At 42.4% G+C, this 144,179-nt stretch overlaps 2 protein-coding genes and 1 long non-coding RNA gene across 10 annotated transcripts; 1 reads left to right on the forward strand and 2 right to left on the reverse strand.

Moving 5' to 3' along the window:
• Positions 1 to 3,455: 3,455 nt before the first annotated feature.
• On the reverse strand, positions 3,456 to 91,505 carry LOC311293630 (uncharacterized protein). Of its 6 annotated transcripts, XM_084414043.1 has the most exons (18): positions 91,217 to 91,505; positions 87,026 to 87,098; positions 77,166 to 77,428; positions 76,718 to 77,056; positions 70,562 to 70,684; positions 70,227 to 70,460; positions 60,810 to 60,965; positions 60,460 to 60,645; positions 47,764 to 47,886; positions 47,340 to 47,573; positions 38,500 to 38,655; positions 38,161 to 38,346; positions 37,785 to 37,898; positions 35,966 to 36,079; positions 35,093 to 35,131; positions 32,255 to 32,468; positions 14,647 to 14,713; positions 3,456 to 3,539 (listed from the first exon to the last, which is right to left on the reverse strand). In XM_084414043.1, exons 1-18 carry the CDS (start codon positions 91,272 to 91,274, stop codon positions 3,531 to 3,533), a joined length of 2,688 nt encoding a protein of 895 aa, XP_084270169.1. In that variant the 5' UTR covers positions 91,275 to 91,505; the 3' UTR covers positions 3,456 to 3,530. The 6 variants fall into 6 exon arrangements, with proteins under 6 accessions (XP_084270169.1, XP_084270170.1, XP_084270167.1 ...); XM_084414044.1 differs by lacking the exon at positions 3,456 to 3,539 and having other exon boundaries at positions 14,404 to 14,713; positions 76,718 to 76,945; XM_084414041.1 differs by lacking the exon at positions 3,456 to 3,539 and having other exon boundaries at positions 14,404 to 14,713.
• Positions 91,506 to 105,706: 14,201 nt separating this feature from the next.
• On the reverse strand, positions 105,707 to 107,695 carry LOC311294296. The gene is made up of 3 exons (XR_014628034.1): positions 106,852 to 107,695; positions 106,296 to 106,351; positions 105,707 to 106,167 (listed from the first exon to the last, which is right to left on the reverse strand). It is a non-coding gene; the product is annotated as an uncharacterized lncRNA (long non-coding RNA).
• A 30,100-nt stretch (positions 107,696 to 137,795) lies between these two features.
• fam163b (family with sequence similarity 163 member B) lies at positions 137,796 to 141,324 on the forward strand. 3 transcript variants are annotated; one of them, XM_084415098.1, is made up of 3 exons: positions 137,796 to 138,019; positions 139,719 to 139,839; positions 139,929 to 141,324. In XM_084415098.1, the coding sequence occupies exons 2-3, from the start codon at positions 139,747 to 139,749 to the stop codon at positions 140,379 to 140,381; spliced, it is 546 nt and encodes a 181-aa protein (XP_084271224.1). In that variant the 5' UTR covers positions 137,796 to 138,019; positions 139,719 to 139,746; the 3' UTR covers positions 140,382 to 141,324. The 3 variants fall into 3 exon arrangements, with proteins under 3 accessions (XP_084271224.1, XP_084271223.1, XP_084271225.1); XM_084415097.1 differs by having other exon boundaries at positions 139,724 to 139,839; XM_084415099.1 differs by lacking the exon at positions 137,796 to 138,019 and having other exon boundaries at positions 139,645 to 139,839; positions 139,929 to 140,501.
• Positions 141,325 to 144,179: the final 2,855 nt, after the last annotated feature.

Genomic DNA, 144,179 nt, shown 5'->3' on the forward strand with positions numbered 1-144,179 from the left:
AAAACATTTTCATCAGCCAGGAAGGGTCCAAAACAGTCCAAAATCACTGAGGCAATAGATTTACCCTTCAGGGACAGTTATGATTTACTGCAGATTTAGTCTGCTGGTAGTTTGCATGTGTTTGCATAAGGGGAGGGGTGGACAGGATAGCGTGAATCAACTGTTAAGATAGTGTGAGTTGCCTGCCAGGACGCATAGTAATAACAGATACGCCGTATGGCAAGAGATGAGGGAGGAGTCCCTGGAGCACCCTCTATTTCTCACCTCAGGCAGGCCTTGAGACCTGTTCTTACACGCTAGCTGAGTTAAGGCTGTGGGGGGCTTAGGGCAGGTTGGGACAGATCTTCACTAGTGCTCCATATTGCTCTTAATCTAATGCACGTCTCTCTGGCTCACAGAGTTTACATCATCTTCTCAGAGGTATTGAGTTAGAAGTTAGTGTTTGACACTTTTCTTCCAACAGTGTATAGTGACACAAAAGTGATATTAAGACCCTATAGATATTTAGGGAACATTATTGGTATTTCAAAAGTATGTATTTGATTTGGCTATTTAAGGAAACGATATGTAATACATTTGCAAAAATAATAATGTTTGGGATCAGTACGATATATATATATATATATATATATATAAAAATGTATGAACATTTTTATTCAGTACTGGTACATTAAATGAATGAAAAGTGACAGTAGACTTTCTAAAAATGTGTTTATTGAGCACTAATCAGCATATAAGAAGGTGACACAGAAAACTGTAATGGCTGATGAAAATTCAGCTTTGCCATCACAGGAATCTTTTTTTTTTTAATTAAAATTTTTTTTTATTGTAAGAATATATTAGACTAATATTACTGTATTGTATCTTTGGTGAGCATAAATCTTTCAAAAGCATTTAAAAATCTTACCGATCCGAATGGTAGTGTGTGTCATTTACATCATTGTCTTGATCATATTACAGGCTGTAAGTGATATAAGTGATTACAATGCAGCTAAATAAAACCATGAAGTTCGAGTGTGTAGTTGAATGTACAGTGAAGATGCATCAGGCTGGTGTTGTGTGGGAAGATATGGATTTATGGAGAGTGGCGCCATCATCTGGTGTAAAATTCATCACTAGTGAATAGCCACTAACCTAAATGCAGGTAGTGAAGTGCTGCAATTAAAGATGATTTATAACTGAATGACAGGAACAAACAAACAAAAAGATTTATTGTTAATTTATTTATTTATTTTTTTGAAAGGACCATATTGGAAGCGGCTGCAAGCGGCATCCTTCTTCATTTTAGTGATAAAGTTATATTAGATAATTAGAAGATATTTTAAAGAATGTTGGTAAGCAGACAGTTGACGGCACCCATTGACTTCCATAGTATATTTTTGTCCTACTAAGTAAGTCAGTGGGGTCCATCAACTGTCTGGTTACCGACATTCTTCAAAATAGTTTATTTTGTGTTCATCAGAAGAAAGAAACTCATACAGGTTTGGAACACCATGAGGGTGAGTAATTACTGACAAAATTTTCATTGTCGGGTGAACTAACACCCAAAAATGAAAATTCTGTCAGTAATTACTCACCCTAATGTTGTTCCAACCCCGTAAGACTTTCGTTCATCTTCGGAACACAAATTAAGATATTTTTGATGAAATCTGAGCTGGCTCACTCCTCCACAGGCTTATGGACACTGTAACTTGCTGGCCCATAAAATGTATTAAAGACATCGTTAATATAGTCCAAGTGACTCCAGTGGCTCAATCTTAAGTTTATAAAGCGACGAGAATACTTTTTGTGCGCAAAAACAAAAAAAATAACGACTTTATTCCACTATTCATTTCATTCTCTCTCTGTGCCTCGAGTTAGTTTACGTAGTGTTTTTGCGTAGCGCGTCTGTGTTGCGTAGCGCGTCTGTGTTGCACGTCACCACGTAGGCTCACTATTGGAGGCTCACACTACGCACAAAAAGTATTCTCGTCGCTTTATAAACTTAAGATTGAGCCACTGGAGTCACTTGGACTATATTAACGATGTCTTTAATACATTTTCTGGGCCAGCAAGTTATAGTGTCCATAAGCCTGTGGAGGAGTGAGCCAGCTCTCAGATTTAATCAAAAATATCTTAATTTGTGTTCCGAAGATGAACGAAAGTCTTACTGGGTTGGAACAACATGAGGGTGAGTAATTACTGACAGAATTTTCATTTTTGGGTGAACTAACCCTAAGTGCAATCTTAAATAGGCCTAAATTTATGAGAAGTACATAAAGTAGCCTATACATATTTAGTCTAAAAGAAGTATAGGCCTACTAACAGCACACTTGAAAAAAAATCTTTTTTGTAAGGGTAATACTGTCTACATAGCCTGTGCACAGCACTTCATCTATTATAACATCAGATTTTGGTCAAATGATAGAAAAAACTGAGTGCCCACATAACTATTTGTAACCTGTTAACCTTGTAAAGTTGATGAAAACGTATAATGCGATACACTTACTGCCGTTCTACCATATGTGAACAGCAGGGTGCGATATCACAGAATAACATGAACTGTCAAGGTGCTGAGTCTTTTGCTTAGAAAAAAAAGAGTGGTGCAGGGATGACATCACTTTGTAAGTCAAAACATGGAAGCGAGTTAGCATTTTAGCACGTCCAGTTCCATCGTCACAAAGTCAATGGGTTTTTTTTAATGGGATTTTGGTTAAATGGCTGAAAAAAGGTCTGTGGTGAACACAAGCCCAAGACATTTTCACGTTTTATTTTAAAACATAAAATACATCAGTAATACCCGGCTAAATGGGATTGGAGAGGCTGTCGAGGAGATTAAACGTCTTCACGCTGAACAGGTCAAATCAGTCCACTTTAACAGCCTTGTTATACTTATAACTGTGCTCTTATAAACTATTCTAACTCAAACTTTCTGGGAAAATGTTTTAGATAAAAACTAAAAGAGTTGTTAAAGCTTAGTGATGGTGACGTTGAAATTGTGGGACTGTGGTTTGTTTATAACTTTAGCTTTTTACTTCTGGCGACTGCATTTAGGCTTCACAATTCATCAAAGTTGTGCTCATCTGTGAAAAATATCTTGATGGACAAAACGTGTAAGTATCATAAACTTTTGTTGATCACAGAGCTTGTTTTTTGTGATAATCCAAAAGCCTATTGGCAAAGTCCTATTAGGTTTTTGTCAAGGGAACAAGTGTGATGCTAACTGCTGATTGGCCTACAAAGTGATGTCATACCTACACCACTCTATGCTGTGTGGTTTAAGGCAAGCAAAGGCTAAATATTGCTTGATCTTCTGCATTTCACAAATCTTATTATTCTTTATGTGCTACATGCACAAGGTTACAAAATAGTGTAAAGTGCTTTAACTGCTGTAGTCAGTAGAGCTGGAATAAATTTAGAGAAATGTTAACATGTCATTAATTACATAAATCATGGTATAAAACTGCACAGTACCTATCACATTTGTAGCTGATGTGAAGGAGAGCTTTGCCATTCTGTCATTATTTACCTCATGTTGTTCGAAACCCATCTCACTTATTCTGTAACACATAACATAAAAGATGGATAATGTAGTGGACACTGCTTTCCAGTGAATCAGATCAAATGATTAATTGAAAAGAGCCGACTCAAAAGAATATTTCGTTCATGAATCAGACTTCACTACTTCTCTAATGAACTCTCATAACTGTGCCAAGCACAGCTAGAACTGAAGATTTCCAGTGAATACAGTGAGGAAAATAAGTATTTGAACACCCTGCTATTTGCAAGTTCTCCCACTTGGAAATCATGGAGGGGTCTGAAATTGTCATCGTAGGTGCATGTCCACTGTGAGAGACATAATCTAAAAAAAAAATCCAGAAATCACAATATATGATTTTTTAACTATTTATTTGTATGATACAGCTGCAAATAAGTATTTGAACACCTGTCTATCAGCTAGAATTCTGACCCTCAAAGACCTGTTAGTCTGCCTTTAAAATGTCCACCTCCACTCCATTTATTATCCTAAATTAGATGCACCTGTTTGAGGTCGTTAGCTGCATAAAGACACCTGTCCACCCCATACAATCAGTAAGAATCCAACTACTAACATGGCCAAGACCAAAGAGCTGTCCAAAGACACTAGAGACAAAATTGTACACCTCCACAAGGCTGGAAAGGGCTACGGGGAAATTGCCAAGCAGCTTGGTGAAAAAAGGTCCACTGTTGGAGCAATCATTAGAAAATGGAAGAAGCTAAACATGACTGTCAATCTCTCTCGGACTGGGGCTCCATGCAAGATCTCACCTCGTGGGGTCTCAATGATTCTAAGAAAGGTGAGAAATCAGCCCAGAACTACACGGGAGGAGCTGGTCAATGACCTGAAAAGAGCTGGGACCACCGTTTCCAAGGTTACTGTTGGTAATACACTAAGACGTCATGGTTTGAAATCATGCATGGCACGGAAGGTTCCCCTGCTTAAACCAGCACATGTCAAGGCCCGTCTAAAGTTTGCCAATGACCATTTGGATGATCCAGAGGAGTCATGGGAGAAAGTCATGTGGTCAGATGAGACCAAAATAGAACTTTTTGGTCATAATTCCACTAAACGTGTTTGGAGGAAGAAGAATGATGAGTACCATCCCAAGAACACCATCCCTACTGTGAAGCATGGGGGTGGTAGCATCATGCTTTGGGGGTATTTTTCTGCACATGGGACAGGGCGACTGCACTGTATTAAGGAGAGGATGACCGGGGCCATGTATTGCGAGATTTTGGGGAACAACCTCCTTCCCTCAGTTAGAGCATTGAAGATGGGTCGAGGCTGGGTCTTCCAACATGACAATGACCCGAAGCACACAGCCAGGATAACCAAGGAGTGGCTCTGTAAGAAGCATATCAAGGTTCTGGCGTGGCCTAGCCAGTCTCCAGACCTAAACCCAATAGAGAATCTTTGGAGGGAGCTCAAACTCCGTGTTTCTCAGCGACAGCCCAGAAACCTGACTGATCTAGAGAAGATCTGTGTGGAGGAGTGGGCCAAAATCCCTCCTGCAGTGTGTGCAAACCTGGTGAAAAACTACAGGAAACGTTTGACCTCTGTAATGGCTACTGTACCAAATATTAACATTGATTTTCTCAGGTGTTCAAATACTTATTTGCAGTTGTATCATACAAATAAATAGTTAAAAAATCAGACATTGTGATTTCTGGATTTTTTTTTTTTAGATTATGTCTCTCACAGTGGACATGCACCTACAATGACAATTTCAGACCCCTCCATGATTTCTAAGTGGGAGAACTTGCAAAATAGCAGGGTGTTCAAATACTTATTTTCCTCACTGTAACTTATGGCAGAAGAAGGACAGGAGTCATGTGGACTATTTTTATGGTGCTTTTGTGTCCTTTTGGATACTTGAAAGCCTCATAAAAACCACTGGGAATAAAGAGCCAACGATTCAGAAGAGAAAAAGAGAAATACTGGATTCTGTAACCCAGTTTCCCAAGAAGACAGAGCTTAGTTAAAGAAGCATAAAGTTAGGAGCATAACTGCCAGTCCTCTTTATACTTTCCTAGACCACTTGACGTGACTAAACTGCATTCAAGATGACCAAAGAGCAATGTCAATTTATGTAATCTGATATTAGATATAATAATATTAATAGTATCATGAAATGGGTCTAGACTTACAGTATCTGAATCTGAATGTCAATTACAGACACTCCTCCTGACATACTGAGCGTTAACAGATCTTTGAAGTACTATGGTTGATGGATGATCTGGTATGAGATGGAAAGCCATGAGTGGTTTTTCAGCAAATGATTCTATACCTGCTGCATTTCTGAAGCAATAACTAAAAGATTGCTCTTGCGCTCCTTACATATATGAAATGCTTCAGTAAATTGTCCCTCATGTGGAATAATGGTAAAGGTGTGCTGAGTATCACCCTGTTTCCTCTCTTCTCCTTTCTGAACAACTCAGTATCACTGCTATAGGTATTATGGGCTAATGCACATGTTTCCAGTCTCCTAATGTTTAGAAGTCTTAGAAGTTACATTTATAGAATGATGAAGCAAAGCACATTATGTATTTTTTATCTAAAATTAGGTTTAATCATTTATATTCTTTTGTACTTTTAGCCTTTTTTGTACAGGAAGTTTTTTTTTTTCTTATCTGCAGGGCATTGTTATCTGCACTGTAAAAAATTGTTAGGAATTTACAGGAAAATCTATTTTACAATAAATGACTGTAGTCAGAAATGTACGGTGACATCAATGCATACTGAGTCATTTAAACAGCAGAATGATGCTGACACCACAGTAACTTACTGCTGTTTTACTATGATTTTACATTATAATCTTGTCTTTAATCATGCCACTGTAAGAAATTTAATTATTTACCACTGTAATGGTTTTGAAGTCACCAATATGGTGATTAGTGTTCCGTTTGCTTGGGATCTTGGACCGTCTGTATTCATATTCAAATTTCTGTTCTGTTCAATAAATAATAAAAACACGTATATAACACAGATAAAACCAACAAGAATCAAGAAACTCCACAGCATAATCTATTCACTGTATGCTGTGTACCTTCAAAATACATATGCACTGTAGAAATACAGTATGATGTTGTCTGTTTACAGTAAATTGTGTTTTCCAATACTGTAAGCTCACAGTAAAACCATGTTTTTTTTGTTGTTTTTTTACAACTGTACTTTTTTAGTGCAGTTAATATATACAAGAAAGTTTTTAATATATACAAATAAATACCTACTGTGAAATGACTGTGAAAGTAATGCAATTATTAACCTGGAATATACTGTAATTTCACACTAAAATGTTTAACAGCCTGGGGTGCGTTTCCCGAAAGCATCGTTAGCCAACTATGGTCGCAAGTTATGGTCGTTATCAGCATAGTTCAATGATTTGGTGTTTCCCGAAACCATCGTTCCAACGAACGTTCGCAAACAGCATCGCAAACTTGTGTGGTTGGAACGACAGCTCTCGAGCTGTGGTTAGAAGCATAGTTTCTAGTTTACATGAGATGTAGACTGAATAAATCCGTATCTTTAGCAAAATAAGCAAGCTGACATTCAGTACAACCCGTGTTATTTATTTAGAATACATACAAATGTAATTTACGTCTTTTAGTTTGTCAAGAGATTTAAAGCACCGTTTTTGAAGACTGCGCATGTGCGAACGTGCTCTACAATGTAAGAACGAGCCAAATATTGAGTCTGGTAATAAAGCAAAATAACTGAGAAAAATTAGAAATGGTCTTCAGATGCCATGTCTGTAGCTTATATGACAAAATCTAGCGTTAATTCGATCTCAAACAGATTAATTAAAATAAGTTATTAGTTCACCACGTGCGATACGTCATAAACCAACGTGGTTGAACGATACTTTGCAACATACGGTTTCGGGAAACAGTCGTGACTAGCTAGTTGTTCTCTTACGAGAGGTTCTCTCGTACTGCGTAAGAACTTACGCTTGGGGGAAAGTCTCTTTCCGCGAGATACTGAAGCCAAAAATTATCCTTAATTTTTAGATAATGCAAAACGCGTTGCAGCAGCATACAGACATAGGCGAGGCAGCTTGCGCGCCTATTGGCTGCCCTGCGGCAACTGCAGCAGCCTATCGAGAAGGCGCTCTTGACGCCTTGACCAATGGGGGTGCTTCGCGCCCATTTGCATAGCGTCCCACCGAAATAGGCGTGGCCTAGGGCTATAAATATAGCGTCGAGAGGCTGGTTCACTGATTTTCATCTCTTCAGCGGAGCTCACGCATCGCTGGACCCTGAGAGAAGCCGCGCCGTCTGAAGAAGCCTTTCAGCGGGACGAGTCTGCATCGAAGCCGCTGGCCGCGCCGCCTTCTGCTGACATTCCTGCTGCGCTATCCGGTGCATTATATCCTTTCATTGCTAGTGTGTGTTCGCCCCGCGACTCACACTTTTTCTCTCTAAAAGAGCCGAGCGTCTTTTTCAAGATGCCTCGTACCTTCTGTGGCTCGTGCAGAGCCCCTCTCAGCGACGGGGACCGCCATGTTATTTGTGTTTCCTGCCTGGGAGAAGATCACGCAGCTCTCACGCTCGCTGACGGCGGATGCCCTCATTGCGAGCTGATGTCTATGGCGACTCTGAGGACTCGGATAGCACAGTTTCACGAGTCTGCACCCCAGCCCGCCGCGCTGCCGCGCCGTAAGAAGCGCCGCGCTCAGCGAGGCCCTGTACCTCCTCCCACTGAGGCAAGCTCATTCATCGGTCGCGGATGAATCTGATGATGTAGAAATTGCGGAGGAGGACAGCTGCTCTATCCTAGCATCAGGCAGTGAGGATTATCCGAGCTCTGTGGATCTCGCACCCCCTGCCCGTGAGCCGTCTGGGAAACGGGCCAGCATTGAGTCAGAGCTGACGCGTCTGCTCTCTCAGGCCGTTGAGAGCCTCGGCCTCGAGTGGTCGACGCCCGTAGAGCCAGCACACAACCGACTGGATGGCTGCTTTCTTAAAGGGGACCGTGTTGCAACACCGTCTAGACCCGCGCCGTTTCTTCCTGAGCTTCACGAAGAACTCGCGAAATCCTGGTCTGCACCCTTTTCAGCCCGAGTTAAAACTTCTGTTTCGGCAGCATTCTCCGTTGTTGATGATGCTAAAAACAGAGGATACCAGTCTCTCCCTGCAGTAGAGGAAGCTGTAGCTGATCATCTTTGCCCGCCCTCCGCTGGACGGCGCGCTAAGACTGCGCTTCCCTCTAAAGCCTGCCGCACCACCTCAGCTCTGCACGGCCGCGCTTACACCGCCGCTGGACAGGCTGCAGCTGCGTTGCACACGATGGCCACGCTACAAGTTTTCCAAGCCAACCTTCTCTGCAAACTTGATGAGGAAGGACTGTAAGCTGTAAGCGTCGCGGATTTGAGAAGCGCTACAGACCTCGCTCTTCGCGCTACTAAGTCTGCTGCACAGGCTGTAGGGCGGATTATGGCCTCTCTCACCGTTGCTGAGAGACACCTGTGGCTAACACTGTCTGAGATGCCGGACTCGGAGCGCGCTGCGTTCCTCGACGCTCCCATCTCCTCTGCTGGGCTCTTTGGATCGTCCGTCAAGGATTTTGCGGACAGATTCGCTGAGGTACAGAAGACATCGCAGGCCATGAAACATTTCCTGCCTAAGCGCGCTAGCTCCGCAACAGGTCGCTCTAAACAGCCGTCTGCTCGAAGCTCACAGCCGCAGCCACCGCCCGCCGCCGCCGCCTCACAGCGGAAACAGGCCCGAAGCTCGAGACCGCGCTCTCGCTCTGCTGGCCGCCGCCCTCAACGTGGTCCTCGGCCAAAGATTGAAATCAAGCCCGAGGCCTCAAAGTCGTCCTAGCCCTTCTAGGAAAACGACGGTGTTCAAATCCCGCTGCGGCCAGACTTCCACCAAAACTACCAGCTCGCTCAGTTCCAGAAAATGTGACTGTTCCAGCTTATTTATCAGTAAACAAGTCGGTAACACAGCCCGCTTGCCTGCTTACAAACGCCGTTTTTACGGCGACCCAGATATATCCCTCAAAGAGTGTAATTTCTGGCGTTCCGGCCATGGCCGATGGTGTTATGAGTGTAGAAAAAATGCCCACTGTCACGTGCTCATTCCTACACACAAGCACAGCTCTTCACACAGAGCTCGCGCTCATAAAATCGACTCAGGTCGATTGCGCATTAAAAGTAGTGAATGTGCCCACAACTCAGTGCCCACATATACTGCACACTGCATGTCTTCCGGTTTCTGTAAAAACGAAACCAAAACACATACGGTCACTGGCCAAAGATGTGTTCAGTGCTTCTCATGTGCCCGCTGTGTCGCGCCCATATGCGCACTCAGACATGTTAAACCCCAAAGGGTCTCGCCCGCTCGCCTCCTCTCAGCTACTCGCTGTATCAGAGTTGAGTGCGGGCAGGCTGCCCGCTGTTATCAGCGCACCCCCCGCCTCGTCTGCCGCAAGCACGGCACCTATGTCTCCGCACATAAGAGCTCTTCAGCCGCCACACTGTCACGGCCAGAGCGCAGACTTCATTCAACCCCTAGCTATTCATGCGAACGCATGGGCACAGCTTCCCGGGGTATCAGAATGGGTGCTGAACATTATAAAAAGAGGCTATTCGCTACAGTTCGCTCGACGCCCTCGCCGCTGCGAAGCGCGAGTCGAAACTACGGTAAAGAAGGAAGTAGCTCATCTACTTCGAGCCGAAATAGCGAAACTATTGAGCAAAGGGGCCATAGAACCCCTATCTCAAGCTCAGAGCGAAGGGGGCCTGTACAGCAGATATTTCCTGGTACCGTAAAAAGACGGGGGTCTCAGACCCATTTTTAGATCTAAGACGGCTGAACAGAGCGCTTTCGAAGCGCCCTTTCAGAATGATCACGACCAGACAAATCCTCTCGCAAATTCGCCAGGGGGACTGGTTTGCGTCGATAGATCTGAAAGACGCGTATTTCCAGATACAAATAGCGTCACGTCACAGGTGATTTTTGAGATTCGCCTTCGAGGGCCAGGCATATCAGTATACAGTCCTACCGTTTGGCCTGTCTTTAGCACCCCGTACATTCACGAAGTGCATAGACGCGGCCCTCGCTCCCCTGAAAATTCAGGGGATGCGAGTTTTGAACTACTTGGACGATTGGCTAGTTCTGGCTCAGTCTCGTACAGAGCTCACAGAACACATGACCGTTTTGCTCGAGCACCTCGAGAAATTAGGTCTCACAGTCAATTGGGCGAAGAGCTCGCTGTCTCCCAGTCAGGAAATATCCTTTCTGGGCACAGACCTGAACTCGCTGTCTATGACAGCTCAGTTATCGCCACAACGCAGACTGGCCGTTCAGCGCATGACGGAAAGCTTCCGCTGCGGCGCTATGGTCCCGCTCAAACAGTTTCAAAGGATGCTGGGCCTCATGGCCGCAGCATCGCCAGTGCTTCAGTTGGGCCTCCTTCGGATGCGCCCACTACAGTTCTGGCTACAAGCGCGTGTGCCGCGCCGAGCGTGGACTTCCGGTCGTGTTCGCCTCAAGGTCGATCAGAAATGCATTTCAGCTCTGAAACCTTGGACGGCGACCGACTGGTACCGGTCAGGAGTAAGCCTGGGGACTTCCTCGAATGTGAAGGTGGTGTCCACGGACGCCTCCACCTCGGGATGGGGAGCGCTGCTCGAGGGCAGACCGTTCTTTGGCCTATGGTCAGAACGGGAAAAGCTTCTACACATAAATTGCCTGGAAATGATGGCAGTCGACAAAGCGCTCAGGCGCTTCTATCCCCAGATAGCAGGACACCACGTTTTAGTCCGTTCAGACAACATGGCGGTGGTGGCCTTTATAAATCACCAGGGAGGTGTCAGATCCCAAACCCTTCACAGGCTGACGGAACACCTCCTGGTCTGGGCCCAGCACAATTTGCGCTCTCTGAGAGCAGCCCATGTGCCCGGCCACTTGAATCTGGGACCAGACAGACTGTCCAGGAACAATGTTCCGGCAGGAGAATGGTCCCTACATCCACAGACAGTCCAGTTGCTGTGGAAGAAGTTCGGCAAAGCGGAAGTAGACCTGTTTGCGTCTCAAGAAAACGCTCACTGCCCGATATACTTCTCCAAGAGCAGGGACGCGCTGGCTCACGGATGGCCTCGCTGCCCGCTCTATGCCTTTCCCCCCATTTCGCTCATACCTCAGGTATTAGAGCGGATCAGGGAAAGTGGATGCTCGGTGCTACTAGTAGCTCCGTTCTGGAAAAAACAGGTTTGGTTCCCAGTTCTGGTGCAGCTAGCGAGCTCTGCCCCATGGCCGATACCGCTGAGGAGAGACCTCCTCACCCAGGCCAAGGGCTCGATTTGGCATCCTCGCCCGGAGCTTTGGGCCCTACACGTGTGGGCCATCAATGGGTACCCGCTCACCTCCCTACGGGAGTGCTAAACACGATCACGCAGGCTAGAGCGCCCTCTACGAGACGGCTCTATTCCTCAAAATGGTCTGTGTTTTCTAGCTGGTGCACAGCCCGTGGCGCGTCGCCCCAGGACTGTGGGGTGACGGACGTTCTTTCCTTCCTACAAGAGCTTCTGGAAAAGGGCAGAACCCCTTCCACGCTCAAGGTTTATGTGGCAGCTATAGCGGCGTTTGCTAAACCAACGCTAGGCCAGTCACTTGGGAAGAACGATCTGGTCATTCGCTTCCTAAAAGGAGCGAAGAGGTTAAACCCTCCCAGACCTCCTTCAGTTCCCATATGGGACCTTTCCACGGTCTTGGAGGCCATGAAAGGTGCCCCATTTGAGCCAATCCAATCTGTGGATATCAAACACTTGTCCTTCAAGACAGCGTTTCTTTTGGCTCTCGCTTCAGTAAAGCATGTGGGGGACTTGCAAGCGCTTTCAGTAAGCGCGACATGTATGGAGTTTGGGCCAAATGACTCTGTTGTCAGGCTCAAACCGAGACACGGGTATGTTCCTAAATCCCTCAACACACCCTTCAGGTCCCAGGTCATTTCCCTGTCGGCCTTATCGGTCCCTGACGAGGAGAAGGACGCCGCTTTGCTCTGCCCGGTCAGGGCATTAAGAGCTTATGTGTCTCGCTCGTCTGCTTTCAGACAGACAGAGCAGCTATTTGTTTCGTTCTACGGGCGCTCTAAAGGGCTAGCTGTGACGAAACAGACCCTATCCAGGTGGATAGTGGATGCCATAGCGCTGGCATACATCTCTAAGGGCCTACAATGCCCATTAGGTGTCAGAGCGCACTCCACAAGAGGCATGGCCTCTTCGTGGGCTTGGTCTAGTGGGATTTCTTTACATGATATCTGTATGGCGGCAGGCTGGGCCTCCCCGTCTACATTTATCAGGTTTTATAACCTAGAAGTTCCCGCTTTGCAGGCTAAGCTGCTGTCGGTCTAATAAGCCAGTACTATCTGCCCCGATGTCGGCTCAGAATACTGGGAGTTGATGAGCAATGCTCACGGATCGATTATGCAGCCCTGAGGGCAATTGTAAGACCCATAATTTTCATCAGATCAGGCCAAATTTCGCCCTGACTGTGTGGAACACTATTATCTTAAAGCACCCTGTTGGGATGCTACTTATTCAGGAATGATGCTTTAGCCTCTCTTCCTGGGCTCTCTGTGAGTCCCTGATGATCATGTACCATATGGGCCCCGGGCACATGCCCTTGGGACTTTGGTATTGGATCTCAGCACGCACGGCGTTTTACATTGTGTTCCCCAAGCGTAAGTTCTTACGCAGTACGAGAGAACCTCTCGTAAGAGAACGTACTCGGTTACTAACGTAACCTCGGTTCTCTCTAGAGAGGGAACGAGTACTGCGTATCCTTGCCGTGCCTGCAGTTCGCTCTGGTTCGCTCCGGCGAAGAAAACCAGTGAACCAGCCTCTCGACGCTATATTTATAGCCCTGGGCCACGCCTATTTCGGCGGGACGCTATGCAAATGTGCGCGAAGCACCCCCATTGGTCAAGGCGTCAAGAGCGCCTTCTCGAAAGGCTGCTGCAGTTGCCGCAGGGCAGCCAATAGGCGCGCAAGCTGCCTCGCCTATGTCTGTATGCTGCTGCAACGCGTTTTGCATTATATAAAAATTAAGGATAATTTTTGGCTTCAGTATCTCGCGGAAAGAGACTTTCCCCCAAGCGTAAGTTCTTACGCAGTACTCGTTCCCTCTCTAGAGAGAACCGAGGTTACGTTAGTAACCGAGTACGATTTCTCCATCGATGCATCGTACTATGGTAGTTAAGCAGCGAGCTATATAGTTGTACGGGAAACGCACCCCTGGTTGTTAAGATATTTGAGTGTTACACTTAAAATGTTAGAAAAAAAAAAGAAAGAAAAAAAAAAACGCAAAAAAAAAAACTGGAAAAATGCTACAGTCAAATTTTAATTGGTTACCTGTAATTTAAATTACCATATAGTGAAAAATGGTTTTAAACAAAACAAATGAATGGTATAAATGGTATAATAACACCGGTAGTAATAATAATAATAATTATTATTATTACAAATGTATTTATATGCATGCAAACAATGCAAGATTATGAAACATATAAAGTGTAAATTATACAGGGACCAAAATTACATGCTGCAATCCCTGAAATATCATATGTTTACAGTAAAGTTATTTGAACCGCCACTGTCAGCTTTTTTTTTTTTTTTACCATACATTTAATGTCACTTTTTAGTTCAACTCAAACCCTCTTCAAATTCATCTGAACTAGTTAATCAAGGTCTTCAGGGTTACAGGCAGATGTGTTTTCAGGATGATTCGGCATGGAAGTAAATTCTGCATTTCCGTGGCTGCCCAGGACGGAAGTTAAATGGTCCATCGGTATGGCCTTTAATCAGTGCTAAATGAGTAAACAGCTTATCATTTATTACAGTCCCACAGTATCAATTGGGTTGCCATAAGATTATGATTAGGCTCAAGATTTAAATCATAGTCTGATCATTTTGGAATTACAAACAGTTTTCATCTCAACTCTAAAAGCTGTCTGCAGAGATGGCGTATTACTTTCAGTGTGGCTGGAGGTCGCTTCTTCTTCTTCGGTGCACTTCAAGCTCTGTCTCTCCCACAGAAAAGTGACAAGGCTGCCTTGTTCCTCATCAAATATACATGCACTTTGTCTTCTAACACATTTGCATAGTGAAGCTGCAAAAATACCTTTCTCTGTTCTTGTGGGGCAGCTAAAATGAGTGGACTGCATAATCCCCATCCAACAGAATTTGCTCTGGGAAAAAAACAGGGAACATATAATCAATGGAGCGCCATGTCACAGGTTCCGGTGACATGGCGCCAGCTTGATTGAGTTTGCTCATACCTCCCCCGAAATTAACTCTGTACTTCATCTATCCTACATTTAAAGAAGAAAATATGCCTGGCAGTGAAAATTGAGTTATGAACCTTCGTTCCGGAACGCATATGGAGGTTAATAAGTATCAGTCAAAGAAGAAAACAAACAAACAAACTGCTGGTGACGCAAACAGCATGGCTGACTTAAGTGAAATGCACAAATTGTTTGCCGAGTTAAAATATTCCTTAAGCAATGAGTTCAAAGGACTAAAAGATGAATTTAAAGAGTTTCGTCAAGAGACTGAGTGTGACATCAGAACGATTATGCAACAAACAGCTGATTTGAACCAAAAGCTGGACGCGACAACAACGTGACTTCACACTTGAGGTATGATTAGAAAACATAATGGCTTGGACATTAATTCGGTTAGCCTACTTATTTACTTAAACGTACAGTATGGAATTTTGTATGGAGATACGAAACAGTATGGAGCCGCTAGGGGTCGCTAGCCTCTTTACAATAACAAAGGCGTAGTTTGATGACGCAACATTTGCTAAGAATTATGGATCTTGTCGTCAACGTCAAGCCGACCGATCTAATAATGTTTATGGATGACTGAATACATCGATGCTTTTATCATGACTGTGATATGAAGCAGTTCGGGATTGCTAAGAGACAGCTATCAGCTCCACACGCGACGCGAGTCCCGCGGATATAAAAGGAATATGGACATTTCATTCTACCGAACTACACGCGAGTGCAGAATTACAACTTACAGGTCAGTTTATTAGACAAATTAAACTTGTGAGGTAACGCAGCGCTGTTTCACTTAGTCTAACATTACACTAGCACACTAAACTGAATTTGAATGTGTTGAAATGTATGTGTTAGTTTGTCTGTATGAGACTAGCAGTAAGCTAGATCAACATTAGAATAACATACAGATCATATTCTAACATTTTATCATTGTTGAACTACAGTATATAACATTGATTAGTTTTATGTAAATGTGTTCACCTGTTTGATAAAGTACATGTAGAAGCGGTCGAAGTCTCGGACGTGGAGCTCTCGTTTATATAACGTTACTGTCTATGGGAGCTCTAGGCATCTCGAAAACACCGTGCTGATATTGATTCTCGTTTTAGTTCTCCTTTTTTTAAGTCTGCTTGCCATGGTGCATAATGTTTGAACGAAACAACAACAGCGTGCAAATAGACACTGCGAACTACACAGTTGTCTGCGTCTGTCGCTTTGGTTACTATCAGAGGGCTCTGGTTCATAGCTCTGGTTGCTATGGCAGTACGAGCGGAAACCAGGGACAACGCGGATATGACGCCATTGACGGCGACAAAACGGAAATAAAGAAACGGGACGTGTCTCCTGGTTTGAAAGTTGTTGGAAAACGGCCAGGATAATGTAGGTACACAACTAAAAAACATAGATATAGTGATTTTTGCTATTTTTAAAGCAAAAAAGTTACATATTGTGCCTTTAAGAATACCAATGAAGCCCTTGAACTTTATTTTTGGTTATTTTCTTTGTTTATATTTTTCCTTTGAAGAGACAAACAAAGAGACATAATGTGTTTATTGAAGTGTTTAAGCAACTAGCTCATTGGGAACGCTACTGTTTGTGTTAAAAGATTAATAGTTGATTATAGTCCCCTCGGATACTCAGTGATAATGTTGCTTTGGGGCTGAACAAGCTTATTTAGGATATGCCAGAAAGCGATTGTTTGCTTACTGTAGAAACTATTATGAATGGGGCAGGGGGGCACTCCACAAGCTGCTTCAGGGTATGTAGCCTAAACAAACGTGGTTACATTGACCCTAACTCTTAGACAAAACAACGGTCGCCAAAAGATATTACCCGGCAATGGGGTGGTGCAGATGGAACATTTTTGTTAGTGTATATGTATGTGAGTGTGAGTTTTTCTGTTGCTTTTTTATTTCATAAATTCTACCTGTCATGCTAGCCTGAAGGGTTGCAAGAGTTTCTTTTTTCTTTAAAAGACTACTATGGATAAATTATTCAAATTAATTACATGGAATGTTAAAGGTATATGACATCCTATCAAAAGGAAAAGAATACTTACAGCTCTCAAAAAAGAGAAAGTGGGAATAGCCATTACAAGAAACTCACCTTTTACCTGAAGAACATCTTAAACTACAGAAAGACAGGGTTGGACAAATTTTCTTCTCATCTTTTAAATCAAACAGCCGAGGCATTGCTATTTTGTTTCACAAACACATACCTTTTGAATGAATTGATCAGATTTCAGATGCAGAGGGAAGATATATCTTGGTGAATGGGAAAAATTGGGGCAAACAGATAACTATACTTAAACGTACAGTATGGAATTTTTCGCCACTAGGGGTCGCTAACCTCTTTACAATAACAAAGGCGTAGTTTGATGACGCAACACATGCTAAGAATTATGGATGTTGTCGTCAACGTCAAGCCGGCCGATCTAATAATGTTTATGGATGACTGAATACATCGATGCTTTTATCATGACTGTGATATGAAGCAGTTCGGGATTGCTAAGAGACAGCTATCAGCTCCAAACGCGATGCGAGTCCCACGGATATAAAAGGAATATGGACATTTCATTTTACCGAACTACACGCAGAATTACTACTCACAGGTCAGTTTACTAGACAAATTAAACTTGTGAGGTAACGCAGCGCTGTTTCACTTGGTCTAACATTACACTATCACTCTAAACTGCATTTGAATGTGTTGAAATGTATGTGTTAACGTTAGTTTGTCTGTATGAGACTAGCAGTAAGCTAGATCAACATTAGAATAACATACAGATCATATTCTAACATTTTATCATTGTTGAACTATATAATATTGATTAGTTTTATGTAAATGTGCTCACCTGTTTAATAAAGTAACGTTACATGTAGGAGTTGTCGAAGTCTCGGACGTGGAGCTCTCGTTTATATACTGTCTATGGGAGCTCTAGGCATCTCGAAAACACCGCGCTGATATTGATTCTCGGTTTAGTTCTCCTTTTTTATCCAAATTCTGCTTGCCATTTTCCATAATGTTTGAACGAAACAACAACAGCGTGCAGATAGACATTGCGAACTACACAGTTGTCCGCGTCAGTTTGGTTACTATCAGAGGGCTCTGGGTCATAGCTCTGGTTGCCATGGCAGCACGAGCGGAAACCAGAGGGGCGACAAAACGGAAATAAAGACACGGTCCGTGTCTTCGAATTAAAATATTAATTTCTCTGGATTTAGAAGTTAATTGGAACTGTCGGGATAATGTAAATACACAACTTTAAAAATATATATAACATAGATATAGTGATTTTTTATATTTTTAAAGCAAAAATTTGCTTATATTTTTTTTTACATATTGTGCCTTTAATACACTCCTAATATAGATACACCTACATTCATCTTTGATATGGTCTCTCTTTTGAATACACAATGTACAACATTTGGCTTGATGGGAGGAGATTACAACTTTACTCTTTCATATTTGGATAGATCCTCACATTCTGGAGGTTATAACCATAAATCCGCAAAAATGTTGTGTGCTTTAAGATCGGAAACAGGGTTAATAGATGCATGGAGAAAAATGAACCCTATAAAAAGGGATAATACTTTTTTTCCAATAGGCATAAATCTTATTCTCGTTTAGATTATTTATTTCTTCCAGAAATGTATGAAGCTTGTTTCATCTTGTGAAATACATGAAATATCTATATCAGACCATGCATTTAAATGAAGCTCACAAATCTAAAATGTGGAGATTTAATAACCTGTTATTAGAAGATGAAATGTTCTCTAAGAAAATGAGAGAGTGGATTGAAGACTTTAATACTTATAATTTATCATCTGAAACAGCTCCATCCATACTTTGGGATGCAGAAAAAGCTACTTTGAGAGGACATATTATATCATACTCCTCTTATAAAAATAAATAAATAAAATCAATTACTAATGGTGTAAAGGAAGAATTGTTATTTAGAGAAGCATTACACAAGCAAGATCATTCTGAAGAAAACTGGGAACAAATTAGCAAATTTTAACTTAGACAATTCAAACTATATCAGACAAAAAAAATATGTATTTGAAACAAAAGATGCATGAATTTGGGAACAGACCAGGTAAACAATTGGCATATTATTAAAGGTGAACTAAGTCACTTTTTAACCTTAACTGAACAGCTTCGGAGTCATTGGAATGGTTATAATACTTATTTCGGGTTGAATGGTGGTCGTTTCGCACCCCCCTGGTGCCCGTGGTGCCCGTGAGCGGAAAATACGCACTTGCAACTTTGGGGCGGCGGCGGGCGTCAGGAAGTATCGCGTGATATCAGGTCTCGTGATGTAAACAACTGCTTTGCGGCCAAAAAAATCTGCTAAAATGCTGTCATTATTGCGCTCCCTCACGCTGTCCGAACCCGAATGAAGAAGACGTTTTAAAGAATGTCCCATCTGCTTTGATGTCGTTGATCTACTAGCCTCTGGTGTCTGAGAATCGCCAACGAGTTTTTACAACAGTGTTGTCAAATATGTATTCCGAAGCTGTGGGGGGAGCTCTAGAGAGAAACCTGCGAGCAAAAAGCGAAAATACAGCGTAGAAATCCCGAAGCTACTGAGTGCTGCTTTAAAAAAGGCATAGATATAAACACTAGATGTCGCCTTGTATACGGCAGTTCATTGGAACGAATGCGTCAATAGAGCCGCCATCTTGGAACAGGGGAGCCCCTCCTCTTTAATGCATCAGCGTCAATGTAGGCAAAGGTCTAACGGAAATAAAATCACCATAAATCGTCATGAATGCGATTTTCGAGTTTTTATGGTTCGTTCCAACGGTCAGTCATGTATTTATCATTGAGTCCAGAGGAAATTTAAGGTTTTGATATTAAGATAATTACTTCTTTTTCAAAATATAATGCATAGTGCTAGTAGGCCTACGTTTATTAGTCACATTCTTCCACTTGAGTAAACTTAGAATAAACTATTGCTATATAATACATATATAAATGAGCAAAACTTGGCCACTAAATATTTAATATTCAATTATTTTAATGATCACAATTAAATTTTTAATTTTATTAAATTGAACAAGCGCAACATTCAGCATTCAAGCAAATATTCTAAAAGATGTTTTATTAAGAATAATGTTATTTCAACATAATATCTCGTTATTTCGACATAATATGTGTGCGTGCAACAAGCAAGAAGTGCATTTGTAAATCCGGTGACGCGTGCATTGATTTTTATTAATAAACTTCTGACAGTGTCGACTCGGCTGCAGAGATGAAGTTGACGATCGCCATCTCCGTAGTGAACGCGCCTAGAGAGAGAAATGCACATAATGGATTACATAATCAGAGAGTAGCCTAGCTTTTTTCTTTCGTTTTAAATTATTTCGTTTAAAGACTATTTAAGCTTTGTGTATTTGATGTATTTCTCTTGTCTGTGTGAGGCATAGGCTGAGTTTCGTTAAGTTAGGATGAGATGCGCTCCAGTTAACGTGCAATAAGTAAGTGACCGCGCGGACGCCTCCATGATTATATCAACAAGCAATTTGTTGATGAATAAAATTTATTAAAATTAAGATACAATTTATACAAAACGAAATTCACTTTAAAGAAAGGATTTAAACAGTTGACATTTTCACAAATTTCAGTGTCCTTCCACACCTCCATCCCCAGTTTGCAAGGAAAAGAAACAAGCCCTTGAGCCCACTGTCCTTGTGCAAAACGCACACATACATAAGATTTGCGGAATTCTATGTATAATAATCATGGATGTACTGTTTGAAGATTGACAGGGAGAGGACCAGCATACTATTAGGACTGTACTTACAGGTTTTTTTTTTTTTTTTTTCATTAAAAGGTTTGAGTACAATTGGTAAAAAATCAAAAGTTAGGAACAACACAGCACATCACAGCCAAAAGTGGGTATTGAGGATCAACTCCTGCATATTGTACATTTTAAACACAAGAGTTATTTCAAATAATATCTAAAGAATATTCACAGTTCATTAGCTGTGCGAGAATCACAGTTCATTTTCTTCCTCCAAGCAGAGAAATGTACACTGAACTTTTTAAAAAACAACTTGACTACTACCATCCACAGAGTAAATCTAATCCCATGCTGTCTGGTTTTCATTTCGTTCGTGTGAACATCCATACGCAGCACAAAAGTCCGGTATCATCCATAAAATTGAAGTATAGGCGGAGATAGCAGCGTTACCTAGTTACTTCCTATGGCAAGACCCCTGTTCAAAGATGGCGGCGGTTTTGACGCATGTTTAGAACCCCAAGGCGACATCTAGTGTTTATATCTATGTAAAAAAGGAACAAGCTAAGAGAACTATAATGGCCATTGAAACCAATTTTTGAGGCAACAGCTTTTTTAGACCGTTTGTTTACAGCCTCAGATCAACAAACCATCAATAAAAACTTCTCTGAGGAAGAGGTGTTTTTTACAATTAAATCAGCCGCGTTTCCACTGTCGGGCCAGGGCCGGGCCAGGGCTTTAAACGGGCCGTGCCGGGCTAATAGCCTCGGGCCAATAGCACCGGGCATGCGTTTCCACTGTCGGGCCAGAAGCTCCACAGCGCTTCACTAAAACACGCCCGTAACACGCCTCTCTGGGACAACGTCACACTAACCCATCATTTCACCAACAAATGGAAGTTTTTATCAGAAAACTAATCAGATATCACTGGAAACAGCGTTGAAAACAAACACGATAAAAGCGGCCGTTTGCTAGCTTTTTTTTGTTTGTTTGTTTAGCAGCTACTTGAATATTTAAAACCCAAGCATCGATGTTTTACCACAGGTTTACAATAAAAAGTGATACATTGATCATAATGAATTAATTTATGTGAAAATTGCACATTAGTCACTCAGAAATAAATTACCGTTAGGTCTATTTCACAAAAGAAAGAGGACATGCACACTTACTTTTTCAGTCGCGTCTGTTTCTTTATCTGGTAACTTAGTTACAGGACATAATCCATCACATTTAGAAAAAAATTATAATTTCTACAAATATATGCCATACGACCTGAGGAGCCTTAGCACTCTCTCGACTCCCATACAGATATTTTCAGTCAGAGAAACAGAGGAAGCTCCCGAAAAAAAAAGTTACTTTATTTTTTGATAGTCCGGTTTAAAGAGACGAGACGTAGGCTATGACAGATCAAATAAAAACATGACTGTGATAGCCTTTAAGATTGGTCTGATTTCTTCAAGCATTCGCTATGTTTTTTTTTTTACTATGTGTATCTTCAAGCGTTTACTATGTTTACTATGGTAACGGCTAGCGCGCATAGTCTTTTGCATCACAAACAGAAGGCATTCAAACATGAACGCGATTTAAATTATTTTATTTTTAAGTCTTAAATGCTGACAGAATTCATCCGGCGCTGCCGTCTCCCAACGGTAAACTCCTCCTCTGTTGGTAACCACTCCTCTAGCCCGAGCTGGCCCGCTTTGGCCCAAGGTATTCGACGGGCCAGAAATCCTGGCCGTTGGCCCCGAGTAAGCCCCGATCAAGCCCCGGAAGTGACAGTGGAAACGCGACTGGCCCTGGCACGCACTAGCACGGCCCGGCCCTGGCCCGACAGTGGAAACGCGGCTTAATTGCCAGCAAATAAATCGCCAGGCCCAGGCGGCTTTTCTCAAGAATTTTATAAAATATTCTGGCAACAACTTAAATTAGTTTTATGTTAATGGTTAACGACTTCTCTAGCCATAACACTCTACCTGTTTCTATGAAAACAGCTAGAATTTCTGTTATATTAAAAGAAGGTAAAGACCTCAGAGTTGTGCCTCATATAGGCCTATAAGTTTGCTTAATTGTGAATACAAAATTTCACTTTATGCTGACGATACTTTATTATTTGTTACTGAATTATGCAACTTTGAGCCATGTTTTGGCAGATATTCAAAACTTCTCTAAGATTTCAGGGTATTTGGTACAAGGCCTAAGGTTAATTTACAAATATCAATTGCTCGCCCATTTAGGAAAATGCTAAGAAAGAATGCCCCATTTCTTGATCAGTATATGGTTTTAAATATCTTGGAGTACAAGTGAGACCCGCCTTGGATAAACTAGGCTACACTCTACACTGTCTAAACTACACTTGGTTAAACATACCAAAATAATTGACTAAAAACAGTTAAAACAGTTAATTTTATCTAAAATTTACAGTAATATTTAAGTATTTTTCACTAAAAGAATTTAGTATTTGACTAACCAATTATTTATTTATAATACACTTAATATATTTGTGAAATTTCTATCAAAATATTTGAGAATGAAGAATTAAACTGATCTGTTTCAAGAACCAAAAGTATTACTTAATTCAAATCAATATTATTAATATATTTAACACTCTTAAGAAGACAGCAAGCCAACATTGAATAAACATTGTTTTTCCATCTGAATCATCATTATGGTTGATATTGAAATTTCAATGCAAAATAAATGTTGAATCACCATTACCATATCGATGAAAACCTGATGTTATTAATGTTGATGGCAACAATATTGGAACAACATTGATCTATAGTTATCTTTATGATTGATTAAGCATTGATATTTGGTTTACCGGGCGATCGCTGAATGTGTTGAAAAGTCATTGATTTATAGTTGACCGGGAAACTACGCTGTTGTTGAAGAATCATCGGCATATAGTTGACCGGGAAATATGATTGAAAATGCATCGATATATAGTTGACCGGGAAATATGATTGAAAATCCATCGATTTTTGGTTGACCGGAAGATCAACACCAACGTACTGCACCGGACACAGCTCATTTCTGGACCCTTGGCACAAGCGTACAGGTAAGCTTGCTTAATGTTCGATATGAATGAATTGTGCCAAATCAAATACTGTTAGGTTGATCGTTAACATGATGGTCAGTGTAACAGACGCAGTGCTGCTGTCACTGAAATTTTTGTTTTGTTTTACCAATGTGTCAAAATCTGCCAAAAGTAGGCTACTTCGCGGTTCTCTTCTAGGTTATAAAGTTAGCAAAACCTCCGAGTCCCGTCTATTTTTGTGATAGCTAGCTCAAAATACATGTCTGCTGTACCCATTGCTAGTGTCGTGAAATCTATTAACACAGCACCGCTATTTCTTCTGTTCTGACCGCCGGAGAACACCGACGGAACCAACACTAGCATACTGCTCCATCTAGCGCTACCCACAGAAGTGACCGCGGCGGGCCAGAATTACACAGAAGACATGTAAGTTACCTTTACTTTATTCAATGCAGAACTGTCTCAAGTTGTAACGTTAACTGGAAATGCCGATTAGACCGATCTCGTCGTAATACAAATCCAAAATATAATCCTCAAGCAGGGCTGCGATATGCGTGCGATACAGTTTTGTAACTCCATTGTGTTTGTTTTCAGAAATGATAACAGTCGGTTTATACTAGTGCTTATGCGATATCACAATTTTTGATGATCTGCACCTTTTCTAAGCGCGGGGAAGCGCGCGCGCCGTGCGCGCACTGTTATTACAGCGCCTGACTACCAGGCCTGGCGTCAAGGGGGGGCTTGGCCCCACATACTTCATATAGAAACAATTAAATGCCTCGTTAATTTTAAAGACATAGCCTATTATTATTAGCCTGTTTTTGCGGTGAGATTTATTCCTATGTGTAGGCTACTTTGTTCGTGCCATGTTCTGCTCCCAATCCTTGACGACAGCTTGATTGAACAAATCATTGACTAAATCACAGCATACTTTTACTTGTATTCCAGATGCCTTGACTCAACGTCTTACAACGGCAAACACCTATGACTTAATTCGCTCAAGCTGTACAGAAGTGGCTGCGCTACGCCCCAGACCGAGCGGGAGGAGCTGGAAGACAGACGCAGCAGGAGTTAGCAGGTTAAAAAAAAAAATAATAATAATAATACAATAAAAATGATTGTTTAATTTTTAAAGAATGCGTGGGGTGTCATTTGTGCTAGTCTAGGTTATAGCCTAAAGGTATAGTTTCTATTTTCTATATTTTGCTAGCCCATCCTGGCTGTCGATAAAGCAGGATTATAGCCTAATAATGTTTTTAATATTATATTAAAATTACAGACCTTCAGAATAAACCTGTATACTAAAACACCATTGAAGTTTTGTTGATATGCTGGGATTTCAACATTGTTTCAATATCCATTGTAATCGAAATACCATTGAAATTCTGTTGATCTCTAGGTATGATTTAAACGTTGTTTCAATGATAATAGAGGGTGCAACATGATGAAGAATCAACATCAGAGTTCGACGTTGATTCAATTACTTTATCGTTGACAGCGGGATGTTGATTTAACATCGTTTCAATTACTATTTGCTATCTGGGAGTTTACTCAATTAAAACAATGCACCCCTCCCCTGCCATCTGACTTGAGGACAACTCAACGGTTGAGTGAGCATGGGCTGTTTGAATTCTCTCCAGTCCAGAACAGTTCAATCTTCTCAGCGTCGCAGAATTGGTGCATTTCCTCTGTGAAATTCAGGTTTGTGCATGTTTTATTTTATCTATAAAATCATTACTGTGCTTTAAATAATTGTATTTAATGCAAAACAACATACAGAGGCGTAATGTGACACCTAAACGAGAGTCGCGCCTGTCTTTTCGCGTGATTGAAACGCCTTGCATAAAACACACGACTTTATTCCTATAATGATAATGAATATAATTAATTTGGATGATAAAATGTCCTCAGAAGTGTGCACTGTTTGTTTATTGATAGGTTATTATGGAGTCAGTCGCACGCAGGCTATCTTTCGGCTATGAGTGAAACCCAGGGTGAAGTTAGAAGTTTACCCGCAGAGCACGAGTCCATCTTCAGCACGAGAACCAGCGCTGATCCGGTGGAAATTGGATAACAGACTGGTTGATTACACTTGAATTAGGCTACCTGAATGTTTAAATGTTTCATTTTTACTTCTAAAATGTTTGTTAAATGAGTTTAAATGTAGGCAATATTGTATACAACAGATAATAGACTTGTTGCCCATTGAAGAAATTACAAGTAAACTGCATTCAAGACTGCAAGATTTCCAATCCACATGGTCCTTAGTACTGAATTATATAGAGACTAAAAATGACAAACTCTCATTGAATATTGGATAACCCACAGACTGTGGTAGTGTAGAATTTTTTTTTTTTTTTTTTTCTTTACTGTCCTGTATTGTCCCTTACTGTTTTGTGTGATGTTGTTGGGCTGTGTGTGTAATATGTGCTAAATTGTGAATAAAAATTGTGGTATACAGTATATGTATATATATTTATTGATCACAGGATTAGAAATAAGATAAGAAACAAGACTGTCAATAGCAATCATACTCTCCATAAGTACTGAATAGACAAAGGAGGAACTGAAAGAGAATGTGAAGGTTAAAATGAGTAAGAGAAATGGGGAGAAATGGTGCAAAAAGAAGAGTAAAGAGCTGGCGAGGAGAATAACGAGACTTGCACCATTTCTCCCCATTTCTCTTACTCATTTTTACCTGCTTGCATAAGCAGGTATGTTTGTTATGTACTGCTCCGATATATGAAGATTGAGGATCCAAACGCAGTATTTACTGAAAGGGTAATAGACAACAGGGTCAAAACCAGGGAACATATAATCAATGGAGCGCACAAAAGTGCAGGACACAACCAAGACTTCACAATCCAGGTTATCACTACTGCAATATCATTCAAAAGCACAAACTCTTGACTTTTGAAAATGTTATGCGCTTTGCCAATGTTTGTTTAGTGTACAGAGTAATTAATAATCTGGCTGCGCCCCCATTAGAGGAGTTCATATCATTGCTCTCAGATAGTCGGAGAACAACCAGGGCGACCAGTAGAGGTCACTGTGCCGTACAGCACAGACGTACTGAGTTTGGCAGATCAGCCTTCTCTATCAGAGCCTCTAAGTACTGGAACTCAGTCCCAAACGAGATTAGAGACATCAGTACATTTACTTGTTTTAAATATAAAATAAAATTATGGCTAAAATCTATACAATCATGTACCCATTAATCATAAACTTTTTTGTCGTATCCTAACACTGCATTTGTTGTGTCTATTAATATTGCACTTTATTGTTGTCTGAAAGGCTACTTGCGTGATGATGTTTTATGGTATATTTATATGTTTGTTGGATTAATTGTATGTTACCTCTTCCTGCCCAGGGACTACAGATGAAATTTAGCTTGTAGCTAATTCTGGTATGGCTGAGTGCCTTGCACTGTCCCTGTTAAATAAATAAGTAAATAAATGAATGACCGAGTTGACCAGGCATATATACAGTAGGGTGAGCTAATGAGGTTAATGAGACACAGCTGACAGCAATCACGGATGATGAGTCCAGGCAGTGAGTTCTGGGAAATGTAGTCCATGTGTGAATGGAAATTAACAAGAGGGGACCAGAGGTGTGGACAACCAGGTCACTCCAGCAGGTGATTGTGACATAGCCCCCTTCCCAAGGAGCGGCTTCCAGACGCAGACCAGGTGGCGGGGTGGAGGGTCAGGTCCATGGAATGGAAGAGAAACGTAAGACGAAGGAAGAGCAGGCAGGACATGTGGCCAGGGTGGCGCAGGGTGGGCAGCAAGGGCTGAAGACCACCACGGTGGAGCAGAAGACCAACACAACAGTGTAGATGGGATTGAAGACCCCCACGACGGAGCAGAAGACCACCACAACAGCGTAGACCACCACGGCAGAGCAGGCGGCAGGCTGAAGCTCACCAAGGCTTAGTTGAGGACCACCAAGTTGGAGCAGGTGGAGCCGATGACAACCATGGTGAAGCCAAAGACCCCCAAGGCAGATCTGGTGGAACTGAAACACAGAGCACAGAGAGGTTAGGATTGGCCTTGAAGCAGACTGAAATCTGGATCAGACTCATGGGCTGGAGCGGGCTCTGGAGCAACCTCGTGCTAGGGCGGGCTCTGGATCAGACTCATGTGCTAGAGCGGGCTCTGGAGCAGATTCATGGGCTGGAGCGGCTCTGGAGCAGACTCATGGGCTGGAGCGGCTCTGGAGGAGACTCATGGGCTGGAGCGGGCTCTGGAGCAAACTTGTGCTAGGGCGGGCTCTGGATCAGACTCGAGCTAGAGCGGGCTCTGGAGCAGATTCATGGGCTGGAGCGGCTCTGGAGCAGACTCATGGGCTGGAGCGGCTCTGGAGCAGATTCATGAGCTGGAGCGGGCTCTGGAGCAAACTTGTGCTAGGGCGGGCTCTGGATCAGACTCGAGCTAGAGCGGGCTCTGGAGCAGACTCATGGGCTGGGGTGGGCTCTGGAACAGACTCATGGGCTTGAGCGGGCTCTGGAGCAGACTCATGGGCTGGAGCGGACTCTGGAGCAGACTCATGGGCTGGAGCGGGCTCTGGAGCAGACTCATGGGCTGGAGCGGGCTCTGGAGCAGATTCATGGGCTGGAGTGGGTTCTGGAGCAGACTCATGGGCTGGAGTGGGCTCTGGAGCAGATTCATGGGCTGGAGTGGGCTATATATATATATATACACAGTCGTGCTCAGAATTAATCATACCCCTGGTAAATATGATCAAAAATTCTTCTTCGAAGTTCTTCGTACGTTGCTTATTACATCCGAGATCAAATGACACATCCAAGATGATATCATCGTGCGAATCATGATCTGGCTAACTCGGTTCTTCGAACACACTTGCCGGATATGATTAGTATCGCTGGATTGAGTTATCTGAGATAATTGCGCGTTCATGCGCTGGTTAAAAGGGGATATGTATCGATAGAAGAAACATTGATCAGCAACGCTGCTATTGGTTGCTCAGCGTGGCCAAAGAGCGCGCTCAGTTTTTCTCCACAGCAGAGCAAGAACTAATAGTCGAAGTTTATTCTGAATTTTAAAGTTTAATCAAAACGCCAGGGAACACCTCAAAGTCTGCAAAAGCCAGGAGAGAGGGCTGGCAAAACGTAGCAGACAATTTAAATCTGTTAGAAGTGGCCATGTTAGATGCTTTTATCACTTATTAGCCTATATTTTTGTATTTGAATAATTGCATAATTACTTTGTGCATTGTAATGTCAGTCACCATACTAGAACATGGGAACAAATAAAAGTGAAGTACAAAAATATTCTACATAATGGTAATTTTTTGTTATATTATAGTCTCTTTTATAAAAGGCACTGTTAAATAAATGGTTGTCTGATTATAAAAGCAAGTAAGTGGACATTTTCTAACTTTCCAAAGGAAAGAAAGTATAAGACTTTGTAATGTCCATTTGTTTCTATTGCACTGGACAGTGAATAAACCCTCTCAGATAACTGTCATATGGAGGAACTAGCCTGCAAGTGCATGAATAACTTTACTTAATTTATACGTGTATGCTTATGGCTGCAATATTTTTTGCAGGATTCCACATCTACAGAAAGGCCTACAGAAGAGTCTGCACAGACAGAAGAGACATAGGCCTACAGGTGGGCAGTGTATAGCCAACTTTTCCTTTTTATTTGTTGCATGAGGCATGTGTCTAATATCACTTGACCACATATTTGTGACCACATACCAGCATATTTGTCTTTTATTAAACATTTAATGAAAAGTTTTTTTTTTTTTTTTGGCAATGTTGTGTAATATGGCACATGCAACAATGTCACAGGCCCTGTCAGGTGTGCAACCCCTCAGACTTTTCAGACACTGAAATCTTCCCTTTAGTTAGCCAAAGTTCATTTCATTGTGTGCCCTTGTCCTGGAGCTGCATTGTAACTGGTTTGGGTCAGGGAATGGGGTCATAAAACACCTGTCTGCAGGCAGGAACATGTCATAATCACCTATGAAAAAATGTTGGGACTGTTAGGATCAGCATAAGTGTATGTAATACAGTGAGTTTGATATTTAATTGTGGAACTTTCCTTACCACTTTCAAATAATGTGCATAAATCTGAATCTCTGAAAATTCTTAAGTCATGCACAGATCCTGACCATTTTGCTTTCACATTTGTGATATGGAAGATTTTAGTCAACTGCCTTTTTTTTATTTGATATAATAGGCTATTACTAATCTGGAATATTAAGAATCACAATTGTAACTGGGCTGCACATTTACATTGTGAACCCCCTTTCTGTTCACATAATCCCCTTCATTGAGGCCTTGATGGCAGTCTATGGTAGCCTATAGTCTATGGTACCAATCACGTTAGTGAAGCCTGAGTGACATATCTGTAATCGGCATGGTCATGATTGTATGATCTTCATAAAAAATTATGATAGCCTAAAAAAAAAAAAACTGCTTTACAACATTGGGTCTTAAGTGGCTTGGAAATGCCACAAAAAAAAAAAAAACTAAACCTGTTTTTTAAACATAAAAGCGACAAAAAACGACAATCTCACGAATCACGAGAATATATATCTCAGAAAGAAAGTGCACTATCGCGCTGCGCTGGACTTCCCGTATCAGCTCCGCTTATGAAGCCGGGATCTAATCCTGTTAACATGAAATAAGCCTGCTCCCGAGCAGGTTTAAGTCTGCGCACATGTTGCTATGACAGGATGAGCGTTGAAGAACCAAACAATCCAAGATCATGCCAAATCGCCAACAATCAAATCCAGCTAAGTGAGTTAGCGACGTACGAAGAACGGACCCCAGATTCCCAGATCCATGTTGGCACTTCTGCTCTTCAGTTTACTCCACTCATCAGGTCAGGGAACTGGGACGGTCATGGCAGAAGCTTCATTTTGTGCTCCCTTACACATTTTTGTGTTGATTTTGATGTTTGTTTTGGATCGTTGTCCTGATGGAAGATCCAACCACGGCCCATTATAAGATTTCTAGCAGAAGGCGTCAGGTTTTGATTTTTTATCTGTTGATATTTGATAGAATCCACAATGCCATGTATCTGAATAAGAAGTCCAGGACCTCTAGCAGAAAAATATGCCCACAACATTAAAGATCCAATGGTATATTAAATTGTACACATGGGGTACTTTTTATCCTTGTGTGCACCAAACCCATCTAGCGTGTTTGCTATACTGTATATATATATATGTATATATGATGGACAGAGGCCACTGGGCAAATTTGGCCAGGATGCCAGGGTTACACCCCTACTCATTTCGAAAGACATCCTGGGATTTTCTGTGTAAAGCACATGATCTGAGACCACTCACCAGTGTTTCCTGGTTCACAGGCACACTCGTACCATTTATCTTGTCAATGCACCTTCCATAATCGCAGGGATTGCTCTGACAGTCATCTAGGTTAACCTCGCAGTTAGTGTTGGATAATTTCCCTTGTCTCATGTAAAAGTCTGAATGCTGTAATGCCAAGCAGAAAATGGGTCACAAGGATAAGAGAATGGAAAAGTATCCAAAAATCTGTAAATGCAGGTGTTGGGACGCACTGGAAGAAAAAGATGTTATATAAGATGTTTTTGAGATTTTCCACCAATAGAAGAAGGTCTAGGGGAGATGTTTTTAATGCTGGCAAGGCCACAAGGAGTGACAAAGAAGAGGAGATAGATATGAGGGTGCTGTAGTGGATTTTTTCCTAAAACCCGACTATCTAGCGTCTACAAATCGACACTTAATAAATAAATCTGTTGCGTCTACTGATCGACACAGAGCGTCTACAAATCGACACTTAATAACCTTTATACTCTAGCTCTTTGCGTCTTCCGTTGACAACTGGCCGAGTCTCTTACCCTAACTTACTTGCTTCCCTAAACTGACCTGCTGCGCAGCAGAAATTAACAGACAGACTTCAGCAAATGTCCTCTAAATGCCTTTATTAACAGAGAGTCTTCGAGCAGTTCTCAGAGAAACTCTCCCAAGAAGAATCAAGGCCGGAGGATCTCAGACAAATTCCATTGAGACTCCCACCGTAAAACACAGATACAACAGTTTTTATAGAATCGAGGTATGGCATAAATGTCAGGCTGCATTACATAATTTCCTCACTATTTGATTGGTTCTTCAGATGCAAACCCCTCTGTTACTAGGTAAAGCAAACTTTGTTTTAATGATGACTTCATTTGTTAATCACAAGATTCTAACAGACTGTCTAGTTTAATTTCCAAAACTATGTTATTTTTACATACATACGCACACAGTCAAAGGCAAAAGTTTTCCATTGGTTTCGTCACAGTACATCCTGTTCAAATATTAGATGTTAAATATAAGGTTAGATGTTAGAAACATGGTTAGTTTAATATACAGTTTAAAATGTATACGACAGTGCCCACTGGGCACCTAGAGATAAGAAAAAAGTATAAGACATGAGGACTGGGAATGGTAACTTTAGATGTCCAGATCTCACTTTGTTGCTTGTCAATAAAGTTAATTCTTCTGACCTGGAACTTCGACTCTGAGAGCTTTTTTGAGACCTGAACCAAAAAGGACTTTGAATTTGCCACAACATAATTGCCTCGCAGTTAGCACCTGTAAGTAAATGACCAAAAGAGCTTTTGACAGGTAGGAATTTACTATTTTTTGGTAGTTAACTTACAGTAAAAGTGGCACCTGCGGTTCCTTTCGGGCAGATGCATAAGTAGGCATTCTCATGGTCCTGGCAGGTGCCTCCATTTTGGCACGGCTGACTGAGACACTCATTAATGTTGATCTCACACAGACGACCCGTGAAACCTGCACGGCAGGAACAGGTGAAGGATGCCAGGCCGTCTTTACAGGTGCCATAGTGACATATAGGTTGGATAGTAGGGCTGGGTAAAAAAAATTATTTCTTAATTTTAATCGATTCTCATTTTTACAAACCGATATCGATTCTTAAATCCCAAGAATCGATTAGGCTAGTCATCCTGTTTTCAGTTGATGAATGCATGGAACATTGTAGCATGCATCCCATCCAATAAATCGCAATAATCTTTGTGCTTTGTTACTATTGATATGAAACAAAGTCTCAGATTTCAAATTACGTCCATTTTCTTATGAAAATCAAAAACATAAATACCATTTTGGCGCTGTGGTGTGAGATCGCTCTGGCGCAGCTCAGCTCAAGAGAAGCAGCAGCGCAGAGCGCACATGATCTTCTCTTCTGCCTTAATAATACCAGTTACAGCGTGAAATAAACACGAATGAGCATCTGAAAGTGTGTTAAAAGATAGAGTACAACTTATCGAAATCCGTATCTTGTCACATGGAATCGCTCAATCAGTGTTTCAACCATGGAAAGACGTCAGTAAAACAGCTTGTAAAAAATGTCATGTAAAGTCACATTTACCTCAGAAAAACCATATCCAGTGACCATAAACTCGTTAGTCAGCTAGAAAAATTAACTCTAGAGAGAAGCATTTTGCTAAATACAGTGGTGGTCAGAATTAATGGCACCCCTGGTAAATAAGATAAAAAATGGCTGTAAAAAATAAATCTGCATTGTTTCAAAAATCTTTCATTCAAAAAATGCACAAAAATCTAACCTTTCATTGAAGTAAAAGAATTGAAAGTGGGGGGTAAATCACATTATAAAATAAATGCTTTTCTCCAAAACACGCTGGCCATAATTATTGGCACCCTGTTATTAAATACTTTTTGCAACCTCCTTTTGCCAAGATAACAGATCTGAGTTTTCTTCTACAATGCCAGATGAGTATGAGAATAACTGACAAGAGATCAGAGATCATTCCTCCATACAGAATCTCTCCAGATCCTTCATATTCACAAGTTCATGTTGGTGCTTCTTCTGTTCAGTTCAGCCCACTCCTCTTCTATAGGATTCAGTTTAGGGGACTGGGATGGTCATGGCAGAAGCTTCATTTTGTGCTCAGTTACCCATTTTTGTGTTGATTTTGATGTTTGTTTTGGACCGTTGTCCTGATGGAAGATCCAACCACGGCCCATTATAAGATTTCTAGCAGAGGCTGTCAGGTTTAGATTGTTTTATCTGTTGGTATTTGCTAGAATCCATAATACCATGTATCTGAACAAGATGTCCAGGACCTCCAGCAAAAAAATAGGCCCACAACATATAAGATCCAGCAGTTTATTTAACCGTAGGCATGGGGTACTTTTTATCCCTGTTTGCACCAAACACATCTGGTGGGTTTTCTGCCAAAAAGTCCTTATTTTGTTTCATCTGACCATAGAATCCGGTCCCTTTTGAAGTTCCAGTCATGTCTGACAACTGAATATGCTGGAGTTTATTTCTGGAGGAGCGAGGAGGATTTTTCTTGAAAACCTCCCAAACAACATGTGGGGTATAGGGTTGTTTGATTTTTTTTTTTTTTTTGGCTCTCCGACCCCCAAGACTCAAGTAATCTCTGCAATTCTCCATCTGTGATCCGTGGAGAGTCTTTGGCCACTCAAACTTTCCTCCTCAGCGTGCATTAAGACACTATAGACACACGTCCTCTTCCTGGCAGATTCGTAACATCTTTAGTTGATTGGAACTATTTAATTATTGCCCTGATGGTCAAAATGGGGTTTTTCAATTCTTTAGCTATTTTCTTACAGCCACTTTATATTTTGTGATGCTCAACAATCTTTTGATGCAGCACATCAGAACTATTTTCTTTGGTTTTACTCATTGTGATGGATGATTAAAGAAATTTGGCCTTTGTGTATTCATCTTATTTAAACTCCCGTGAAACAAGAATTCATTGCTAGACAATTTCATGTTCCTAGTCACCCTGCTGTGCTAAATAAAGGTAAATATGAATAGATCAGAGATATTTTACTCGTAAAAAAATTTAGGGGTGCCAATAATTGTGGCCAACGTGTTTTGGAGAAAAACATTTATTTCATAATGTGATTTCCTCCCCACTTTCAATTCTTTTACTTCAATGAAAGGTTAGATTTTTGCTAATTTTATGAATGAAAGATCAAAAGGATAAACAATGCAGATTTATTTTTTTTACAGCCATTTTTTATCATATTTACCAGGGGTGCCTTTAATTCTGTCCACCACTGTATATGCACCCTATTACATATTCATTATAATTTTTTATGTTCTTCAATATTTAATGCATGTTTGAATAAATCTGGCAAGTTTTTATGACAGCCACCATTTAAATGTTTATATTTCATATAACTTTATTATTATAAAAATAAATAAAAGTGCAATTTAAGTGTTTGTTTACAACTCCATTTTTACCTTCAATATTATAGTAGGCTAATGAAGCCTAGTAGACAACAACTGACTCCCATAATTTACAGCATTAGTTAAGAGATTTGTTTTCCTTGAGGAAATTTGCCATGTATTTTACCTGATATCCAAAATAATCAATATTGAATCGAATCGGAATCGAAATCGAATCTAATTGCAAGCTTGTGAATCGAAATCGAATCGAATTGTGAAATTTGTGTCAATACCCAGCCCTATTGGATAGACCTTCATCTACATCTGTCTCACAGTGCTGCCCTGTGTAACCTAAAAAGAAAACAGATTCAATTATTATATTTTTTATGACAGCATTTTCTCACATTCTGGCCTTAAAATTTACATGTTATTCCACACCTTCAGAAAAAAGATACAAAAGCTGTCACTGGGACGGTACCTTTTTAAAAGGTACATCTGTATACCTTATACTGTATAAACATAAAAGGTGCATATTAGTACATTTTAGAACACAGTGATAGCTTTTGTATATTTTGTTCTGAGTGCATTACTTTTAGAGCAATTTATAGCCAAATAAATATTTGGTTGCACTTTATTTTACAGTATGTGTACTTAGAGTGTACTTACCTAAGAAAATACTGGGTAATATAAGGTAACTACAGGGGTTAAGGTTAGGTTTAGGAGTAGGTCGAGGGTTAGTAACTAGTTATTACCCAGTTATTGTAATTACTGTAATAAGTATGTACATGGGGAACAGGACTGTAAAATAAAGTACTACCAAATATTTTAGCGCTACAAACAATACTGATAACAGAAATACAACAAGGGATGCACCGATAAGAAAATGTTGGCCGATACCGATAATTCTTTATATTTGAAAGCCAATAACCGATATATTGACCAATAAATCTAAATCCAAATTTGTATATAATTTTCGAGAGCCTGATTACAAAAACAAAAGTCTAACCATTAAAAGCCATGTCATAAGCACACAATTATATAGTACCTCTCATTATAATTTTATGTAGCCTATATGACAAACTTGCGCTGCACAGTTGTACTCCAATTATATTTCAAGCAATTCAAAACCATCATATATTTTTTCAGGCTTTAAAAAACTGAAACAAGCAGACAGTGTCTTCATACCTTCAGTGCACTGGCAGGTGTACATGTTGGGCCCATGAATACACTTAGCCCCATTTTTACAGGGGGTGCTAGCACACTCATCGATGTCGAACTGGCATTGGCTACCCGAGAATCCTGAGAGGGAGGCAAGAGGAAAGAGTAGAGGGTTATTACAATCATTCCTTCGGTTTGCACTCACTTCATTCCTCCACACTCGCCTATACAACTAAGCCAGTGTTCATTAATACACGGCAGCAAGCTTTACCCCTCTCTCTCTTTCTCTCATGTTTTCAAGCTGCTTTTCAACAAACAATCACAGTGAGTTTACTGTCTATAACTGTCTATTCAGTGGAACGCCAAGCCATGCTGATTGCCTCCTTTGTCCCGTAGAAGTTTTCCATCACAGTGTGCATTCTCCCATCCAGCCTTTGCCCCCCTCTCTGAATCTGTCTCACCAAAAGAGCCCCACGCAACCCCTGACCTAATGCTATTCAGCAACCCTGCCGCTCAGGAACCCCCAACATTTGTGCTTTCTCCCTCAGTTATTTTAATCCCTCACTAAAGACGTCTGCTGTTCAAATATACAGTCTGAACACATTAAGGGCTACAAATCCATCAGTGCAGAGACTTATGACACAGTTGGAGACTAAAGTTCTTCAACAATCATTTTTGTTGTTGTTGTTTTTTTTAAGAAAGTTGTTGCTATGGAGTTCTTAAGGTAAATCTAATGGATTTCCCTGGGTTGTTTATTGTATGCCTGGTTAAAATCGTAAGTCTGATCACATTTAATTAATTACACATCTTGTTTAATAGTGATAATCCTGATAACAAATTCTTAACTTGCTCATGCCATTCCCAGAGACCCCCTGGTATCTGTAATCAAGTTCTGTCTCATGAATCTTCAGAAAAACTGGAATTTCTTCTGAGCTGCTAAAATGCCACATTACAAAAAGCGTCCATTGTAGTTGCTATGGATTCAGTGTGTAAACTACTGAAAAGAATCCCTGCGCCACATGCTGAAAAGCTCTGATATATCTACTGTGAAAAACATTCAAAACATGTTAATATGTAGTCATTAAATAATTAATTGAAAGAACATTAAAATATTTAGAATTTCTAAATGAATGAAATTAGAATTAAACAAATTTCTCAGTTTAATAAAGTTTTTTTTAAAACATTTTTATTAATATAAAAGTATAAAATATTTATATTAAAATCTTTATATAACAAATAAGTGTTCTTATTTTGTGAATATATTCAATTTTATATTCACAATTTTATAACTGACTAATTTCAGAACAATTCAAATTTAATACACTGACAGACAATTTATGCCATAAGCAGATTTTTGCAACGCACAAATGAAATGCAGTACTGTGCAAAAGTCTTAGGCACTTTAGTATTTTCACCAAAAAAAAAAAAAAAAAAGGGTTTTAAGCAAGTTATTTATATCTTTTGCTGTAGTGTATCAGTAGGAAATATCAGTTTACATTTCCAAACATTCCTTTTGCCATTAATTGTAATTAATAACAGTAATTACTTGTATAAAAAACAGAGAGACTTTTGTGTGCCAACAGTCTGACAACAGCCGGACTGATCTGATCTCACCATCATCGAGTCTGTCTGGGATTACATGAAGAAACAGAAAAAACTGAGACAGGCTAAGAAGAACTGTGGCAACGTCTCCAAGATGCTTGAAGAAACCTACCTGCAAAGCAACAGTACTGTGAAAAGCTTTAGGCACTTGTATAAAAATTCTGTAAAGTGAGGATGCTCAGTGAGGGATTAGTGTTCTCCTCTCTGTTCTGTCCTGGGAGGTGATTGACCCCTGTATGCTCACCTGTGGGGCATTCGCATTGGTAGTTGTTGATCTTGTCAATGCACTTCCCATTGTTGAGGCAGGGCATGCTGGAGCACTCATCAATATTGATCTGGCAGAAGACTCCCTCGTACCCTGCCAATTAGCATAGGGGAATTAGCTCCAGATTTAGCAAGAGAATTAAGCCTGCCTTAGCGATGCTATTAGTGTTTCTTTTGTCTAAACACAATATATCAGCTTTATGTAGACAGGCATCAGTATAATTAGAAAAAAAACTATTTATTGGATCACAGGTTGGTCATGTGAGGTAATGACATCACCAGTATGAGGTAATATATAGTGAGCATTTAGATATAGACTGTGTCCAAAACCAAATGCAGCAGATTTTTTGGATTACCTGGCATACAGATGCAATGGAAGCCTCCAATTTGATCCAAACAGGTAGCATCATTCTGGCATGGGCTGGACATGCACTCGTTTATGTCCAGGTCACAACGAGCACCCACATATCCCTGCAGACATTTACACTGGAAGGAACCTATTGTGTTTATACACTTTCCAGCATGTTCACAAGGGTTTGCACCTAAAAAAGAGACACAAAACAAATCCATCCATTTAAAACCATCATTCGATCACTAATACATTCAGGTTGGCAGGGTGTTTTAAGTGGTTGCTAGGGTGTTCTGGGTGGTTGCTGTGTTGTTCAAGTGTTTTTTTTAAAGAAGCCATTACTCACCCAGTGAGCATTCGTCAAGGTCTCGGTCACAGGCTGGGCCAACATAACCCGGAGGACAGGTACAGATGGCCTTGCCGGTGACTGGGTTGGTGTCACAGTTTGAGCCTTTCCGACATGGGTTACTAATGCAAGCATCATCCAGGTGACACAGCAGACCTAAGACATCGATACACACAATAAAAATTATCTTGTACAGAAATGTATGACAATAAAAATAAGTGAATGTGTCACGGGGTGACTAGGGCCGGAACCTTTTTGCACGGGAGTTGTTGCTATGGAGGAACACTTCCGGTGCAACACCGGGCCGGTTCCGGTGACTCACGAACGGGGCGGAAATGCAGCGGGAGCTGATCGGGCGAAATCACCGGCACGTGCGAGGGGAAAAATCCCAAACGGCGATTAGGGCGCGAGAAGCATAAAAGACGCTGACATTGGAGAGAGAAGAGCAGCGAGGGAAGGAGGAAGAAACAGCGGGAGACGCAGTAAAGACGCAAGAGAAGGATGGAGGACTGAGGAAGCAGGATTCTTTCAGCTAAGTGGCTAACTTTCTTTGTCATGTGTGATACATCTTATCGAGCACTCGGTGCTCGACTGTTTATGACTGCAGCACATCATGTGCGCGGCCTCAGATTAGCCTTCCCTGTGTTATGGTTGTAGTGAAAGTGTCCGGCCATTAAAAGAGCACGAGTCGCCACAGTCCTATCTCCGTGTGTATATCATTCAGTAACCTAATGTAGAGACCCACGGTCCGAACCTGGTCAGAGAATAAGATCACAACATGGTGTCAGAAGACGGAGTTACGGAGTAAACAAAGGGCTGTGTGCAAAAAAAAAAAAAAAAAAAAAGAGCGGAAAAGGATTAGCATTCTGCTAACACCGAACAGCTAACAGCGCAAGGATGGAGCAGTTTAAGCCGCCGTCGCAGCTGATACTCACCGGCAATATCGCTGAGAACTGGCGCAGATGGGAACAACGCTTTCGCCTGTACATGACTGCTTCAGGTGCGTCTGAGAAAGAGGAGGAGGTTAAAGTAGCCATCCTGCTTCATACTATAGGCGAAGAAGCATTAGAAGTGTATAACACGCTCCATATTGTTCCATCTGATGACGACAATGAATCGATGGAAGATGTTCTCACGGCATTCAAAGAGTACTAGCCCACAGAAGAATGTTGTGTTTGAAAGACATCTGTTCTGGTCCCATGCGATGTCATCAGGAACTGCAGTGGACAGATTTATTACAGAACTGCGTCAGAAAAGTAAAGACTGTGAGTTTGGCCGAAGTGAAGATGATATGCTGAGGGATAAATTAGTGTTCAGCATTAATGATCCTCGTCTGAAAGAAAGACTGCTCCGTGAAAACGGTTTAACCCTTCAAAGAGCCATTGACATATGCAGATCAACAGAACTCGCCAAGACACAAATACAGGCAATGCAGATGACCCCTATCACGTGTGATACTCAAGTCGACGCTGTGGAGAAATCTAGGGGACACAAGCGAACAAGCAGCAGGTTCAACAATGCAAAAAAACAAACAACAATAAGCTGCCTGAAATGTGGGAGACAGCATGAGCCTCGTCAGTGCCCAGCTTATGGAGTGGTGTGTCACAAGTGTGGAAAAAATAATCACTTCTCCAAGGTATGTCGCACAGTGGGTATGAAACGTGACAACTTTAAGAGTAAGGCAGTAAACAACATAGAGAGTGAAGTGGACTCCTTGTATATCGGCATGATAAATAGTAATGATCAAAAGACAGTAAGCCACACAAATGACAGCAAATGGGTCGAAACAGCCAGCATTAGAGGCGTAGCAATAAAATTCAAACTGGATACAGGCGCAGATGCCAGTGTGCTGCCCATGTCCATTTTCAAGCAACTGCCAGGTCCCATTCAACTACAACCCACAAAGACTGTGTTAATCGCTTTTGGTGGAGCCCGCCTGCCCTCATGTGGTGTTGCTTCCCTGCAGTGTAAAACCTCCAGACACAGTGCCACTGTAAAGTTCCATGTAACAACACAGGCAGACAAAGCGATTCTGGGAGGTGAAGCGTGTGCAAGGTTGGAGCTGGTGAAGAGGGTTGAAGAACTCATAACAAAGCCCCCACAGCCTCCATCCACCAAAGAGGAGCTGATTAAAAGATATGCAGTGGTCTTCACAGGACTGGGTGAGTTTCCTGGAGTACATCACATACATGTTGACTCATCTGTTCCTCCTGTGATCCATGGGTGTAGAAACATACCTCTTTCGATCATGGATACACTGAAACACACGCTGCATGATCTGGAGAAGAGGGAGGTGATAAAGCCTGTCAAAGAGCCGACTGAATGGGTGAACAGTCTCGTTGCCACTAAGAAAAAGAATGGTTCACTAAGGGTGTGTTTGGATCCTTGTAACCTGAATGAAGCTGTCAGACGCCAGCATTTCTCCATCCCTACACCTGAAGATGTGCGCAGCAAACTTGCAGGTAAAACCATCTTCACCATCCTGGACAAAAAGGATGGATACTGGCAAATTAAGCTGGACGAGCCATCTTCAAAACTGTGCACCTTTAATACACCGTGGGGCCGATACCGCTTCCTCAGGCTTCCCTTCGGGATAAAGTCAGCCAGCGAGGTGTTCCAGCAGAAGAACTGTGAGACCTTTGGTGACATTCCAGGTGTGCATATTGTCGCTGATGACATGATAATAGCTGCAGCCTCAGAACATGAACACGACAAAATCCTTCATGAAGTGATGGAGAGAGCAATGGCAGCAAATGTGAGGTTTAATAAAGACAAAATACAGTACAAGGTTGACACTGTGAAATATATGGGACACATAATCACCTCAGCAGGACAGAGGGCTGATGATGCCAAGATCAAGGCAATCATTGACATGCCGCCCCCTGAGGATAAACAAAGCCTCCAACGCCTGTTGGGCATGACCAAGTTCTTGGCGCAGTATGTCCCAAATGAGGCCTCACTGACAGCACCGCTCAGACAGCTGCTTAAGAAGGACACATTGTGGCAGTGGTGTCCACACCACACTGCAGCTTTGGAGGCCCTGAAAGCTGCTCTGACACAGGCACCGGTGTTGAGGTATTACGACCACAGGAAACCACTTACACTACAGGCAGACTCATCAAAGGACGGACTTGGAGCATGTCTGCTACAGGAAGGACAACCTCTCTGCTATGCCTCACGATCGCTCACGGATACTGAAAAGAGGTATGCACAAATAGAGAAGGAGCTGCTGGCCATAGTCTTTGCAGCCAAGAGATTCCACCAGTACGTCTTTGGCAGAGCAGTGACCGTGCAGTCAGATCACAAGCCTCTGGAGGCCATAGTAAGAAAACCGCTGAACAAAGCACCAGCACGACTACAAGGTATGTTGCTGCAACTGCAAAAATATGATCTGAACATAACCTACACTCCAGGCAAGAACATGTATATTGCAGACACTCTGTCACGAGCTACGATGAGCAGAGACGGTGACAGCGTGGACGAAAATCCCTGTGATGAGAAAGTTGTGTACGCCATGGAGGCCACAGACTCACTGAGTGAGGAGACGCTCAACCAGTTGAAAACAGCCACCACTGCAGACAGTGTATTGCAAGATGTGTGTGAGAAACATCTGAACGGCTGGCCTGCGAGGAGGCGCGGCCTGGATAAACGTCTTCACAGCTACTGGCCAATGCGACACAACATCAGCATCCAGAACGACATCATTATGGTAGGAGACAAAATTGTCATACCACAAGGCTTCAGGAGAGAGATCTTGGAGAAACTTCATCTGGCTCACCAGGGTGTCCAGCGCACAAAAGCTAAAGCAAGGAAAGTCCTCTATTGGCCAGGCATGTCGCGTGACATAGAGTTGACAGTGGAGAAATGTAGGCAGTGCCAACAATTTCAGCCACAACAGCAGAAGGAGCCTCTCATCAACCATGAAGTCCCTGAGCTCCCGTGGATGAAAGTTGGAGCCGACATCTTCCAAATGAACGGTCAGTCTTACTTGTTATTAGTGGACTATTTGACCAAATACCCAGAAGTGCTGAATTTACCTGATTCAACAGCTCTCACAGTAATCCAGAAAATGAAGTCTGTGTTTGCTAGGCATGGAATTCCCAGAGAGCTGGTGAGTGATCAAGTTCCTTTTGCCAGCTACGAGATGAAGTCATTCGCAGCCTCTTGGGACTTTAAGATCACACACTCAAGCCCCGGATATCCACAGTCCAATGGACTCGCGGAAAGGACCATAAAGACAGTAAAACATGCTCTCAAGAAAGCGATGCATACCGGCACAGACCCACATCTGGTACTGTTGTCACTAAGGAACACACCAGTGACAGGGCTGAACATGACACCTGCACAGCTGTTGATGGGAAGGGCTCTGCGCGGCACACTTCCATGTTCCAGCGCTTCGCTAAAGCCATCCACTCCACCGGATATACTAAAACGGATTCAGGATTTGCAGACACGCCAGCGCCTATATCACGATCGTGATGCCAGGCCGTTGCCTGCCTTAGATCCGGGTACCACCGTACACATGCAGACACGACGTGGTTGGGAACCAGCCGTAGTGACAGGCCAGAGACTGGAGCCACGCTCGTATAACGTGCTGACTCCAGCAGGAATGACTTTAAGGAGGAATAGGAGACATTTGAGGAAGATACATCCAAGTCTGTTTAGAGACACTGACTCTGATGAAGATACAGATGTAACCCACTCTGAGACACATGAGTCTACTGCCCTGCTACCCCAAGATCCACCACCACAGGTCTTGTCTCCTTTGGGTGTGAACAGTTCACCAGAGTATATCACAAGAAGAGGCAGAGTAGTGAGACGTCCTGTCAGGTTCAGAGACTAGTTCGTGGTCTGTGACTGATTGCTTAGTCTGTAAAAAAAAAAAAAAGGGAATACAGACATGTGTTGGCAATCTATTGTATTATTGTGGTTAGAGTTAAAGTTAAACCTAAGAAACTTGTTTATCTGATGCGTTTTCATAAAGATTGTAAAGTGATTTGTTAATACTAAGTAAGTGCTAGTCTTCAAGGATATATATATTATTTAGTATTGGACACAGTAGTTTCATGTTATTGAAGTTGGTGTGATTAAGTGCATGTTACACATCACGTTCTCGGAAAAGGGGGATGTGATACATCTTATCGAGCACTCGGTGCTCGACTGTTTATGACTGCAGCACATCATGTGTGCGGCCTCAGATTAGCCTTCCCTGTGTTATGGTTGTAGTGAAAGTGTCCGGCCATTAAAAGAGCACGAGTCGCCACAGTCCTGTCTCCGTGTGTATATCATTCAGTAACCTAATGTAGAGACCCACGGTCCGAACCTGGTCAGAGAATAAGATCACAACATCATGAATATTATATGAGGAATGCTTATATCTCCATATTGCCTAAGGATTCTTGTACTCTGTCTGTCCCCCGGGAGGTGGTTATCCGGCCTTATTGAACCCCGAGGTGGGGGTGTTTTGCTGGGAAGATAAGTGATGTGGAGAGGATGGTGCAATAGATTCCTGTGCTATGCCAGCGCATGAAGATTCCAATTATCAAGGTGTCCATCTGAGCCCGAACACTGCCTTATCCATTGCAAGGTTTGGAATGATTTGCAGTGCTGAGTTGATTTTTTTTTTTTTTTTTTTTTTACGTGTGGAGTTGAGAGTTTTGTAGTGTATACACGAGTGTGGGACCCCCGCAGATCGTTCGGGCGACCGAGTGGATAAACACCCTTGATGTAACTGCGCCGGCTCATGGAATCCAGTTTTGTGAGTAAGAAATACAAAGTTAATGTTGACATCCTCGTCTGTCTTCCGTCTGTGCTGAAGCACATCAGAGCTGCTGAATTGAGTCCATCTCCTGCTGTAATCCAGTCTTGTGAGTACAAAATACAGAGTCAATGTTGACATCCTCGTCTGTCCTCCGTCTGTGCTGAAGCACATTAGAGCTGCTGAACCGAGGCTATCTCCTGCTGTCATCCAGTCCTGTGAGTATGAAATACAGAGTCAATGTTGACATCCTCGTCTGTCCTCCGTATGTGCTGAAGCACATCAGAGCTGCTGAATTGAGTCCATCTCCTGCTGTAATCCAGTCCTGTGAGTACGAAATACAAAGTTAATGTTGACATCCTCGTCTGTGCTGAAGCACATCAGAGCTGCTGAATTGAGTCCATCTCCTGCTGTCATCTAGTCCTGTGGGTACTCAATACAGAGTTAATGTTGACATCCGCGTCTGTCCTTCGCTTGTACTGAAGCACATCAGAGCCGCTGAACTGAGCTCATCTCCTGTTGTAATCCCCTGCTGTAATTCAGTCTTGTGGATAAGAAATACAGAGCCAATGTGTGTTGGAGAGACAAGGAAGAGACATTCCTTTAATAAATAAAAGTTTAAATTGTATCTCCTGTTGTCTGACCTCTTCAGTCCCGCGGGGTAGCTCCTCAGGGTGGTGTGGTAGTTGTGACAAATGTCTCCTATTTAAACAGCATGGCAGGTTTTAACCCTTTCGCACGTATGATCACACCAGCATGGCAGGTTTTAAAGACCTCATGAAATCAAAACAAATGTTGGTTACACTTTATTTTAAAGGTCCTATGACATGCTGCTTTTTGGATGCTTTTATATAGGCCTTAGTGGTCCCCTAATACTGTATCTAAAGTCTTTTTCCCGAAATTCAGCCTTGGTGCAGAATTACAGCCACTACGAGCCTGTCCCACAATGAGCTTTCCTTAGGACATGCCATTTCTGTCTGTAGCTAATGAGGAGGAGAGAGGCGGGGTGAGGCGGGGCAAGGTGGAGGGTGGGGGTGTGGCCTTGACCAGCTTGCGGCCACAGTACCATGCGCTAATGTTTACAGTGGATGTATCGCAATGGCTCGTAGACACGCAGTCGTTCAAGCTTTCCAGTTTGACACGGAATCTGATCCGGATGGAGAAGCACCTGAAGAAGTTGCAACTCAGCAGCTACAGCAGGACGTCTCCGAATGGTTAGTTATAGCTGTTATGCTGTTACAGTTATTATCATGTAGCTAACACTAAGCCTACGTTGTTGGCTTTTCATGTTGCTCTGATTTGCTATTGTTCTAAAGCTGTATCAGTAATCTTTGTAGTTTAGAGAAGACTCTACTCTGGCTCATTTTTTAATGACAAAGTTCTCCATGTCCACGTATATTGAAGTCTTAATTGGTTCTTCAGAGGCTCGGATGAAGCAACTAAAAAAATACTTTTGTGTTCATTTGTACATCCAAACACTGAGCAACTGCCATGCTTCGCTCGTTTGCAAGCCACGATGTCTCTCAAGGAAAAACCAATATCGCACTCGCACGGTCGTAGCTCATTTTCTCATGGGTGGGCCAAATTCTCTGGGCGGGCAAAGCAGAGAAAGGGGAGGTAACCTTTCCCCGTATGACCACATATAGGGAAGATTCCAGATTGGCCCATCTGAGCTTTCATTTTCTCAAAGGCGGAGCATGATACCCAGGGCTTGTTTTACTCCTATCGCCATTTCTAGCCACTGGGGGACCATAGGCAGGCTAGGGGAACTCATATTAATGTTAAAAAACCTCATAAAGTGAAATTTTCATGCCATGGGACCTTTAAGGTGTCTGTGTTACAGTGTAATTATACATTTAAGTACTGAGTACATGTACTGACTATAGGGTTAGGTTCGGGGCTTGACATTAACTTTTGTGCTCACCAGCCACTGTGGCTAGTGGTTTTCCAAAGTTATCAGCTACTCAGCATTTTCACTGGCCACAATTTTGACATCAATACCATTGGGAAAAACTGTCATATAGATATTTTTTTATATTATCTCATAATTTGGCCGCAGGCATATTAGGCTGCTGTCACTTTAAACCCTGACGCACAGATCCATTATACTGTTACATATTATGCATTTTCTTTCTCAACTGTTTACGTGCACTTAAAACATAACTGACTGTGTTTACATGAATACTCGCCAAAACCAGCATTTTTTGACATTATTTTGTGTGTTTTTGACTGTTTAAGTGCAATAAGCAGTGAAAAAGAACTCAATTTAGTACTGAGAGGCACAAAAGCACAAAAGCTGAAGGAATGAGTAAAATTATGCAAAATATGCGCAATCCTATGCCGGGGCAATTCATTTGGTGTGTTTGTGGTGTGGGGCAGGTTTGTGTGTCAACTCGCTGTCAGAGAGATGAGAAAGCGCAGCTTGTATCATGTATCAATTCTGTGGAAAATTAGTATTGGAAGCGTTTCAGATATTTCGGTATCGATATCGAAAAATCTATATTTTTGACAACACTAAATTGCACTTAGTTTATTATTTCAGATGATTTTTAAAAGACTACAATTGAAAAATGCATATATTATATATATAATTCACCCTGCCAAATTGGCTAGTAGGAGTGACTGCGTTACATGCCACTACTGAAATCCACACGCATAATACCAAACCCTGATTAGGATTAAGGTGTGGTTTAGGTTAGTTGCATGCAATTATGCACAATTTATAGTAATTACTATAGCAACTACATAAAAGATGTGTAACAAGAACACTGTAAAATAAAGTGTTACACACAATGTCATGACACTCAATCCATGGCAATTAGCTTTACATCATCTATGAGCCAGTGTACATACAATACGGACTAAATTCATTTGAACAGATTAAAAAAGCAAATTGATATGTCCCATCTTAACTTCTTTTTCAATAGAAAATAAGTAAAATAAGTGGTCCATTAAACTAAAAATAGGGTCTTTAAATTATCTTCAGTGGTTTTGCTCAAAGCTCTCATAAAGCTAATGCTCCAATAAAAGAAATGAGTGCCTCAAACCAACATTCAGTTGGATGTGAAAAAACTATGCACACCTGTGTGCCCGTGAGGACATTCACAGGAGAAGGAGGCCACCCGATCATGACATGTGGCTCCTGCATTGCAGGCAGCATTTGCGCAGTCATCGATATTCTCGCTGCAGTCATCCCCTGTCCAGCCGTTCACACACACACAGTTGTATCCCCCCTGCGTGTTCAAGCATGTACCACCGTTCTGGCAGGAATTGGGCATCAAATCGCACTCGTTGACATCTTCGGTACAGAAATGACCTGAGGAATTAATATATAAATACTTAAAGCTGTTAATTTCACTGCAAAATACAGTATGTACCTTTCTAAACACAGATACAACGCCAATAAAAAAAGAGATTTTACTCAATGAAACCTTGTTAGCCTTACTGATTCAAAAATGTATGTCTAGCTGTAATTGAAGTGTAGGGTTTGAGTAGGCATTTGGTACCTGTCCACTCTGGCTTGCATTGGCAAGTGTAGGTGTTCACTCCATCCACACAGGTCCCTCCGTTAAGGCAGCGATGGTCTGGACAGTCATCAATGTTCTCCTCGCAGTTCTGACCACTAAAGCCTGAAAAGAAAGAAGCAATTTCATCAAAAATGTTCTTAAAAATCTAGTTTCAAAAGCCAGAAGCAACAAGATTGTTTACATGCCCATATCAGGCACTGGCCATATTTTTGAGCAGCAAATCAGCATATTAGAAAGATTTCAGAAGGATCATGTGACACTGAAGACTGGAGTAATGATGCTGAAAATTCAGCTTTGCATCACAGGAATGAATTACATTTTTAAAATACATCGTAATAGAAAACAGTGGTAACACTTTATTTTGCAGTGTCCTTGTTACATGTACTTACAGTAGTAATAACTGTAAATTATGAATAATTACATTCAACTAACCCTAAACAAAACCCTATAACTCTATAGTAAGTACATGTTAATAATATTACTCAATACCAGGCTTGTGCACAATTCAGAATTTAATTGAGAATGACTCCTTAATTCCAATTCAATTCTTGAATTTGAATTGATGTCAAAAACAGGATCTAGAATTACAATTCGAATTTGAATTAAAGGAAGCAGAATTGCAATTCAATAAAAATTCAAAGAAATTCATATACATATTTTAAGTGAAGTGTTTAACAATGAAGCTTTACAGTATATGTCAGATATGATTGCATTATAAATGATATTCGTTTGAACTACTTAGTTCTTACTATTCGTATAACTACTATTCGTTCTACTACTTAGATTACATTAAAATGATATGTTTTCCCCCAGCAATGAATGTTAAAAGCTCTAGTCACAGAACAAATAATTAAGTTTGATTTATTGTAATTGTCATTTTGTGGAACATGATGGAACATGACTCCATTTCCCAGAATGCTTTACTTTAGCCAAGTATTTAAAATGGTTGCTAAACAATTTGAGGTGGAAATTTGTTTGAAAGCACAATTTGATGGGCAACACTGGACTTTTTAAGTTTCAGAAGTCCCTTACAACTTCACTCTGCACCTGTTGAGAGAATCTTTAGTGTTGCAGGAAAGATATTCAGACCAGAACGGTGCAGACTCAATGAAAAACATTTGAGGAGCTATTGAGAATTAGATGCAACAGTGTTGCTCAGTAATTTTTTGCATTGGAATAAATGATAACTGCATTTACAACAACTTTGTGTTTGTGTGATTACTTTGAAATGAAAATTACATTGGAACAAAACTAATTAAACAACATTGAGGGGGTAATTTATTTCAAGAATTTGATCAATATCTATTTTAGAACAAAATGTATGCAGGGTTGAGGAGTAAATAGTTACATGAAATGAAATTTCTGTTATTAAATTACAAAATTAATGTAATTGTATTTAGTTGTATTACTGAGGTAAAATGTTTAGTTCAATTAGTTACTAATCAACTTAAAACGAAATTGCTTTGCATTGATAAAGTTATCCAAATAAAGTAATCCAAACCACATTTATAATGGGTAACTAATAACAGTAAGCAATAACATTTCCAAAGTAACCTTCCTAACACTGAATGCATGCGAGACTCAACACATTCTTTCTGTTGTGTGACTGTGTGGAATTTCTTTGAATTGCCATGAATTTAATTCCACTTCCTGTCATTCCAATTCAAATTCAATTCAACGTCCTGTGGGGCGGAGTAAATTCAATTCAAATTCAAATTCATGAATTGAATGGAGGCCAATTCTGAAATTCTGAATTTTGCACAAGCCTGCTCAATACCTACAGTATACAATTACATTGTAACAAGGACACCTTAAAATAAAGTGTAACCAAAACAGAAAAATTATTTTACAATATTATTGTTTTTACAATATTACTGTTTATTGATCAATTAAATCGGCTCCCTGAGATGAGGGAACGAGTATTGCATAAGGCTAGCTTACGCTATGTAAAAACTCCTTTTCTCGAGAAAATTTAAGACAATTTTTTAAAACACAGTGCAGCTACACAGCATACACAGATGAGCGACTAGCGCGGCCATTGGCTGTGCTGCGACAATTGCATGAACCAATGGCAAGGCGGCTCATACGTGCAAACCAATCAGGCCGCTTCGCACCTTAGCGCGTCAGAGCCCACCAGAATGGGCTTGGCTTATGGCTATACAAGCACCCATTCTTTGCCAAGGAACTCAGATTTTATCTCCTTCAGCAAACACTCCACTTCGCTGAACTCTGGATAGAAGCTTTCGCCGCCGTCGACAAGCTTTCAGCGGAACAAGCCTTCTGCTATTCAGCCCTGAGGACGCCGGCTTCCTGGGTTCACCGGACGCCGCCTTCAGCCCGCTGTTCTGCTGTGCCATCCGGCATGCCATATTCTTTAATGCTAGTGTGCTCGCTGTTGCGTCACAGCGGTTAGGGTTAGGGATTAGGGGCCGCAATTTTTTTAAACGCAGTGCAGCTACACAGCATACACAGATGAGCGACTAGCGCGGTCATTGGCTTTACGAACGTATGGCGAGGCGGCTCAGACGTGCGAACCAATCAGAATGGTTGACCAGAACGGGCATGGCTTATGGTTATATAAGCACCCATTCTTTGCCAAGAAGCTCAGGTTTAATCGACTGAAGCGATCCCCTGATCAAAGCACAGTGGCACGGTGGGTTACGCAATACTCATTCCCTCATCTCAGGGAACCGAGGTTACGTAAGTAACCGAGACCTTCCCTTTCGAGAGGTCTCTCGTATTGCGTAAGGCTAGCTTACGCTATGGGAACCCCCTTCAAAACTCCGTGCGTGCTTAACTTCGCTCTGTTCAGTAGCCTAAGGCAAGATGTCAGAGGCTTATAGAAAAGTAAAGTATGAACCCAATAAAAGCCAGTCCGTGACGGGCTTCGTATAGGGAAAAACAAGGAATGGGCCTAATGAGGGCCAAACCATTTAGAATGTATAAATATAAGAACCATAGTTAGAATTTAGCCAGGACCGGATTAGGGTTGCAAAATTCTGGGAATTTTCAAAGATGGAAACTTTCCATGGGAATTAATGGGAATTTAAGGGAATTAACAGGAATTTATGGGAATAAACGGGAATAAACTGGGAATTTTCGAAGTTGAGGGTTGGCTCTTCATAGGGAACTTAAATATAGTTGAGGAAAGTATATTTTAGCATAATCTTGACTAAAACAAACAGATGCCATTCAAATACACTTGAATATCCATGCCATTCCTCAATCACATGCACATAGTACACTGCTTACTGCATGGCTATTGAGACCACACCCCCTACTGGCACTGTGCATGCCTCCATCACATGTACAGAAGCCCAAAGCACAAGACTATTGAAGGCACACATTTGAGCCTGTGGACTAAACAAAGTGAAGAACGTTTTGATGATATTATGGGGAAATATATTTATTAAATGTTTAAATTGCAAATATCACATACAAGTGAATTCATCTAGTAGATAGCAAGCTGATAAGTTAGATGCTAAATAAGCTAGCATAACTTTATTTACCACATAAGGCAGATGCTAGCTACCTCATGTGGCTGTTTTTCTAAATAATTAAAACTTGTTCTGTTCTACTCACAAATAAATCTGTTGAAATATCTGTTGAAAACATTTTGCATGGATGTTTTCTTATGACTTCTGTTTATATTTATGCTTGGATATAATACAATGATCGATTACATTACAATTGATTCCCAGTTAGTTCCCCTAAATTCCCATTAATTCCCATAATTCCCATGGAAAATTTCTAATATGGAATATTTCCAAAATTCCCCAGCTTAACTTCCCATGGAAATTTACCGAAATTTTTTCGCCCCTTTGCAACCCTAGACCGGATATGTATCAGGCCCTAAAGCTCAGGAGGTTTGTGCTTACACATCTTGTATTGAAAGAACCCTCGCTTGCAAAGCAGGAACTTCCAAGTTATAATACCTCCAGGTTATAATACCTCATATCTCAAATGTGGATGACGAGGCCCAGCCGGCCGCCGCACAGATATCTTCAATAGGTATTCCACTTGACCAAACCTAAGATGAGGCCATACCTCTCGTGGAATGAGCTCTAACGCCTAAGGGGCAATGAAGGCCCTTAGACTCATAAGCCAGCGTGATAGCATCAACTATCCAGCGCGATAATCTTTGCTTTGAAACGGCGAGCCCCTTGGTGCGGCCGCCAAAGCATACAAAAAGCTGTTCCGACTGTCTGAATGAGGCAGAACGCTCCAGATAAACTCTGAGAGCCCTGACGGGACAGAGTAAATTCGCGTCTCTGTCATCCTCTGGTGAAGGAAGAGCTGCTAGTGAAATAACCTGTTCTCTGAACAGAGTCGAGAGCACTTTAGGAACATAGCCATGCCTTGGCTTAAGGACGACTCTGGAGTCGTTAGGCCCAAACTCAAGGCAGGATGCGCTTACTGATAGCGCATGTAAATCGCCCACTCTCTCGACTGAAGTGAGCACCAGTAAGAGAGCGGTTTTGAGCAAGAGATGCTTCAGGTCCGCAGACTGAAGCGGCTCAAATGGGGCCCCCTTCATTGCTTCCAGGACCGTGGAGAGGTCCCAGATAGGCACAGAGGGGGTTCGCGGATGGTTTAGCCACCTTGCCCCTTTAAGGAAGCGCATGATGACGTCGTTTCTTCATAGTGATTGTCCGGCCACAGGAGCGTGAGATGCTGTTATGGCCGCCACATATACTTTGAGCATGGAGAGGGTGCGACCCGCGTCCAAGAGCTCTTGCAAAAAGGCGAGTACACTTAGTACTTCGCACAAGTAGGGGTCCAGGCTCCGTGCTGTGCACCAGGCAGAGAACACCACCCATTTCTGAGCGTAGAGGAGCCTAGTCGAAGGCACTCTTGCTTCAGTGATGGTTTTTAGCACCCTATCCGGGAGATACCCGGGTACCCGTTGAGGAGCCATGCATGAAGGGCCCACAAGTTGGGACGGGGTTACCAGATTTTCCCATTCGCCTGCGTGAGGAGATCTCTCCTCAGTGGTATTGGCCATCAGGCTGTTTCTAGCAGTTGTGCCAACTCGGAGAACCATAACTGGGTCTTCCAAAGAGGGGCTATTAGTAGCACTGCACACTTGCTTTCCCTGATCCGTTCGATGACCTGTGGTAGCATTGTGACCGGATGAAGTGCATATAGCGGATGGCTCGGCCAGTTGTGGGCTAGCGTGTCCTTGCTTTTTGAGAAAAATGTTCGGTAATGAGCATTGTCTTCTGAGGCGAAGAGGTCGATCTCTGCCTCACCGAAGATGCTCCATATCAGCTGAACCGTCTGCAGGTGAACAGACCATTCACCTGGGGGAACATTGTCTCTGGATAGCATATCCGCACCCTGGTTCAGAATGCCTGGCACATGAGCTGCCCTCAGAGAGCGCAGGTTGTGCTGAGCCCATAGAATGAGACTCCTGTCCATGGCGTGCAGGTTGTTTGACCTGAGACCGCCCTGGCGATTTATGTAGGACACCACTGTCATGTTGTCCGTCCAGACCAGGACGTGGTGGCCTTTTAGATATGGGAGAAAAGCTTTCAGTGATAGAGCAACCGCTCTCATCTCTAGACAGTTTATATGTAGGCACTACGGCCAGAGACGGGCTTGCCCTCGTAAAGGGCCCCCCCAACCTAGGTTGGAGGCGTCTGTCGAGATCACTTTTCTCCTCGAAACCACACCCATACTCACGCCTGACTGATACTAGTTTGCTGCTTTCCAGGGAGCCAGGGCTTTGATACAGCCGTGGTTCGCTCTGATTTGTAAGTGGCCAAATCACCACGCGTGAGCCGGTACTCTGGGTTTTAGCCAGCGCTGGAGATGGCATATGTGCAGTAGTCCAAGCTGAAGTACTGATGATGCTGAGGCCATGAGACCCAACTTCTCTGAAGGATGCCGCTAGGCGTTGAATGGTGAGCGTGCACTCTGATGTAAGGCGCGCTTTCATTTGTAAAGTCTATCACTGTACCCAGGAAAGAAATACCCTGGCTGGGAGACAGTGTGCTCTTGGAAGCACTGATCCTTAGACCCAGGCATTGTAAATGGCTGAGGAGCCAGGATCTGTGAGTTATCAACTGTTCCTCCGATTGGGCTATAATCAGCCAATCGTTGAGGTAGTTTAACACTCGCACTCCCAGCTGTCTCAGGGGGGAGAGTGCTGCATCCATGCACTTCGTAAATGTACGAGGTGCCAGTGATAGTCCGAACGGTAGTACTGTGTACTGGTAAGCCTGCCCCTCGAAGGCAAATCTCAGGAATGGCCTGTGATGGGGCGATATTTGAATGTAAAAAATAAGCATCTTTCAGATCCACTGAGAAAAACCAATCCCCTGGGCGAATTTGCGCAAAGATTTATCTGGTTGTCAGCATCCTGAACGGGCATATCATAAGCGCTTTGTTCAGGTGTCTGATGTCTAGGATGGGCCTGAGGCCACTGTAAAAGTCCAACTCGCTTTGTGAAAGAGGGACTGGTTCGACAGCTCCCTTTTCTAACAGTTTCGACACTTCGGTGCGAAGGATGTGCGCCACATCTCTTCTCACTGTTGTTTCGACCACGGCTCGAACGCGCGGGGGTCTGCGAGCAAACTGTAGCGAGTAGCCTCGTTTTATTATGTTCGACACCCATACTGATATACCGCATAGCTAGGGGTTGAATGAAAACTGGGGACGGGCTGCTCTGTGACAGCCGTCTTGTAATGATATGTGAACAGCACGTATGTGCAGGGGCACGTGCATTACAGCGGGCACACCTTTCATCACATCTCCAGTGCGAGCTGGATGGAGAACTGAAACTGTGGGAACAGTTTTCAAGTCTAGGGGTGCGTACTTCATAGTGGGCACACAACCTACATTTATTACTTCTCCCACACGAACTGGGGGGAGAATTGGTACTGTGGGGGCAGTGCTTATGTGTAGGGGTGCATACTGCATAGTGATCACACGCACCACATTCATTACCCTTCCAGCGTGAGCTGGAGGAGAGTTTGATACTGTGGGAACAGCGCTTGTGTGCAGGGGTGCGTATTGTATAGTGGACACATGACCTGCATTTATTGCATCCCCAGCGTGAGCTGGAGGACAGGTTAATACTGTGGGAACAGTGCTTGTGTGTAGGGCTGCATACTTTATCGTGGGCATGTGACCTACATATGACAGACAGAAAAAAGCTCTTTTCGTGCTTTATTTGTGTCGCCGTAAAAACTGCGTTTGTTTGCAGGTGTGCGTGTTTTATAACAGACCCATTTACTGCAACGACGCTTTTTGGAGAGTGGCCCGGCCTCGGCGGGATTCAAACTCTCTCTCTTTCTTCCTAAGGCTAGGAAGGCTTACGAGGCTCGGGGTCCAACACAATCTTGGGTCGGGGTCCCCGCCTCTCAGGGAACTGCTGGCGCTTTGCAGAGCGAGAGCAGTGACGGACTTCGGCCGCTGGGCGGGGCTGGGAGACCGGAGGCGCTGATTTTACCTGCTGAGGAGGTGGTGCCTTCTTCTGGCGGCTCGAAGCAGAGCTGGAGCATTTTGGGAGAAAGTGATGCATAGCTTGTGACGCTTTCTGAACCTCAGTGTAGCGCTCCACGAACCCTTTGACTGCTGGGCTGAAAAGGCCGGTGGTGGAGATAGGTGAGTCCAGAAAAGCTGCCCTATCTGCGTCCTTCATATCAGCCAAACTCCTTGAGGGGAGGAATCGCCACATAGCCTTTCTCCAGAGCACCGTCTACGGTAGAGAGTGTCGAGGAGAAGGAAGGCTTTAAGCAAGCTGAGTGTGGCGCCTTCCACGATTTCGTCAGCTCGTCATGCACTTCTGGGAAGAAGGGGGCGGGTCTCTGCTGAAGGGCCTGCCGGCGCCCCTGCAGGAACCACTCATCAAGCCTGCTACGTGTGGGCTCATCGGGCAAAGACCACTCGAGCACAAGGTTTTCAAAGGCCTTGGTGAGCACACGGAGAAGCTCTGCATCGATGCTCGTTCTCGCGCTGGCTTGTGTTGATGGAGAGGGGCCTGAAACGAAGCCCGTCGACTCGTCGCATTCAGATGCAGCGATGGAAAGGCTGTCATCCTTTTCGCCCTCCTCGTCTGATGCCCCGAAAGAGACGAGACCTGCCACTCGCAGAGAGGGGCGCTGGTTGGCTATTATGTGTAAACAGGACCGGTGAGGGAGTTTCTCTGGGAGAGAGCGAGGCACGTGGGGACTGGGTCGATCCATCCGCTCTGGCATCCTTTGAGAACGGCGCTTCTTTTTGCGTGGCTCGAGCAAAGGGAGAGAGAAAACAGCCAGTCGAGCCCGCAGGGTGGGGAGATCCATCATGTTGCACTCAGGGCAGCCGCCCTTGGCGAGTGAAGCTTCCACATGGTCGCGGCCTAGACAGGAAGCGCAGAGAATGTGACGGTCCCCGCCGAAGAGAGGGCCTCGGCATGAGACGCAGGTGGTGCGAGGCATTTGAAGCAACGCCCTGGAAATTTAGCTCTCTTAGAAAGTGTGACGTGACTGCGAGCACACTAGCATTAAAGAATATGGCGCACCGGATGGCACAGCAGAACAGCAGGCTGAAGGTGGTGTCCAGTGAACCCAGGAAGCCGGCATCCTCAGGGCTGAATAGCAGAAGGCTTGTACCGCTGAAAGCTTGTCGACAGCGGTGAAGGCTTCTATCCAGAAATCAGCGAAGTGGAGTGTTCGCTGAAGGAGATAAAATCTGAGTTCCTTGGTAAAGAATGGGTGCTTATATAGCCATAAGCCAAGCCCATTCTGGCAGGCTCTGACGCGCTAGGGTGCGAAGCGGCCTGATTGGTTCGCACGTCTGAGCCGCCTCGCCATTGATTCGGGCAGTTGCCGCAGCACAGACAATGACCGCGCTAGTCGCTCATCTGTGTATGCTGTGCAGCTGCACTGCGTTTTAAAAAATTGGCTTCAATATTCTCGAGAAAAGGAGTTTTCCCATAGCGTAAGCTAGCCTTACGCAATTCGAGAGACCTCTTGAAAGGGAACCCATAAGTTCAAATATACTAAACATGGATAAATATTTGAGCAACTGTTTGCTGACAGAATTCATGTCGCCTTGCAAAGAACTAAATATTTATATCAGACTGCACAGCACAGATCCTTTAACACAAACATGAAAATTTGTATAAACAGAGGGATAAAATGTTGTGAAACTCCCTATTACATTCGAAAACAGTCGTTACTGTTGTTGCGGTCAACGGTCTTCCTTTTCTGAGACAGCTGGCAGTACCAGGGCTCTGTTAGAGGCACCAACGACAATGAATTCCCATACACAAAATAAATATATTTGAAATATATTTTCAAAATATATTTTTGGAATATATGCAAATATTTGAAATTGGCCCAATAAATATATTTTAGTTAAATATATATGTTCATATATGTTTTAACTTTTGCAAATTGTTTCATTTGAAATATATAAAACAACAATAAATCTAATAATTGCACTTAGTGTTAGGTACGTGCCACCTAATATGGCCTAATAGTCCTAGGAAAGCAACTATCTGTCATTTTACATTGCAGTCATTTAAATGTAAGTACAGTATTTATTATAGCTGTGTGTCATAATACAGTAGTGAAATATGGTAGCCTACTGTTGTGTAGAGGAATTACTATGATCAAAATACATTTTCGAGCCTTCTTTAGCAAGCTAAACATTTTATGACCATATATTTTGTCATATATTTTACATGTTATAAATGTAAATATACAGAATTTCACACTTAACATCATATATTTTTGTTATATTTCAGAATATATTTCAAAATGATAAATATAAGTGAACAACAATGTATTTGGAATATATGCCACATATATTTTTGACACTTTAAAATATATTGCAATATATATATATTTTTTTTTCTGTATGGGTTAACCGACTCTAACAACAATTTCCTACGATTTAACTCCAAAAAGTTCAGTTAGGATATATTTAATAACTGATCACATTATATAAAATTAATTCCTTTTTCAAAACCCAAGAATACATGGAATAAAAAAAGTGAGAAATTACTTTAGTGATGTTTCCTCACAGCTGAGGTTTAGGTTATGTTTGTCTGACATGATAAGAGTTCCATTCAGGTCCAAAGTAGTGACAGGAGACAAGCACACACAAACACACACACACACACACACACACACACACACACACACAGAGCTGCAGTGGAAGTGCAGATACTATGACTAGACTGGGTTTAAATGAGGCTGAGAGAAGGGCATGCTGGAAAACATAGCCTATCCCATGTTCCAAAGTTGTGGGAAACACTGATACTGCGTTGTAATTGCAAACTCACTGAGCTCATCTAAAATCTCTACCTTCAGTGTTGACCCGGACAGAAGGCCGATATCATTTGTCTTGCCACTGGAACTGATGTCGTCAACAGGACACTTTTGAGTCAAAATAAGCAGAGTGGATTTCCTCTGAGTGATCAAAGTTAAAAGGCTGCCTTGATTCGTCATTTAATGAACTCATTTGTTATGTAACTAATGTCAGTTAAAGCCTTCATTGTAATTAAAAAGATTCAAGATTCAAGCCATATACCCCATAATCATAAGGGATGTTTAAGACATCGTGGCTTTTAATTGTTAGCATGGCAAACAACTGTTAAGCCAGGAAAGGGTATATGCTAGAACAAGTCTGCTAAATACATAATCACAATGTCACAAGGGAGAAGAGAGGACCCAAGAGCGATAGCAGGTAAATAGTCTTTTAATGTAACAAAGGAAATGAGCCGCAAATGGGCTTTCAAACTGAAAAGTACTCCTTGATAAATGGCAACATAAACAGCAGTAGACCCTGGGCTGGGTAAGAAAGTCCGCGAGAGTTCACAGAGCGAAACCGGCAGCAGCAGCAGATAGACGAGACACCGGACCGATCACAGCCTTCAACAGCAGGGTAGCTGGGCAAAGCACAGGTTAGCATACATATAGCCAGAAAAGGTCGACGAGACAAGACCGCATCAGGCAGGACAAGACCAGGAGAGAGTTTGGTTGAGAGTACTGATGCATACGTAACCGTAGTTAATAATCTGGCAGAGGAGAAAGGAGAAAAGGGAACTAGAAGTAGTAACGCTAATCAGAGAGAAAGAGGGGACAGGTGTGGAAGAGATGAGTGTAATAGAAACAGGATAATGAGAAACAGCTGAGTATGAATGAAGGCGTGTGGGTATGTGTGTGTCAAGTCAAGTCAAGTCAAGTCAAGTATATTTGTATAGCGCTTTTCACAATACAGATTGTATCAAAGCAGCTTCACAGTATTAAATTAAAATAACGTGTGTAATGGAGATGTGTGTGTGGGAGTGTAACAGAGGGTGTGTGTGTGTGTGTGTGTGTGTGTAATGGAGATGTGTGTGTGGGAGTGTAACAGAGGGTGTGTGTGTGTGTGTGTGTGTGTGTGTGTGTGTGTGTGTGTGTGTGTGTGTGTGTGTGTGTGTGTGTGTGTGTGTGTGTGTGTGTGTGTGTGTGTGTGTGTATGTGAGTGTGTGACCAGAAGAGGGAGGAAGAGATAGAGAAGGATACCAGTTCATGACACACATAAGTATTAGACCCAGGCAATATATCAAATATTTACAATATATTCATGGTGATTCAGCTGGCCAAATAAAATAAGGCAACACTGTGAATATTGCAATTATTTTAAAGCTTTTTATTTTGACCAATAAGTTTCCATGTCATGTGGCTTTGTGTTGTCACTACTTTCTGTCACGAAGCCAAACTGCATTGGTAACTGTATTTTTTATTTACGTATTTTTATATCCATTTAATTTTATTATTTATTTTTAAATTATGCTTTTGTGTTTTGATATACTATTCAGTTGATTCATTTATTTAGTTTGTAGGGATGCACCGATTCTTTATATTTGAAAGCCGATAACCGATATATTGGCCGAGAAATCTAAATCCAAATTTGTATATGATTTTTCCTGATTCCAAAAACAAAAGTCTCACAATTAAAAGCCATGTCCTAAGCACAAAATTATATATTATGTCTATAATTTCATGTAGTCAATATGACAGACTTGCGCTGCACTTGTTGCACATATTTCAAGCAATTCAAAACCATTGCGGCGAACAGTGCGCATCTGAAGTGTCTCAGCCAAAGGAAATAATCTTTATTTATCGGCTGTAATATATCGACCAAATTTTCTTATCAGGCCAATAACGATGACAATAACAATATTTTACTGCTATATTGTATGTAATTGGTAGAGATTTTGTTGATTTTGGGTAATAATATTTAGGAATTTCAATTTGAACTAGATTTACTGTACTTTATACCTTTCATTAAATGATTCCAGAGAAAGTACATAAACATTGAGAAAAAGAATATCATCAAAAGATAGAAAGATGGACTCTTATTTTGTTAGTCAGAAAGGAACCTTAACTAGTTCCTTTGCTTTGCCAGTTTGGGTGAAGCATATGTAGCATGATTAGTTTCAGATTTAGCCAGATAATTCAGACTGCCTTAGTGATGCTATTAGTGTTTCTTTTGTCTATATGAAACACAGTATATATCAGCTTTATGTAGACAGGCATCAGTATAATTAGAGCTACAGCCAAAAAAAAAGCTATTAATTGGATCACAGGTTGGTCATGTGAGGTAATGACATCACCAGTATGAGGTAATATATAGTGAGCATTTGGATATAGACTGTGTCCAAAACCAAATGCAGCAGATTTTTTGGATTACCTGGCATACAGATGCAATGGAAGCCTCCAATTTGATCCAAACAGGTAGCATCATTCTGGCATGGGCTGGACATGCACTCGTTTATGTCCAGTTCACATCGAGCACCCACATATCCCTGCAGACATTTACACTGGAAGGAACCTTTTGTGTTTATACACTTTCCAGCATGTTTACAAGGGTTTGCACCTAAAAAAGAGACACAAAACGCCTTTAAAAATCCATCATTCGATCACTAATACATTCAGGTTGGCAGGGTGTTTTAAGTGGTTGCTAGGGTGTTCTGGGTGGTTTCTGTGTTGTTCAAGTGTTCATTTTATTCAGGTGTTTTTTTTAAAGAAGCCATTACTCACCCAGTGAGCATTCGTCAAGGTCTCGGTCACAGGCTGGGCCAACATAACCCGGAGGACAGGTACAGATGGCCTTGCCGTTGATTGGGTTGGTGTCACAGTTTGAGCCTTTCTGACATGGGTTACTAATGCAAGCATCATCCAGGTGACACAGCAGACCTAAGACATTGATACACACAATAAAAATTAGCTTGTACAGAAATTTATGACAATAAAAATGAGTAAATGTCTCCTATTTAAACAGCATGGCAGGTTTTAAAGACCTCATGAAATCGAAACAAATGTTGGTTACACTTTATTTTAAGGTGTCCGTGTTACAGTGTAATTATACATTTAAGTACTGAGTAATAATAATTTAACTACATGTACTGACTATAGGGTTAGGTTCGGGGCTTGACATTAACTTTTTTGCTCCCCAGCCACTGTGGCTAGTGGTTTTCCAAAGATATCAGCTATATCAACATTTTCACTGGCCACAATTTTGGCATCAATACCATTGGGTAAATCTGTCATTTAGATATTTTTTTATATTATCTCATAATTTGGCAGCAAGCATATTAGGCTGCTGTCACTTTAAGACCTGACGCACAGATCCATTATACTGTTACACATGCATTTTCTTTCTCAACTCTTTACATGCACTTAAAACATAACTGACTGTGTTTACATGAATACTCGCCAAAACCAGCATTTTTTTTTACATTATTTTGTGTGTTTTTGACTGTTTAAGTGCAATAAGCAGTGAAAAAGAACTCAATTTAGTACTGAGAGGCACAAAAGCACAAAAGCTGAAGGAATGAGTAAAATTATGCACAATATGCGCAATCATATGCCCGGGCAATTCATTCCAAGCAGATGAGACGAGTGAGAGAGGGGAGGCAGGTTTGTGTGTCAACTCACTGTCAGAGAGATGAGAAAGCACAGCTTGTATCATGTATCAATTCTGCGGAAAATTTGTATTGGAAGCGTTTCAGATATTTCGGTATCGATATTTATTGAAAAATCTATATTATTGACAACACTAAATTGCACTTAGTTTATTATTTCAGATGATTTTTAAAAGACTACAACTGAAACATGCATATATTATATGTATAATTCAACCTGCCAAATTGGCTAGTAGGAGTGACTGCGTTACATGACACTGCTGAACTCCACACGCATGATACCAAACCCTGATTAGGTGTGGTTTAGGTTAGTTGCATGCAATTATGCACAATTTATAGTATTTACTATAGCAACTACATGTAAGATGTGTAACAAGAACACTGTAAAATAAAGTGTTACACACAGGGCTTGACATTAACACCCGCCAACCCGCCAAATGCGGGTGGATTTTGCTCGTGGCGGGTAACGCAGTCACTCCAACTAGCCACTTTGGCGGGTTGAATAATTGTAGTCTTTTCAAAAGGCATCTGAAATAAGTGTGACACTACGACACTACAAATCCCATAGGGCTGTCAACGAATATTCTAAATTAGAATATATATTCGAATAGTTTTAAAAAACAGAATTTCGAAGGTGAAAATTAATATTCGAATGTGGAAAAACGCCCGCGGTAGCAGAGGCGCGGCTGTCTGCTTTGCGAGTGGGCGCGCTGCCTGAGGGATCATTTTATTTAACGTTAAACAGAAACATTTCTGAAGTGTAGGCTACTGTACTGACTGAATAGATATTGCATGAATAAGGTAGATACAGCAGTTTCATGCACTGCAGGCTTCCACTGGTTTGATTATTTACCGTTTCATGTCAAGGAAAAGTTCCATGTTTACCACAGCACAGCTCGCTCGGAGCGTTCAATGTCGGTTCTACTGTAAAACTTCAATTAATGTTAATAATATTTGTTTCAATCACTGAATGAAGCCTGCTATATAAGAGTCGCGACCTTAAATTGCTTGCACAAAACGTACTCGGTTACTAACGTAACCTCTGTTCTCTCTAGAGAGGGAACGAGTATTGCGTAAGCTAGCTTACGCTGCGGGAAAGTCTCCTTTCACGAGATACTGAAGCCAAAAATTATCCTAATTTTTTAAAACTTGTCAACGCAGTGCGGCAGCCTGCAGACCTAGGGCAAGCGAGTCGCGTGCCCATTGGCTGCTCTGCGGCAACTGCAGCAGCCTATGGCTGAGCCTTGCGCGTGACGTCACGTCCAATGAGCGCGCTTGGCGCGCTTAGTGCGTCACAGCCCGTCATTAGGGGTGTGGCTTAGCGTATATAAGCAAGGAACAGAGGCTGCTTCGCTGGTTTCTGTCGCATGAAGCGAAAATGAGCTCGTGGCGAGAGCACGGCGGGTTACGCAATACTCGTTCCCTCTCTAGAGAGAACAGAGGTTACGTTAGTAACCGAGTACGTTCTCTTACGAGAGGTTCTCTCGTATTGCGTAAGCTAGCTTACGCTGCGGGAACACCTTTGTCAACGCCGTGCGCGCGCCCAGCATCCTGAATGAATTCCCATGGGGAGCCCAGGGGACGCGAAGCGGAGCTGGGCGGCCAAGATACCACAGTACATAAGCACATAATATGGGGCAGGGAGCGGCACAGCCGGTCCAACTAACACTTCCATATAGTGTAGCTCAACCAGTAGAGCTAAATCAGCAGCGTAGCCCGCGCACAGACAGTGGGCTGGCTTACGCGAGACTTAGACTGATAGCACTTTGGCCTGCAAAGCGGGGACTTCCAGGTTGTAAAACCTAACAAATGTGGAGGGGGAGGCCCAGCCTGCCGCTGCACAAATGTCATGAATGGGAATCCCACTGGACCACGCCCACGATGAGGACATGCCTCTGGTGGAGTGTGCCCGAATGCCCAAGGGGCACTGCAGGTTTTTAGATGCGTAAGCAGCTGCGATAGCATCGACTATCCATCTGGACAGGGTGTGTTTCGAGGCGGCGAGACCCTTGTTGCGCCCACCAAACGAAACAAAAAGCTGCTCTGAACGCCTGAAGGCGGCGGAGCGCGAAATATAGCTTCTCAGCGCCCTAACTGGGCAGAGGAGGTGACTATCTGCCTCGCAGCCAGTATTCGGCAGGGCTGAAAGGGAAATGACCTGCGCTCTGAAGGGAGTGCCCAAAATTTTTGGGACGTACCCATGCCTCGGTCTGAGAATAACTTTAGAGTCATTGGGTCCGAACTCGAGGCACGCAGCGTTAGTGGATAACGCGTGAAGGTCTCCCACACGTTTTACTGAAGACAGTGCTATCAGAAAAACGGTTTTGAGCGTGAGGTATTTCATATCCACAGTTTCTAAGGGTTCAAAGGGATGTGCTTTCAGTGCGTCTAAGACCAGTGAAAGATCCCACATAGGAACCGAAGGGGGTCGCGGGGGGTTCATCCTCCTCGCTCCTCTAAGGAAGCGGATGACAAACTCGTTCCTTCCTAATGCGCGGCCCGGCTCTGAAACAGAGAGCGTAGAAATGGCCGCGACATAAACTTTGAGCGTGGAGGGGGACCTGCCCGCGTCCAGTAGCTCTTGAAGGAAGCACAATACTTGCGAGACCCCACATGTCTGTGGATTGAGCCCTTTGGTAGTGCACCATTTGTTAAACACAGACCATTTAGACGTGTAGAGCCGCCTCGTGGAGGGGGCTCTAGATTGTATGATCGTGTTCATCACCCCTTCTGGTAGATCAGCATGTAATTGTTGAGGCTCCATGCATGCAGAGACCAGTGCTCTGGGTGGGGATGCCAAATCGAGCCGCGGGCTTGAGAGAGAAGGTCTCTCCGCACCGGAATCGGCCAAGGGGCTGAGTCTGCCAATTGTATGAGTTCCGGGAACCAAGCTTGGTTCTCCCAGAACGGGGCTATGAGGAGCACTGTGTGGCGCGCTTTCCTGACTCTCTCGATGACCTGAGGCAGCAGAGAGACTGGTGGAAACGCATATAGCGGGCCGCTGGGCCAAGACTGGGCCAGCGCGTCCTCGCTCTTCGAAAAGAACGCTGGGCAGTGTGCGTTGTCTTTTGACGCAAAGAGGTCGACTTTCGCTCTGCCAAAGCGGCGCCACAGCGACAGGACTGTTTGGGGGTGTAGAGACCACTCCCCAGGGGGAACGTTGTCCCTGGACAGTCTGTCGGGACCCTCGTTCAGATGGCCAGGCACATGCGATGCTCTCAGAGAGCGCAGAGAGTGCTGAGCCCATACGAGGAGGCGTTCCGTCAGGGCGCAGAGTTGCTTTGATCTGACACCGCCCTGGCGGTTCACATAGGCCACTACTGAAGTGTTGTCCGTGCGGACTAGAACATGGTGACCATGGAGGAAAGGGAGGAAGTGCATGAGCGCTTTCTCGACCGCGAGCATCTCTAGACAGTTTATGTGTAGGAGATTCTCCTGGTCTGACCAGTGGCCAAAGACCGGTCTGCCTTCGAAGAGCGCTCCCCAACCTAGGTTGGACGCGTCTGTTGAGACAACTTTCCGGTGTGAAACCACTCCCATATTCACTCCCGTGTGATACCATTCGGCTGCTAGCCAGGGCTGCAGGGCTGAGACACAGACCTGAGTCACTCTGATTAGCGAGCCGCCGGTCGCCCAGGCTCGATGGGATACGCGCGTTCTCAGCCAGCGTTGAAGCGGGCGCATGCGCAGTAAACCCAGCTGAAGCACTGCTGCAGCTGAGGCCATATGCCCCAGAATGCGCTGAAATGCCTTCAGGGGAACCCGGTCGCCTTCTTTGAAGGATGCAGCGAGGCGCTGGATGCGGCGCGCGCGCTGCTCCGACAATCTGGCCGTCATCGCCACCGAGTCCAGATCTATTCCGAGAAAGGAAATCGACTGCCGGGGCGAGAGCGAGCTCTTGGTCCAGTTGACCGCCAGGCCTAGACCCTCCAGGTGGTCGAGTAGCGCTGTTCTGTGAGACACAAGTTCTGTCTCTGACTGCGCTAGAACGAGCCAATCGTCCAAGTAGTTCAGAATTCGCATTCCCTGACTCCTCAGGGGAGCGAGAGCCGTGTCCATGCATTTCGTAAATGTACGGGGTGCTAAAGACAGGCCGAACGGCAGGACTGTGTATTGATAAGCTCGACCGTCGAAGGCGAATCTCAAAAATGGCCTGTGACGGGGAGTTATCTGGATCTGGAAATAAGCGTCTTTCAGATCGAGAGAGATAAACCAGTCTCCTGGGCGAATTTGCGCGAGGATCTGTCTGGTTGTAATCATCCTGAACGGCCGTCTCATGAGAGCCTTGTTCAGATGTCTCAGATCTAAAATAGGTCTTAATGCTCCGTCCTTCTTGGGAACGAGGAAGTAACGGCTGTAAAAGCCTGACTCGCTCAGGGAAGGATGCACCTGTTCTATGGCCCCTTTTCGCAGCAGCTTTGATATCTCTGCTTGAAGCAGATGTGCTGTTTCCAAACTCACTTTCGTTTCCGTCTGCGCTAGAAAGCGCGGAGGGCGACGAGCAAATTGGAGCGAATAACCGTGTCTTATGGTGTTGAGCACCCATTCTGACGCGCCCTGAATAGCCTCCCATGCTTTTGCATGCATGGCTAGGGGTCGAATGGTCTCTGGGTTCAGATCGCCGCGTTGCGCGGGATGGGGAACCTGTATCAGAGAAGACGGGGCGGCGCACGCGCCGCCGATGCTCGGACACGAGGGCAGAAGAACAGGGCTGGCCGACTGTGCAGAATTTAGTAGCTCGATCTCGGACGATGGAGCGTGAACTGCTGTCAAACAACCCAGGCGCGAGAGCGGCGTGGGGATTATGGTGTCTGAAAGTGGGCGCGCGTGCTCGTGAGCTGGCGCGGGATTTGCACTTATGACACGGCCAGTGTTTGGGGGCTTTATGAGGTTTGCAACCTGTCTGGCAGAGCGAGCAGTGGGCAGGTGTGAGCACAGGGCTGTGGGCACATTCCCTACACTTGATACTCGAGCGGAAAGTTTCCGCTTTAAGAGATAGCGCTCTGGACGCGTTGCCATGGGAACCTGGTCTGTGTGAGGCAGTGAGCACACGGGAGTGGGCACTTTTTCTACACTTAATACCCCTGCGGCTTGAGCCGTGGCAATTTGAGGTAACTGAGTGACAGAGCGAGCAGCGAGTAGTTGTGAGCACGGAAGTGTGGGCACATTTACTACATTTAGTACTCGAGCGGTGTGAGGCCGCTTTATGAGAGAGCGCTCTGGGCGCGTTACCATGGGGATTGTACTTGTGTGAGACAGTGAGCACATGGGTGTGGGCACATTTTCTACACTTAAAGCACTTATACTCTTTTTGAGATTTATCTGGGTCGCCGTGAAAACGGCGTTTGTGTGCAGGCGAGCGAGTGTTAATACTGGCTCGTTGGCTGTGGTGTGTGCTGCTGCAGTAGCCTGAACATAGGGGACTGACAGAGCTGTGCGTTTTGATGGCGGTCCGGCCGTAGCGGGACTCAACCATCTTTTCCTCCTTGCGGATGCTAGGAGGACTTCGCGGGCTCGGGCTTCAACGCGATCTTGGGCCGCGGGCCCCGTGGGGGCGGCGGTCTGTGACGGCTGGTCGAGCGCGACCTGGGGCGATTGCCCTGGCGTCGCTGCGAAGCGCTGGGGGGCCTGGAAGAGCGCTGGTTAGAGCTGCGCACAGGAGGCTGCGTTTGAGGGCGGCCTGTGGCTGAGCTCGAACGGCGGGGCAGGAAGAGGTCCATCGCCTGCGACGCCTTCTGCACTTCAGAGAACCGATCCACAATTCCGCTGACCGCAGGGCCAAAGAGGCCGGTGGGCGAGAGTGGTGCGTTCAGAAACACAGCGCGCTCTGACTCACTCATGTCCGCGAGCGTCAACCATAGATGTCTGTCGATGACGGTGAGCGCGGCCATGGATCTGCCGATGGCTTGAGTAGCGGTCTTGGTAGCGCGCAGCGCGAGATCCGTAGCGCGGCCGGCGAGAGCTGAGGTGGTCCTGCAGGCTTTAGACGGCAGGGCAGACTTTGAGCGCCATCTAGCAGACGGCGGGCAAAGGTGCGTTGCCACAGCATCCTCAACGGCGGGGATGCCGTTATAGCCGTTCTCGGCGGCTCCGTCCACCTGGGAGAGAGCCGAGGAGACTGGCGGGCGGAGTCTGGTGGAGAACGGAGCGTTCCAGGACTTAGAGAGCTCAGCGTGGAGCTCAGGCAGGAAGGGTGCTGACCTAGAGGCAGGCGCAGGGCGGCGGCTAGGCAGAAAAAACCCGTCAAGGCGATTGGGCTCCGGCTCCTTAGGTGGGGACCAATCCAGTCCCATTCTCTCGACCGCTAAAGTGAGGAGGCGGAGAAGCTCTGCGTCAACACTAGCGCGGGTTCGAGAAGACTCCAGAGTCGAGGGGGCGGAGCGGTGAGAGCCCGACCACTCCTCGCTGTCGGACGCGAGCAGAGAGCAGCTGTCAGCGGCATCATCTGCATCGTCCCCCAGGGCGACGGCAGTGCGGGCAGTGGCCGGCCGCTGCGCGTTGGTGAAGGGTGGGGGGGAAGGAGAGAGCGAGGCTCGCGGGAGAGGTTCCGGCGAGCGCTCAGCTGTAGCGTCCAGTTCCGGCGGCCTTTGAGAGCGACGTTTCTTCTTTCGTGGCCCGGAAGAAGCGGCCGGAGAAGGTGGAGTTCCTTCAAAGTTAGCGAGTCGAGCCCGTAGGGTCGACATCGGTAACTCCTCACACTGTTCGCAGCCGCCCTCGGAGAGAGCGCGAACAGCGTGGTCAAAACCCAGGCAGAGAGCGCACAGCACGTGGCGGTCTCCGTCGCTGAGCGAGGCTCTGCACGAGCCACAGGATGTGCGAGGCATTTGAAACAACGCCTCGCGCTCTTTTAGATGCAAGTGTGTCGCGGCGGACACACAAACACACAAAAACAGAGCAGAAAAGGATATATATGCCGGATGGCGCAGCAGGCAGGGAAGGCTGAAGGCGGCGAGCGGCCGGCGTCCTCAGGCTGAGATCCTCGGCGTGCTGGTCGCTGGATTCGACGGCGGCTTCCTCGGAGATCAGCGATGCGAAGAGCTTCGCTGAAGAGACAGAAATCAGCGAAGCAGCCTCTGTTCCTTGCTTATATACGCTAAGCCACACCCCTAATGACGGGCTGTGACGCACTAAGCGCGCCAAGCGCGCTCATTGGACGTGACGTCACGCGCAAGGCTCAGCCATAGGCTGCTGCAGTTGCCGCAGAGCAGCCAATGGGCACGCGACTCGCTTGCCCTAGGTCTGCAGGCTGCCGCACTGCGTTGACAAGTTTTAAAAAATTAGGATAATTTTTGGCTTCAGTATCTCGTGAAAGGAGACTTTCCCGCAGCGTAAGCTAGCTTACGCAATACGAGAGAACCTCTCGTAAGAGAACTCTTGATCAGCACTCAACATTTGCTTATTGTTGTTGTTCATTTAAACTGCACAGAGCGCGTGACGCCTCATTCATGCCGCAAGACCTCCAGACACGCGTAAACGCGTCTTTACACTCGCGCCAGACGCTCTATTCGTGTTTGGTGTGAACGCAGCTTGAGGGAGGGCGAGAGAGAGAAAGAGTGCCTGCGAGTGAGCGAGCTAGAGTGAGTGAGGTCTGCGGTCTTGGCCATTGGTTGATTTACTTGTTTTCGTGTAGGTAATACGTTGTCAAATATGTTTAAACTTAAATAAACTACCTATACAAGTAGTTATGTCTCTTTGTATTAATGTGTCCTGTTATTGACGTAATGCGCGTCATTGACATGAGCAAACAGATGTTCGAATAGTTCGAATATAAGCTATGTGTTTTTTTTTAGAGGGAATATTCGAAGGTCATTTTTGAGCAATTTTGACAGCCCTAATGAGTATTGTCGCTAGTGACCGACAACAAAGAATCGAAGAGACAGCTAGCTGCCCTGCTGGAGTTATGTTGTATGCCGGTGGAGCAATGTGGCAACATATAATACATAATACATGGTTTTATTTTAAAAAAGGAGCTTTACACACAACCTTATCAGAGCTAATGATAATGACCTGTATTGTTATATATTTATGTGGTCTTGATTTGGGTGGATGTAACAATGGTTTTACATTTAAAAGGGTTGTAAATCTAGTTCAAGTAAATTTTAGCACGCCATAGTCCACTTTTATCAGGTAATTTCACAACAACAAAAATGTGGCTAGTAAAAATGCTGTGTGGCTAGTAACTTTGGAAAACCACTAGCCACATTGGCTAGTGAGGAAAAAAGTTAATGTCAAGCCCTGGTTACACATAATGTCATGACACTTAATCCATGGCTATTAGCTTTACATCATCTATGTGCAAGTGTACATAAGAACTAAATTAATTTTAGCAGATTAAAAAAGCAAATTGATATGTCCCATCTTAACTTCTTTTTCAATAGAAAATAAGTAAAATAAGTGGTCCATTAAACTAAAAATAGGGTCTTTAAATTATCTTCAGTGGTTTTGCTCAAAGCTCTCATAAAGCTAATGCTCCAATAAAAGAAATGAGTGCCTCAAAACAAGATTCAGTTGCATGTGAAAAAACTATGCACACCTGTGCGCCCGTGAGGACATTCACAGGAGAAGGAGGCCACCCGATCATGACATGTGGCTCCTGCATTGCAGGCAGCATTTGCGCAGTCATCGATGTTCTCGCTGCAGTCATCCCCTGTCCAGCCGTTCACACACACACAGTTGTATCCCCCCTGCGTGTTCAAGCATGTACCACCGTTCTGGCAGGAATTGGGCATCAGATCGCACTCGTTGACATCTTTGGTACAGAACTGACCTGAGGAATTAATGTACAAATATATATAGCTGTTAATTTCACTGCAAAATACAGCATGTACCTTTCTAAACAGAGATAGGGTTTGAGTAGGCAGTTGGTACCTGTCCACTCTGGCTTGCATTGGCAATTGTAGGTGTTCACTCCATCCACACACGTCCCTCCGTTAAGGCAGCGATGGTCTGGACAGTCATCAATGTTCTCCTCGCAGTTCTGACCACTAAAGCCTGGACAGGAAGAAGCGATTTCATCAAAAATGTTCTTAAAAATCTAGTTTCAAAAGCCAGAAGCAACAAGATTGTTTACATGCCCATATCAGGCACTGGCCATATTTTTGAGCAGCAAATCAGCATATTAGAAAGATTTCAGAAGGATCATGTGACACTAAAGACAGGAGTAATGATGCTGAAAATTCAGCTTCGCATCACAGGAATGAATTACATTTTTAAAATACATCGTAATAGAAAACAGTGGTAACACTTTATTTTGCAGTGTCCTTGTTACATGTACTTACAGTAGTAATAACTAAATTATGAATAATTACATTAAACTAACCCAAAACAAGACCCTAATCCTAACTCTATAGTAAGTACATGTTAATATTACTCAATACCTAAATGTACAATTATATTGTAACAAGGACACCTTAAAATAAAGTGTAACCAAAACAGCAATAATATTTTTACAATATTACTTTTTGATCAAATAAATTCAGCCTTGCTGAGCATAAGAGACTTCTTTCAAAAACATAAAAAAATCTTACCAAACACAAAGTTTTGAACGATAGAGTACCTATACAATTTTATTCCACAAATGAAAGTGAGCCCAGATCTGAATTTTTTCAAATGTCAGAGATTTTTGCTGTTCACAGTATCATCCAAACCACGTGAACATAGCTTGTAACTTTCGAGCAGGGTGAATTAAAAAATCAGCACTAAACACATATATGTCTCGGTTACTAACGCAACCTCGGTTCCCTGAGATGAGGGAACGAGTATTGCGTAAGGCTAGCTTACGCTATGGGAAAACTCCTTTTCTCAAGAATATTGAAGCCAATTTTTTAAAACGCAGTGCAGCTACACAGCATACACAGATGAGCGACTAGCGTGGTCATTGGCTGTGCTGCGGCAACTGCACGAACCTATGGCGAGGCGGCTCAGACGTGCGAACCAATCAGGCCACTTCGCACCCTAGCACGCCAGAGCCCACCAGAATGGCCGTGGCTTATGGTTATATAAGCACCCATTCTTTGCCAAGGAACTCAGGTTTAATCGACTGAAGCGATCCCCTGATCAAAGCACAGTAGCACGGCGGGTTACGCAATACTCGTTCCCTCATCTCAGGGAACCGAGGTTACGTTAGTAACCGAGACGTTCCCATTCGAGAGGTCTCTCGTATCGCGTAAGGCTAGCTTACGCTATGGGAACCCCCTTCAAAAAGCCGTGCGTGCTTAACTTCACTCTGTTCAGTAGCCCAAAGCAAGATGACTGATGCTTATAGAAGAGTAAAGTATGAACCCAATAAAAGCCACTCCATGACGGGCTTCGTATAGGGAAAAACAAGGAATGGGCCTAATGAGGGCCAAACCCTTTATAATGTATATACTGTATATAAGAGAACCGTAGTTCGAATTTAGCCAGGACCGGATATGTATCGGGCCCTACACATCTTATACATCTTACACATCTGTGCTTACACATCTTGTATTGAAAGAACCCTCGCTTGCAAAGCAGGAACTTCCAGGTTATAATACCTCATAAATGTGGACGGCGAGGCCCAGCCAGCCGCAGCACAGATATCTTCAATAGGTATTCCACTTGACCAAGCCCAAGACGAGGCCATTCATCTCGTGGAATGAGCTCTGATGCCTAAGGGGCAATGAAGGCCTTTAGACTCATAAGCCAGCGCGATAGCATCAACTATCCAGCGCGATAATCTTTGCTTTGAAACGGCAAGCCCCTTGGTGCGGCCGCCAAAGCATCCAAAAAGCTGTTCCGACTGTCTGAATGAGGCAGAACGCTCCAGATAAACTCTGAGAGCCCTGACGGGACAGAGTAAATTCGCGTCTCTTTCATCCTCCGGTGAGGGAAGAGCTGCTAGTGAAATAACATGTGTGCTCTGAACGGAGTCGAGAGCACTTTAGGAACATAAACATGCCTTGGCTTAACACTAGAACTGCCATGGCGGTCATTTTGACCGTTTTGAATTTTATATCTGCAATAACTTTGTTGAAAAAATAAATAAAATCCTGCTGGTACCTGACTTTTCCTAAAAGTGTCTGTATTTTCATTTAAAATGTTTTTCATATAAATTACACATAAGGCAAAAAAACAAATGAACATATTTACCTATTTCGGCCATAGACGGTCAGATTGACCGCACTGAATTTCGCGGTATTATTATACATATACCAATATACACAACAATAAAATGTGGTAAAAAATACACAAAACATATTCCACAACAAATCATTTAAATGGATTGATATTCAGAACAGAACAAGAATGAAAAAATAACTATAAACAAGCCAAAATGAAATAGGCTACTTTCAAGCGAAAGTGAAAGTAAGCGGCGTTGGGCTCACGTAACTCTCTAATTAGAATAAAAATGTTTCAACATTTGCGATGTATTTGGATGGTAAACTATTCTTTATTATGCTTTGTAGGCTACTTCACTCACGTTCCAATATCGACGGAAAAAATCTTCACATGCGCAAAATGGTACGAATTGTAGGCTACTGACTAAACAGAGCAGTGGATTTTTTATATGTTAGGTTGACTATTTTATTATTATATTTTATTATGGCTATAATGAACAGGCTGCGATGTCAAGATTGCAATGCTGGAATATGGTGTGTGTGTGTAAGGCGCGGGCGCGATCGAACAGTGTAAACATGAAAACAAGCTGCTCCGTCATTTTGGACATCTACGGATATTATTATTTATAGATGTTTAATTAAACTTGTTTAAATGTACAGTTCGGTGTTGTTTTGTTTTTAAAAGATATCCTAATACAATAAATGCATTAATCTCTCAATTGGGTATTTATCATTAAAGATATAGAGTTTGGAATCTAGCGGTCAAAATGACCGCTTGCGGCAGTTCTAGTAGTTATGGAATTCTGGCACTACTAGTGTTAAGGACGACTCTGGAGTCGTTTGGCCCAAACTCAAGGCAGGATGCGCTTACTGATACTGCATGTAAGTCGCCCACTCTCTTGACTGAAGCGAGCGCCAGTAAGAGAGCGGTTTTGAGCGAGAGATGCTTCAGGTCCATAGACCGAAGCAGCACAAATGGGGCCCCCTTCATTGCTTCCAAGACCATGGAGAGGTCCCAGATAGGCACAGAGGGGGGTCGGGAGGGTTTAGCCTCCTTGCCCCTTTAAGGAAGCGCACAATGACGTTGTTTCTTCCTAGTGATTGTCCGGCCACAAGAGCGTGAGATGCTGTTATGGCCGCCACATATACTTTGAGCGTGGAGGGGGTGCGACCCGCGTCCAAGAGCTCTTGCAAAAAGGCAAGTACACTTGGTACTTCGCACGGTCTAGGCTCCGTGCTGTGCACCAGCCAGAGAACACCACCCATTTCTGAGCGTAGAGGCGCCAAATCGAAGGCGCTCTTGCTTCAGTGATGGTTTTTAGCAACCTATCCGGGAGATACCCGGGTCCCCGTTGAGAGGCCATGCATGAAGGGCCCACAAGTCGGGACGGGGATGCCAGATTTTCCTCGGCATGAGATGCAGGTGGTACGAGGCATTTGAAGCAACGCCTCGGAAATTTTGCTCTCTTAGAAAGTGTGACGCGACAGCGAGCACACTAACGTTAAAGAATATGGCACGCCGGATGGCACAGCAGAACAGCGGGCTGAAGGCGGCGTCCGGTGAACCCAGGAAGCCGGTGTCCTCAGGGCTGAATAGCAGAAGGCTTGTTCCGCTGAAAGCTTGTCGACGGTGGCGAAGGCAGCGAAGTGGAGTGTTTGCTGAAGGAGATAAAATCTGAGTTCCTTGACAAAGAATGGGTGCTTATATAGCCATAAGCCAAGCCCAATCTGGCAGGCTCTGACGGGCTAGGGTGCGAAGCGGCATGATTGGTTTGCACGTCTGAGCCGTCTCGCCTTTGGTTCGTGCAGTTGCCGCAGCACAGCCAATGACCGCGCTAGTCGCTCATCTGTGTATGCTGTGCAGCTGCACTGCGTTTTAAAAAATTGGCTTCAATATTCTCGAGAATAGGAGTTTTCCCATAGCGTAAGCTAGCCTTACACAATACGAGAGACCTCTCGAAAGGCAACCCACAAATATGCAAATATACTAGACATGGATAAATATTTGAGCAACTGTTTGCTGACAGAATTCATGTCGCCTAGCAAAGAACTAAATATATCAGATTCCACAGATCCTTTAACACAAACATGAAAATTTGATTGTTTCCCAGTATAAACAGAGGGATAAAATGTTGTGAAACTCCCTATCTTCCTTTTCTGAGAAGGCTTGCAGTACCAGGACGCTGTTAGAGGCACCAGCGACAACGACTTAACCAACTCTAACCACAATGAGTTCACAAAAAGTTCAGTTAGGATATAACTGATCACATTATATAAAATTAATTCCTTTTTAAGGCATAAGGATGTTGTCATTCAGACATTTCCTCACGATAAGCGCAAATATTTTCCTGCCGGTCTGTTCACACACAAACACACACACACAGAGCTGCAGTGGAAGTGCAGATACTATGACTAGACTGGGTTTAAATGAGGCTGAGAGAAGGGCATGCTGGAAAATGTAGCCTATCCCATGTTCCAAAGTTGTGGGAAACACTGATACTGCGTTGTTATTGCAAACTCACTGAGCTCATCTAAAATCTCTACCTTCAGTGTTGACCCGGACAGAAGGCCGGTATCATTTGTCTTGCCACTGGAACTGATGTCGTCAACAGGACACTTGTGAGTCAAAATAAGCAGAGTGGATTTCCTCTGAGTGATCAAAGTTAAGAGGCTGCCTTGATTCGTCATTTAATGAACTCATTTGTTATGTAACTAATTTCAGTTAAAGCCTTCATTGTAATTAAAAAGATTCAAGATTCAAGCCATATACCCCATAATCATGAGGGGTGTTTAAGACACCGTGGCTTTGAATTGTTAGCATGGTAAACAGCTGTTAAGCCAGGAAAGGGTATATGCTAGAACAAGTCTGCTAAAAACATAATCACATAAGTATTAGACCCAGGCAATATATCAAATATTCACAATATATTCATGGTGATTCAGCTTGCCATAGTGAGGCAACACTGTGAATATTGCAATTATTTTAAAGCTTTTTATTTTGACCAATAAGTTTCCATGTCATGTGGCTTTGTTTTGTCACTACTTTCTGTCACGAAGCCAAACTGCATTGTAACTGTATTTTTTATTTACGTATTTTTTATATCCATTTAATTTTATTATTTATTTTTAAAATATGCTTTTGATGTGTTTTGATATACTATTCGGTTTATTCATTTATTTAGTTTGTAGGAATGCACTGATTCTTTATATTTGAAAGCTGATAACCGATATATTGGCCGAGAAATCTAAATCCAAATTTTTATATGATTTTTGCCTGATTTCAAAAACAAAAGTCTCACAATTAAAAGCCATGTCCTAAGCATAAAATTATATGTTATGTCTACAATTTAATGTAGCCAATAAGACAGACTTGCGCTGCAGATGTTGCACTCCAATCATATTTCAAGCAATTCAAAACCATTGTGGCGAACAGTGCGCATCTGAAGTGTCTCAGCCGAAGGAAATCATCTTTATTTTTCGGCTGTAATATATAGAACAATTTTCTTATCAGGCCAAAAACAATAAAATTACAAAATGAACATATAGCGGCCGATACCGATATAGTGGCCGATATATCTGCATCCCTATTATTTTGCCAGGCATTTAATTTTACTGCTATATTGTATGTAATTGGTAGAGATTTTGTTGATTGGGGTAATAATATTTAGGAATTTCTATTTAAAATAGATTTACTGTACTTTATACCTTTAATTAAATGATTCCAGAGAAAGTACATAAACATTGAGAAAAAGAATATCATCAAAAGAAAGATGGACTCTTATTATTTTGTTAGTCAGAAAGGAACCTGAACTAGTTCCTTTGCTTTACCAGTTTGGGTGAAGCATATGTAGCATGATTAGTTCAATGCATATGTAGCATGATTAGTTCAATGCTATCACTTGTAACTAATGGTAATGGTTATGAAAGAATTAAGGATGCCTACCTGGCAAACAGGAGCACTCGTAGCTCGTCTCTCCCTTCTGTATGCAGGTGCCCCCGTGGTAGCATGGAGAGGGGTTACAGGGCTGATAGAGGGTCTCGCAGTGTTTCCCGGTGTACTCCGCAGGGCAGTTGCAGCGATACGTGCCCACCTCGTTCTCACACACGCCACCGTTCTTGCAAGGAGAGGGACTCTGAGCGCACTCATTGACGTCTTGTTTGCAGGTTTGGCCTGAGAAGAAGGGTGTGCAGTGGCAGAGGTAGTCAAAATCAAAGGGACTACACTGACCGCCGTTGGCACAAGGATTTGAGGCACAAGGATCAGCTTGCTGGCAGTTTTTACCTAGTGAATAAGTGTGTTTTAAGGTCAGACTATGCTCTGCACTATCTGGCTTTGAGATTTTAGTTCATACTTCTCAAATGCCTCATTTAAAACTGGATTGTGGTCTTACCTGACCAGCCTGGTGGGCATTTACACTTGTAATTGTAGATGCTGGTGAGTTCACACGTGCCTCCATTTCGGCACGGGGCGCTAAGGCACACGTTATTGGTGGGAGTGAGGCACAGTCGGTCCGTGTAGCCCAAGCTGCAGTTGCAGACAAAGTCCACTTTGTTGGCAGAAGTAATCAAATGGCACACGCCGCCATTTCTGCATGGGGAGAGGTAGCAAGGGTTGCGGAACTGGCACCCTGAGCCAGCATAAGGATCGGGACACCTGGAGAGTGGAAAGCAACCATAATTCATAAAAAATTAGTTTAAACTGAATTCAGTATATGATTTGAGCTTTGTAGTCATAAGGCCACTTTCATTGGCATTAGCCTAGTATGGCATAAAGTGTCAGTGTAAATTGAGGTAACTGGGCTGTATTGCAAATCCTTTTAGACTACTAGACTTTTTTTGTGGTAATTGGAAATTACCAAACATTAAATATCTTACAGTTTGGAGTAAAAAAAAAAAACTGTATTGAGAAAGAATATTGAGAGGACTGGACATTAGGTCTCTTAAATCAACTGATTCAATGATGTGAAACCACAACATTTTTAACTTTTAAAGGTTTTACAAAGTATATTTTATAAATAAAATAAATATTATAAATATTTTATAAATAAAAGTTTTATTGGAATCATTCTACAAACAACTTCCAACTAGTTGCATAGTAATCTGGGATAGCATTTTAACGTCAAAACTATTACACAAAACAGCTTTAATGGGCCATTTAAACAGAGTATATCTTTGCGTTTAAAAACTTGAAGCACAGGGTGTGGAATAGAAAAAACGCAAGAACTAAAGATGTGTTTTTTGAAGCTGAACTTTGAGTGCAACAGTCAAACACATACATCTAATGCATGTTTATATATAAAAACAATGGAAAAGACCCACAGAAGTTTCGCTGGCTTTTATTTACTTAGTCCACCACTGAACTGGTCTGGAATTGGAAATATTAGTTAAAAAAAATAGACTATGTTGAATATTTAATTGTGCTTGCTCATTATTGCTGGACCTATAAAAATGTTAATAATTTAAGTTTAAAAATTAATCATTTTGATTCTGTACATTATAATGTCATGGTGCCTAAATTCACTTGTAGCACTTTTTTTTTTTTTTATTAATGGCCATCTATCGGTTATCTTCTGTATTGGCCAGAATTTTTGTATTGTGCATCCTTACATATAATGTATGCTTGAGAAATACATAATAGAATGCAGCAGCGAAACACAGCAGCAACAAAAGTGTAAGAAGTACATATTAATTGCATTGTATTGAAGTGAGAAATGAATTCAGATCAAATATTTGGCTTTTTTTAGAGTATAAGAAAGGAAAATGATAGTGCTTTTTCTGAATGTTTAAAGTTCTAATCCTTCAAAAGGTTCAAGTCTAATCCTGTTTCAAATGGATTTATGAACATCAGCCATCCATCGGCGGCTCTTAGGGAGAAAATCGAGCACCTCAGCCTTTCTGAATGAATCTGAATTCATTCACTCCAAAGACAAGCCAGTGTCTATACAAGGGTTTTTGAATCCAGGACTAAACTCAGCTGTCTTCTTCCACCTCAATGCCTGCTATTCTTCTACAGTGAAAGTCTCCACAGCATCAATCAGGACCTTGGGAATATGGATATGGCACAGCGAAAACTTTGTAAAAGAGCCATACAGACTTCTAACAGGTTTTTCCTGAGTTGGTTTGAAAGTAATATTTTGCCCTCAACATGACTATACTGAAATAATATTTTGCAGAACCATCCAGAACATGGAATACCTATGCCATGTTTTTGGCATCTGGGGGAAGCCGGAATACTTTAACGGTATTCTTATCAGTTCTTTTTTTTAACATAATTAATATTGCTTTATATTTTGAAATGTAAAATAAATATCTATAGCAAAAGAAAAAGCAATGCTTTAACAAAACAAATAAAACGTATGTTATGCAGAAGGGTGCAGGCTTTTGTGTTTTAAAGACATAGGACACCAAAAACAAAGTACGTTTGTACTACATGGTCAAAAAAAAAAAGAAGTATACAATAAAACAAATATACAAATTATATACCCAGTGCTTTAATTTCAGTAATGTCTACTGACATTACTGTTCAGGAGTAATCTGGGCTAAAAAGACATCTAATAAAGTCATATGTAAAATAACACTGCATATCATAGATGGATTAAAGCTTATAAAAGCCAAAATTGTTCATTCAAGAGCTGCGACTGATTTTCTCTTTGCCTTTTGTTGTTTGATTCACATTAAAGGAGCAATTGTCAGCAGGTTTATTAGACTGCTGCCTCTTTAAGACCAAATGCAGATCTAATCATTATTAGGCTACGCATCATATTTTCTCCCAACTATTTACGTCCATTTAAGACATAAACTGTATTTAAGTGAATAAACTGTTTAAGTGAATCTCCAAGACGGCCATTTTGACATTTTTCTGTGTATAGGCTATTTGATCATTTTAGATGCGCACACGAAGCCCAACATATAGGCCTACGTTGCTTGTCTCGTTGCGGTGTGTTTCGGAGCGCGCGCCGCATTTGGAACAGCGTCTATTGCGTCAATTTTGGTACTTTTAATAGCCTTTTATTATCAAACGCGTCCCGCAGTTTAGCAAAAGTATATACTACATTTTACAACAATCACAGATCGTGCAGATTCTGACGTTACGTTTGGGTTTTAGGGAGAAATGACAGTGCACCGCTGTGAAGGGAAGGAAGTTGCGCAAGACTGCGGCTTTAGTTTTTAATGGTTATACCTCAAAAATCTTCTTTATTATAATCATTGGAAGCCAAAATCTAAATCTAAAATAAAATTAGTTTAATATCAAAGATCTAAAGTGTAACCGTTTGAATGTTTAGTTCTGTCCTCATCGTCACTCATTAAGCAGGGCTGTTGTGTTGTGCGCGGTGGCGCCGCGTGAAAGATCGCTCTCTCTCACACACACTCTCTCTCTCTCTTAAGCAAAAATGCATCACAGACAAATGGTTCAATATTATTATATATAGAAGTGGCTGGCGAGATTAAATTTGCAAGATAATCATTTCTTAATAGCAATAATAAATAGCATGTGTACTTTCTTAATTTCTCCAGTACCGACAGCAGAACCGATAACGTCCAAGCTTATCGATCCAGCGGTCTTTCATAATTCAGCACCGGGGCCCGTTTAATACTCTGGAAGGGAGCTCTCGACGGGATGAGACTCTGGAAGGGTGCTCTCGATGGGACGAGACTCTGGGGCTCTCCATGGGACGAGACTCTGGAAGGGGGCTCTCCAAGGGACGAGACTCTGGAAGGGGGACTCCATCTTGGCCGGAGACGAGGGCTTAGGCGTGGTGGCGGCCATCTTGGCCGGACACGCGGGCTCAAGCGTGGCGACAAAACACAATCAGTGCATTTTGATGAAAATAAGGATGCATTGTACAACTTGCATATCAAAACTGCAGGATCCTTTTTAACCTAGGTGAAAAATCTCTCCGTTTGCAAATCTCCATCAAACTCAGACAGAAAAAGCCCATAAAAATAAATCTCAGATTCTGTAAACAGCCCTTGTTGGTGTTTGATTCTGTGACCAGAGAATGACCCCATGCTGTTATTCTACTTTCACTATGATGGGATTCATTCTGTGGCCACCAGTAGCCCATGACAACAGTGTTTTACTAGTGCTACAATGCTTGCCCAGGCCAGAGCAGATGTTTTGTTGACACCTGACCCTCAGCCAGATGAAACACAGTAGGTTCTCTTACGAGAGTTCTCTCGTACTGCGTCTTAGCTAAGACGCTGCGGGAAAAGTCTCTTTTCACGAATATTGAAGCAAAAAATTATCCTTAATTTTAATATTTGTAAAACGCATTTGCAGCAGTATGCAGCCATAGGCAAGACGGCTCGTTTGCTCATTGGCTGTTCTACTAGCAAATGCATAAGCCTATCGAGCGCAGGCTGATGCAACATCAGACCAATGAGGCCACTTCCCGCCGACGCGGGCGTGGCCTAGCCCTATAAAGGTAGCTCGAAAAGGCTGACTCACTTGATTTTTCATCTCTTCAGCGAACCTCTCACATCGCTGGATCTCGGATAGAAGCAAGCGTCGTCTGAGTGCAAGCACCTCAGCGGGACGAGCCATCTGAAGTCGCTGGCCTTCGCCGCCTTCCACTGCTGTACCTGCTGCGCTTTCCGGCGCTCATATCCTTTTCTGTTCCTCTGTGTGTGTGTGTGTTCGCCCCGCGACACACACTCGTAAAAGAGCTCGCGTCTTTTTAAAGATGCCTTCCTGCGGCTCGTGCCGAGCCCCACTCAGCGAGGGAGACCGTCATGTCATCTGTGTCTCCTGCCTGGGTGAAGATCATGCAGCGCTCGCGCTCGCTGACGGCGGCTGCCCTCACTGCGAGCTTATGCCTATGGTGACTCTGAGGACTCGCCTGGCAGTATTCTCCGAGCCTGCACTCCCCGCCGCGTTGCCGCGCCGTAAAAAGCGCCGCTCCCAGCGGATTCCGGAGCCCTCTACAGCCCGACCGAGCTCGCCGGAGCGCCCGCTCGCTTCGCCGGCCTCGCCTGAATCACTTCCTGATGCTCAGCGCCCGCAGTCTGCCGCCGCTTCATCAGAGGAAGTCGATTTCAAAGCCGCGTCGGGGGATGAGGACACGTGCTCTCTGTTAGCTTCGGGTAGCGGCGATTGGTCGAGCTCTGAGGATCTCGCGCTCGCTGCTCGTAAGCCTAGCAGACGAGCTAACATCGAGAAGGAGTTGATGCGAGTGCTCTCGCTGGCCGCGACGAGTCTCGGCCTCGAGTGGTCTGCACCAGCACCTCCCTCTCGTACCCGGCTGGATGGTAGCTTCCTTCCCGGTGAGCATGCTTCTCCTGAGTCTAAGCCCGCCCCCTTTCTTCCTGAGCTTCATGAAGAAGTGGCAAAGGCCTGGAACGCTCCCTTCTCAGCACGAACTCGTTCGTCTGTTTCTCCAGCATTCTCTGCCCTGGACGATGCTAAAAACAGAGGCTACCAGTCACTTCCGCCGGTGGAACAGGCGATAGCGACGCACCTTTGCCCGCCCTCTGCTGGACGGCGGACGAAACCAGTGTTGCCATCCAAAGCCTGCCGCACGACGTCATCGCTGCTCGCGCGAATCTTTTCCGCTGCTGGGCAGGCTGCGTCTGCACTACACACCATGGCCACGCTGCAGATTTTCCAGGGAGATCTCCTCCGTAAACTGGACGAGATGGGACCTGATGCAATCTGCCTCGCGGATTTGAGAAGCGCTTCGGATCTCACCCTTCGCGCTACTAAGTCTGCCGCTCAAGCTATGGGACGTGTTATGGCTTCCGCCACTGTGGCTGAAAGACATCTTTGGCTGACGTTTTCAGACATGGCCGAGTCTGAGCGCACCGCGTTCCTCGACGCCCCGCTGAATCCCACTGGCCTCTTCGGATCCTCTGTCAATGAGTTCATAGAGAGATTCGCAGAGGACCAGAAAGCGTCGCAAGCCTTTAAGCACTTCCTGCCGAAGCGCTCCAGTTCTGCAGCGAGTCGTGCTAAGCCGACCCAGCGGAGCTCTCAGCCACAGCCCCCTCCTCCTGCTGCGTCATCACGACAGCAACGCAGCGCGAGACCTCGCTCTCGCTCTACCAGCCGTCGCCCCGCGCCGCGTGGTCCACGGCAGAGGATTGTGGTGAAACCGGAAGCCCCGAACACATCCTAGCACGCCTAGGAAAGCGCCGGTGTACGAGTCCCGCTGCGGCCGGGCTCCCACCCAAGCGCGCCGCTGTTTCAGTTCCAGGTATTGCGACTGTCTCAGCGTCTTATGCAACGCGCAAGCCTGTACAGTTGCCCGCTTGCCTGCACACAAAAGCCGTTTTCACGGCTACCCAGATATATCCCATAAAGAGTGTATTTTCTGGTGTCCCGGCCACGGCCGATGGTGCTATAAATGTAACGCTGATGCCCACTATTCAGTGCCCATCCGTACACACAAGCACAGCCCTTCACACAGGGCTCGCGCCCATAAAATCGACTCAAGTCGATCGCGCGCACTGCATAGTAGACGTGCCCACTCCTCAGTGCACACGAACACTATGTCACGCACGTCTGACGGTTTCTGTAAAAACGAAACCCGTGCACGTTCGTTCTGCTCAGACAGACAACGCGCCAAAAGTAGTAAAGGTGCGCGCTTCCAGCCCACATTTACTCACAGACGATACGAGTCCCATGGGACTCGCTCAGCCCTCCCTCACTCGGCTAAGCGCCATAGCGGGGTCGAGGACGAGCGCTCTGCCCGCTGTCATCAGCGCGCCCCACGCCTCGAATGCCACAGACATAACGCCTGTGTTACAGCACACCGAAGCGCTTCCGTTGCTCAGCCAACAGAGTGCGCTTCGCATCCAACCCTTAGCCATCCATGCAGATGCATGGGCAGCGCTTCCAGGGGTTTCGGAATGGGTGCTAAGCATTATAAAGAGAGGCTACTCGCTACAGTTTTATCGACGCCCTCCCCGCTTTACGGCGCGTGTCGAAACTACGGTGAATTCGGAAGTAGCACACCTACTCCGAGCCGAAATTTCAAAACTGATGAGCAAAGGGGCTATAGAGCCTGTATCTCATGCTCAAAGCGAACGGGGGCTGTACAGCAGATACTTTCTGGTTCCCAAAAAAGACGGGGGCTGCAGACCCATACTGGATCTGAGACAGCTGAACAAAGCATTAGTGAAACGCAGTTTCAGAATGCTTACGACCAGGAAAATCCTCGCGCATATTCGCGAAGGAGACTGGTTCATGTCAATAGATCTGAAGGACGCGTATTTTCAAATACAGATAGCGTCACGTCACAGGCAATACTTGAGATTCGCCTTCGACGGTCAGACATACCAGTATACAGTCCTGCCATTCGGTCTGTCCCTAGCACCTCACACATTTACATGGTGCTGAACTATTTGGACGACTGGCTGATTCTGGCTCATTCACGATCAGAGCTCGTGGAGCACAGGACCATGTTACTCGATCACCTCGAGAAACTCGGTCTCAGAGTCAATTGGACGAAGAGTTCACTGAACCCCAGTCAAACGATTTCGTTTTTGGGCATAGTTCTGGACTCACAGTCTATGACGGCGCGGCTGTCGCCACAGCGCGCGCTCGGCATTCAGCGCGCAGCGAGATCTCTCCGCTGCGACGCGTCCTTCCCGCTCAAGACGTTTCAGAAGATGCTAGGTCTCATGGCCTCAGCATCGCCAGTTCTTCAGCTGGGCCTGCTCCGCATGCGCCCCCTACAGTTCTGGCTGAAAGCGCGGGTACCACGCAGAGCGTGGACTTCTGGTCGACTGCGCCTCAAGGTCAACCAGAGCTGTGTTACAGCTCTAGAACCTTGGACGGTGACCGGCTGGTACCAAACAGGTGCAAGCCTGGGGACTTCCTCGAGAGTGAGAGTGGTGTCTACGGACGCCTCCACCTCGGGATGGGGAGCGCTGCTCGAGGGCAGACCGTTATATGGCCTGTGGTCAGAACGGGAAAAGCTCCGACACATCAACTGTCTGGAAATGCTGGCAGTAGAAAACGCGCTGATACGTTTTCGTCCCCATATCAAGGGCCATCACGTCTTAGTCCGTTCGGACAACATGTCTGTGGTGTCCTACATAAATCGCCAGGGCGGTCTCAGATCCCGAGATCTGTACAGGTTGGCGGAACGCCTCCTGGTATGGGCTCAGCACAACTTGCGCTCGCTGAAAGCAGCTCATGTGCCTGGGATACAGAATGTGGGTCCAGACAGGCTGTCCAGGAACAACATTCCCGCGGGCGAATGGTCTCTACACCCACAAACAGTCCAGCTGCTGTGGGAGAGATTTGGCAGAGCGGAAGTGGACCTCTTCGCGTCCAGCGAAAACGCTCACTGCCCCGCGTTCTTTTCCAAGAGCGAAAGCGCGCTGTCCCAGAGGTGGCCGCGCTGCCCGCTCTATGCCTTTCCCCCCGTCTCCCTCCTTCCAGAGGTGATAGAACGAGTGAGGGAAACGAAATGCTCAGTGCTGCTTGTAGCACCACTCTGGAGGAACCAACCTTGGTTTCCAGAGCTGATGCAGTTGGCAGACACTGCCCCATGGCCGGTGCCATTGAGAAGGGACCTTCTCTCGCAGGCCAGGGGCTCGATTTGGCACCCTCAACCAAAGTTGTGGGCCCTACACGTGTGGGCTCTCAACGGTTACCCGCTGATTTCTCAGTAGGAGTGCTAAATACTATCACTCAGGCTAGAGCACTGTCGACTCGACGGCTCTATGCCTCAAAGTGGTCGGTTAAGCACAGTTGGTGTGTGGCTCGGGGATGCTCACCCCTCGACTGTGAGGTAACGGAGGTTCTCTCCTTCCTTCAAGAGCTGTTGGATAAGGGCAGAGCCCCATCCACGCTCAAAGTATATGTGTCGGCTATCGCAGCGTTCGCTGAGACAACGCTCGGTCAGTCGATAGGAAGGAACGATTTGGTCATCCGCTTCCTCAGGGGAGCTAGGAGACTGAACCCTCCCAGACCCCCGTCGGTCCCTGTTGGGAACTCTCTACGGTTCTGGAGGCCATGAAAGGTTCCCCTTTCGAGCCCATCCAGACGATTAGTCTCAAACATATGTCATTTAAGACAGTGTTTTTGCTGGCCCTTGCTTCAGTGAAGCGCATAGGGGACCTGCACGCGCTCTCGGTGAGCCCGTCGTGTCTGGAGTTTGGGCCTAGTGACTCGAGAGTCATACTCAAACCTAGGCACGGCTATGTGCCGAAATCCCTCAACACGCCGTTTCGGGCTCAGGTTATATCCCTGTCCGCCCTGCCGGTGTTAGAAGAGGAAGGAGACTTGAGCTCTCTCTGCCCTGTCAGGGTTTTAAGAGCCTATGTGTCTCGCTCTGCTGCCTTTAGACAGACTGAGTAACTATTTGTCTCGTTCAGTGGACGTTCCAAGGGAATGGCTGTTTCGAAACAAAGCCTATCCAGATGGATAGTTGACGCCATAGCGTTAGCATACACCTCCAGAGGTCTTCAGTGCCCACTGGGTGTCAGAGCGCACTCCACGAGAGGCGTTGCCTCTTCGTGGGCCTGGTCTAGTGGGATATCTTTACAGGATATTTGTATGGCGGCAGGCTGGGCCTCGCCGTCTACATTTATCAGGTTTTATAACCTTGAGGTTCCCGCTTTGCAGGCTAAGCTGTTATCGGTGTAATTGAACACTGAGAATACAAGCACAGTGCGTTACTACTATCTTACGGGCAGTTTTACGTAAGACCCATATTCCCACTTTAGTCAAGGGTGTCTTGTCTAAGTGATGTCTTATATTGCGTCTGCGGATTTTTCAAAATACCTTCTTTTATGTTCTACAGAAGAAGAAACAAAGTCATAAAGGTTTGGAGAGACATAGGTGAGTAGGTTAAATGTTGACATAATTTATGTTTTGGGGTGAACTACCCCTTTAAGGGAACCTCTACACTTTTTCACCATTTACAGTGCGGCTTCTAAAAGAGCAAAGTATGTCCCGAAGCATTTGAGGGCATTCACAATGGATCCATTTGATTAGAGGGACAGTGTGGCCCCAGTGATGCCCTAGACTCTCTTCATCAGATGTTGTGTATGTCGTTCATTAGCTGAGGCCATGCTCTTCAAGGAGAGAAGCACACTTTGCTTTTGTTTGCGAGGCTGAAATTCAAATTGATCGCATGTGTTTTGGCATGCAATTGTTTGTACACGGCATTCAAAACTTTTGGAAATCTCATATTAGTGATTTGTGCAATTCAAAAACATCATATTAAATTCCTCCAGGGTTCCAATATGGTTCAGACGCAGCAGCTTTATGTAGGCTAACTGAGTTCTAATTACTCACTTGCATTCTCCTCTCCCGTCTGTAGTAGGTTCACATGTACCATCATTTTGGCATTTTTCCACACATTCCAGGCCTGGAAACAGAAACAGGGTAATACATTTCTATTGAGTGTTGCATGATTTGATATCATCTCGATCTATTACATATTTCCAAAAGTAGTATTATCCTTAATTTTAAAAAGACTTGAATTAAGCAAGCTTGCTTTTTAATATATATTAAATTAATAATAATATTTATGGTTTATGGTATTATGGTTCCAAACTGTGCAAAAGTGAGTTAGATACTGGGTAGAATCCAGAAAGAAAGTGTGAATCCTAACACCTTAAAGTGATGTTTGTGGACAGAGGGACTGGACAGCAGCTGTTCTGGGGAATTTACTATGGCAAGCTACATATATTATTTTATACTTTAACATATATTACTTAGTTAAAACCAACTAATATACATTTTTTGTTACTTGTACTTATTGCATATCCTGTTACTTATTTTTAAGCAATCTAAAAGTGACTAGTATCATGTACATATATCCTATTACTTATTTTTAATTACTGTCACAGAATGGTAAATAGTGAAGCGAGGATTCATGTGCAGGAAACTCAGGATCTTTATTAAACAAAACAAAACAAAACAAAACAAAACAAAACAAAACAAAACTCCCTGTGGGGGAAAACAAGACATATGGCATCAAACAAGAACACGAGGGAACATAGACAACGAACCAGCACAAGACTGCAAACACAGGGAGACTAAATAGGAAGCAAACAAAAGAGGGTAACGAGAAAGGCAGGTGGGGCAAATTAATCAATAATCAGGTAACAAGATGGGAGAGACAATTGACAGGAGAGGACAATGGCACAAGGAAAAACATGACAAGCCATGTGCTCACAACAAACCAGACTATACCCAACGCATGACAGACCGGGAATGCCAGAGCTGTCACCAACCCAAGATGTAACCCAAACAGAAGTGACAGAACTCTGACAATTACTTTTAAGCAATCCAACAGTGACTATCATTTTTATTTCACTAACTATCCACTATACTACTTTTTCCAGTAGTAGGTTCAATTACCAACTCATAAAAAAATGTATCGTATTAGTTAAATTGCTTTGTATAATTTTTTATATATATTTATAATATGGGACATTCTACCAGACATTCTACCAGAAACGTAAAAAAACGTACAAAAACAAGCTTAAATTCTAGCTTAAAATCATACAATTCAATGACAGAATGACATCCTTGATCAATGTCAATGATCAATGTCAGCTTCAATGTCAGCTTCACCTGGGTCAAATTATGTCACTTCCTCTGCATCATACCCTTATAGGCGTATTTCACACATTTTATGCCCTATTTTTTTACAGTCTATGATTTTATGTAGAGTTTTATGTAAACGTGACAGGACTGACCGAAAACATGGGGACAGTTATAAAATAGTATTTATTTGTAGAATTTATATATAATTTAATGGTTTTGAGCAATTGACGTGAATTAAACTTGTTATTTATGGAGTTTTTATTTATTTTTATTTTTTTTAAATAACAGTTTTTAGCATAACAAATCTATGAAAGCTGTAGCTCCAATTTGGCTGAGGACAAGGACATGGACAGGATTTGTAATTTTCAAAAGTGTTTTTAATAAAGAAAAATATATCTCAGAACCTAATTAATGACATATTCCATATTCCAACCATCAGACAGGTTTATAATTTTTTGGGATGAAATACATTATTTATTCACTGTAACAATTAAAGGACAGATAATGTACGTTTCTGGTAGAATGTCCCATACAGCATTAGGATAGTGACTAAAATCAATTAAATAAGAATTAGTAGGCTCTGTAATGAATATGCTACTTGTTAGCAACTGAATTGATACTTGTCACAACTGGACTAAGCATGGATAAAAATTAAATAGTTACCAATGAAATTGAAAAGGATGCTCACTAATGGATTACTTAGTATTTAAAAATAAGTAGGCCTAACGTAGACTACTAACATAAATATTCCAGTTAGTAGCAGGTAATACAAACGGCGGTAACACTTTAGAATACTGTATCTTACTTACTGCATAACTAATAAGTAATTATTGAAGAACTAATAGGTAATTATTCATTAACTACTTCTTCACTACTGTTAACTACTAAGGAAGATGTGTTAACTAATCAGTATGTAATATATTTTTTATGATTGTGTTAAGTAACAGTTAGTTAATCAATAAATAATGAATTATGTCATAACTCTTGAAGAACTACTACTAATTATCTACTAATTAAGGTTCAAGAAAAATAACTAAGAAGTAACTACTAATGAACAGTCATACAAAACTAACCTCAGATTAGTTTTTATATTTTATATACAGTACTGTGTGTGTCTGTTTTCCTCAGCATAGAATGCCATTGAGTAAATTCATGTTTGAGGCAATGACTGAGGGAAACTGAAAATATAGGGAACTTATTTGTAATTCATAAATAATTATCAAATAATTCTGCAGGAATTACTTAGAACCTGGAACAGTATTCTAAAGTGAGAATATAGGGAACTCATTAGTAATTAATAAATAATTATCAAATAATTATCCAGGAATTAGGCTACTTATAACCTGAAACACTATTCTAAAGTGAACATATAAGGAAATTAATTGGTAATTAACAAATAATTATTAGATAATTCTTCAGGAATTACTTGGAACCTGGAACAGTATTCTAAAGTGAGAATATAGGGAACTCATTAGTAATTAATAAATAATTATCAAATAATTATCCAGGAATTAGGCCACTTATAACCTGAAACAGTATTCTAAAGTGAACATATAAGGAAATTAATTGGTAATTAACAAAAATTATTAGATAATTCTTCAGGAATTACTTGGAACCTGGAACAGTATTCTAAAGTGAGAATATAGGAAACTCATTAGTAATTAATACAGAATTACCACATACTTCTGACTCAAATCAAACTTACTGTAAAAAACACATTATTAACGGTATTATCTAAACCTTTGTAAAATAGATAAGTTATCATACATTATGATACATTTTGCTAATTAAATAAAAAGTTTGCTTATTTGCAGATCAATATATAGCCTAGTAAATGTCTGCACTTATCTTTCTTATTAGTGCTGAAGAATGACTAAAACTGGCTAGAAAATAAAATAAAAAACATTGATCAGTGCTTTTTACTTTTCAAGTAATTACCTTTGTACATTTACTAAGGTAATTTTGAAAATGAATAGGCCAATAGTTTATCATTTTACTGGAGTAATATTTTATTGGGTTATCTGTACTTTTAATCAAGTACTTGATTTGTGTACTTCATCCACCACTCCACTGCTAAAATAAAACGGTTTATTGTAGTAACCACTGTGTATGACTGTTCATTAGTAGTTACTTCTTAGTTATTTTTCTTGCACATTAATTAATAGATAATTAATAATAGTTCTTCAAGAGTTATGACATAATTCATTAGTTATTGATTAACTAACTTAAACTTAACACAATCATACAATTCTATTACATACTAATTAATTAACACATCTTCCTTAGTAGTTAACAGTAGTGACTTAAGTGTTAATAAATAATTATCTATTAGTTCCTCAATAATGCCTTATTAGTTATGCAGTAAGTAAGATACAGTATTCTAAAGTGTTACCCAAACGGCTTGCAATAAATGCACGTTAGTAGCATCTAACTGCAAAACTGTAAAAACTTTACTCAAACTGAGGTAGATCAATATCTGCACCGAACACTAGTTATGAACCGCCATGCGGAGCGACAGATATTCAAAAACAGCTCAGTTCAAATCTATATCATTACGAGTGACGTGCAAAAAATACAATATCCAGAGTTTACTAAAAATATTAATACGTATTTGCGGTAAAGTTACACTAATTACAAGTTAACAGCCGTAGTCCAAAATATTTTGATAACCCTATAATTTGTGATACAGTTACACAGGTAACAAGTTAAACTTTAGTCTACAATAAATGAAATAAGTCAGTATAGCCTAGGCTGCGTGCTGACAACAGTGCGCAACAGTGACTTCTTCTCGAAGAGTGTTTTATTTTACAATAAATGTCAGAAATTAACTTAGGCTATTGATTAGTAATCATATTAATCCTATTGGATCGTGTAGAAATGTCCTACTTGTCTGATAACGAAGAAAGCATCTTCCAATGAAACGTAGCCTACCTTGCGTCAAAGTAATGAGTGATATCAGAAGAATTAGTTTCACGAAGAAAAGATGCATTCCTTCTTATGGATAGTTGTGGGATTCCACGCAGGCTTAATTATTGGTCTGTTCAAGAAAAGGAAATAAATCACGTAGGCCTAAGTATAAAGAATAGATCCAAAAATGGCACTTGTGGCTTGTCCTCGCGAACTCCTGTGCTGCTCGTGCAGTCTCAGCTGAGTGAATGAGATCATGTATTCAAGATCATTCCCCTGCTCTCATCCAGAGCTCCTTCCGCCACTCCACTTCACGAGCTGGAGCCTTAGCTATTCATTTACTTGACAAACTTTCTGAAATGGCAGTGGGAAAAACACGCCCACCCTTTAACCTCGGTTGGGGATTTCAAAACATGTAAGCGGGATAATCTCAGCACCAAAATTTGAATGAGCTGATCGATGTTGTTGTTTCAATAAGGCCTACAGTAAGATTTTAGTTACCATCGAAATATAACTAATCAAATATCTACTTTTTTAATTTACTCTAAAGCCTACACTGCACCTATGGGGATCCAATAAAAAATAAATAAAAAAAAACATAGTACAGAAGTACAGAATTTAGTAGGCTACAGATTTTTTTTTATTGTTTTATTTATGATAATGTTATTGAAGAGTTATTTGTTATTATTATTATTATTATTATGGGAATTTTTGTCATCCATATAGGCTACACATTTTTGTGCTTGTTTTATTGATGAGAAAATGACTTTTAGTACAGAAACTCTTCCTGTAGTAACAGACTAATTATTATCCTTGTAAAAACAGATTGTTCTCAATTTGATTTGCATGATGATGATGGTTATTGATAAAGTGAAAATAGTTGCATATATTATGCAGCATGCTGTCACTGAGGTTTGGGGTTTTGACACCGTACATTTTAATTTTTTTGATTTAGTTCAGAAAGGTATCAGTCAACGGTCAAAAAATAAGCTTCAATGGCTTCAAACATTTACAATTTTGGGGCAAAAATTCCCCCATAGTTATATTACATCTTATCCTATTGTATATCTCTCCAGTTTAGGAACTAGTGCCTCTGAAGACACTATAGTTGGCCTTTAGTGTTCAACCAGGTGACTGTTGTTAAACAGAGAAGAGAATTGATGTCGTCAGTAACATCATAAGTTTTAATTAACTGATTCAGTTAAAGTATTTAACATAAATGCAGGACGTGCTGGGCCATAGAGGCGCAGCCTCCATGTGTGGACGTGACGTGAACAGTCTCTGGCTGGGCATGCGTGACGTGAAGATTCTCAGGCTTGGAGGGTATCGTACTTGGTTACCTAATGTAACCTCGGTTCTCTCTAGAAGAGGGAACGAATATTGCGTAAGTTGCTTACGCTACGGGTAAAGTCATCTTTTCTCGAGATATGAAGCCAAAAAATTATCCTTAATTTTTGTATTTATTGTCAATGCAGTGCAGCAGCTAGCAGACCTAGAGCGGGCCGTCTAGCGCGCTCATAGGTTACCCTGCGGCAACTGCAGCAGCCAACCACTGAGCCAACATTTATTTACCTTTTGAACATATTTAGTTAAAGAACTGTGAACAGAATGACTGTTGGGTTTTCATACTTCTATTCATGTGGAGTTTAAGAAGCTGTGGAAGGATATTTTGTTAGATGACAGCATCTGTAGAAGCTTTGGATAAAAGCATGGGCTAATCCATGAATGTGTTTGCTGACAGATAAGAGTGATTGTATGTGGAGGGCCATGTGTTCAGCCTCATTTGAAGGCCCTTGAGGAACAGCCTTGACAGGCTGAGAGATTGTTGTGGCCTTAGATGGACAGCCAGTTGTTGTTTTTAACATGAGAGACGGGTGAGCAGGGCTTGAGCTGTGGGCTTTAGTGCCATCACTTAAAGTGGAACTTCTTTCTATAGCCTAATAAAAAGAGTATCAGATGTTTGAGATCTATTCAGCCACACATGAAATCGAGAATCAGGAACTATTACGATCAAGAAGCCAGAGGTAACTGTGTTAAGGGGGAAAAATCATTGAGGAGGTTAATTAATTATTTACTACTTTAAAGAATTAATGAATTAAAACTCCTTGGCATGCATGAGGCTATACTGGAGAGCTCTGGATCTTGTATTCTTGTCTGTACTAGGCTGATTTCTGATAAGTATATTTTTCTCTTCAATGATAAACTGGAAGTGGGTTGACTATAGTGCATTGACATTTACATTTTAAATCTAAGACTGATGTTTTCCATTAATTGACTATATCTGTCCAAAAGGAAATTACAAAGGATGTCTGGGAAATACAAATACAAAATTGCATGACACACTAGTCATGAATAAAACTAAGGCGGGGGGTCACATTTCTGGTAAAAGCTTCATTTGTATTGGCCTCAAGGGCGTGTTTGACAATGTTAACTGCATCTACTAATTTGAGGGCACAGTGGCCCCTAAAGCCATTTGTTGTGGTGGAATCCACTGCCTGCTCTATTTAACCTTTGTTTTCGAAACCTAAGATGCATCAAGAATGTGTTCATATTTAATTTAATTTGCTCTGTTATCTCATATACTGTTACAAGGCTGTCTGGTGTAAAAGAAAGGCTTGTGATTATCCGCTAAAAGTTTTACCTTTAGTGTACACTGGGCTTAAAAATCAACAGGCATAAACTAAAAATCACAATCAGACACTTTAAATTGATTAATGTAATATTTTTAATTACCCAATGCAATTTTCCCTCTTTTCTCCAATAGTTCCCTGCTACTCACTGTCACGGAGTCAACAAAATCAACTATCCAACCATCAACACCAGATCACGACACTCCTTCCACTCGATCATTATCACCTGAATTCTGATCACCTGCACTTCATCATCACACACCCTTTATATTTCACCGATCCCTTCCCTTCAGTGTCTAGTCTCGTCTATGTCAAGTGCCACAGACGGCTCACCTTGAGTTATCTTCATTTTGGTCTACTTACCTGAAGTCCCGTTCTTCCCATCATTGCTGATCTTCATAGCTCTGGTTCTACTCATCCTCTTCAGCCTGAAAAGACATCATTCCGTTCAGCTAAGTCTTCACCATATCAACGATCAGTTATCATCTCATCTGCATTACTTCCCTGCATTGCTTTCCATCTGCACTATAATAAACTTGTTATATTCACCTAAACCTTGTCTGTCCTCTTCCGATTGTGACAGAAGACCAGACCACCAAACATGCAGAGCACGAGCACAGGCACCGCAGATCCCATCGCTGAACTAGTTTTATGCTGTATGTCAATCACTCCTTCCGTCATCAACCACTTCTTCACCTGCTGCCTCTCCCATGGCCCAACCAGTGACATACAGCGGCGAGGCAGAGGATTGCAGCAGGTTTATATTGCAATGTAATCTCGAAGCAGCTGCAGCGCTGTTCCAACATATCTTCAGTCACTTCGGCCTCCCCGAAGACATAGTATCCGACCGTGGTCCCCAGTTTATCTCCCGTGTCTGGCAAGCCTTCTTCAAGCTCCTAGGACTATCCATCAGTTTATCCTCCGGTTATCACCCTCAGACCAACGGCCGGACTGAGCGCAAGATCCAAGAGATCGGGAGGTACTTGAGGTCCTACTGCCACCAGAACCAGAACAGCTGGAGCCGGTTCCTTCCATGGGCGGCGTACGCCCAGAACTCCCTTTGTCAGTCCACCACTGGGCTTACTACATTCCAGAGTATCCTAGGATACCAACCACCCCTATTTCCCTGGTCCAGCGAACCATCGGTGGTTCCAACTGTAAATCACTGGTTTGAGCAGAGCGAGAGGGTGTGGGACTCAGCCCATGTACATCTCCAGCAGGCAGTGTGAAGACACCAGACCCAAGCCGATGTCCGAAGATCCGAGACTCCTCTATACCAGCCTGGACAAAAGGTCTGGTTGTCTACCCGGGACATCCGTCTTCGCCTGCCCTGCCGCAAGCTGAGTCCCCACAATATAGGTCCATTCACCATACAGAGGCAGCTCAACAACATCACCTACCATCTCAACCTCCCTGCACAGTACAGAATATCACCATCTTTTCACGTCTCCCTCCTTAAACCGTACACTGAACCATTGTTCTCTCCCCACACAGGAACTGGTGTTGAAGTACCACCTCCTCCAGAAGTCGCTGACGAGGAGCTCCTCTACCGGGTCCGATCCATCATCAACTCGCAACGACTGGGCAACCAACTCGAGTACCTAGTCGACTGGGAAGGGTACGGTCCAGAGGAACGCTCCTGGGTAGCTCGAGACGATATACTAGACCCTTCTCTCTTAACCTAGTTTCACCAGGATCATCCTGCTCATCCTGCCCCCAGAGGTCGAGGTCGTCCCTGTCATCACAGTTTCCGGCTGTCAGGAGCTGGCTGTGGAGGAGGGGGTACTGTCACGGAGTCAACGGAACCAACTATCCAACCATCAACACCAGATCACGACACTCCGCCCACTCAGTCATTATCACCTGAATTCTGATCACCTGCACCTCATCATCTCACACCCTTTATATTTCACCGATCCCTTCAGTGTCTGGTCTCGTCTATGACAAGCGCCACAGACTGCTCACTCAAGTTATCTTCATTTTGGTCTACTTACCTGAAGTCCCGTTCTTCGAGTTATTGCCAATCTTCATAGCCCTGGTTCTACTCATCCTCTTCAGCCTGCAAAGACATTCATCATTCTGTTCAGCTAAGTCTTCACCATATCAACGATCAGTTGCATCGCATCTGCATTCCTTCCCTGCATTGCTTTCCCTCTGCACTATAATAAACTTGTTATATTCACCTAAATTTTGTCTGTCCTCTTCTGATTGTGACACTCACTACTATATCTGCCTAATAAAATGACAAATGACAAAGGCCCTGAACTATGAACTATAACCTGATGGATTTTTAAAAATGGAAATAAAAAAACAATTATTTTGATTTTATTATTTTGTTGCAAACATTAAACATGATTACTTATTACTGATTGCAACTACTGATAATTTTAATTAAGTGAAGTGCATGACAAAGGAGATAGAGAACAAAAACATTCTTTATTTAACAGGAGAATAATGAACACAATTTAACTCGATACCAGACACTGAACAGAAAGAACTCAAGGCTTAAAAACACAGGGAACGTAATCAAGGAGAACAGAAACAGGTGTTTGGAAACAAATTAACACCCAGGGAAATTAACTAGGAACTCAGGCAAACAAAGTGAAAACAAAAACAAAACAGAATATAGATTTTTTCAGCATTTTTAACTTTGGTGAGTGTTAAAGGATTATTTCACTTCAGAATGAAAATTTCCTGATAATTTACTCATCCCCATGTCATCCAAGATATTCATGACTTTAAGGAAATTTTAATATACATGTAGATAACGAAAAAGATACATTGGGATTGGCATTTAAAGACATTCTGAACTCTATTGGAGTTAGGACCTACTCATTGTCGTAATCATACTCTTGATCTAATATTATTACATGGAATCAATGTTGATGCTGTTGAAATTCTGCAGCAGAGCGATGACATCATTATCTAGTCTTGTGTATACTTAATTTAGCCAAGGCTGCGAAGCCGACTCCGTGTTACAAATATGTTAGACCTATCACTTCTGCCACAAAAGATTGCTTCATTAATAATCTTCCTGATCAGTTTCATCATCTCAGCATCCCAGATAGCTTAGAAGAACTCGATATTACGACAGAAACTTTTAACTTTCTCGTTGCTCCGTTGCGCTTAAGGAAGATTAAAGGAAATAGTCCAACGCCGTGGTACCATGAGCATACTCAGGCCCTTAAGAAAGTGGCCAGAAAAATGAAGCGCAACTGGGAGAAAACAAAACTAGAGGTATTTCGCATTTCATGGAAAGAGAGCACGATTGCATACAGAGAGGCCTTAAAAGCTGCTAGATCTGCTTATTTTTCAACCCTATTAGAAGAAAATAAACAAAACCCTAGGTATTTATTTGAAACAGCGGCTAAACTAACGAAAAATAAAGCTTCAAGCCCAGACGTTTCCAAGCAGCACAGCAGTAATGACTTTATGAACTTCTTTACTAACAAGATTGATAATATCAGGGATAAAATTATAACTATGCAACCGGCTACTGCATGAGGCAGTGCATTGTAGTCTCCTTGAGGAATTTTTTTATTCATTCATTGCTATAGGAGAGGAAGAATTTACTAAACTTGTTAAATCATCTAAATCGACGCTTTCAATAGCTTAGTATACATAGTTCCCACATGACGTCACAACAACATACGGGCAATTGCCGACCCGGCGCCATTTCTGAGGGCAGAACACAACATTCTTACAATGCAGAACATGAGAAGAAGAAGCTGAAACGGAAATTTTGTGATTAAAAAGTGAAAATGGTCATCTCCTGCTGGGTCAATGGATGTTCCAATCGTGCCGGAGGTTCAGTTAAATTTAGTTTTTTAACATTTGCCGACCCGGCGCCATTTCTGTGGGCAGAACAATAGTAGAAGAAGCTGAAGCGAGTTAATTTCGTGATAAAAAGTGAAAATGGTGATCTCCTGCTGGTTCAATGGATGTTTAAATCGTGTCGGAGGTTCAGTTAAATTTGGATTTTACAGTATACCCGTCATTAGACTTCGTGAATGTGAGAAGACTAAGCTTTTGTCAGAACAACGACGGAGGTTATGGCTGGCGAGGATAAACAGGAAAGAAACTCCCTCAAAACACGCAAGAATTTGTTGTTTTTTATTGCGAGTGTACACAAATATAAGTTAACACTTTGCAGTTTGAATTATGTCCTGTATGAACAAAATGACGAGATATTAAAAACATACAAAAACAACATTGTTCGATCGCGCCCGCGACTCTCTCACTCTCTCTCTCACACACACACACACACACATTCCAGCACGGCAATCTCAGATTATGTCCCTAAAGAACCCGCGTATAAAGTAGTTCCGCATTAAGCCTGGTTTATACTCGACGCGTCCGCACGAGCGCGAAGGTGCGCGCGGCAAAAGTGACGTCATTGCGGTGTGGGCGGTCGTGCGCGTTGGGTTCGCAAGACCCAATTTCGGCTGGCGGTGTGCGCGACATTTTTTGTAACAACGCGCGCGGCGCCGCATCCGAAGATGAACGACTTCGAGCCGAATCTGGCCGAGCTCGAACTTCTCACCACAGCGGCACCCATTGCATGTCTAAATGAGTTGCTTACATTTAAAAAATGAGCATACAATAGCATAAAAAGTATTTTTAATGAACATAAAAGTCCATGTTTAATAAAAATGTTCATGAAACAATGAAAAGTTTAGTGAAATTAGAAAATATGTAAGAGATCGTTAATTTATTTATATTGTAGGCTACACATTCTCATCCATATATTTTGTTTTATTGTCACGAGTTAGCCTGGCTAACGTCAGACCAAGTCTCATTGAGACTTGGTCTGGGAACTACGTGCGCATTTTCTCGTATTTGAGGCGTGGTTTACGAATGCCCAGAGCCGTTTATTGGGCGCTATGAATGTCTATCAAATGCGCCTGTATGTAGCTCATAGCCAATCGCTTCAATTATACCAGATGACGTATGTAGAGTGAGAGAAATTCGACGAGGAAAAAGACGATGGGTCAAAGATTTATTTGTACACGATGGCGTTTAGCGAATATTACCGTTTGTGCAAGATAAACATGAGGGTAGAAGGTAACGTCGAGTCTGATATAAACAAACTGCTTCGGTGTCGTCATCATCTTGCTGCTCCCTCCCCGTTCTGTGATTGGTTCCCTTTTTCAGGGGAAAAATTGTCCCATGGTGTCCAGACTGCCATAGCAGCGTGAATAGAATCGCGCTGCGAGCAAGGCAGTATGGGGAAACCCAGGCTAGTCACGAGTAATAATCTCAGGGTTTACTGGGTTTTACACGATTCTTTTTTTAGTGTGGTAACAGTGGTGTCTACTAAAATAAACATTGTCACGTGTGTATAGCTTTCTTCTTCTCACTGCTGATTCCTGATGGTTTAGAGGACAATTACTCGAGTCGCCCCCTGTCGTTTCAAAGAATAGTACAACGGCGAGCGCGTCAAGTATAAACGCCTCGTCCGTTTGGGGAGGTGCGCGCGCAGTCTGCGGAGACTCGCGCTGCGGAGCCAGGCGAAAGTATAAACAAGGCTTTACATTAATTAATTTGCACGCGAGTTTTATTTATTTTCATCCCGTGTATATTCATATTCATGCACATATTTCCAGGCTCGGAATTGCTCACATGTATTAAAACTCCTAGCCAATACCAGATAATGATACACATGATAATACTGTATCTGAGGCAAAGCTGCATAATCAGTGCTCAGTGCTTCCTTTGTTAGCGCATACGGATCCACACCATTTATGACTGAAATGTTCGCATTGTACCTCTCTCTGTCTTCTGTTAATAGAGTCTCTTTATAATCTCTGTCACTTTGTCTCTTCATGATTTTCGTAACATTATAAATGGAAAGAAATATTCGAAATTTGCTTGTAAAACTCATAGACAGTATGGTAAAACATTGTAAACACAGCAGCTTTTGCCCTCAAAGATGGCGTCTCCGGGGAGGTCACGTGACATTAATTGGCCTGTGGGAACTATGTATAGGGTCTAACATACATGTTTGATAGACCCTATACTGACTAAGCTATTGAAAGAGATGCTTCCAGAGGTCATAGATCCTCTTCTTAATATCATTAATTAATCTTTGTCATTAGGATACGTACCAAAAACTTTTAAGCTGGCTATGATTAAACTGCTTGTTAAAAAAAGACAAATTGATCCTACAGAATTAGTCAATTACAGGCCGCTCTCGAATCTAGCTTTTCTGTCAAAGATACTAAAAAAGGCAGTATCCTCACAACTATGTTCCTTTTTAGAAATAAATGATATCTGCAAGGATTTCTAGTCAGGATTTAGACCATATCTACTGAGACAGCTCTCATTAGAGTCACAAATGATTTGCTCCTATCATCCGATCGTGGTTGTATCTTTCTATTAGTGTTACTCAATCTTAGTGCTGCATTTGATACTATCGACCACAACATTCTTTTAAATAGTCTCGAAAATTATGTTGGCATTAGTGGAATTGCACTAGCATGGTTTAAATCATACTTATCTGACTGTTATCAGTTTGAAGCAGTAAATGAAGAGATGTCTTATCAATCAAAAGTTCAGTATGGCGTACCACAAGGCTCAGTACTAAGACCGCAGCTGTTTACTCTGTACATGCTTCCTTTAGGAGATATCATTAGGAAGCATGGCATTAGTTTTCACTGTTATGCTGATGATACTCAGTTCTATATTTCTTCACACCCTGACGAAACTTACCAATTCACAAAATTCAGTTGATAATACCTAGAATATCAAAATCGATTGCTGGCGGTAGATCCTTTTCCTGTTTAGCACCAGAACTTTGGAACAGTCTTCCTAGCATTGTTTGGGAAGCAGACACACTCTGTCAGTTCAAATCTAGACTAAAAACACATATATTTGGCCTAGTATACACATAACACATTGTAGACTTCTATAATTCAATGTTAGGCTGCATAGTTTAGGTCAGCCGGAACCAGGAACACTTCCCATAAATCCTAATTTACTTCATAAGAATCATAAGAAGGATGGCGTCTACATTAATATTAGTCTCTCTGTTTATCCCAAGGTTTACCGCAGTCTGCCGGATCCAGGCTGTATCCAGATCTGATCAAGGAACTGCACATGGACACGACAACAACGCAGTCCTGAAGTGTCAACTAGTCTCTCCCCTGTGAAGGCCTCCTTCCCTTCCCTTTACCTCTGTACAGATAAAACGTTGTTGTTTTATCTGTACAGAGTCACCACGTGGCTACGCGGATGTGATAAATAATAATGTATTATACATTTTTTAAGGCCAGACAAGTAGTTTGTTGAGGGTTGATTTGTAAAAAATTACTACATGGCTGCACACATATTAAAACGCGCATACCTATGTACTGAACACGTAATGCGCATGTGCGCAACTCGCGTCAGTGTTTGCGCAGAGGTTTGCGCAGAGGTTGCGTAGGTTTGCGCAGAGATAACTGATAATCGTTTGCACCTTGGAACCTATTTCCAGGAGTGCGTTCTCGAGCCACCAGGCACTGTTTTGTGCGGATGGGCGGCCGGAACGCATTGAGGGTTTTCTGTTAGAACGGTGTCGTGTTAGCGGCCCCTAAGTTAATAACTAATGATCTTTGCAATGGAAGTGAATCAATCAATCAAAACTTTAGCTGGACAATAACTTTACCCTTACGAAAAAAAAAAGTATACTTCAAGTTCATTTTATGAAGTATACTTGATAAAAAATAAAGTATAAAGTCGGCAACACCTAAGCTCCAAAATTATCAAAAATATTTATTATCAAGACAACTATCGCATAGCGTATGTGACGTTTCGAGCACGCAGGCTCTTCATCAGACAAATTGACTACTGACTATCTGATGAAGAGCCTGCGTGCTCGAAAAGTCACATACGCTATGCGATAGTTGTCTTGATAATAAATATTTTTGATAATTTTGGAGCTTAGGTGTTGCCGACTTTATACTTTATTTTTTACTTGTTGTTTTTTAGTCGAGCACCCTTTTGAGACTGATGTGCGTGCTTTTGTTTCATTTTTCTTCTATGAAGTTTACTTGAGTAATGTTCAAGTATATTTTTAAGTATACTTTATGTAGTAAGTATACTAATGTCAATGTGTACTAGTAGTAAACTTGTAAGTGTACTATTTTAATACCGCTTGGGACTAAATTGGCCCACTTGAAGTATATAAAAGTATATGTTTAAGTGTACTATAAGTGTAACAGTAGTAAACTTTAAGTGCACAACTAGTTCATAATTATGTTTCTCATTTGTACTGCAAGTGAACTTATGAGTATACTAGTAGTTTACTATTTTAATACTTGTAGCAACTTTGAAGTATACTCTCAGTAAACTACTAGTTTAGTAGTTTTATACTACAAGTTTTCTTTAAGAGAACTTAACATCATACTTATAGTTTACGATTTATATATTATTTTTGCTCTTTTAGTGTACTCTCAGTAAACTACTAGTAGTTTTATACCGCAAGTATATTAGAAAGTTTTCTTTTAGTGTACTCTCAGTAAACTACTAGTTTAGAAGTTTTATACTACAAGTTTTCTTTAAGTGAACTTAACATTATACTTATAGTTTACTATTTATATACAATTTTTGCACTTGCAGTATACTACTATGTTCAAATGTTATTTTTTATACTTGAAAAATACCTTTAACTCTACTTTAATTTTAAAAACCTTTTATTAGCTTCATGCATCCTTTTTTATCAACACTTGAATGTCAGTAAGTTTCATAAAGAAAGGCAACATTTTAAACAAAATAGTTGAGAAAATCACATTTTTGTCAAAGACTATGCCTTGATCAGATTCAGAACGATGATCAAACACAGATGGAGTAAATCAAGTCCGACACCCCACAGCTTCAGTCGTTTTCTCTTAAAGGGATAGTTCACTTTGAAATGAATTTTTGATATGTTTTAGCTTACCTCAAGGGCATCCAAGATGTAGGTGTCTTTGTTTCCGCAGTAGTTTCAATTTTGATATTTTTAGGTCAAACCGTTCTTGACTGTCAGTCATATAATGCAGGTCTATGGTCACTGTCTCAAAACACAAGCACAGAGTCCAAATTAAAACAATTCCCCACGTCCAAATGAAACAATTCCCCATCATAAGTACACATTGATGGCCTAAGACACGAAACGAGCGGTTTGTGTGAGAAAACGAACAGTATTTATATTGTTGTTATCTCTTGAAAACAGCACACGTCCAAATGATCTGACGGCGCGGGCGGGTATAGATATATACATAGATGTCGCCTTGGCTACGGTTTCGTTCCAATGAACTGCAGTAGCGAAGGCGACATCTAGTGTATACATCTATACCCGCCAGCGGGCGGGTATAGATATATACACTAGATGTCGCTTGGCTACGATTTCGTTCCAATGAACTGCAGTAGCCAAGGCGACATCTATGGATATATCTATACCCGCCCGCGCCGTCAGATCATTTGGACGTGTGCTGTTTTCAAGAGATAACAACGATATAAATACTGTTCGTTTTCTCACACAAACCGCTCGTTTCGTGTCTTAGGCCATCAATGTGTACTTATGATGGGGAATTGTTTAATTTGGACGATGGGGAATTGTTTTAATTTGGACTCTGTGCTTGTGTTTTGAGCCAGTGACCATCGACATGCATTATATGACTGACAGACAAGAACGGTTTGACCTAAAAATATCAAAATTGAAACTACTGCGGAAACAAAGACACCTACATCTTGGATGCCCTTGAGGTAAGCTAAAACATATCAAAAATTAATTTCAAAGTGAACTATCCCTTTAATGGGTTACGCTTCATTTGGAAACATTAAGCAGTTTTGATTTACAAGCTGTTTAATGTTTGATGATCACATTATTTTACATTTGAGTGAGCAATCTTCTATCACTTGTTTCAGCTTCTTTTCCTCCTGTGTTTTGATAGCTGGAAAATTCTGTCAATGGTGGGGAAAAGTTGAATTAAAGTCAATTCCTATGTACACCAGTGGACTAGCCTTCACAAAAATTCAGATACGCAGAATTAGAAACATATCTGTTTTATATCAATATTTTAATCAATATTTTCAAACAAAGTTTCATAAGACTTTATATGAAAAACGATGTAAACAAAAGTATATTTAATAGGCTACTCGATCAAAAGAGTTAACATAACTACAAGCCAAGTATACTTTGAATAATTAAACTTTTAAGTATATCTCGATCAAAAGATTGAGTACAAGTATAGGCCAAGTACACTTAAGTGTAATTAAGTATATTTTTGAGAAGTATATAAAATGTAGACTGAAAGTATGCTTTCTTCTTTTTAGTTGAAAAGAAGTATACTAATAGAACACTTGAATAAACTTATTTTCCATGCTTATTTTATTTACTCTATAAAAGCTATTCCACCCGAAAGTTTGTTACTATATAAAGCTGAACATGTTAGTTTATACGACAGTGTGTAATATTATGTTTTTAAAAAAGTATTTAATAAGCTACTCAATCAAAAAAGTAAACACAAGTACAAGCCAAGAATACTTAGAATACTTCATTATACTTTTAAGTATATCTCGATCAACAAGTATAGGCCAAATATACTTAGACTTTTCTGTCAGTATAAGTCAAGTATACTTAAGTGGAATTTGAAGTATATTTCTGAGAAGTACCTACATAAAGTAGCTGGCTGCGTTCCAAACCGCATACTCAATGAGTATGTACTTAATTTCAATGAGTACTTACTTAACGAGCGCTAAAAGAGTAGGTACTTTATAGCCAAATCTCGTTGAGTATGAATGCGAACCGGACATCTGCCATGTTCACGTTATCATGTGACCTACGACACGTGATCACACGCGCAACAACTTAAAAGATTCGAACGGACACGTTTAATTCATCTATCTGTAAATATCTTGATATTGATTAAACTTGCTAATTTTGTGGTCTTTTTGAAGAAACTGCTGCCCATTTATTTTGTGAATACATTTAGGGTTGATTTAAGTTATTTTATTTAACCCTACTAATGTGAACTACCGTTTTATCCTTAATGAAAATTTATTAAATTTATTTTTATTACGAAATCCCAAAATTGTCATCTCTTGAATATGTTGTTAATTTTTTATATCCAAATATTTTCATCCACAAGCAAAAGTGGCTAACTGCTTTATTTTTTCCTCTTTTTCTTGTTGAATTTAACTGTCGTTTCATCTCTCAGGTCTATAAATAACAAAAAAATGCTTTTTTTAAATGTATTATAATGAATTATTTAAGAATATATATATTAAGATATTCAACCTTGTAGGTTCTTTTTTCCTGTGTAAAAAATCTCATATTATGTATGCAAACCCATTATATATATATATATATATATATATATATATATATATATATATATATATATATATATATATACTGTATATATTATGGGTTTGCATACATAATGAGATTTTTTACAGATCTCATAACATCAGTAACTCGACAGCCCTACCTAGAACGGGTTTCCTCAGCGTTTGTAATGTCTGCACAAAGGGCAGCTGTGCGAAGATTTGCCTTTGGAGAAAAACTGTTGATTTTATACTCGAAAGATTTAAGTATCATTAATATTAAAAATTTATATTACCTCAGAATGAATTGCATTTCTATCCCACCCCAAAACATACAATAATAACAACGATAAATGCTGACCAATACTTAATTATATGACTTTTTACTGAAAATGATATAATTCAATAAAACAAACAAATTGTAATGTGTCATATGTCATAGCTATGCATGATTGAATACACTCTAGATGTGTGTATAATGAACATATCTACATTTTCTTTCAAACAATTAAATAAAACATTAATTAAATAATTATATTTTATTTACTGACAACAATGAGATATTAATAAATTAGTAAAAGAATGAATGAAAGTCACCATCACACAATAAACAAATGCATAAGTCAAAACATGAAACAAAGCTTTATTCAAACTACAATCATGTATGTAGGCTACAGGTGCTGAACCCCACATCCTTCTGCCATCTCAACACAGCGGTTCCCATTCTGCAGCTTTATTCTGATGAATCAGCTGACCGCCAGAGGTGAGCCGTTCCCTTGTGCCGGAGGTTGTTGCGTGATGTGTTGTGCTTCACAATCTGAGGCAAGTGGAGTGATGGAGGGACCATCTCTAGGATTCATTTCTGTGCTCTTTATCCTCAGTGCTCACACCAGCCCGCTGACATTTCAGATCCTAAAAATGCACAAACATAACACAAAAGCAGTAATTTTAACCACACAATGTCATTTAATTTCAGTATTATTTAGAAGACAAAAACGCTTTTTTTCCACAAATGCCGCCATCATCTTCCCTTGCAGGTCCTGCTCCACCACAAAAGATCTGAAGCAAATTCACAGAAAACAAGAATCAGAAAGGTGATGTAATAGCTCTGTTTGAAATTACAATAATTAAAATAAACTACAACTTAAGATTTAAATAGTTGTTATTCATTTCTGTAGTATACTCACTCAAAGCCTTCATGAGCAACTCTCCACCAGATAAACACACATCTGTTCATCTGACCCTGTAACATCCAGACAAGATCCACGTTACCTCTGTGATTTATGAACTCAACACTACATTTACATGTTGAGGTTGTTTTAACTTTTTATCCAACATAAATGTTCCTCAATTTATCAACAGTAATGGACAAATAAAATAGATAACTTATGTTTAACGTTAGTTACTTTATAGATTTGTTCTACATAATAGCACACATTCATCACTCAGATGTCTATTTCATGTGATATTTCAAGATTTTCCTGTCAGATGTAAATAGACATTTAGAATAAGCGTCTTTGATGTATGGTTTGTTTATGTAAATCCACTTTAGAGACGTAACTTACGTGTCCTTACTGGAGCTCCCCTGTTAGCTATAACGTTATACATAATAAAACGTGTTTTTACAGCAAAATCAGAACTATACTATACTGTGTAACGTCTTTACACCTTCAACAATTCAACAGTTTACTCTACAGTAGTTCAACACATGCAATTTAAACAAAAGGAACTGTGTTTACTCACATTTGAAAGCACCCGCGTCGCTGATCTCTGCGATGTTTGATAATGACGTATCCTCTCGCGTGGCCTCCTGGGATAGAAGAGTATCCATCGGATGAGCACTCAAAAATCTGGCCGGAAGAAGTAAGCCATCCGGGAACTTCTCACCTACTCTTTTATGAATACTGATGTTTCGAACGTACTGCTTCCTTCACGTACTGTTTTCGCCTACTATATAGTAGGAAAGTAGGCATATTGGAACGCACTTAAGTCCGAATCTCGCGATAATTAGTACGTCACCCAGGTAATTCTCGCCTACTCTTTTGGATTCGTACATACTTTTTCGCTCGCCTACTCTTTTTCCCATACTAAATAGTAGGGAAGTATGCGGTTTGGAACGCAGCATGGGTCTGAGAAGTATATAAAAAGTAGACTGAAAGTATACTTTCTTATTTTTTAGTTTAAAAGAAGTATACTAATAGCACACTTGAATAAACGTCTTTTTCGTAAGGGTATCCTAGAGCTGCTGTAAAGCCAAAACAATCTCTGTTACTGTAATTTCCTATTATCACTGTAAAGCTGCTTTGAAGCAACTCATTATTGTTAAAAGCGCTATATAAATGAAGGTGACTTGACTTGACTTGACTAAAAGTGTGCTAAGTATTTCCTACTCCCTGTCACAAGTATATTAGTTTCATTGAGTTTTGGTTTGGTGCTGTTCTGTTTGCCTGTGCTCCCGATCCTTATTTGTTTCTATGGTTACTGATTACGTTAAGCACCTGTCTCTAGTTCTGTTGATTAGCCTCATTTTGTATTTAAGCCCTTAGTTCCCTTTGTTCAGTGTTCGGTCTCATCTTAGTTTGAATGTGGTTGTGCTAGTCTGTTTTCTGGTTTATCGCTTACGTGTTACTTTTTGATTTATTATTAAAGACTGTTTGTTTGTACTCCATCGTCATTGTGTGCTCATTACAGCCACAGCCTAACCGAAAACCAAACCTAGATTAGTTTTTTTTTTTTACTGCGAAAATCAGGAATGATAAACCATAGTTTACTGGGAAACTCAAAAAGCTTTGTCATGCCAAAGAGGATGTTTACAGAAGTGGGGATAAAATCTTGTATAACCAGGCCAGAAACAGACTGACAAAGGAGATCCGAGTTGCTAAAAGAAGCTACTCTGAAAAGCTGAAAAACCAACGACCCGGCATCAGTCAGGAGAGGCCTGAGGAACATCACCAACTACAAGTCACTATCCCCCCGATCTGTGGAGAATCAACAACTTGTTGATGATTTAAATTCATTCTACTGAAGGTTTGAAAAGCCCAGTCTCACACCACACACCCACTCTGATCTGCACTTCACACATTCACCATCACCTTCTGCACCCCGTCTCCTCCCCCCTCCTGCCATCCAACCTGAGCTTAAGGCCTGTGTGGAGGACGTGAGCCGAGTCTTCAAAAAACAGAAGACTAGGAAAGCTTCAGGCCCAGACAGCATCTCATCTGCTTGTTTAAAAGCCTGCGCTGACCAACTGGCCCCAGTCTTCACGCAGATCTTCAACACATCATTGGAGCAGTGTGAAGTTCCCTGCTGCTTCAAATGCTCCACTATCATTCCGGTCCCCCCCCAAAAAAAAAATCACTGGACTTAATGACTACAGACCTGTTGCTCTCATGTCTATGGTCATGAAGTCGTTTGAAAGACTGGTGTTGGCCCACCTGAAGGACATCACTGGACCCCAGCTGGATCCCTTTCAGTTTGCTTACAGAGCAAACAGGTCTGTGGATGATGCAGTCAACATGGGACTGCATTATATCCTGCAACATCTCGACAGACCTGGGACTTATGCAAGGATCTTATTTGTGGACTTCAGTTCGGCCTTCAATACCATCATGCCTGATCTTCTCACAGCCAAACTGACCCAGCTCTCCATGCCATCCTCAATCTGTCAGTGGATCTCCAGCTTCCTGACGGACCGGCAGCAGCTAGTGAGACTGGGGAAACTCACATCCAGGACTCTCACAATCAGCACACAATCTCTCCCCACTGCTCTTCTCCCTGTACACTAATGACTGTACTTCTAAAGACCCCTCTGTCAAGCTCCCGAAATTTGCTGACGACACCACTGTCATCGGTCTCATCCAAAACGGTGATGAGTCTGCTTACAGACTGGAGGTTGAACAGCTGGCTGTCTGGCGCAGTTATAACAACCTTGAGCTGAACACACTCAAAACAGTGGAGATGATAGTGGACTTCAGGAGGAACAGCCCAGCACTCCCCCACTCACCATCATGAACAGCACTGTGGAAGCAGTGGAGTCATTCAGGTTCCTGGGCACTACCATCTCTGAGGACCTGAAATGGGACAATCACATTGACTCCATTGTGAAAATGGAACAGAGACTGTACTTCCTTCGCCAGCTGAGGAACCTGCCACAGGAGCTGCTGATTCAGTTCTACTCAGCCGTCATTGAGCCTGTTTTACGCACTTCCATCACTGTCTGGTTTGGTTCAGCTACCAAATCAGACATCAGGAGACTACAACGGACAGTCCAGACTGCAGAGAGGATTATTGGTGCCCCCCTGCCAACCCTCCAGGACCTGTACTCTTCCAAAGTGAGGAAGAGAGCAGGTAAAATCATCACAGACTCCACTCACCCTGGACACCACCTGTTTGAACTGTTACTGTCAAGACGGATCACTGGCCACAAGAACATCTAGGCACAGGAACCGTTTCTTCCCACAGGTAATTTCCCTTCTGAACAGTTAACATACCTCCCAAGGCATATGCCTGTAAGTGCAATACTCCCATTGTTTAGTGCAATATCTTCTAAACTCAGGTGATATTTATATTTATTCATACTATTCAAAATACTGTAAATATGTTCATAATTTGTAAATGTTTACTGACAAAACCCAACTGTGACCTTGTACTTTTTTCATATTTTTATATTTATATTTTTATTCCTAGATTTATCACTGTTTCTTGTTGTATTTGCATTTGTAAATGTACACTGGAAGCTTCAGTACCAAGAAAAATTCCTTGTGTGTGAAAGTACACTTGGCAATAAAGCTCTTTATGATTCTGATTCTTATTCTGAAAAGTGACAGTAGACTTTTACATTGTTCTAAAAAACAAAACAAAATCCTATTTCAAATAAATAGGATGAACTTTCTGTTCATCAAAGAAATCATGAAAAAATTAACATGGCTTTGTAAAATATTACGCAGCACAACTGTTTTCAACATTGATAATAATAAATGTTTATTGAGCACTAATCAGCATGATTTCTGAAGGTGACACAGAAAACTGTGATGGCTGATGAAAATTTAGCTTTTCCATCACAGGAATAAATTACATTTTAAAACATATATATATATATATAAAAATATATATATATATAAAAAAAATTGTAAGAATATATTAGCCTAATATTACTGTATTGTATTTTTGGTGAGCATAATTATTTTAAAAGCATTTAAAAATCTTAACGATCCCAAACTTTTGAATGGTAGACATTTACATCATTGTCTGGATCATAGACCATTGCAGGCTGTAAGTGATATAAGTAATTACAACGCAGCTAAATAAAACCATGAAGTTTGATTGTGTAGTTGAATGTACAGTGAAGATGCATCAGGCTGGTGTTGTGAGGGAAGATGGATTTATGGAGAGTGGCGCCATCATCTGGTGTAAAATTCATCGCTAGTGAATAGCCACTAACCTAAATGCAGGTAGTGAACTTCTGCAATTAAAGATGATTTATTACTGAATGACAGTAAACAGGCCTACACATCAAACTGGAACAAACAAACAAAAATATTTATTGTTAAAGCATTTTTATTTTTTTTATTTTTTTCTGCAAGTGGCATCCTACTTCATTTTAGTGATAAAGTTATATTAGATCATTGGAAGATATTTTAAAGAATGTTGGTAAGCAGACAGTTGATGGCACCCATTGACTTCCATAGTATATTTTAGTATATATACAGAAGAAAGAAACTCATACAGGTTTGGAACACCATTAAGGTGAGTAAATTATGACAAAATTTTCATTGTCGGGTGAACTATCCCTTTAAGTGCAATCTTAAATAGGCCTACATTTCTGAGAAGTACATAAAGTAGCCTATATATTTTTAGTTTAAAAGAAGTATAGGCCTACTAACAGCACACTTGAATAAACTTATTTTTTGTAAGGGCAATACTGTCTACCAGGCCCGGATTGGCTAATCGGGAGAACCGGGGAAATTCCCGGTGGGCCGGTCTGTTTTATTGGCCAGGAGGGCCGGTGTTGTCATGGCACTGGGTTGAATGCTTTCCTTATGGGTCCAGGCATAGCGCAGCCCCACAATTTTTTTTATTATTATTATTTTATCGCAGCCCCACAAAAAATAAAAATAAAGTCACTTTGTTAGAGATGTGCGAACAAAAAATAAGAGATACAAAACATGGATAATAGCTAGGCGCAAAGGCGGCGCTGAAAAGGCCAGAATAATAAAATATCTCTAGAAACTAAAGCGGCCAAATAGCCTACGAGTCAGGGCCGTACCGACCATTGAGGTCTCCGAGATCCGGACCTCGGTAATTTTTCCTGAGTGTAAAATGAACGTTGTGAAATAATTGCCTAATATTACCTGCTGCAATGATTCGCATATCGCGACGATAACCGACCTCATCATCTGAGCTGCTTCAGCACTCAAACACCGCTCGTCGGCAATGGCAAAATGGTTGAGATGACCGATCAAAGCAAGCGGGATTTAAGTTCACAGAAGCGCGAGCCGCGGCCGCGCGCGAATTCCAACGCGCGGCCGCGTCGCGTTGGAATTTATCCCGCTTCACGAGATAAGGTGCAAGTGGCTAAACTAAACGGCTGTTTTACGATAGAAATTTTAAACGACCGACATAAATAATCACTTTACAAAGACTGTATCAATCTAAGCTCATCTTCAGGAAGGGGAGATTTACAGGTAAAGATAAAGAGACTGAGAGAAGAACGAGAGAAGGAGATGGAGATGAGAGAGGAGAGCAGGTAGAGCAATAGCCTATTACATAATAATGAGAATAACTTTATTACAATGGATTCCTATTTAACACAGTCAGATGTTCTTTGCCAATGACAGTGGAAAAATAATAGCTATGCCCCCGATCCCCCTAGATCACTTTTGGGACCTGTATTTATACAACCCTGTGTACTGATATTGCACTGAATAGAAAATGATATTTTTTAAAAATACGATAAATTATAATTACGATGTTATAAAGTCAGAATTCTATTTTTTTTCCCGCAATTGTGACTTTATATCACGCAACTCTGACTTTATAACACGCAATTGGGAGATATAAAGTCAGAATTGCATGATATAAAGTCGCAATTGCGTGTTATAAAGTCAGAATTATGAGATAAACTATTCTGAGAAAAATAAAAGTCCGTCTTTCCCCCCCCCCTTAGAATAGGACTTATATCTCACAATTGTGAGTTTATATCTCGCAATTCTGAGAAATAAAGTCAGAATTGCGAGATGTAAACTCGCAATTGTGAGATAAAAAGTCGCAATTATCATTTATTTATTTTTATTTTGTGGCGGAAACAAGCTTCATATTGGGGGAAGTGCCAGATAGCCCTTGAAAGATTGGGCCTTATCAGTCGGGAACTAAAGTGGGCCGGTCTAAGGCATGAAACTCCAGGGCTGAAAATGTGTCCCAATCCGGCCCTGCACATAGCCTGTGCACAGCACTTCATCTTTTATAACATCAGATTTTGGTCAAATGATAGAAAAAACTGAGTGCCCACATAACTAAACTTTGTAACCTGCACAAAGTTGTAAAGTTGATGAAAACCTATAATGCGATGCACTTACTGTCGTTCAAATGACAGACAAAATATGTGTGACGCCGACAGTCACTGGTAAAACATTGTAACTTCATTTTAGCTTCTTTTTGGTGAAAATGTCAATAATATAATGACACATGCAAGTGCCTGACCTTATATAAAGCCACAATATCAACCTTGTGTTGAATTATAATTTATTTATTTTTTTTATCCATTTCCTGAAAAGCACACCTTTTAAACTAATCTGTACCATATGTGAACAGCAGGGTGCGATATCACAGAATAACATTGAACTGTCAAGGTGCTGAGTCTTTTGCTTAGAAAAAACAGAGTGGTGCAGGGATGACATCACTTCGTAAATCAAAACATGGAAGCGAGTTAGCATTTTAGCACTTCCAGTTCCATCGTCATAAAGTCAATGGGGTTTTTTTATGTGATTTTGGTTAAATGGCTGAAATAAGGTCTGTGGTGAACACAAGCTCAAGACACTTTAATGTTTTATTCTACAACATAAAATACATCAGTAATACCCCACTCGTGATTTTTTAAAGGGGTCATATAATGGTACTGTACATGCACTTTTACAAGTTGATTGTACTGAAATGTGTGTTGGCAGTGCCTGTACACAACCATCATAAAATGATAAAAATCCATCCAGTGTCCTTATATCCTTACATCTCCTTATATGTTTTTCCCCCTCTCAAATCAAGCCGTTCGACCTAGTGACGTTACACGGTCGGACGCCCCTCCCACGATTGTTGATTGACAGCAGCGTTTCAACACAGACCCGCCCTCGCTCGTGAGCGAGCTGTCTGTCATCATAGTCCGCGCGTCATTGTTGATACACTGGCTGGAGCACTGTCTATGAGCAGAATGGCATCTAAGCGATTGTGGTGTTCTGTGCTTGGGTGTAATAAGGAACACAGCAGTCATTTTGATGTTCCTAAATCCGAACCGCTGAAGACGCAGTGGCTGAGTTTTGTTTTCAATGGGAATATTCCCCACGATCAACATCAATGCTTTCATGTTTGCGCGAATCATTTCACACACCAGACTGCTTTACAAACGAGGGTCAGTATAAAGCTGGTTTTGCTAAGAAGCTGCTCCTGAAAAAAGGATCAGTACCAACTATTCGTGTTCCTGCTGCACCTCCAGAAGAAGAAGTGAGTGTAACGTTTTACACTCTACACTTTACACTCAGGGCACATTACGGCATGTTTTCTATGTACGACGTTCTCGATATAATTCATAATCCCACGTTTATAATGAACAACGCGTTATTATTGTGTTATTATTTCAAACGGTGTATGCACAGAACAGAGGGGCGGGGTGAGCAAAGCTCATTATCATTTAAAGACACATGCACTTAAATGGCGTGCTGAAAACAGAGCTGTTTTTGACCAGGTAAAATGAGTGTTTTCTTACAATACTAATGAGAATTTTTAATTAAAGTATATTACAAACTTTTAATTTAGACGCTAAAGAATCATATTAGCTCGTACAAAAATGGCATTATATGACCCCTTTAAGATGTTATGAGTCTTGAAAAAGGCGATTGCTAACAAGTGGCTAAATGGGATAAAAAGTGAACAGTTGGATCAACTTAAAAAAATTACTTCAATTGGTAACACCTAAAGAAATTAAGTTTTCTCAACTTAAATTATCACGTTTTATCGTGAAAACCGTGATAATTTAAGTTGAGAAAACTTAATTTCTTTAGGTGTTACCATTTTTTTAAGTTGATCCAACTGTTCACTTTTTACAGTGAATTGGAGAGGCTGTCAAGGAGATTAAACGTCCACTTTAACAGCCTTGTTATGCTTATAACTGTGCTCTTATAAACTATTCTAACTCAAACTTTCTGGGAAAATGTTTTTAGATAAAAATGTAAAGAGTTGTTGAAGCTTAGTGATGGTGATGTTGAAGTTGTGGGAATGTGGTGTAGTTCGTTTATAGCCTAACTTTAGCTTTTTGCTTCTGGCGACTGCATTTAGGCTTCGCAATTCATCAAAGTTGTGCTCATCTGTGAAAAATATCTTGATGGACAAAACGTGTAAGTATCATAAACTTTTGTTGATCACAGAGCTTGTTTTTGTGATAATCCAAAAGCCTATTGGCAAAGTCCTATTAGGTTTTTTGTCGAGGGAACCAGTGTGATGCTAACTGCTGATTGGCCTACAAAGTGATGTCATACCTGCACCACTCTATGCTGTGTGGTTTAAGGCAAGTAAAGATTAACTATTGCTTGATCTGCATTTCACAAATCTTATTATGCTTTACAAAATAGGTTACAAAATAGTGTAAACTGCTTTCACTGCTGTACTCCTTGATGTAGAGCTGGAATGAATTTAGAGAAATGTTAACATGTCATTAATTATATAAATCATGGTATAAAACTGCACAGTACCTATCAAATTTGTAGCTGATGTGAAGGAGAGCTTTGCCATTCTGTCATTATTTACCTCATGTTGTTCGAAACCTATCTCACTTATTCTGTAGCATATAACATAAAAGATGGATAATGTAGTGGACACTGCTTTCCAGTGAATCAGACCAAATGATTCATTGAAAAGAGCCGACTCAAAAGAATATTTCGTTCATGAATCAGACTTCACTTCTTCTCATGAACTCTCATAACTGTGCCAAGCACAGCTAGAACTGAAGATTTCCAGTGAATAACTTATGGCAGAAGAAGGACAGGAGTCATGTGGACTATTTTTATGATACTTTTATGGTGCTTTTGTGTCCTTTTGGACACTTGAAAGCCTCATAAAAGCCACTGGGAATAAAGAGCCAGCGATTCAGAAGAGAAAAAGAGAAATACTGGATTCTGTAACCCAGTTTCCCAAGAAGACAGAGCTTAGTTAAAGAAGCATAAAGTTAGGAGCATAACTCCCAGTCCTCTTTATACTTTCCTAGACCACTTGACGTGACTAAACTGCATTCAAGCTGACCAAAGAGCAATGTCAAGTTATGTAATCTGATATAATAATAATAATAGTATCATGAAATGGGTCTAGACTTACAGTATCTGAATCTGAATGTCAATTACAGAAACTCCTCCTGACATACTGAGCGTTAACAGATCTTTGAAATACTGTCTATGGTTGATGGATGATCTGGTATGAGATGGAAAGCCATGAGTGCTTTTTCAGCAAATGATTCTATACCTGCTGCATTTCTGAAGCAATAAATAAAAGATTGCTCTTGCGCTCCTTACAGATATGAAATGCTTCAGTAAATTGTCCCTCATGTGGAATAATGGTAAAGGTGTGCTGAGTATCACCCTGTTTCCTCTCTTCTCCTTTCTGAACAACTCAGTATCACTGCTATAGGTATTATGGGCTAATGCACATGTTTCCAGTCTCCTAATGTTTAGAAGTCTTAGAAGTTACATTTATAGAATGATGAAGCAAAGAACATTATGTATTTATTTATTTGTTTTAGAATCTAAAATTATTTTAATCATTTATATTATTTTGTACTTTTAGCCTTTTTTGTACAGGACAATTTTTCTATGCAGGGCATTGTTATCTGCACTGTAAAACATTTTTGGGAATTTACAGGAAAATCAATTTTACAAAAATGTATTTTACAATAAATCACTGTAGTCAGAAATGTACGGTGAAATCAATGCATACTGAGTCATTTTCTTACAAATTACTTTGAAACAACAGCAGAATGATGCTGACACCACAGTAACTTACTGCTGTTTTACTATGATTTTATATTATAATGTTGTCTTTAATCATGCCACTGTAAGAAATTTAATTATTTACCACTGTAAATGTTTTGAAGTCACCAATATGCTGATTAGTGTTCTGTTTGCTTGGGATCTTGGACCCTCTGTATTCATATTCAAATTTCTGTTCGAGCCAAGTCAGAAATGTGACAAATACAAAACATATGTTAAAATGATGACAAGCCAGAATATGAAATTGACCAATTGATTCTTACCATAATTACTAAGATGTTTTAGTATTATTTAAGCAGGAAGATTTACCAATAACTTATTTCAAATTCATAACTGTTTGTAGATGGATCTTTCACAATAATGAAGCAACTGCTGAGATTCGTCTTTTAAAGATGACATCCTCATCACCTAATGATGCACAGACATCAATACTTGACATACAAAACACAACAATGGTGACACTCAATAAATAATAAAAACACTTGTATAACAGATAAAACCAACAAGAATGAAGAAACTCCACAGCATAATCTATTCACAGTATGCTGTGTACCTTATAAATACATATGCACTGTAGAAATACAGTATGATGTTGTTTGTTTACAGTAAATTGTGTTTTCCAATATTGTAAGCTCACAGTCCTTTTTTAGTGCAGTTAGATACAAGAAGATACCTACTGTAAAATTACTGTGAAAGTAATGCAATGATTAACCTGGAATATACTGTAATTTCACACTAAAATATTTAACAGCCTCAAATATACTCAAATATCTAGATAATATATTAGAGTAAGATACTCAAATATCTTAACAACCACGTTAAGATATTTGAGTGTTACACATAAATGTTAGGACATTTAACAACAACAAAAAAATGGAAAAATGCTATAATAATGCTATAATTTAAATTATTTAACTGTAATTTAAATTACCATATGGTGAAAATTGGTTTTAAACAAAACAAATGAAATTTTATTTCTAAATGGTATAAATAATAATACCGGTAGTAGTAATAATTATAATAATAATTATTATTATTTGTAATTATTATTATTACAAATGTATTTATATGCATGCAAACAATGCAATTGCCACGAATACACCCTTGTCAGCACCAGACATCCTCACTCCGCCCACTCGTTCACAATCCCCTGAGTTCCGATTGTCTACACCTGCCTTTTACCACCTGTTTGCACTCTGCACTCATGATCTAGCACTACTTATGTTCAGCACTCCCATCAGTTCACTGTCTGGTCTCATCGATACTACACCGACTCACCTGACTCTCTATCCGCAACCTAAATTGAACATTACCAGCCTGTCTACCTACCTGTTCTTCGTCTGATCCATCCAGTCTCTCCAAATCCTCGTCTTGTCTGGTCGATCATCCTGTCTGGTCTTCACGCTGTCTCTCTGGTTCATCATTTCATTCCTGTGTTCAGATAAGAGACTCTGTCAGATTTCCAACTACCATCAGTAGTCAACCTATCTGCAATTCAGCTACTTACCTGTCATTGTCGATCCAGTGCTCTTTAATAAACCTTTGTGTATATACAACCTGTCTGTGTTCTGCCGTTTCATGACAGAAGACCGGACCAACATGCAAGAGCCAACGGATCATATCGATGAAGAAGCTTCGCCTCAGATTCCTGTAAACGTTGTTTTACAGGAGATTCGTCAAGCCCTTCATCCACCAGTCACCAATTCTTCTTCGTCTGCCTCTGTCAGTCCCATGGCCCGACCAGCGACTTACTCTGTCGAGGAGGGGAGTGCAGTGGTTTTTTGCTTCAGTGTGAACTGTATCTGGAAATGCAAGCTTCACAGTTCCCCACGGAAAGAGCGAAAATCGCTTTTATCATCTCTCTTCTCACCGGACACGCACTTCTCTGGGCTCGAGCACTGTGGGCTGCAAACGGTACTGTCACTCAGTCGCTTACGAATTTCATTTGTCATTTTCCGAGAAGTTTTTGCTTAAACTCCTAATGCTTTGTCCAAATAATACCCCACTTGGTGCTTTCGTCTGCGGCAAGGAAATTCCTCTGTTTCAGAATATGCATTGCAGTTTCGCACTCTGGCAGCTAACAGTGGATGGAATGAAACGGCCTTGATTACCGTTTATCGTCATGGTCTCAATCGAGACATTTGCTTACAACTGGCTATCTACGACGACAATATAGGAGTGGAAGGTCTCATTCAATGCTCCATTTGAGTAGCCCAGCATCGCACTGCCTGCTTATGATAACCCTGCACTGCCTCCTCCTCGCCCAATATCGACAGTCAACCCTCCAGTACCAGGACCCATGGAAGTGGATTCAACCCATTTAACTTCAACAGAACGGCAACGTCGCATTCTCAATAATCTGTCTTTACTGTGGAACCGCTGGTCATCTTCTCATCGCATGTCCCATTCGTCCACCACTGCAGTGAATACAGTTAACCTTCCCTTTTCCATTTCATCCATGAAATATACTCCAGTCTGCCTTACATATCTCCGATCTTTTTCAGCGAAAGCGTTGATTGATTCCGGCTCCGCTGGCAACTTCATCGCTCTCTCTACACTTCAAAGACTTCAAGCTCGCCGGAAATCCATAAATCAACCTTTGCATGTACAATCAATCCTGTGAAAACCGCTTGGTCGTGGTAACGTCCGGTACTGCAGTCCCATCCTCTCTGTCAAAATCGGATGCTTGCATGAAGAGGAATTATCCTTTCTGGTACTGGAGGGTTCAACGGCCGACATCATCCTGGGACGCCCGTGGCTGGAATTCCATTCCCCGGATATTTGCTGGTTCGCTGGAGAAGTTCGTCAGTGGGGAGAAAACTGTTTTTCTCATTGTCTACATCCTGTCAAGAAGGTTTTCTCTTCTTCATCTACTTTGGTTTCCAATTTGTCAATCGGTTCAACTCCCATCGAGAGTCCAGCCACTAACACCGAACCTGAGATCCCAATCTACTACCGGGCGTTCCAGGATGTATTTAGTAAACAGCTGGCTACTAAACTTCCACCTCATCGGCCATGGGACTGTGCGATCGACCTGCTGCCTGGGGCGACTCCACCTCGCGGTAAGATCTACCCGCTGTCCATCCCAGAACAGAAGGCCATGGAGGAGTACATAGAGGAGGCTCTTCGTCAGGAATACATCCAACCTTCTACGTCCCCTGCCGTTTCCAGTTTTTTCTTTGTAAGCAAAAAGGACGGAGGCTTGCGCCCCTGTATTGATTATCGGACCCTCAATGCTTCTACTGTCAAGTTTCAATACTCCCTTCCTCTGGTTCCAGCCGCCTTGGAGCAACTACGTGATGCACAGATCTTCTCTAAATTAGACCTCCGCAGTGCATACAATCTGATACGTATCCGTAAGGGGGATGAGTGGAAGACGGCGTTCATCACCCCTGCTGGGCACTATGAGTACAGGGTCATGCCCTTCGGTTTGTCCAACGCTCCTGCCGTCTTTCAAGGTTTCATGAACGAGATTTTGAGAGATTACCTTCAGCGGTTCATCATCGTCTACATCGATGACATACTCATCTACTCATCCAGTCTGTCTGAACACATTCGCCATGTGAAGATGGTTCTTCAACGGCTATGCGATCATCAGCTGTTCCTCAAACTGGAGAAATGTGAATTTCATCAAGAGTCCATCCAATTCTTGGGGTATGTGATTAACCAACACGGAATCTCCATGGACCAGAGGAAGGTGGAAGCTGTTTCCAACTGGCCCCTACCTACGAACATCAAAGAGCTTCAACGTTTCCTGGGATTCGCCAATTTCTACAGAAGGTTTATTCAAGGTTTCAGCAAAATCAGCGCACCCATCACCTCCCTGTAAAAAAAAGGGGCCAAGTCTCTGTCCTGGACCACTGAAGCCACCAATGCTTTTGAAAAGCTCAAAGATTCCTTCTGTTCAGCTCCTACCCTCAGTCATCCTGATCCAGATCTTCCATTTCTCGTCGAGGTAGACGCTTCTGCCACGGGGGTAGGAGCGGTTCTTTCGCAGCGGCAGGGGAAGCCTCCCAAACTCCATCCATGTGCCTTCTTCTCCAAAAAGCTGTCCCCGGCGGAGCAGAATTATGACATCGGCAACCGGGAATTACTGGCTATCAAACTGATCATCGTAACCTGGAGTACCTCCGAGATGCTAAGCGACTCAACACCCGTCAAGCCTGCTGGTCACTTTTTTTCACTCGATTCAACTTCACAGTTTCCTATTGACCAGGTGACAAGAACATCAAGGCTGATTCTCTCTCTCGGTTGCATCAACCAGAATCCACCTCTTAGAATCCGAAACCTATCCTCCCTCCAGCCGTAATAGTCAGTCCCATTTTGTGGAGCCTGGATGACCATATCGCCGAAGCCACTCTAGCCGAACCTGCTTCGCCGGGAGGTCCTGAGGGACGGACCTATGTACCATCTCGATTGCGTCTGTCCCTCATGGACTCAGTACACACATCTCTGGGGGTCTGGACACCCAGGCAGCCAACAAACCCTCTCGCTCTTGCAACAATGCTACTGGTGGCCCAATATGACCCAGGATACCTCCCGATACGTGAGAAGCTGCCCAGTCTGTGCCATGGTCAAAGTCCCTCGACGTCTTCCTGAAGGCAAACTGGTTCCACTCCCAATACCCACCAGATCTTGGTAACACCTCGGGGTGGACTTCATTACCTATCTTCCCTCCTCTGACTCCCACACATGTGTTTTGGTGGTTGTTGATCGTTTCTCTAAAGCCTGTAAGCTGATTCCTCTGCCTGGTTTACCCACAGCCTTCGAGACCGCTGAAACCCTTTTCAATCAAATCTTCAGACATTTCGGGATCCCCGAAGACATAGTTTCAGATCAAGGACCTCAATTCATTTCTCGTGTCTGGAAGTCCTTCTTCAATCTCCTTGGTGTTACTGTGAGTCTTACGTCGGGATATCATCCCCAGTCCAATGGCCAAACTGAAAGGAAGATTCAGGAAATCGGGAGGTACCTGCGGTTATATTGTCACGATCTACAGGACTGCTGGAGCCGATACCTACCTTGGGCCGAGTATGCACAAAACTATCTCCGACAATCCACCACAGGTCTAACTCCGTTTCAGTGCATACTCGGCTATCAACCGCCCCTGTCAAGACATCCTTGACTCTCGACGACGGGGCGGTCACCTGGAATACCTGGTCGACTGGGAGGGCTTTGGCCCAGAAGAAAGTTGCTGGGTTCACCGCGACGACATTCTAGACCCAGCTCTCCTGCAAGACTTCCATGCTGCTCATCCCAACCTTCCAGCACCGCGAGGCCGTGGTCGTCCCCGTCGTCGGTCATTTCCGCCATCAGGAGCTGGCCGTGGAGGGGGTGTACTGTCACGGATACACCCATGTCAGCACCAGACATCCTGTTCTGATTGTCTGCACCTGCCTTCACCACCTGTTTGCACTCTGCACTCATGATCTAGCACTACTTATGTTCAGCACTCCCATCAGTTCACTGTCCGGTCTCATCGATACTACACCGACTCATCCGACTCTCTACCTGCAACCTAAATCGAACATTACCAGCCTGTCTACCTACCTGTTCTTCGTCTGATCCATCCAGTCTCTCCGAATCCTCGTCTGGTCGGTCATCCTGTCTGGTCTTCACGCTGTCTCTCCGGTTCATCATTTCATTCCTGTGTTCAGATAAGAGACTCTGTCAGATTTCCAACTACCATCAGTATTCAACCTATCTGCAATTCAGCTACTTACCTGTCATTGTCGATCCAGTGCTCTTTAATAAACCTTTGTGTATATACAACCTGTCTGTGTTCTGCCGTTTCATGACAGTGTAACCGAATGAATAGGACGAGTGGTGGTGATTGACGGTTGTGAGCACCAATCAGCAGGGAGGATCCACTATTTAAGAGATGGTTGGTTATGGCCTGGGATGCGTCACGTCCGGCTCCTCCTCTCTTTCCGTTGTTGACAGTGGATACAGGTATGTTTCATTAGCATGTAGCAAGTTTTGTTGTTTGCTGTGTGCATGACAGTAATGATTCATGGCCATTCTAGCCTGTCTTTTCTCCTCCCTGGTTCCCTCGGCTTGTGTTAAGTGGATGCTAAGACTACTAACCTCTCAGGTATGTGCGGACTGTTTTATGAAAGCAGAGTGGTTAGCTTGGTGGGGTTTGGGGATTAGTTGATGTTTTCGCGTTGTGTGCAGTGTTCCCTGTATCTCAGCTGAACGGCAGTTATATGAATATGGTATATCTGTGCCTGTAAAGGGATAATAGAGCTCATCTCCACTGTTTTTCGGTAAGTGTTATGCATATAGTTAAATGCTGAAAATTTTAGCAAGTAATGTATGCATTTGGTAATTATTTTCTGTGTGGATTTGTCTCAGGATTCTCTCTCCCGCTCGTGAGCGATTTGTTTCTGTTATAGTTGCCGTCCCGGTTGCTTCTCCGTTTCCATACCGCGAGAGCGCCGTATCATCCAATTAATCAGGAGGATTGTCGCTGTCTGGTTTCTTTAAATTATAGTTTAGTGTATTTTGGAGTCGACGTTCACTATTTTGTGAAAATAAGGAGAAAGTAACCCTGCGGTTGCTCCTTTTAAGCTGGTCGGAATTACTTGTTGTTTTGAAAAACCTGTTTTTGTTTTCTCTTTTTCTATTGTACCAATATCTGTATATTGTTTGTGATTTGATATGACTTTATTTTTGCCCTGTTTTTGTGATCAGTGATATAATCAATTTGTGCTTTATTGTTACTGTTTTGAAGTTGTTTGTTTTTTTCTTTCTTTCAGTCGCCGGGTTCCCACGGGTGACGGGTCTCTTGTGGTGGTGGTGGTGGTGGTGCTCCTCCTACGGGCGGTGCCACACTTTTGAAGTGTTGTGGTTGCGTAAGCTGAGTGCACGGTGGTGTGTGTGTGTAAGTGTGCTTTTGATTTACTAGCTTTGTGATCCCTTCTCCGTGTGGTGAATCCCGGCCCTGTAAGGTTGTATTTCTTTTCTTTTCAGTTGTGTAATTAATAGTGATGTGAATTGTTGTATGTCATTTGTTGTTTTTGTTTCTTTAAGTCGATGTCAGCCATGCATTAACGAGTCATCAGACACATCCTGGTGCAATGGAGATTATTTTTATGTGAATCTCACACTCTTTTTAAATAGGATTTTGTATTAATAAAGTTTTGTATTTCTTTGATACCCACGTTTCCGTTCCCTTCCTTAAGAGAGTCGAACCTGTGTGACCTAAAATCTTAGGTATCAATCATATTTCCCGGGGTGAAATTCCCATGGGTGGCGTAGTCGAAGTCCCTTGTGTCTGAAACCTGGTATTGCTCCGTCACAAACTGGCGTAGTCGGCAGGGTCTCTATTGTGTAGGGCGAAGACGTGGGTATTGTTTTGTTGGTATTGGTATTTTTGGATATTTGTTTTTTTTCTTTTGTTTTTCTTTTTGCAGAAACCAGACAGCGGCAGTTTCGTTCGGGGGTCTGTAAAACGGACCGGTGAGTTTCGTATCTGTATTGGTAAGTGCTGTGCGTGCTTTATAGTCATGGAGGATGAACTACGTGAGTTAAAAGAATTAGTACTCCAATTAAAGGCAGATAATGAAAGATTGCGACAGGAGCAGACGCCAGCTGAACAGCCTGGTTTATCTAGCGCCCCTCTATCTGCTGCTAGGGACCCTCCCCCGCCCACTGGTTTTAGTGCACCAGAGCGATTTGTTTTTGTCCCTCGTGACAGAAAGTGTCCAAAATTTAATGGTAGGTCTGGCATTTTTTTCGATGAGTGGGTGGAGGAGGCCCAGGCTTGCATGCGGCTTCGCCACCTTTCTAATATTGATCGGGCATATTTTTTGGTTGATCATTTGGAGGGAGAAGCAAGGGAAGAGATTCGCTATCGGTCAAGGGATGAGAGGGAGGATCCAGAGAGAATTTTTCAGGCCTTGCGTAACCTGTATGGCTGTACGAAATCATATGTTGCTCTTCAAGAGTCATTTTTTTCCAGGAAACAACAGGATGGGGAGAGCTTATTGGAGTTCTCCCTGGTTCTGATGGGTCTTCTGGAAAAGGTAAAATCCCAATCACCTTATGGCATGCCCAATGCGGAAACTTTGCTGCGCGATCAATTTGTGGAATATGTTAATGATGGTACCCTCCGACGTGAGTTAAAACAGCTAGTCCGTCGCCAACCTACTGCTACATTGTTGGATGTTCGCAGTGAAGCTATTCGCTGGGAACGGGAGGGAGTGCCAGGGGGTACACGTGGTCGAAGCCAGTCTGTTCCTTCTGCCTATGGCATTCAGTATGTAGTACAGGGACATTCGCACACAAGTAGTAACGCCGTTTTAGCTACATCTGAATTGAGCGAATTACGAGAAATGCTGAAAACACAGCAACAACAATTGAATCAATTGACCCAAAGCATAGCTCAAATTCAAAATCCCCAACCCCGAATACGATCATCCCGGCCTAATCAGATTATTTGTAGAAGGTGTCAACAACCTGGTCATTATGCCGGAGATTGTGATGGGGAGCGGCGACCTTCTCGGTTTCCACCAGCACTTGCAGTATCCTCTTTAACGAGGAGTGCACAGTCACCATCTAGACAGGCGTCGGGAAACTAGTTCCCGCCGAGCTGCAGGGCCACAGCTTGGTTGGGGAAAAGACAGGCTCGGGTTTTCTGATTGGTTCAGATTTTATGTCTCGTTTTATGTCAACTTGTCCTCAACTCGTCGTGGGTATGGGTGGGGTCAAGGTATCTTGCCTGGTGGACACCGGTTCTATGGTGTCCACCATTACAGAGAGTTGTTTCTTGACAAATTTTGAATCTTGGGGTCAGGAACAGCTTCAGTCATGCCATTGGCTACAGCTCCGGGCCGCAAACGGCCTCTCAATTCCGTACATCGGCTATCTAGAACTAGATGTTGAGCTTTGCGGGCGAGTGGTCTTAGGTTGTGGGGTGCTGGTGGTCAAGGATCCTCCTGGTGGTTTGTGTGCTCGGGTTCCTGGGGTTCTGGGAATGAATGTCCTGAGCCGCTGCTACCAGGAACTCTTTGGCCAGCATGGCATGAGCCTTTTCGATTTACCTGTTGTGTCTCAGGCCCCTAGTTCTGTTTTCCAGGCCTTACAACATTGCTGTCACATTGACTCTCAGTCAGTCTTGGATCAGGGGGGGCGAGTTAGAGTGCGTGGACGTCGGGCGTGTCGCATCCCAGGCGGCACCATGAAATTGGTTGCTGTGACCTGCTCTGCACAGTACTCGAGTGGTACAGTGCTGTTTGAGCCACCAGAGGCTGGTCTTCCAGCAGGTTTGTTGGCATCTCCTTCCTTAGTACCAGTGGAACGTGGTACAGCTTATGTGCCCGTGGTTAATGTTGGCACGGTAGATGTACTATTATATGCTAGCACGGTCATAGGTACTGTCAATCAGGTTTATGTGGTTAGTTTACCTCCAGAGGTCACTGAGGTTCAAGTGGTTTCGGCTAGAGTGAGTACACAAGCGGTGCTGGTTTCTCCCACTATATTAGAACAGATTGAGTCGATTGATTTATCCGTCCTGTCAGTGGAAGAACAAGGTAAGGTAAGGGCGCTTCTTGAAAAGTATTCAACTGTGTTTTCCATGCATGAGGGAGATCTGGGATGCTCCAATCTCATCTCTCATGATATCCCTCTGCTGGATGATGTCCCTGTGCGGCAGCGGTACAGGCGTATCCCTCCCTCTGAGTACGAGGTTGTGAAGGCGCACATTAACCAACTGCTTGAGGCCCAGGTAATTAGAGAAAGCTGCAGCCCTTATGCTTCACCCATCGTCCTGGTCAAGAAGAAGGACGGTAGTCTGCGCATGTGCGTAGACTACCGTCATTTAAATTCTAAGACCAGGAAGGATGCCTTTCCTCTACCCCGAATTGAGGAAACACTGGACTCGCTGGCGGGAGCACGTTGGTTTTCCACCATGGACCTTGCCAGCGGGTACAATCAGGTTCCTGTTACAGAGGCGGACCGAGCTAAGACGGCCTTTTGCACTCCGTTTGGCCTTTTTGAATGGAACAGGATGCCATTCGGGTTGTGCAATGCCCCCGGCACCTTCCAAAGATTGATGGAACGGATGTTCGGGGACCAACAGTGCCAGTCTCTGCTCCTCTACCTTGATGACATTGTCGTGTTTTCCTCTTCAGTTGATCAACATCTGACTCGGATGGAGGTAGTGCTAAGCCGGCTACACAAGGAGGGTTTAAAGGCTAAGTTATCTAAGTGTGCGTTCTTTAAACAAGAAGTGCAGTACCTGGGTCATGTCATTTCGTCGGAGGGGGTCTCCACAGACCCAGGTAAGATTGCAGCAGTTTCACAGTGGCCGCTCCCAACCAATGTGACAGAGTTGCGGTCATTTTTAGGGTTTGCCAGCTATTACCGACGTTTTGTGGAGGGATTCGCTAGGCTAGCTGCCCCCCTACATCGGTTGGTGGCGGAGCTGGCGAATCCCAAGCACTCAAGACAGCCAAAGCGTATTGATAATGCCTGGTCTGCAGAGTGTCAGAGTAGCTTTGAGGAGTTAAAAAGGAAATTTACCACAGCACCAGTACTTGCTTATGCTGATTTTTCACTTCCATTCATCTTGGAGGTGGACGCCAGCCAGGGGGGACTGGGGGCGGTCCTCTCACAGGAACAGCAAGGCAAGGTGCGTCCCATCGCCTATGGTAGCCGGGGTCTTAGGCCCACTGAGCGCAATACATCTAACTATAGTTCTATGAAGCTGGAGTTTCTTGCGCTCAAGTGGGCCATGACTGAAAAGTTCTGGGAGTACCTGCTGGGGCATAGGTGTATGGTGTACACCGATAATAACCCTCTTAGCTACCTGACCTCTGCCAAGTTAGGGGCCATGGAACAGCGCTGGGCTGCTCAGCTGGCAGTTTTTGACTTTGAGCTCAAATATAGATCAGGTAAGAGTAACCGAAATGCTGATGCTTTGTCACGGCAAAACTTCCTGGTGGAGGGAGATCAGGATTTGTGCCGGGGTGTAGCTGTCCCAGAGTTGTTGTGTCAAGCTGCCCAAGGTGGGATGATGACTTGGGTGAATCAAATTGAAGCATTCCCCTGTCCCACCAGTGATATGTGTATGCAGCAGAAGGCAGATTCAGTCATTGGGGAGCTTTTAGTGTTCTGGAGGCGGAAGTCACCTCCTAGCTCTGAGGAGCGTAAGAAATTCTCCAGGTCTGCTGTGGTCCTGCTTCGTCAATGGGACCGCTTGGTGGAGAAAGAGGGAGTGCTTTATCGCCGGGTGTTTCGCCCGGATGGTGGAGAGGCGGTTCTCCAAGTGTTATTGCCGGCGGCCATGAAGTCTGAAGTACTGACTCAACTTCACCAACAGCACGGACACCAGGGGGTGGAGCGCACTGCTCAGCTGGTACAGCAGCGATGTTATTGGCCAAGGATGTCTGCTGACATTGCCCGCTGGTGCCAAGAGTGTGAGAGATGTCAGTGTGCTAAAGGCAACCAGCCCATCCATGCTAGCTTCATGGGACACTTGTTGGCGGCACGGCCAAATGAGATCTTAGCTTTAGATTTCACGTTGTTGGAACCCTCAAGTACAGGTATCGAGAATGTTTTAGTCATGACCGACATTTTTACCAAGTACACCTTGGCTGTACCTACCAAGGACCAACGAGCAGAGACTGTGGCCCAGGTCCTGGTAGTTGAATGGTTTTGCAAGTTTGGAGTGCCTGGTCGGATCCATTCGGACCAGGGCCGTAATTTTGAGTCGGCTCTCATTCAGCAACTCTGTTGCTTGTATGGAGTTGAAAAGTCACGAACTACACCATACCATCCGGCCGGAAACGGCCAGTGTGAACGTTTCAACAGAACCCTGCATAACCTGTTGCGTACGTTGCCGGTGGCAAAGAAAGGGGATTGGCCATTCTGTCTTCCTCAGGTACTCTTCGCCTATAATACTACTCCTCATCAAGCTACGGGGGAGTCACCTTATTTCTTGATGTTTGGGCAGGAGCCTAGACTTCCAGTTGACTTCCTTCTTGGGAGGGTTGAACGACCGCTGGCAGGTAGTGTGCATAGGTGGGTCCTGGAGCACCAGGATCGGTTGCAGGTGGCCTTTGAGGGTGCTCGTGAGCGTTTGGGGGCCGCGGCAGGTCGCCGGAAGGCCAGGCATGATCTGCAGGTACGAGAAGCACCACTGAAGGAGGGTCAGTTGGTATACCTCCGCGATCATAGCGTGAGAGGTAGACAGAAAATCCACGACCTGTGGAGCTCAGTGGTGTACCAAATCTTGAAGGCACCTAAGGAGGGGGGTGTGGTGTATACCATTGCCCCCACCACAGATTTGGATAAAGTAAAGCACGTGCACCGATCCCTGCTGAAAGCTCAAATTAGCCGGAACCCCTCCCCTCCCATCTTGCACGATAATCCGGTGGTTGAAGTTGTACAGCTTCATGGGGAGGAAGAGTTAGATGAGGGAGACTTGTTTGTCCTGGTGCCGGAAACACCACAAGTTGACTGTGTGCAGGTACCTGAGGGTAGTGTCCCTCCCGGCCCTCCAGAGGTTGAGGAAGTGCCATCTGGTGAAGCCCAGGGGGCGGAAGGGGGTTTTGAGATGGAGGTGAACTTGCAGCCTGTAATGAGCGTCCCTGCCAGTTCTGTGGTGGTCAGGAGGACTGGAAGGACTACTGCTGGGCAGCATTCCAATGTACATCACCTTCCACGACCATTTGGGTTAAGTACAGTATCTAGTATAGCGGGTGGTACATCTGGTATTTGGTTTCGGCCATGGAAGTGAGGGCTCAGAGTGGGGGTTCTGTTGAGTTTACCGTCGGGGCGTCGGTACAGAAGCTGGGGGTGGATTGTAACCGAATGAATAGGACGAGTGGTGGTGATTGACGGTTGTGAGCACCAATCAGCAGGGAGGATCCACTATTTAAGAGATGGTTGGTTATGGCCTGGGATGCGTCACGTCCGGCTCCTCCTCTCTTTCCGTTGTTGACAGTGGATACAGGTATGTTTCATTAGCATGTAGCAAGTTTTGTTGTTTGCTGTGTGCATGACAGTAATGATTCATGGCCATTCTAGCCTGTCTTTTCTCCTCCCTGGTTCCCTCGGCTTGTGTTAAGTGGATGCTAAGACTACTAACCTCTCAGGTATGTGCGGACTGTTTTATGAAAGCAGAGTGGTTAGCTTGGTGGGGTTTGGGGATTAGTTGATGTTTTCGCGTTGTGTGCAGTGTTCCCTGTATCTCAGCTGAACGGCAGTTATATGAATATGGTATATCTGTGCCTGTAAAGGGATAATAGAGCTCATCTCCACTGTTTTTCGGTAAGTGTTATGCATATAGTTAAATGCTGAAAATTTTAGCAAGTAATGTATGCATTTGGTAATTATTTTCTGTGTGGATTTGTCTCAGGATTCTCTCTCCCGCTCGTGAGCGATTTGTTTCTGTTATAGTTGCCGTCCCGGTTGCTTCTCCGTTTCCATACCGCGAGAGCGCCGTATCATCCAATTAATCAGGAGGATTGTCGCTGTCTGGTTTCTTTAAATTATAGTTTAGTGTATTTTGGAGTCGACGTTCACTATTTTGTGAAAATAAGGAGAAAGTAACCCTGCGGTTGCTCCTTTTAAGCTGGTCGGAATTACTTGTTGTTTTGAAAAACCTGTTTTTGTTTTCTCTTTTTCTATTGTACCAATATCTGTATATTGTTTGTGATTTGATATGACTTTATTTTTGCCCTGTTTTTGTGATCAGTGATATAATCAATTTGTGCTTTATTGTTACTGTTTTGAAGTTGTTTGTTTTTTTCTTTCTTTCAGTCGCCGGGTTCCCACGGGTGACGGGTCTCTTGTGGTGGTGGTGGTGGTGGTGCTCCTCCTACGGGCGGTGCCACACTTTTGAAGTGTTGTGGTTGCGTAAGCTGAGTGCACGGTGGTGTGTGTGTGTAAGTGTGCTTTTGATTTACTAGCTTTGTGATCCCTTCTCCGTGTGGTGAATCCCGGCCCTGTAAGGTTGTATTTCTTTTCTTTTCAGTTGTGTAATTAATAGTGATGTGAATTGTTGTATGTCATTTGTTGTTTTTGTTTCTTTAAGTCGATGTCAGCCATGCATTAACGAGTCATCAGACACATCCTGGTGCAATGGAGATTATTTTTATGTGAATCTCACACTCTTTTTAAATAGGATTTTGTATTAATAAAGTTTTGTATTTCTTTGATACCCACGTTTCCGTTCCCTTCCTTAAGAGAGTCGAACCTGTGTGACCTAAAATCTTAGGTATCAATCATATTTCCCGGGGTGAAATTCCCATGGGTGGCGTAGTCGAAGTCCCTTGTGTCTGAAACCTGGTATTGCTCCGTCACAACAGCATTATGAAAAATATAAAGTGTAAATTATACAGTGACCAAAATTACATGCTGTAATCCCTGAAATATCATATGTTTACAGTAAAGTTATTGCAACTGCCACTGTCAGCTTTTTTCATTTTAACCATAAATGAAATTTCACTGTTTAGTTAAACTCAAACCCTTTTCAAATTCATCTGAACTAGTTAATCAAGGTCTTCAGGGTTACAGGCAGATGTGTTTTCAGGATGATTCGGCATGGAAGTAAATTCTGCAGTTCCGTGGCTGCCCAGGACAGAAATTAAATGGTCCATCGGTATGGCCTTTAATCAGTGCTAAATGAGTGAACAGCTTATCATTTATTACAGTCCCAAAGTACCAATTGGGTTGCCCTAAGATTATGATTAGGCTCAAGATTAAAATCATAATCTAATAAATTTGGAATTACAAACATCTCAACTCTAAAAGCTGTCTGCAGACATGGCGTATTACTTTCAGTGTGGCTGGAGGTCGCTTCTTCTTCGGTGCACTTCAAGCTCTGTCTCTCCCACAGAAAAGTGACAAGGCTGCCTTGTTCCTCATCAAATATACATGCACTTTGTCTTCTAACACATTTGCATAGTGAAGCTGCAAAAATACCTTTCTCTGTTCTTGTGGGGCAGCCAAAATGAGTGGACCACATAATCCCCATCCAACAGAATTTGCTCAGCTGGCAGAGCAAATTACATCACAAATTTTTTCCAAGAAAGCACATCATGTTTCAAAATTATCTTGCTGTCTTTTTCTTCCTGAAGGATGTCCTGAAGCTCAGTAAGCATGAAATTATTTAATGAAAAGTTTCAGTCATCAAACATAGATCCTTACTATGGTTTTTCTCCTTTTTCTATCTCAAAGATGATGGCAGCATTGTAAAAATGATAATGACAATAATGTCAGTAAGAATTAGAAACATGCCACATACTTAATCACTGTTATGCGCATGACAGAATAGGTTCACTGGATATATTTAAAGCTATGTCTTTGTTTATATGATTGGAATGTATTAACTTCCACTGATTCCCTATGAAGCCCCTGATAAACCTAAATAAAGAAAATAACTCTTTCAACAGCATCATTATATCACTGCATCTCTCCTCATGTTTCATGTAAACTGAGTCACATTCTGACCGTGTGTTCCTCTGAGCTGTTGGGTTAGTGCATGACAAGCTGATTTAATAAAAAAGCCACATGAACCTCCCTCTGGCTCATGTGGCTAAAGTTAATTAAATCAGCTTGTCATGAATTGAAGAACAAGCATTGCTTTTGACAACATTAAGACTGAGACACTGACATAAACAAGTAAAATAAAATAATAAAATAAAATGTATTTTAGGTATGTATGTATGTAAATCAAATCCGTGGTTTACAGTATATGTGAGTTCATTGATTGATCACAGGATTAGAAATAAGATAATAATCAAGACTGTTAATAGCAATCATACTCTCCATAAGTACTGAATAGACAAAGAAGGAACTGAAAGAGCAAATGAAGGTTAAAATGAGTAAGAGAAATGGGGAGAAATGGTGCAAAAAGAAGAGCAAAGAGCTGGTGAGGAGAATAACGAGACTTGCATAAGATAATTTTGTTATGTACTGCTCCGAGACACGAAGATTGAGGATCCAAACGCAGTATTTATTGAAAGGGTAATCCGCAATCAAAGTGCAAAACAGGCAAAGGTCAAAACACAGGCAAAGAATCCAAACATATTCCAGGACAAGAACACAGGCAGACAGGTTAAATCCAAGAAACAGGCAACAGGGTCAAAACCAGGGAACATATAATCAATGGAGCGCACAAAAGTGCAGTATGGACACATCCAAGACTTCGCAATGAATGACTAAGGCCCCGTTTACATGATGGGAAAACGCAGATATTTCCCTGCGGTTTGGCCTGTCATTTACATGAAAACGCTGTTTTTATCCAAGAAAACGATTATTTCTAAAAACTCCGGCCAAAGTGGAGATTTCTGAAAACGCCGGTTATGTGTTGCCGTGTCAACTGGGAGAAACGGGGTTTTAGGTTCTCAAAAGTCACATTATGCGCCAGAAAATGCTTACGTCATGTGAGCGCCCTATGTTTAGAGTTTGTTTGGCTACTATTTGATCATGGATGCTGTTAAGGTGGTACTCATTTTTACTTTTGTGCAAACGTTTTTGGCATGTTTGCATTTGCTTCGCTGTCTGTCCACACAAACGAATCTCGCGCCATGTCTGTTGTTTTGAAAGGAACTGGAAGTCGCTCGTGCTATTCGTTGTTTTCGATTTTGAGGATTCTGATTGGCTTGCATGGCTTTATCCTTTTCCCTACACTGCCGCCCATAGGTTTGGCATAATTATGATGTTGCTCGACGGCGTATTTATGCGGGTTGATGTAAACGACAACTTTTTTGAAAACGATGTTGTGTGCACAATGTTATTTTTGAAAACGGAGGGGGAGAAATATTAGTTTCTCTAAATACCAGACTATGTGTAAATGTGGCCTGAGTTGACCAGACTTATTTAGGGTGAGCTAATGAGGTTAATGAGACACAGCTGACAGCAATCATGGATGATGAGTTCAGTGAGCAGTGAGTCCATGTGTGAATGGCAATGAACAAGAAGGGACCAGAGGGGTGCCAGGGCACTCCAGCAGGTGATTGTACTGACTCCTAATGTGGTCAAAGAAGTCCAGGAGGGAGGCGGAGGCGGAGCGGAGGCAGACCAGGTGGCAGGGTGGAGGTTCAGGTCCATGGAATGGAAGAGAAACGTAAGACGAAGGAAGAGCAGGAAACCAAGGAAGAGCAGGCAGGACACGTGGACAGGGTGGCGCAGGCTGGGCAGCAAGGGCTGAAGACCACCACAGCGGTGCAGAAGACCACCACAACAGTGTACACGGGATTGAAGACCCCCACGATGGAGCAGAAGATCACCACAACTGGAACTGGAGTCCACCATGGTGGATCAGGCGAAACTAAAACACAGAGCACAGAGAGGTTAGGATTGGCCTCGAAGCAGACTGAAATCTCAGGGACGATCTCTGTGGTCGTATCAAGGAAGACAAGAAACTCTGGGACGACATCCATGGTCGCATCAGGACAGACAGGAAACTCAGGGACAACCTCTGTGGTCGCATCAGGGCAGACAGGAAGTTCATAGACTAGAAGCGACACATGACTGACCTCTGGCTGGATCGGGCTCTGGAGCAGACTCATGGGCTGGATTGGGCTCTGGAGCAGACTCATGGGCTGGGGCGGGCTCTGGATCAGACTCATGGGCTGGATCATGCTCTGGAGCAGACTCATGGGCTGGGGCGGGCTCTGGATCAGACTCATGGGCTGGGGTGGGCTCTGGATCAGATTCATGGGCTGGGGCGGGCTCTGGATCAGACTCATGGGCTGGGGTGGGCTCTGGATCAGACCCATGGGCTGGGGCGGTCTCTGGAGCAGACTCATGGGCTGGAGCAGGCTCTGGAGCAGACTCATGGGCTGGGGCGGGCTCTGGAGCAGACTCATGGGCTGGAGTGGGCTGGGGAGCAGACTCATGGGCTGGAGCGGGCTGGAGCGGGCTCTGAAGCAGACTCTGAAGCAGACTCATGGGCTGGAGCGGTGTCTGGATCAGACTCATGGGCTGGAGCAGGCTCTGGATCAGACTCATGGGCTGGAGCGGGCTCTGGAGCAGACAGACTCATGGGCTGGAGCGGGCTGTGGATCAGACTCATGGTCTGGGGCAGGCTCTGGAGCAGACAGACTCATGGGCTGGAGCGGGCTCTGGAGCAGACTCATGGGCTGGAGCGGGCTGTGGAGCGGACTCATGGGCTAGAGCAGGCTCTGGAGCAGACTCATGGGCTGGGGCGGGCTCTGGATCAGACTCATGGGCTGGAGTGGGCTCTGGAGCAGACTCATGGGCTGGAGCGGGCTGGACCGGGCTCTGAAGCAGACTCTGAAGCAGACTCATGGGCTGGAGCGGTGTCTGGATCAGACTCATGGGCTGGAGCGGGCTCTGGAGCAGACTCATGGGCTGGAGCGGGATCTGGAGCAGATTCATGGGCTGGAGCGGGCTCTGGATCAGACTCATGGTCTGAGGCAGGCTCTGGAGCAGACAGACTCATGGGCTGGAGCGGGCTCTGGAGCAGACTCATGGGCTGGGGCGGGCTCTGGATCAGACTCATGGGCTGGAGTGGGCTCTGGAGCAGACTCATGGGCTGGAGCGTGCTGGACCGGGCTCTGAAGCAGACTCTGAAGCAGACTCATGGGCTGGAGCGGTGTCTGGATCAGACTCATGGGCTGGAGCGGGCTCTGGAGCAGACTCATGGGCTGGAGCGGGATCTGGAGCAGATTCATGGGCTGGAGCGGGCTCTGGATCAGACTCATGGTCTGGGGCAGGCTCTGGAGCAGACAGACTCATGGGCTGGAGTGGGCTGTGGAGCAGACTCATGGGCTAGAGCAGGCTCTGGAGCAGACTCATGGGCTGGGGCGGGCTCTGGATCAGACTCATGGGCTGGAGTGGGCTCTGGAGCAGACTCATGGGCTGGAGCGGGCTGGACCGGGCTCTGAAGCAGACTCTGAAGCAGACTCATGGGCTGGAGCGGTGTCTGGATCAGACTCATGGGCTGGAGCGGGCTCTGGAGCAGACTCATGGGCTGGAGCGGGATCTGGAGCAGATTCATGGGCTGGAGCAGGCTCTGGATCAGACTCATGGGCTGGAGCGGGCTCTGGAGCAGACAGACTCATGGGCTGGAGCGGGCTCTGGAGCAGACTCATGGGCTGGAGCAGGCTCATTGTAATAATAATTAAAATAAAATAATTCATTGCATTTATATAGCGCTTTTCTCTGCACTCAAAGCGCTTTACATGGAAGGGGGAATCTCCTCAACCACCACCAATGTGCACCAGCTTATTGGTGGAGAGGAGACAGATGAACCCAATTAGTATATATATATATATATATATATATATATGGGGATGATTAGGAGGCCATGATGGACAGAGGCCACTGGGCAAATTTGGCCAGGATGCCAAATATATATTTATATATATATATATATATATCCGGTGCTCTTTGACAGTACAGTGTCCCGATCACTACACTGGGGCGTTAGGACCCACACAGACCACAGGGTGAGCACCCCCTACTGGCCTCACTAACACTTCTTCCAGCAGCAACCTGGTTTTCCCAGGAGGTCTCCCATCCAGATAATAATCAGGCTCAACCCTGCTTAGCTTCAGTGGGCAACCAGTCTTGGGCTACAGGGTGATATGGCTGCTGGCTGGCATACACAAAGAGTAGAGTGTGGCCCAAACACAAAATGGTCATTGCCGTAACAGGGAGTGCAAATGACACTGGGACCACCTCTGGGACCACCTCTGAGACCCCCAGACTTGTTACCACTGCAGAGATGTCAGCTGCTCGTACCAAAATGAGGGGTGTGTCCTCCAGACTTGAAGCCAGTCTCAAACGCCTAGGGACTGCCTTAATGACTTCATGTGAAACGTTCATGACGACCAGGAACACTGATGTGGCGCCCATGATGGCTGAAGACTCTGGCGTGGCATCCATGATGGATGGAGGCTCTGGTGTGGTGGCCATGTTGTGGACAGGCTCTGGTGCAAGGACAACCGGACAGGAAGGTACTGAAAGAACAGGGCTAGTGACCATCAGGACTGGACATGTTGGCAGTCGTGGTAGGCCAAGCTCCACTTTATCTAATAATAAAAAATAATAATAATTACAATAAAGATGTAAGCAGATGTAAGCAAATTTACTTACACTCAACAGAATGTCTTAAGGGGACAAAAATAAAGTGTTACCTTTCTTTTGTTGTAATCTTACAGAATGGGGTTCAGTGACAAAAATCACAGTGCCAGCATTCTAACATTTTTTTATCTTATCAATCTGTTAATTATTTTTTGTCTCATTTGCAATATCATATATATATTTTTTTTTTTTCATAGACTGATATTTTTCATGCAACAATACACTATCATTTATGTTTCTCTACATACACGTGTCTATACAAACTCTGTGTATATTCATGCAATCAGTTTTGTTCAACATTTCACCCCAAATATTCCAGTGGATAGAAAGGCGCGGACGCTCCGGTGGGAATTCTGAGAGCAGCTTTTGACACAGGAAAAGAAGAGAGGCAAAAGAGAAAAATAACCTTGCCTTATACACTGCATCTTTACTTATGAATTTATCATGACCATGTCCGTACAATACACTGGAATCTCAGCCTCCTTTAATATTTGAAGGTTTAATAATTAATATACTAAAATATGGTTTTCTTCACTCTCCAACTATCTCCTCTTAGCAGCACTCAAAGCGGTCCAACAGGAGGAACGGTCAGCGGCAGGAAAGAGTTTAAAGTGGGACTAAAAGTCAGAGTGAATGTTTGAGAGTGTGAGTGTGTGTTTGACAGAAAGAAAGGGGAAGTACAAGAACTGCACATTTTGCCAAATAATTAGGTCACTTGCAACTTAAAAATTAAAAATGAATTAACTGGTAGCACTTTAGGGTCCAATTCTCACTATTAACTAGCTCATGCATATTACTAGGATTTTGACTGTTTATTAGAATTTATAAAGCACATATTAATGCCTTATTCTGCATGACCATATTCTACATCTCTTACCTAAACTAACTAATAAGCATAATTAGGAGTTTATTTAGGCAAAAGTCATAGTTAATAGTGAGGATTTGACCCTAATCTAAAGTGTGACCATTAGATTAAATGTAATCTACATTTTTCACACTTTGCATCTGCAACTTGAAGGAGAAATTTGCTAGAATCACAAGAATAACACTCTAGAGAGCAAGTATTATATGCCATTGTTTACTACACATTCTCTGTCAAAACTAGATCATCTTAAGTAGGCATCAGAATAAAGTAATAGTCCCAAGCATACATCTCAAAAGGATATCTTGAGTATATCTTGTCCACTAATTAAACAAACCAGTCTGCAGCTATAGAAAAGTCCAAATTCATATTTAAAGTATGTTGCAAGAGATATTTACCATACAAAATCCGTACTTTTAATAAGGTTTAGGCAATATCAGTGGACTGCGCTTCACTCTATAGTGAATAATCGTGTGATCAGTGGGGAGAGGTTGACACACACACACACACACACACACACACTGAGATGTGGGACGTGACTCCAGCGGACGCTCTTCTCACAGCTCACAGTGCTCATAAAGTCTTCGACTACATGTTCAGTGATATTTTTTCATATCTATTTATTAAAGAAAGTTTATTCCGCCTGGACATGTGACCTCGTAAAAACGATTTTTGTGGTAGTTTCTGGGTAAATTCGCCGGATGCGTTGGACAAGTGCCATATGTTCTGTAGATACCATAATGTGAGTATACAATACATCTTCTGAGTAAATGCAGTTTAAGTTGTATTTATGTGACAATTATATTATAAAAATGTGAAAATTTGTATGTTAATAATAATATTCTTATTATGGATAGGCTATATGATCATAAAAATATCGATCAGAAAATCAAGAGATTATAATTTACAAGATATGGTATTTAGTTCAGATTTGATACTTTGAAATTGATAAATGAATTGAGTTCATAGATTATTGTAATTGATTAAGTTGTTACTAATTTATATTAGTAAGTCTGAATTGTATATGATTGTATATAGCCTCCTAGGGTGTTATTAAAATTAGCCCAGCTCTATTTGTTGTCAGACAGACCTGAGGAAAAGATTTTCGCGTTAATGTTACAGTAAAAGTTAAATATTCCTAAATTACCTTAGACATCGTGTGTTGTTGGTTGTTAACTGATGATGACCTTCAGATTTAGTTATATAAAGCTTTGCCAGTCATTTGTGCAAATGGGTTTATTTGGGCTTGAATGAGTCTCTGGCCTGAGGTAGGCTAGTCTAAATCCAAATACTGTCATCAAATCTAAAAGTCTTATTGAGGGGCCCTTTCTGATTCACTTGTGTCAAGTTGTACCTTCATTTGCATTTTACATAGACAGAGACAGGATTATTTGTAACAGTAAACAACACCGACTGACTAATTTGTGGTCTAATTATGACTGAATAACCTGAGCTTTGTAAATGTCTTTGGACTGTTACATATCGTCATTCCTTAGACATCCTGCAAATTGTGCAAATGTGTTTGGAAAAATAATTTAATGCATCATTGATCCGTTTATTATTCCACTGCTGTAGCATGTGTTTGGATATTTTTTTCAAAATTACTGAATTCATAATCAAAGAGCATGAAATATATAGGCATCAGATGTACATGTAATTTCAACAATAGCTAATAGAGAGAGTAATGCTTTAAGTTCATGGTAGTTATAGACAAATATATGTGCTGATATTTGAGCACATATTGTAAGATTATAATTTTCTGTTAATAATAATATTACATTTTGGGGTTGGTAAAATTGTAAAAATATTTTTGAAAGAAGTCTCTTCTGCTCACCCAGGCTGAATTTATTTGATAAAAAATAATGTAAAAACAGCAATATTGTGAAATATTATTATTATTATTTAAAATAAAATATTATATATTTTTTAAGTATAATTTATCCCTTTAATGTCCATTTTTAGCATCATTACTCTAGTTTTCAGTGTCACATGATCCTTCAGAAATCATTCTAATATACTGATTTGCTGCTCAAGAAACATTTCTTATTATTATCAATGTTGAAAACAGTTGTGCTTGCTTAATATCTTTGTGGAAACCGTAATACTTTTCCCCCAGCATTTATTTAAAATAGAAATATTTTGCTAAATAAAAGTATTATTTTATTTAAAAAAAAAATCATACTAACCCCAAACTTTTGAAAGGTAGTGTATTTCAGCCATAAAAATTAAAAACAATAAAAAAAATCCAAATCAGCTGACCATCCTATGTAAACATACCCAGTAGCTTATCCAGGATTTGTACTTTATGTCAGTATTTAAAATAAGCAAGGCAGTGTCCCCCCCCCAACCCTCTCTCCCCCCATTATTATTTATTTTTTTATTTATTTTTTTAAAACAATTTTCTTTGTGTCTCTGTTTTTTCTTTTTTGTCTTTATGGTAGCCCAGTTTGTTGATGGAGAGGATTTCGAATGACAGCCGGCACAGTGGTCATCACAGGTGGAATTTTAGCTGCAGTCATCTTGCTAACTATTGTCACAGTTTTGTGTTACTGTAGGCTGCAGGTAATCCTCCTCTACTGCTTGTCTCAATAGTAACTCCCTCTTCTCTCCTATCTTACGTACTGAGTGTGACGTCTCACTCTGCCCATTAGTATTACTGCTGTAAAAGAGAAGAGTCAGTGGAGGGGGAGGAGGAGGCTGACGTCGCCAAGTCATCGCCAAGTCCACCGCGCCAACCGAGTCCACCCGAGAGTCCACTGAGTCTTCGCCATTTCCCCGAATACGCATCCTCCAACCAGCTGCTAATGACTGCAGAGCCTTTTGAGCCCAATGGACCAGTCAGCTATCCTCAGTACACCCCACGCATGCCCTACAAGCCGCCCCGCTCGTACACTTTCTGCCCCTCCTGCTCGGGGTATCTGCCGCTGTACATGAGCCCACAGGAGGGTCTGCGCAATGGAGGTGGCAGGATCAACTACACGACTCTACAGCAGGAGGAATTAGATCTGCCAATGGATACGCCCAGCTTCCACAAACTCAACCTCATCCGCTCGGTCACCATGCAGGAAGTGCTGACTCATCACAGCATCAGCACAGATGTGTAGCACCTCGTATTCACCTCATATATTGTGTGGTTCACATTTGTTATGCTGCTTTCTGTACCCAGTGCTCCATTTTATTTCATTAGATCCAATACGTCTACTTTTTATTTATTTATTTATCAGGATAGTCATGTGCACTTTAAAGAAAACAAAAATCCGTAGAAAAACCGATAAGGCAAGTTTACTGACATTTCCTTTAACTCCTAAAAGAAAAGGTTCTATATAGAACCTTAAAGGGTTCTGTTAGGCAAGAACCTTTTTCATATAACGGGTTCTTTAACATTGACTCAAGAACCCTAGGGAACAGACCCCCTCTGAACTTTTTTTCTTAAAGTGTAAAACACAATACAATGCAATGTGTAATTCAAAAACGGGTAAAAACACTTGTGAAAAATAAATATAGAAAATTCTAATCCTTCTATTAAAACGGTACATTGTGTCCTATTTTTACAGACTTTTCTTAGACTGGGTAATAAAAGCATTTGCTTTATTATTCATACGTTCCACTCTTCATATGCAACTTATTAATAGGGCTTTTTATTGGCATGAGAACTGGAGAGTAAAAGTTTTATATCTTTGATATTGTTTCACATTAATTTGTCTATCACAGATATTTACTGCTGTACTGAAATATACGATTAAAATATATATATATGGTTGGTATGATTTGGTATGATTAAACTGAAAATGGTGCGGATGTACAAGTTGTGAAATGATAATATCACCTGCGGTCATAGTTTTACATGTAGGATCGTGAATTTGTGTGTCTGTTTGTGTAATCTATTTAATTGACTGATTTTATAATTGTCTGCATTCTCATCTTTGTGTGTAGTGCCACTCACTTCGCATTGATTTTGATCCAAAATAACTATGAAGTCACCAGAATTATGATCTGTTATTGTATTTTACCTTTTTGTTTGTTAATAAATGCAAGATTTGTTAATATTAACAGTTGTTGTGTGACAATTTAATAAGCTCTTATGATGTCATAAATGAACATATTTAACGGCACGCATGCTTATTGCTGGCCAGCAGGTGGCAACAGTTTATGTGTAGGAAAAAAGGGTCTATCCATACTTTGGTAAATTAAAACATTAAACGAGACAACATTAAACATGCTGCTCTTCTCTCTAGTAATATGGCCCATAGTCTTAGAGCTCAAACATGACAATCTGGGGCTCAGGTCAGGAAGCAGACAGACTGGCTAAACCGACTGTCTGCTAGCAGTCTCAGGTCACTAAGGTCAGATAAATCACATCACTCAAGAGACTCTTTCACCTAGATATCATCATATAGAGACTGTGTCTGTTCCCCGAACTAGGAAATACAAAAAACTCCAAAACCCATTTAAGGGTAAAAATTTGATTGATGTTCAACACATAAAAAACAAATATAATGCAGATGAACAAATGATAAAGCTCGGGTTGCTGAATATTCAATCCCTTTCTTCAACAGCGCTTATTGTAAATGATATGATTACAGACCATAACCTAGATGTGCTGTGTTTGACAGACTTACTTTAAATGAGTCCACCCCACAAGATTACTGCTATAAAACCGAGGCTCTTTGAAAAGGAAAAGGGGGAGGTATTGCTGTAATTTATAGCAATATCCTCAGTATTACTCAGAAGTCTAGTTTCAAATAAAATTATTTTGAAGTGATGGTGCTTTCTGTAACGTTATCTTGCGTAAGTGATAAATCCCGTTTGACATTTGTGCTGGCTACTGTATACAGCGCTGTAAAAAATTTACCGTAAAATTTACAGTAACTTACTGGCAACAATTAGCCAGTAAGTTACTGTGAATACTTTTTACAGTAAGGGTACTGTACTTCTATTTACAGTATTTTATGAATACACTGTGAAATCAAAAACAGTTAAATACTGTGATTTTAGTTGTATTTACAGTAACTTACTGGCTAATTGTTGCCAGTAAGTTACTGTGAATACGTTTTACAGTAAGGGTGCTGTACTTCCATTTACAGTATTTTGTGTATTCACTGTAAAATAAAATACAATTAAACACTGTGATTTTAGCTGTTGCCAGTAAGTTACTGTGACTACGGTTTACAGTAAGGGTACTGTACTTACATTTACAGTATTTTGTGTATTCACTGTAAAATAAAAACAATTAAACACTGATTTTAGTTGTATTTACAGTATTGATTGTTTTACTGTAGAAGAAAAAAATAAACTGATTTCAATTGCATTTACATACAAAAAACAGTTAAGCACTGTTATGTATTGTATGCAATACAGTACTATAAATAGTAGATAACAGTTAATCGCTGTAAATTCAGTTTCTCACTGTACAATTTAAATACTGTATCACTTTAATATTAGCCATCATTAAAAGAATCACCCATATTCTAAAACATTGCAATCAACTGCAGACAATAAGAAAACTGTTAATAGTTATTTATTTAAAAACATTTGGTGAACAGGAATGACAAAACAGGTACAACATAAAGGGATAATGGACATTGGACACCAGGGCACCATACAGACTTTATCAAAGAATTTGCTGATTTTCTATCAGAGTTAGTACTGGTTGCAGATAAAGTCCTAATTGTTGGTGATTTTAATATCCATGTAGATAATGAAAAAGACGCATTGGGATTAGCATTTACAGACTTTCTGAACTCTATTGAAGTTAGACAAAACGTGTCAGGACCTACTCATTGTCGTAATCATACTTTAGATCTAATATTGTCACATGGAATCAGTGTTGATGCTGTTGAAATTCTGCAGCAGAGCGATGACATCTCAGATCATTATTTAATCTCATGTATTGTAACCACTAAGCATAAACTTAGCAGCTGAAGGCTACGCAGAGGTTTGAAGTAGGCTAGTTGACGCGCTTGCCGTGGCGGCTTTGTTTGGTTCAGAAATAATGTAACAGGAGTTCAAGTTCTGATTTCCTCTCTGTCGTGAGAGATATGATTTATTGTTACACAAGGTCTTCGTTATCCATAACGAACAATATTCAATCTTCATCGACACTGTCACATTATCAAACATACACCCACCGCTTCCGTGGCGGTCAAAAACTAGTTGGCCATTTCCCCTCTGGCAACACCATGCAGGTGTAATGCAGGTCTGCGGTCACTGTCTCAAAACAGCATGCACAAGTCCAAATTAAAACAATTCCCCATCGTCCAAATGAAACAATTCCCCATCGTAAGTACACTTTGATGGCCTAAGACACGAAACGAGCGGTGTGTGTGAGAAAACGAACCGTATTTATATAGTTTTTGCCTCTTGAACAAAGCCGCGTCCAACTGATCTGACGGCGCGGGCGGGTATAGATATATACACTGATGTCGCCTTGGCTAATGAACTGCAATAGCGAAGGCGACATCTAGTGCTAGTGTTTCTATACCCGCACGCGGGCGGATATAGATATAGAAACACTAGATGTCGCCTTCGCTATTGCAGATCATTAGCCAAGGCGACATCAGTGTATATATCTATACCCGCCCGCGCCGTCAGATCAGTTGGACGCGGCTTTGTTCAAGAGGCAAAAACTATATAAATACGGTTCGTTTTCTCACACACACCGCTCGTTTCGTGTCTTAGGCCATCAAAGTGTACTTACGATGGGGAATTGTTTCATTTGGACGATGGGGAATTGTTTTAATTTGGACTTGTGCATGCTCTTTGAGACAGTGACCATAGACCTGCATTATATGACTGACAGACAAGAACGGTTTGACCTAAAAATATCAAAATTGAAACTACTGCGGAAAAAAAGACACCTACATCTTGGATGCCCTTCAGGTAAGCTAAAACATACCAAAATT

This window comes from Rutilus rutilus (genome assembly GCF_951802725.1).
Source record: "Rutilus rutilus genome assembly, chromosome: 7".
Taxonomy (NCBI): domain Eukaryota; kingdom Metazoa; phylum Chordata; class Actinopteri; order Cypriniformes; family Leuciscidae; genus Rutilus; species Rutilus rutilus.

What these genes read in the sequence shown, in the direction of transcription:
- LOC311293630 (XM_084414041.1), bottom strand. Translation starts at nt 91,274, where the DNA reads ATGCATCTTTTCTTCGTGAAACTAATTCTTCTGATATCACTCATTACT. An exon ending in ATGCCCACCAGGCTGGTCAG is followed by an intron (nt 77,057 to 77,165) that starts GTAAGACCACAA and finishes CTTATTCACTAG; the next exon opens with GTAAAAACTGCCAGCAAGCT. An exon ending in CCATTGCATCTGTATGCCAG is followed by an intron (nt 37,899 to 38,160) that starts GTAATCCAAAAA and finishes GCTAATTGGCAG; the next exon opens with GGTACGAGGGAGTCTTCTGC.
- fam163b (XM_084415098.1), top strand. Translation starts at nt 139,747, where the DNA reads ATGACAGCCGGCACAGTGGTCATCACAGGTGGAATTTTAGCTGCAGTC. An exon ending in TGTGTTACTGTAGGCTGCAG is followed by an intron (nt 139,840 to 139,928) that starts GTAATCCTCCTC and finishes TCTGCCCATTAG; the next exon opens with TATTACTGCTGTAAAAGAGA.